Source organism: Ixodes scapularis, unplaced genomic scaffold, assembly GCF_016920785.2.
Source record: "Ixodes scapularis isolate PalLabHiFi unplaced genomic scaffold, ASM1692078v2 PGA_scaffold6__148_contigs__length_123643588, whole genome shotgun sequence".
NCBI classification, from domain to species: Eukaryota; Metazoa; Arthropoda; class Arachnida; order Ixodida; family Ixodidae; genus Ixodes; species Ixodes scapularis.
Window position 1 is genome coordinate 86,100,230 of NW_024609881.1, and position 144,179 is coordinate 86,244,408.

Here is a 144,179-nt window from a genome sequence, read left to right on the forward strand (position 1 = left end):
ACCCAGCAACTGCCGCTGACCAGAGAGACCGAACAAAATTTCACTGAAGTAAGACTAGAAAATCAGTTAATCCAGATTGATCTTGACATCTCATGCAGGGGCGGACGCAGGTATTTTCGAAGGGGAGGGGGGTCAGCGTATCATATAATTACACCCCCCCCCTTTCCCGACCCTGAACTTTTACACATGCAGAATTCAAGAGGGGAGTCAGGACATCTGGACCTCTTCTCTGAATCCACCACTTTCATGTGCTGTGAATTGGAAGGGTCACAACTGAAATGGCAAGCAGCCATTATGAACACTTGGGGGGTAGCGCAATGATTTTAATGTTGAAATAATTTGCAGTTTGTATTTTTTATATTGTTTATCAAAGCACCAGTGAGAAAAAACGTGTCATCTTCCCCCGAAAATCTGCTATTCTGCTGCGTAATTGCACAAGAAAAAAAAAGAAAAAAATGATTGGCCAATTTGCAGCTGCGTGTAGCGGTTATAGAAACTACAGTGGCATGTCACTGGGGTACACGCAGAAGTCAACCAAACCTGTCCCCTCTCCTGCAACACTCACCGGCGGGCTCGTGGCAAACCGTTTTTTGTGTGGATCGCTCGCCACGACCTTTGGCAATGCTAATTCTTGGAAAGTCGACAATGGAGCTTTTTCCAGTAACGAGCGCCACCTGGGGAGTTGTCTTTGAACTACGAATGAAGGGCAGCCCAACTTGCCTCCGCCTGCCAGAATACATTGGCATCATGCCGTTGTATCGATCTTCGTTGCCCTTTTAGGCCTGTTCACACACTTGTAACTTCTTACAACTGAGTGCTTTGAAATCTCTTAAAACTTCTTAGTCAAGAGAACACACTGGCAGCCTAGCGCTATTTACGCGGTGACCCTGGAATTGCATTTCACAAGAGCAGAGGTTTTGCGGTGTTGGGGGAAGCGCACATATGCATGCACGTAACATAGGCTGCACCTCTCGAATGGCATGAGCGACCGCTGTAAGTGTTTCGTGCCAAGCCCGAGAGATGGCGCAGCGGCCGCGGGCGGGACAGAGCCGTTTATACTGAGAGAGTTTGGCCGATGGGCGGAGCTTGTTGGCCGCTAGAACAAGCGGATTTCGCGATAACAAAATATGGCGTTACTTCTTTGTCTTGTTCATTCCTGAGAAATCGCGTAGAGTTCCTATGAGTCAGAGCCACAATATGGCGGACGGAAGTAGTCATCCCCCGGTTGTCAGACTACGTTGCTGTGGTTGTCAGACTGTCAAAATCTCCTTAAGGCCAAACTCTCTCAGTATAAACGGCTCTGGGGCGGGGGCGGTGAGGCGGGGTGAGGAAGACGAAGTTGTCGGGCGGAACGCGAGGGTTAGAGACAGGAGCGATACCGCTGCGCGCAGGTATGCGAAGGAATAAAGTGTTTAAGAGATTTCTTGCGTGTGAGTACGACCGAGGCAATCAGTGACGAGGTACGTCACAGCAGGACTTCAGAGGTCAAATGTGCGTAATACCTATTAGAAAAGGTTGTATATAACATTGACAAAAGTTTTTCCAAGCCAAGAAAGGGTGATGTGCGAGAGAAATAGAAAATATGCAGGACCACCAAGTTCCCACCTGGCAGTCCCGCAATCTACCTGCTACCCAATACAGAGCAATCCACTTATAACGATACCAGATATAACAAGTGCTGCTTTTAACGATCAGTTTCTAGAGTTTCAAGACTAGAAATGCCCAGCTTCTAGTCCAGATACAACAATAAAAGGTTATAACGATTGAATTATCAGGTTTTCTAATTATCATTATAAGTGGAGCCCTGCATAACTGTGGATTATCTGCGGATATCCACAGTAAACTGGCGGAAGCAGATAAAAATCAGACAACTTTTGGCGGATTGCGGATCAGATGCGGATGTCAGGGACTGCGGATAAGGATATTTGCGGATCCGAATCTATATTTTTGCCCGGTGGCATTCACAGGGTTCACAGGCGTTCACTCATGAAATGCATTTTGGAGCAGATTGGGAGCAGCTAAGACTACATTCTGCAGCAGGCTAGGAGCAGCTCAGATCAGTTTTCATTGAACTTCACCTAGTGTCCTAGACAAGCACGGGAGAAATTTCAATTGTGCTTAGCAGCACGGATAACATGAGTGGTTGGGGAATTAGGTAGATGAAATAACAGTGTAACAGATGCAAAAACACTTTGTAAGCCTTAATGAGAACCAAAAAGCAAGTACCATACATTTCTGAAGACAGTGTTTTTGATTGTTTTTGAGTGGCTTTCAGCTGCTCAAAATTCAAACTGCACTGCTTATCGCACAACCCACACGTGCTCAAAATAGTAATTATATGTGCGAATCACGTGACGTGTGTAAGCAACGGACCTGCAGCTGCGCAAAGGAACAAGGCAACAAATTTTGAGTTTATCCTGTTGTGTAACTCAATATCGAAGCAGCAGACTACGATTAACAGAGTTATCGTATTCGAAGCGATAAGCAGGAGCAAGGTTAACGTACGCCGAGGAGATCTACCGTTCGCGTAAGTGCTGCTGGCCAGTAACGTTTCAAATAGGACCCCGTTTCAGTTCTACCAAATCACGAATTACTTTGCGTGAATGCGGTTCCAACTTCTAACAATAAAGTACTAAAAGGAATCTTTCGCTTATTTGTTTTCAACTGGCTGACGTCCGGATCCCGGGCCGCAGAGCCTCACGCAATCTGATGCTTAACGACTTGACCTCACCTCGGCCGACTTGCTTAACCGCTTATGGTTGAAGAATAACAACCCAGTAGCAGGTAATGTAGCGCTTAAAATCCGAACCCCAGTTTTTTCGCGCTTCCGACTCGGGATACACAGGGAGAGTAAACAGAACAAACGACTGCAAGGCCAACCAGGCTAAACACGCTCATTGTTGCCAGTCGAGTCGATAGAAACCGAAACCAAGTCAAAACAGAATTTTTTTTGCTGCACATTTGCGATTTAGTGCATAAAGGCGCAAGGTATTGGCTGTGGCGCAGTTTCTGCAACAAGGTGCAGGATGGTGCAGACAAATGCGTCTGGCGCAAAATGGCGCAGCAGTTCCACCCCTGTACTCAGTTCGTCGACTGACGTTTCATCTACAGATCGTTTCGTTGACACGCAATGTTTGATCAAAAGGCTTCCCGTGTTCGTTTCATCGAAAAACCTGACACGTTTCGTCAAACACAACCCTGTTATTTTCGTAACAAACGTTTTGCGTCTCACCTGGATTACAGGGAAAAGGGAGGCATGGTTTGGTTAGCAGGCCTTAGTGAATCGCACGCTAGCTTTTAGCGGCTTAGTGAAGAAATGCGTTGTCAACAATACAACAAACAGTCTGTCCATGAAATGTATGTCCATGAAACATATTTCCACAAAACGTTTTTCGAAGAAAGGATAGGAATTCTAAGAAAGATCTGATTCTCACTAAAGATTGCTTCAGTTAATGCGTCCCATCTCATCAAAAATGCTATCTGTACAAAAAGCAAAGAATGTAGGGCATCAATCATCTCGAGATAACTAGTACATTGGCAGGGAAAGAGCGGAAGACTTTCTCTTTGTAAAGAAAACCCCAAACATACAAGTCACAAGAAAGTAGAAGAAACGTCCCCCTCTCTGCAAAGAGTAGCGTGGTCATGATTCCAAAAACAAAAGACCCTGTGGCGGCCACAGTTTGTAAAGTTTCAGAATCAACAGCGCACGCACATAGGCAGCCCGTGAACTGCCTGTGTGTTTCTTTTTTGTATGCTTAGAGTCCTAGCCAAAAAGTCTGGTAGTTCATATTCGTCCAACTACAACGCCCTGCGTCGTGGCCGGACGAATATGAACCTCTTTATTTTTGATTGTTTGATGGAACTGAAATGTCATAATTTAATATGCCCTTTTTTAACTCTTATGTTTCAAAAGTATGCGTCTGCATAAAATAGGTGTTACAAAACAAAATATACATAAATATATGTATCCTTTTTGTGCGCTTCTTTTGGGCAGAGTGTCGCGGACTCCTAGGATGATTGCATAACTGAGATCATTTTTCCTTCTATGCGTTGTGTCTCGGGAAGGCTGATCGCTTTTAATATAAACATGATGAAACTGAAACCCCTTAGAATGGTGACCCGAAGATTTCTTTGTACAAAAATAAAAAAACAACATAAAAATGCTCTTTTTTTTTCAGTTACGCTTGATGTTATGATGTACAATGAATGCTTGGATTGTGAGTTGGATCTGGTTCCACATTTTGCGGATGCGGTTCGGATTCAGATAAAAAGTCTGCAGATGCGTATCGGATACAATAATGTAAAAAGTTTGCGGATGCGGTTCGGATGCGGATTAATCAAACTGTTATCCACGCAGGGCTCTAGTTATAAGTGGATTGCACTGTAGATGGTGTCAGTGTGTCCTCTCGTAAGAGACTTTAAGAGGTTCCAAGGCACTCTGTCTTAAAATTCGCAAGTGTGAGAACGGGCCTTTATGCCCCATACTCGAACAAGAATAGACAAAAAACATGAAATACGTGCTACGATAAGCGCTGAATATGTTGGTTGACTGGAACTTTGCCCCGCCAAAATGGTGACAGCGGGAAACAAGAACAAGGAAGGGGGCGTATGCATGCGCAGAAGCTTACTGGAAAAAGGTCCATTGCTGGGGTCTCTGAAGAGAAAACCCAACAGGAAGCCAGAACCCATTTGCTTGAAGCTAATTAACTTTAACCATGGTAAAAAGTTTCCCTGCTAGGTATTTACAAGTACCTAGCCAAGTTTGGCGAGGGCAGAATGAGCGATCTCCATATTTTATTATGGGGGGTAGCTGGTGCTACCTACTGGCTGTAGCGAATGTAAGTGGCTTTCAAGGAAAAGTACCCGAAAAGGAGGGACCCAAGAATGTGCGCTACCGGGTTTTCGCGACGCAGTGCGGCAAACAGCTTAAGAAACGATTTTTGTTGCGTGTGGTACAGATATTGGATAAGGTAAAACCAAATTAACCGTTGTTTGGAAAATTTCTAAATGTTTCGCAGTCTGAAGTGAAACAAGCCTAGTTGAAATTTCGTTCTCAGTTCGAAAAAGGACGATGAACTTCAGTCCTAGAAACGATCAGCAAGTGAACACTGAAAGGCGGGTGGTACACCGGCAGCATGGTTGGTCAGCATGTAAACTGTATATAAAACCCATCATAAATTGAAAACCATGTAATTTGGTCTCAGTGAATATAGACCTATTACTATTTCCAAGCATCAAGAGAATGCTGAAAGTGTAATTCCACGCTTCGCACGCGCTGGTCTTTCTCATAATAAAGATTCGAAGTAAATTATCATAATAAGACTTTGACGAACGCACATGCAAGGCAAAATTTGTTTTAGGCTTTTTACTTCAGACGCCAGCACATGTAACCACACTTTTAGCATGCACCCTGGTGCATGGGAAATTTAGCAAAAGGTCTATTGGGGCACTGTCTGCTTTTGCATGCTATCATTACCCAGCTGATTGAGTCAAGGCAATCCACTATAGTATTCCAAAGACATTGCCATGCCTACAATTACCGTATTAATTTAGGCTTAGGAATGCCGAAAGCAAAAGTGGCAGCCTCCTGCACCATTCACTGCCGACTAACGCGCCTGAGATTGCAGCTACTATGATGTATTAGTTCCACACCGAGCGACGCTCCCTCGCAGGGCCACCGCCATTTCTCCCCGCCGTACCAGTCACGTGACCTCAAATTCCTCCTCGTAGGGAAATGTGGTTAACTTTTGACCGGGATTAAAGTTAAAAGGGCAGTTCAACAATTGTTGTACTTTGTATGAATACCGCTCAAAATGAATCCGACGTTTATGACCAATAAAACACACGTTCGTTTTTCTCCCCATGCAATAAACATCACAAAAACAAAAATTATTGAAAAACGAGCAGCGTTGACTCCCTGAACTCGCAGCCACAAGATCTGGAGCCGATAAAGTGCCACCTATGTTGATCATAGCCACGCGCTGAGGTTGGCAAAGCACAGGACACGTGCTAAGTTCCAGATATTGTTAGGCTTCGGCTATTGTCGTCATTGTTGTGATTAGAGACGGGTCACTACCCGTTAACACGCAGGTTCAGGCGAGTTGATCGGTCATTATGTACAGGGGGAACAGCAGACCCGCAAAACAGTCACTCAAGTCCACACACACAAAAAAAAGACAATTACTCAGTGCTGACTAACAACTCTGGTATATTTACTTTTTTCTTTGTCTTCTTTTTGTATTATGAACTAGAGCCATGGAAAATAATTGGTCTTATTTCCTTCAATGGGAAGCTAAACTGTAAACTAACTCAAATTGAAATTAATGTAAGGCTATGTAGTCTAATTTTTTATGACGAGGATAAAGACGGAGTACTAAAACCTCTCTCATTATGTTTTGCGGCATTCTCTGCCTCAATGATTTCTCAACTTAAATTAAAATTAATGTAAGGCTAGGTAGTCTAGTCCTTTTTGTGATAAGGTTAAAGACTGAGTACTTACACGTCTATCGTTACGTTTTGCTGTAATCTCTGCCTCAATTTCTCAATGAGAGAAACCATTGAGGCAGAGAATATCGCAAAACATAACGATAGATGTGTTAGTACACCATCCTTAACCCTATCACAAAAAGAATTCCCTGTCTGCACTAACCGTGTACAACAGCAAAAGTGGTAGAACATACATTTTAGCCAAGAGTATGGGATGTTGAACGCTATGCAGGCTACTGCTAAAATGAGAGATTGTTTTTGTTATCTCAAATGTGAAGACATGTTGATATTTTTTATGGAAATGAGCTTGCAGTCAGTCAGTTTAGTAAGACAAGCTAAAAAAGGGGGATCGGTGGACTAGCACACACCAGCTCAGAGCACGTGGAGCGAAAGCTCGTGCTGCAGAACCCAGGAATCCTGGGCTCAATTGCCACCCCTGCACGTTTCTATCTGGATGAGTATCGTACCGGCATGCGGTCGAATATCACTACTGCATGATGCACGTTAAAGACCCCAGGCTAGCAATTGTACTGCACTGGCTAAATTGATCATTTACAGCAAGTGACTCGTCGCATCAATTATCAAGACAAGTTAAAACTGCTGTGTGGCAGAAGCTTTTGCTGTATGTGCCCCGAGCTGCAATACGGTAGGAGGAAAGCCTTGGTAGGTAGGAAAGATTGCATGTTTTATCTTTACTGAAAAATATACTGGTTGAAGTTTCCAGTTAATTAATGACAGTCAAAATGGGGAGTTTGTTGGCTGTACCATACGGTTGTGCAGGAAAATATATTGTTTGTTGGGATGTTAATGGTCGTTAAAGACCCTAGGCTAGCAGGGGTACTGCACTGGCTACATTTCTCACCTACAGCTGAGACACCTGATGCCCACTGAGGCTGACTAACTTCTGGCTGCCTAAAGACAAGCGCACAACATAATTGTTTTAGGGCTACAAAGTGATGTGACTAGGAAACTGTGTACAGATTGCATAACATGCCACATGAGAAATTTAGTGCAACTAAATTCTGGTGAAGGGGATCCCATACCTGCCAACCTGTGGACTTTCAAATTTGTAAAAGTTCCGCAGCCACGGCGGGGGAGGTGACGCGAAGCGATGTGCAGCTTAATGTCAGCCTGGCCAGCGTGCGAAACGCTCACATCACACGTGCACGTGCTACAGAATCCAAACTTCTCTCGCTTTTTGGGTGGCATGAAGCACGGAAATTTCGAGGTGTAGGACTTCATGAACACCTGAAAGTACCTCTTTTGAGGTTTGGAGTTTGGTATTACGCCGCAAAGCCACAGTGACCAAGAGAATGCTACAGTTACACGTGCAACAAACACAGACGCCATATTTCTCGCCTCGAAACTGGCCGAAGCAACGAGGCCCAACAACGTCTGAGCACGCCGAACCAATGTGCACCCGTGCACCGCCGAACACAAGGCTTTGAGCTTTGGATTGGTTTTCGATCCGTGGCCACCGGATAGACAAATAGTTAGAACCACGACGCTGCTGTGGACGGTACCTACCTTCCTCTTGTGGCGGTGCAAGATACCGCCAACAACAGAGTTACAAAAACAAAAAACAAAAAAAAAGTTTTTGTAAGGTTTGAAGCAAGATTCGTAAAATCGTAAAATTACTTCCAATTCATACATTTTATGAAAAATTAGGAAGAGTTGGCAGGTATGGGATCCAGCCAAGAATAGGAGGGGCAAACCAACCGGGAGCGAGCAGCTAGTGGCAAGGGTTGAACAACGGAGTCTGGCGTGCCCCGTGCAAGTCGACTCGGACGATAATCCAGATGAGTGTTTCAGCAACAACCAGACAAACTGTAATGACCCGAGGCCCTTGCGGGAATTCTCGGCGGCGACCCAGGGCACCTGCAGACGAGAAGCTGGAATGATAATTCACCGGCAGGAGCAACTCTTGGCAGCGACTTGAAGGAACACACCCAACTATCTTTAATTCTGGCAGGTGCTTGAGGCATTGCCATTTTAAGATTGGTCAGTGCCCGCAAGAGGCTGAATCCAGGTGCCACTGTTAGAGCACCTGGATTCGACGACCAAGCAGGTGAATAGCTGGTTTGCCGGAGCTTCAGGACGGTGACAAGACCAGTGACGAGAACCGGAAAATCAAGCCCACACAAACTGAGTATGATTCAAGTTTATTTGCACATTTGTATATATTTTTACCGTTTTCTAAATATACTTTCTTTAATCCTATAACGGTCCAGCCAACTCGTTTCTCATTTGATATGGTGACAAGAGGGTCATTGTTTGTGTTGAGAGACTGCTTCATGCCTGTGAAGGCCTAGGTGGGTTGAAATAATCAAGCGAGGTTCCACTGTTTCAGGAGGTATGCAGTCAACCCGCATTATTCTAGAAACAAATTTGAAGTTGCAAATTTTGTGATACTTCACAAGAGCATGCCAAAGCTTTGATAAGTGTCCCTAAAGTGCGACTATCTTATATTTCGCATATAACCGTGTGAAGGTCCTTCGCACGCGAACCTGTGCGACTCCGCGGTACAGATTCGGCGTTGCAGTCTCCCGCGGTGCGGAACCCTTCCGAATGTCTCGGAGTTGAGCGAAGGTGGCTGCTATCGTAGGCAGTTTCTCGGATGTGCGCTTCTCGCGGTCAAGCACCAGTCTAAACAACTGTTCGTGTAGGACTGGTTCAGCTGGTCTGGCATTGTACGTACGTACCTTCCGAACACGACATTTCACGTTTTAAACGCAAACAAGTCAATCGTCTTTTCTCCAGCTAGGCTTAAAGGCTTCAGTAGCTCGGCGTACAATACAAACAGTATCGCCTCCATCAAACTGACACTGGCATTCTGGAGTGCGGCGTGTTTCAATGCGCGGAGATGCTCGAGACTATAAAAACACAATTACATAAACTAGAAACCACAAACCTTTGGAAGCTTGCGAGATAAAGCCCGCGCGCACATCAGCGTAAACACGTCCGTCCGCGTCGTCTCGGCCGTGCAATCGCATCTTTGGGCGTCATTTATTGCTAGCGCAACGACTTTTGTTCGTAATTAAAAGTATCGCGAACTATTTTAACCCTTATTGCAACCCGTGCAACTGCCTATTACAGTGAATTTGTAATTAAAACAAAACAAAACTAAAAAAGAAGCTGCTGCCGCTAAAGAGAACAGCCAGTGACGTCATAGTCACGTGGGCCAATAGGAGTCGACATAGTTTTGTTTTGTTTGTTTTTGTTTTTTTGTTGGCTCCGCCCCCCTGTACTGGGTAGGATTTCAAAATACGCTCCCGGGAGCCGTTTAGGCGCCAACTTGACTGACTAGCGCCGCCGTTATTTGAGGTAGGAATCTTCTCTCAATGCGACCTCTCAAACCTTTCAAGTTTCCAACGCCTTTTCTTTTTTCTTTTTCTTTTTTTTTGGGGGGGGGGGGGGGGGGGCAGGGGGAGTGGTAGAGGGGAGAAAACGCAAGTACGCTGCAGATGAACTTTTTAGAAAATAATGTGCCATGAACGACGATCAGTGCTATTATTGGGCTCCCACCTGCTTTTCTGAAATGTATTCATTTAAATACGAGGTCTGTAAAGAACAAGGTAATTTGTTTGGAAGAATTCTTTACTGAATTTTCATTTAAACATTTTGCCATTATGTTAACTGAGACTTAGAGCACGAGTGAACATGATGTGCTCAGGTACCAAACTATACGGCTTTCCACTTAAAGGGACACTGACAGGGTATTTATGCTCGCCGAGGTTTAGTTGTACGTGACATATGAGAGCTCAACTACCCAGAACAGAATTTGCGGCTCGAAATTCGGTTTCTTTCCGCCCGAAAACCGCCGATCAAGAGCTGGCCGGTTCGAGTCTCGCTCACTCTCTTTTTCGCGGTCACGGGCCGTTTGCTAAGGTATCGATGCGACCACCAAATTTGATCAAAGTCGTGGGTCACTGAAGGCACACACTCAATATTAAAAATAGAAAAAAATATGAAACCCATTTTTTGTGGCTTCTAAAAAGCTGTAACTACGTTGATTGAAAAAAAAAGTTCCACAGACAACCGGAAGCATTCTGTGCGTTCGTCGTTTCGCGTATCGTGGGACTCGTGGGGACGGCGATGGTAGCGGACGACGGGCGTGGGACCTCTATTTCAGAACTGTCGTTCGCGGTACCGGCGAATTCTGTCTACCGTTAAAAGAGAAATTTGGGACTGATCAAAAGAATTGGTATTCATCCCGTACGACACGCCCGGCCACCAAGCCGATTTGCACGAAGACGTCGCCGAGGCGTTGCTCCCTTCTCGTGGCTGAAGACAACGCTTGCGCCAACTTCAAGCACGACGTGTCTACTTCGAGTTGAATATGCACGCGTACGATTTCTTTACTAGGTGCGAATGTCCCCAAAGCGTGGTGCTTCCCGACTTCGACACGGGAGTGGTTTTGCTAAAGAAAAATCGACAGCAAAGTTTCAAACTTACACTTTACCGGCTGAATTATTGCTAAGGAAAGAGATCCGCCAGAAAAGCAGACACGCACAAATTACTCAAAAAAGGTAGTTAAGTTAAGTTACTGAGTATTGACGCCAAAAGTAATTGGAGTAGAGTAGAAATTACGCATTTGTAATAGTAATTGAGTAAACTACTAACTACTGTAAAAAGTAGTGAGTTACTTTGAAGTTACTTTCGAAGTTACTTTTTGTATTTTTGTGGTAGCAAAATTAACAGCAGTTCTGATTCGTGAAAACACCTCGAGCCTAAAATAAATGCAGTCATTTCATGGCTTGCGTTTTCACCAATATAGTTTATTCGCTCACAGAAGCAATTGACTTTCAAAGTCTTTATCGGAGAGATTTCCCCTTTTCATCCTAAAGACCCTCCTGCAGCCAAGCTAAAAAGACGTTCCACCGACGCGCTGGGGGAACGGCAGCGTTGAATTTCAGAAACAAGCTGTGCAGTGTCGGGAAAGCGAATGTCAGCATCTTCGGTGTCCATGACGAAGCATGTGAGTTTTGCCTCTTCTAGAAAGTCTTTTATATATATATAAAAAAAAGACTTTCCTTTTTTTTTTCGGCAAGTTGAGATTGTTATGACTGACCCCTCTTTATTCCCACGACGTTCGGAGAGTACGCTGAGCGAGTGCACCTGACCGTCAAGCGTTCAGGCCTCGCGCCACGACGATGAGATCATCCGGACGAGTGACTGTGCGTTTCGTTCCGGTGCTAGCGCTACGAAGAAAAAAATTGTTTTGGTTTAACAAAAGATGAAACGAAGTATACTTCGCCGCTGACGCCGGGTCCAAGTAAAGGATTTCCCAAGAGTGACTCGCAATCTTCGCCGGCCTCTACGGTATCGAAAAGACGCGAAGGATCACGTGAACAAGCATCGTCGCTCGTACAGTTGTAGCTTGAAGCAGAAGGTGCTCCCATGAACGGATTGTCCGCGTCTGCGTTTGTGGGCGGGGGAGTCCGGCTTTGCTAGGGAGTATGCGCTGACGACGAGGCGACCATGGGAACAGGCGCCCAGCTCCGAGGTCATGCCAGTGGCGCCTCCCATGGAACCCCCAAACCGCTTGAGTCAGAACTTACTAAAGGCAGACAACATGAAAACAACAACAACAACCCTCGGAGTGTCCCCGACTTTCACGGGTGCAGCTGGGGGCGCAGCGCCTGTGTGCATTACCGGATTAGGTCAATTCCGGACCAAGGCCTGTTATGCATCTCTTTCTGCGTTCGTGCTCGCCGGTGTTATGTTTTGGCTGCTCGTCGGCCCCTTGGCCAAAGGACGCTTGTGGGAACGGAATGTGAGGGGTGCCCCTTGCTCAGAATCGTCACTTCATCTGCCGGCGTCTTATTTATTTCTGCGCTCAAACTTTTGTGGTGAGCAAAATGGTTACGTCCCAATCCGGCTGAAGCCTCAATTCGGCTATTGCGTCAATTCGGCTAGAAGTTTCAATTCGGCTGGACGTTCCAGTTCGGCTACATCCTCAATTCGGCTAGAAGTTTCAATTCGGCTGGACGCTTCAGTTTGGCTAAATCTTCAGTTCGGCTACAAGTTTCAATTCGGCTGCATGCTTCAGTTCGGCTAGATCCTTGTTTCAATTCGGCTGGACGTTCCAAGTTGATCAAGCTAGACATCCAAGCATAAGGTGCCCCCAATTGTTTGAGAGAGACGTTAACTATATCTGCATCTTGCCTTAACATTGCAACGTGCAAGCTCAGATCAATAAGTTCAAGCAGCTACGAAGGCTTTGGGCACAGAAACATTTGTGTTTGTGTTGTTTGTTCTGCGGAGCTGCTGTGCAAACACCAGGTCTCTGCTTCAAAGAAATTTATTCACTTGCCCAAAGAATGGATTACAGCAGTCCAAAGATTGCTTCTTCCAGTGCTGGCCACTGCTCACGCGAAAGGGACAGGACGCCTTTGCAGCTCCTATGTCGAACTGAGTTGAAGAAAAAAAGAAGATACCTGCATCAGTTATGAGACAAAACAATATGGTAGGGGCTCAATCCAGTGATTTACATCTTCAGGAGGCTAAGGAGAATGTAACACTATACCTGTAATTTTTTTCAATGTCACAAATTTGCCTCAAAATTGGCTAAACACACCAGTAGCTATGACTGACCTCGTAACCAAAACCTTACGTCCGCAAAAAATTGTTTGGCGACATTGAATTTTCAAATTCGGTCCTCATCATATTTTCAAAGTGAAAGTTTCTACTGGCAGTATTAAAAATATGGAGGCTCGGGCAAGCTGGTGTTGCATAGTCCTCCACAGCGCGAAAAATTCGCAACCAAGCACACACACACAAAAGGAAAAGACATTCATGAAGCTCTGACTTGCAACCCAGACTTGTATTATTTCTTTTCTGCCTGCGCCTGTCTTTTTAAACAATAAGATTTTTTATTTTTTTTTATTTTTGGTTTCATCTGGATGCAAGATAATCTAATTCTTTTTTGTAATAAATCTGGACAAGGTTTAGTGACACAGTTTTCTTCTAACCTCGAAATCTTTTCAGCTTCAATAACTTCCCTAATTAGTTGATTATTATTTTTACTTATTACGGGGCAATGTTTTTAGTTCTGCTTGACATCTGCAATCTTGGCAATGTATGCCTTAGTGTCCAGAAGTGATTCTGTTTATGTTGTAGTCGTGTTCCCCTTGTCTATGTGACATCAGTATTTGCGACGTCGGGGTGGGGAGGGGTTGGGTTTTGGCAGTAGAACTTGTTTCCAACTGATTAGAAGAATTTCGATGGCAACAAATAAAGTTTGCGGAACCCCAACAATAGCTCAGCAGCACGAAAGAAATATGTTCCATTCTGTTCTCTGATGTGGTTGTGCTAGCCATGCTCCAAACAAACAAGAATTTCGAACGAACCATTTGGGCTTCGTAACGTGAAGAGGGGTGCAGTTTCTATCATGAAGGAAGCCATTAGCCCGCAGATTTTGTGGGACGAGCGAAGGCGGCGGAACTTTCTAGATTTCACACTTCACCCCGCACAGCCATGCAGCGCAGCACGTTCCCGTGGCACCTACGGCTGTGAGTAGCAAGTATGTCAGGGAGCCTTTAAAAAGGTGGGTAAAACAAAGTTTTTCAGTGACCGAATTGAGGAGACTGATAGCTTAATGTACCGACACCTGGATAAGTAGCCCTGTTGTTGTTGTTGTTTACGGGTTTTATGGCGCAAGAGCTCCGACGGCCATACTGCGCCAAACTAGGTAGGATAACTAACCCTGGTTTGCAAGTTTTGTCATGGGAGAGTTGGTATTAACTGGGGTGCACTGCGAGTTGTAGAGGATCTAGTCACACCGCCATATTCAGCTCAAGAAACCTCGTCTAGGCACAGGCAACTCCTTCCGCAATCATTGAGACTATAAATTAATTAATACACTTGTGTCTGGTTATTTTTTCTGTTTCTTTTTACTTTCTGAGAATCGGGAAACTCAGCAAGCAAATTTAATATCTAAATCATTCTGAAAAACTGAGAATTTAATCAAAACAAGCTCTGAGAAACATCAAATTTTCCACAAAGGTAAACTCCAGAAAACACCCTCCAATGCCGCAAAGGATTACATTCTTTTCCCCTGTCTTTCTTCTCCGACATTGTTTCCCTGCTTTTATCAGTCTCGGGTTTTCTACATTATGATCGACAAAGGATTAATTCTGGAAACACGGAATGCCGCTTATAGTAATGCTGCTATATGTCACGCTAGGGGTAGCCAGGCAGGCTCTGGTGCAGCTTGGTTATGACCTTCCTCGCAAAGGGAAGTTTTGGCATTGCATATGAGGCGATACTTGTCCAAGTCTAGAGGTTACCTTGGCAAGGTTATGGAAGCACCCATGCTCACAAGTACGGTAACTGCCCAGGTCACCTTGGAAGGTCTCAGCACACGGCAGGCACCACCGTCTGTCGTAGGTATGATGTGCTGCAATGTCTGATGACACAAACTGCAGCTAAACAGAACATATTTTCCTGTGAAACAGTATCCATAGCTGCAATCTCCGTACCAGCACACTGCATGAGTAGCTAATCTCATTGTGCACCTCTTTCTACATTAGAAGCACAGTTTAGCCTGAAGGCGTCGGCACATTTCGGTTCCACGTATAAAGTCACTCATACAGACTTACGCCAAACAAACATATTTCGCCACGTCTGTGGCTGTGGCAGAAAATACTAAGAAAGGCGAGATAAATCGACGATTGCATGCTTCAAATGGTCAGAAATGGAAGGAAAAAGCCCCGAGACACTTTCCTCCCATTTCTCCTCCTGTGAACAGCAAGGTCGAGGGAGCCCACCAGTGGTGCAATCGGTGGTTTGTACGCGGTCCTCGAACGTGATTAATTTACGATGTTTGGATACCATCATTTCAGCCATGTTGCAATTACATTGATACCTTAAGAACTGTCAAACGCTGATTGAAAAAAAAATTGTACCGGCTCATTCACGGCTTTCTTAGCTTTGGTTGCTCCCATTACGGAATGAAGGGTTTGTTCACCAAATAAACAACGCACTACCGAGCTTCATCCAGTTTGTCACTGAAGGCTTTGTTCGTGTTCGAAGCTAGATCTTTGCTCAAAAAAACAAAAACCGGGAGGTCTTTTGTTTAGAGCAGTAAACAAAACTCAAACTAATTTCGGTCTATCTTATATGAGTCAAAAGCAGTCCAATTGTGCGTAAGGCAGCAGTAGCACATTTAAAACGTGTTTCGTTTCTCTTTTTGGGGAAGTGCTCCGCAAGAGAGGGGGGGGGGGGGGGGGGAGAGAGAGAGGAGGGATAAGGGAGGGAGCGGCGAGCCGCACTTTAACACGCGGAGAGCCGCACCTTGGCCACCCCTCTACTAGGGCATCGCCATGCAGGTTCTCAAGGAGCTTGGGAACGGCCTTTCCCTCTAAATGAATTCCTGGCATTGTATTCTAGGCGATACCTGCTGTAGTCTATGGGTTACCTTTGCAGGGAGATGGAGGCATCGATGATCACACGTACGGCAATTGCCCATGTCGCACATCATCATGGAAGGTCTTCATGAAGCAGGCAACTTGTCCTGTCGATGGAGACCCAAACATACCCTGCATATGTGGGTAAAGTGCCTAAAATTTAATTTAATTACAACTACAACTACTTCTCTCCAAAAGCATCGTGACATCAAAGCTTGCCGCTTTCCATAGATGGACTCGCTAGCACAGCCTGGCCTTTTTCGGTCGGCCAGGTTGTCGAAAGTGTTTTGTAGCGACCCGCCACACGCCCTCAAAGTTGAACTTGTGTCTTATTCAAATTTCGGAAGAGAAGCCTACTACCAAGTATGATAGAATTGTAGCAGGGGGTCATGATGTTAGCTCTGTAGCCCCGCAACCCAACCTCCATTATCGCCAGCCCCTTTGCCGTCTACTTCCTCGCCCATCATGACTACCCGTCATCCCTTGTGGTTGACGCTTGTTCGTAGGGAAGGACTGGCTGGCACTGCTGGGCTCTGCACCGCTACTCATCCCAATTCCCAAATGGAGGCTGCGGCTGACCGGTGCCATCCGTCGTCTGCTTCCTTTCTTCGGTACTTTGCTTCGGTTAAGAAACTGTTTTTTGCAGATAGTATAACGTGTTGAAATTGCTTACCTTTTAATTTCAATGGCAATTCATCTTGGAAGTGCCCGCGCAAAGCTGGTGTCGCGATGTGTGGTGATATCAAACGCAGAGAGTGCCTGAAGAATTTTGAGGTTGCTCAAACGATTTGTGGATTTGTTTGGACGCACTTTATGACAAACAAATCAGCGGCAAGCGGCTCATAGTCAGATCTTCTAAATTGCCGATTGCGACACTTCCCTGATGACTTGCTAAGTGCTTGGATATGGTAAAAAAACTTCGAGTTAAACCTATTCCTTCAGACTACGGATACGGAAGGCTCCGCTTCTCGGGGCGCGATGACCCACCCCTCTACAGCCCATCGAGCCTTCGGACGACGCTCGAATGCGTGCTCAGAGTGCAGTCCAGTGTTACTTTAGTGCCATCGGACGGCACTCAGATACAACCTGGATTAAAACAGTTCGCTTTTATTGTTATTGCGGTCACTGTGTAGGTCACTCACTGAGGTGAAGAGGAGGTGAGACGTGGTCCAGTCACCGCCGCGATCAACGACCGAAATCCAACGGTTCCGCAGCCCGCTGAACCTCGTAAAACCAGGAGAACTGGCAACAAATTCACTTTACTGCGAATTGTATTATGCTGTGGGACTTAACGGTGAAATGTAAAGCCTTCGGAAGAATAACCTCAACGGTCCTTGTAGTCGCGCACACCGCAAAGCCCCATCCTGGCCCCTCCGACGGGCGATGCCACATACTTTCGATTCCTAGAGCTCGCCTGTTCATCGCAGTTCGCCCAGTCTGCCGCTCACGGCTGCGCTCGCTATATCCCTTCCGTTCTGATAAAACCCACTAGACAGAACGAGTGAACGGGTGTGGTTTCGCAAAACGTAGTGTCTAGAAAACTGTCCGACGGCACTCTTGCAGAGCGTTCAAATGCCGTCCGACGGTACTCCACTCGCGCGTTCAAGTGCCGTCCGAAAGTCTCGTATAAAACGAGTTCTCAAAACGACTTTTACGAAGGGGAGTGTGGCGTATTGGTAAGATGTGTCACATAAGCACGTGATCCCGGGTTCGATCCCCAGTGCGGGCTTACTTTATTGTTTTTGTTTTCTCGAACATTTTATTTTGCCGACGCATTTGGCGATATGTACATTTATTTTTTTACCATTAACACAGGAAAAAAACGAATGTTGTCGCCGAAATTTCGCTGAACGAAATAGTATGGTACCTCATTTCCGGAGGTGCATCGGGTACAGCGGGGCTTGGTTTGCCGGCTGGACGCCGCGAAGCGGCGTGTACGACAGGGCCAAATGGGTCAATAGCTTTGTAATTAGCAGCCGCATACTGTCGCCGCGAAGCGGCGCGAACGCAGGCGGGGGTGTGTGTTAACGAGCTCCCCAGTGATACACGCGCCGTCCGACTCCCGGACGGCACTTGTAGGCGCGATTGGAGTGCCGTCGGGCGGCACTGTAGACACAGCCTTCGGAAAGTGCTTTGTGGCCCCTTCCCGAACTTGTGCTACCATGCTTTCGTGGATACTCACCCTTGATGAACGAACTGTGAAGTGGGACCGGTCAGTGAATCGGTCTTACTTTCGCTGCAATCGGAAGCGTTGATTTGAACCGCTCGTTCTCGAAATAGGAGCCTTGTCTTGAACAAAACCATCCAATAACTCAAAGGCCGCAACCACGTCGCACACAACGCTCCACCTGCCCCACATGCGTTGCTTTGGATTTGGATTTGGATTTAGTGGCGTCCCCTTTGTAACGGGTGGCCGCTCGCCGGAAGTTCCGGCGATGGCCTGCCAAAAAAAAGAAGAAAAAAAAAGAAAAAGAAAAAAAAAGGCTTGCTTAGTCTGGTTTCTAGCCAAGCCTAGCCGAGTTCCTGTTGTGTTGGAGCTTCGGTCGGGTCCACGGTGTGGGGCAGGTCGACTTGGGCGGAAAACATCGGTTGTCCGGCTTGCGCTTGCACGTCCGGCCCAGCTCGCCTCTCCCTCTTCCACAGCCGCCAGGAAATCTCCCACCACTGCTCTAGTCGGCGCTTGGTGGTCTCGACGTGTTCCTCGCCGTCATCCCCCGCTCCGCCGTCCGGAAGCCCAGGGCGTCCGGCAGATGGTCCACCTGGGGGCACGGGCTGAGGGCCTTGCACTGCAGCACCAGATGTTCGGTTGTCTCCTCTGCTGCTCCGCAGGCGACGCAGGCGATTGGGGCCCCAGCGTCATATCGGGATCTCCACAGCCTGGTCTTGAGGGTCCCCGTTCGTGCCTCGAAAAGCAAGCCGCTGCCCCTGGAGTCATCATACAGCTGCTCCCGCTCGATCGCCCGCTTCGAGGCCGCATACACAGTCATTGATGGTTTTCGTGTGGCCGACTCCGTCCACCTTCGCGTCTCGACCTTCCGCACGTGCTTCTTGAGGTCCGCAACCCCCTACCAGAGTTGCCAGGCGAGGAAAACAAAAATCAGTGGATACTGGACAGAACTCAATCGAACTCCCTAAAATCAGCTAATAAAATTATGCACTTTTTTTACTCCCAGACTAATCTTTTAGCAAATATCATAAGCTATAAAATAGCAGTTTAGATAAAACTGTATTCCCGAATTGAGCTATAATTAAGAAAAAAAACCCTTGCTATACTAAAATTAGTGTTATTTTTATTGCGTCACTCTGCTGCAATGTCCGGCAGAAATGTTATAACGTCCAAAAGTTGGTTTGATTGTTTCAACTATTCCGATGACTTGACTCAACGCCTGCAATACAAAAACCCAAACCCTTCTGCGTGAAAACGGAACTACGTGGATGCGAGTTGCAAAACCTCTTCGTGGTCTGGAAACACTGTACGGGCGGCCGTCTTGAGTTTCGGTTTCTCCGCTTTTCCTTCCAGGGCATGGACGCTCCGCCACTGAGTGCGATTCGGAAATTTTATTGTTTTCTGACTTCCGACCGATCACCCAACGTGGCCGAAGAGCTAGGCCGTCATGCGCTTCATCTCTGAGGACCATACCTCGGCATTCTCACTCATGAGTGCGATCACTCACGATCACTCACGCTCACCGTCAGATTTGAGGTGATCGTGAGTGAGGCCGCGAGTCTCGAAAAATTGTGAGTGTGAGCGTGAGTGTGATTGTTAGTTACGTGAACTCATGAGTGTGAGTGTGAGTGTGAGTCCTGAGAACTGATGAGCGTGAGTCCGATCGTGAGTCTGATCGCGAGTTCTCAGAACTAATGAGCGTGAGTGCGAGTGTGAGCCCTGCGAACTCATAAGCGTGAGTTTGATCGTGAGTGTGATTGTGAGTTCTGAAAACTCTTGAGTGTGAGTGTGAGCTTTAGCGCTAAGTGAAGTACTCATGAATGTGAGTTTCGAGGTCTCTTGAGTGTGATTGTGAGTTTCGAGGCTCATGAGCATGAGCCTGAATCAAGACGTGAGTCTTAGAGTGGATATGAGTCCGGTGATCGCATTAGTCTGCGTGATGACGTGAGCCTGAGGACTATGGCCATGATGAGTCGCGGTGAGCGCTGGTATTTTCTCATAGCATCTTCGATCAACTCGCACCGGAATCGCCCTGAAACCAGCACAGTGCACAGCGCTCCTCGGTCGTGCAGCGCGATGTCGGTGCAACATCGAGGACAAACTGCGCCGCGCCGGTGCACCGCGGCGAGCTTCACCTTGCGTCACTTCGCGTTTTGTTCGTTTTTTCTTGCGTAAGTCAGCGCACGGTGCCCGTCTGCTGTCAATTTCTTTTATTTTTTTACTCGCGGATTTGACGGTCCCACAGAAATAAACATCATGGACGTGATTGTCGATGGGGTCACGAAGCAGGTGACAATTCCACATGTATATGTTGGCCATCATTATTGGTTCAAAAAAACGAAACACCAGATAATAGTCGTACCTCGCTGTCATCGAAACGCTTCGCGCCGCTTTCCACGAAGTTCGTTCTTTTTGGGCGCTCCTTGCCACCGCAACAATCGCCAGTAATCGCGGCGATGGTGAGAAGCTCGTCGTCTCGCCGTCAGAAGACCCGAGGAAATCATCTAGTGCAGCTGCGAGGCGTGTTCGTTTTTGCAAGATCGCCATCTCGATAGTGTGCGCGTCTGCTACTCCCGCCATCTTCTCGATTCCCGCTCCTGGCCGCAATGCCTGATGGGACTGCCCCCCGGCGCACCGCCAATTTTCTTGGTGCGCGTTGGGGCAACGAAAAGCCGCACCGGGAGGGTGCGCTTCGTTGATCGAGGACGTCCGGTGCGCACCGGTGCACGTGATCGAAGATGAAGGGGCGCACCTCAGTGCCCCGGTGCGCACTGGTGCGGATGATCGAGGATGCTATTAGCTGGGTTGGTCACGTGAGCTCCCGGGCCGTCTTAGTGGGCGAGGAGACTCTCGCTTCGAAAACTATTGCATGGGGTTCAGGCCTTCAGGGTTGGTTTGGGTGTCGCTCGCCTGCTCCTTCGCCATGTGAACGCGCCGGTTCCTGTGGAGAGCGGAGGAGGGTTGGGGGGGGGGGGGGGGGTGCTTGTTCTTGCAGGCTCCTCCTTCCCAGCGCCCTCTGCAATGTCTCAACCAGCTGTAGAGGGCAGAGGAGGTATGAGGAAGGGGGAGGGGGGGGGGGGTCGCTTTCGTCTCTCCTCGGCGTTCGTTCTTCGCTTCACGGCAGACTGCGAGACGCCAACGGACTGATGGCCCTTCGAGGCGGCGCGGAAACGTCGGAGTTGGGGAAGCGCTCCAAACGGCTAGCGCTCCTCTCTCTGTGGCGTAGAAAGGTTCGTGTGGATTTCGGTTCCTGTTGTAGAGTTGGTGTCAGTGGGCACAGAATTTTATGATTGCGTCAACTATAACGTTCGCACGGCTGCAATAAAATCAAATGACTCGCATGATCCTCATCAGCACCCGGAATTTTATTTTTCCGCGCACTTCAACGTGCCTTTCGCAAATGAGTCATCACTCAGGAAGTGCAACATAGGCGGTGTCATGATCGATCGAAGCTTCGAGCGAGGTCTTTCACAATGTGCGATATCATGCTTTTAAGTGTCGTTTGGGGCAAGATGGCGCAAGTGCATGACAGCCAGCCGGCAATAGCCAGGCGGCGCTACGAGAGTGCTGCATTCAGCGCCACAAGCGGAGGTGTCTCTCTTAATGGGTTGGCCAGTGGCCAGTCTGCCCGTTGGGCCGTGGCGAGCGGCGGCGACCCCGATTTCAGCAGTCTCCGTGTGCACGTGCGCGCCATGTCCCTGTTTATTTTATGCGGTTTTTTAAGACCATCGGGAGCCTTGATAGTTCGAAGTGTTTAGAGCATAATCTGGAGTTGTCATTTGGATACCCATTTGGACTGTCTTCGTGCGCTTGCGGGGTCGCTCTACAATAATCGCCGCCCGATCGGTCTGTGATTCGCTCGTCTCCCAGGAAGTGACAAAACACAACGAGAACGCAGCGAATGGGTTTACTCTACTTCCCGGTTGCCCGTCTTCGAGAGCCGGCAGTCCGGACCCGCCGACCCTATAGTTGTTGCCCGTCGTTCATAGCTGGCAGTCGGAGTCCGTGTCCACGCCTGCGGATCGTCCTTCCCACGCACTGCGTACGCTAGCTGTTCCGGGCTATCACTGCCAGAGTTTCGCTGCAGAACCACTCCTGGACCGTCATGGCCTAGGCCGATAAGGCCAGGCTCGCCGTTTCCGCCGGTCCTGGTCCGAAGCTCGCTGGTGGAATGCTCCGGGGACCGACATGGGCCGGACCAGCCAGAACGCCTCTATCGTTCCTGCCCGGCCCCAGCCTCGTGCAGCACGCTCTTCCTCTTTCCTCGCCGGCTGGCCCCCGCTCGCGCCTCGCTCGACACCGTCCTCTTCTTCTCCCGACGTCCCCACGACACTAGAATAAAATCTGGGTAATTAGAACCAAACTCTTCGTGCTAGAGAACAGTGCACAAGTCTGGTGTAAAAAGGCGACAGGCAAAAAAGTGTGCGTGTGAGAAGGATATCTACGCTTCGCATGAGCTTTTTCTAGAAAAAAAATTTCATCCTGTTTTCTGCACGCCGTCACATTTGTTACCAGATTCAGCATTAAATTTGGTAGCCGAAACAAACAATTTGTTTGTTTTATTTTTCAATTGTTTCTCAAAATTGTTTCTCGTTTTCTTTCTTTGTCGGGGGGTGTTTACAGATAGTGCGTTTTCCTGGTTGATAACAATAAACTATCGATATGTTGGGCTTGAAATATTCGCTACAGTACACACGGATGAGCACTATATAAATAGGATTACGCTTCCAGCGAGAGCTCGCGCACGTAGAATGGGTCAGCTGCCCTATGGCAAAGAAGATGACGTAGACGATTGAGGAGTTTCAGCGACGATGTCGCCGCCTTGGCGGCCGGTCGCCAAAAGAGAAAGAGGGGGATAGGTTAGCTGGGCGTTGGCTTTGTGTAAATGCGTTGGCCGCGAACGTAGGCTTATAAACTTCGGCAGCAAGAATATTATGTGGCTCTAGTGTTCCGGTACGAGCAACAGAGCTGACACGACCTACTACGACTAGCTAGGACCACCCGCCGCAGCGATGCAGACGTCGAAGGAGCGCAACCTGTGTACTACGCAGTCAGTCGCCATCGCCCGACGCAGATCGTTTGGCATTCAGGGCTTTCCGCCCCGGATTTCTTCGCTTGCACTTGGGACCAAGTATTATTTCCTTCGCTTGTGTATGTGCTCAGTGGTTGGATATGGACCTCATAGAGCAGTTCTTCAGACTCAACAGCGACTCAAAGTTGACGGCGAAGGGGCTTGCAGCAACGCTTTCGGTTGGTGCACGGGTGTGACGACTACACGGGTAAATTTTAATATAGGTGCTAGCATGGCGGGCCATAGTCGCTTTATGTTGACACGATTTTAAGTGTAAGTACTCCGTGCAAAGGCGAATCTATCGCGTTTCTAATCCACCTTTTGTTTTTGTTTTTGTTTTTATCACGCACGACCGACTACTAAGCAAATGCTTCTGTACCGATCACGTAGTGAATGTCTTCGGCCTTACCATTGCGGATTGCCCAATAAAAAGTAATGTTCGTTCGGCGAGAAAACTTCCCTTTCGAGGGTCCTTCTTTGATTGATTGATAATTTCTCCCGTATCTAGGTGCTTTAATCAACACGATCGATTAGGTTTGCTTCCCTAGTTAAGACATTTTGTTGCCACACGCGGCACTAATGCTTGGCACGATGCATGCCACTGGTGGTATTGTGAACTGGTTTACTTCCAAAGCTAAAAGTGTAACAGGTGGGACCATTCAGTTTGCTAAAAATGTGATGATACGGGAATTTCGTTGCATAACTAGCGTTTTATGTTTAAGATTGATAAGAAACATGCTCATGTGATAATGCATGTCTGCAGCATAAGCTTTGCAGATCCAGAATGGGTGTGCTGGTGGCTACAGCCTCAAGGTTTTTAATGGACCAAATGGGTGATTACACCGCGATAAATATTGCGGTGGAAAACTGCCCATTGACTCTGTGAGTTTTGATCGTGACCATTGGTGTGCTGTTGTCAAATTAGGTAATAGCACGCCTTTTCCCTGACCATCTGGCTTCAAGGAACATCGTGTCTAGATGTGCTTAAATATGCTTATTTCAAGGTTCAGTTGACCCCTCTGCGTCATTACAGGAAGGCAGTCTCAAGCCGCAACAAACAGTAGTGAATATACAATGCATAATAACAGGCAGTGTCCAGGTGTATAGTCCGCAGAAATCAATTTGAGCCAAAAAATGTTTTTGTTTTGTTTAGTCAGTTTGCATTTGGTGTATAATCCGCAGGGCCTGGTTTCCGCGCCCAGTGCATAGTCCGCCAAGCTAGTGCGTTGTGTCTTCGTGCTTTTTTTCCTGGGTGGCATTTTCGTCGGAAGTTCTTCGGCGAATGCTATTGAGCCTGAAGAGCTGCTCTTGAGGCCAATTCCAGCCACTGAGCACAGATACAAGCACAGAAAATAACACTTGGTTCCAAGTACAAATGAAGCACCTGGGCGGAAAGCCGTGAATGTCAAACGAGCAGCGTCGGGTGGCGGCGACTGACTGTGTTGCACCCCTTCGGCGCCTGCATCGCTGCGGTCGGTGGTCGTAGCTAGTCGTAGCGAGATGATCTTCACTTCAAGCAAGAAATCTTGCCATACCCTAGTCATGATATGTGTGCAAGTGTTCGACGACGTGGGCTCTCTCACGTTGGTGCAGTTGTCATCAAGAAAGGTACATATCAACAATGTTTGGCGTTTGAGGCTGAAACTATGACGCATACTTTATCTAAACCTAAATTTATCGGTCTGCGGCTACAAACATTTTCGTTGACGTTGTTTAGATGATGTAACCATTCAGGCCTCGCATTAAATGGTGTTGCAAACTCTTCGGTAGTGTGTTAAAACCTACTTTTGCCCTAATAAAATACATTTTCAAAAGGACACGTGTCTTCTGCTGATACATATCTTTCAATTTACAATGCAGAGGCAAAAGAAAATTAACTGTGTACTCCTACCACTTAGCATAAGCACCTTTTGCCATTCATTCTTGAGCACACTCAATATATCAGCCTAGGTTGCTCTTGTTTCAAAAGCTTCGCCCTCTTTTGTTAAAAAAAAAAGGTTAAAAAAGCTTTACCTTTGTTCTCCTTCTGGCATTTAATACAGACTTGTCTATTTTGCAGATCACGCACAGCAGATATCACCGTGGTACATACAACTCGAACGGCCGATGAGACTATTGCTATCACAATAAAGCTTTCCACAGAAGCCAAAAGGAGGCTTGTAGGGGTGCACAAGCACATCGAAATGAGATTGGCGCTTCCGGGGCTTGTTTACATTGTGCATAAAAACAGGACGATCGGCGACCAGCTGATCGCAATATAACACCAAGGATACCGATGTTTCCATACATAGAACGCAGGATAAAGACCTCAATCGTCCCTTGTATGCTGTAGTTGTCATACTTTCCATCCAACCGCTTTTTAGTACTATTAACTAGAACAACCGAAGAGTTCGCAACACCGTTTAATGCGAGGCCTGAATGGTTACTTCATCTAAGCAACGTCAACGAAAATGTTTGTAGCCGCAGACCGATAAGCTTAGTTTTAGATAAAGTACGCGTCATAGTTTCAACGCGCCAACATTGTTGATATGCATCTTTCTTTGGACCTGCGTACATTCGGTTCAACTTGATGACAGCTGAACCAGCGTGAGAGCTCACGTCGAACACTTGCACACAAAGCTTGACTATGGCAAGATTGCTTGCCTTCGACTGGCTTGAACACTTCATTTGTAGCATCACGGTAGGTCTTGGTTGAAGCGATGATCGCCTCGCACACGTAAACAAACAGAGAACAACACGCTTTTTTTTTAATTTATACGATACCGGTCTACGGGCGTCGCAAGTCTATCCCCCTCTTTTCCGCCATGTTGGATCGATCGGAGCGCCCCCTATGTTAGCTGAAACTCCTCATGCTCCGACTCTATAACATTGCAAATGCCTCGTTCATTGGACTTTTTAAAGACTACCGAAACCAACAGATTAACCTCTACGTCACTACCTATTTCGGAACACTTGCGAGACGAGAATGCAAAACGTCAGTTTTGGAATTTCGCGTGCATTACTGGGCACAAAATAAGCCTCACATGATACTACAATAAATGAGCGGTATACTAAGCCACCACTGCGTCGAGAAAAATTCTTTTTAGACAAAGTTTGGAATGATTCAGAACCTCGCGAGCGTCAAATGTGCACGCGGCCAAAAGCATGACAGGAAGCAACAATTACGTCCGACCGTCTGGCTGCCGAGCGCCGAGCCTCAGCTTCCCATATAGGGCACGCTCCTTACGTAAACAAATATCCGCTAGACAGGCCGAGCACGCGCCCAAACGGCCATACGTGTGCAAAAGGCCGCCGCGCCGCACGCACCACTCCAGCAACGTAAGCGACATAAGCGCACAGGCAACACCACGCACAGCACACTGCACTGCATGCGTACAAAGAGTGAGGAGCATTTGCGCTTGCGCCACCTGTGCCCTGTCCGAAGCGGACACCGCAGTGCGCTGCGAACACGCGAAGAACGCATGACGTCAAGGAGCCAACGCCGCGTCGATGAAAGAGAGAGAAAGAGAAATGTCGTCTGGACTTACGAGTAAAACAAAACAAAAAAAAAGTGTCGACGAAATGTAGCAATATGGTGGCTGAGTAGTAAGCTCTGTCGAGCATCGAATGTCGAAGAAACGATCTTCGGATGACACATCGATGAAACAAATGTCGAACGAACGATCTGCCGATGAAGCATCGCAGTGTCGATGAAACAATCTGTCTATGAAACCTTGCTCGACGAACTGATTGCCCATTATAAATCTGCGCGTCAAGAATGACGCGGCTCGCCACATGAAAAGTGGCGCACCTTACATGATCGAGAGCGCGACAAAGAACCACATGGGGACGGCCCCAATCCCCCAAACCAAACCAAGCTAAGTCATGCCAAGGTCAAACCAATCCAAACGAAATCAATTTAAGGACGGCTGCATGTATCAAGATAATAAATGCTGACAGTATTTCATAAAGGCCGAGGTGACTGAAAAGCAATGCCGGCCGATGATTCTCCCTAAATCGCAGCCTACTCCGGCAAGCACGGTCGATCAACAAAAGCAGAAGCAACTCGAGTGAGAAAACTCGGTCACCGCGGCCTCTGTTCATAGAATAGCATACGACTGACAGACACCACTGTCAACAGGGATTATGGTGAGATTTCAAACCGTCGTCACGTGAAACCACCCTACCTAATATAACCGTTCTCCCCCCCCCCCCCCCCCAAAAAAAAAAAAAATGGGTCGATGCATATGTTTACTATATATACATTCTGCATAAACTTCCTTAGAAGTACCTGTGGGTGGCACAAAAAAAGAAACGGGGTAATATATGTAGTAATTGTTTTTCTGTGTACAAATGAGCGAGGTATGTACAGCGAGGCGATGCTCTAATCACTGCGACGTCTGCGTAACCTGTCGGAAGGCGCGTTTGTGTTTTTCCGCCGCCCTTGTCAGCCGGCGAATGTTAAACGCACCCACTTTCGTCAGCTTGCATTTAGTTTCTTTCTTAATTCATCCAGGTTTACGAAATTTGGTAGAAACGTGCGGAGCATAAACATTAACCTAGTACATTTCTTTCAAATTGGATTAGTGGCTCAGAAGTTCACTGTATTGGGGTAGTTTCCCCGCCGCACGACTCACGCGAAGACAAACCAACGGCCTGAGAGAAACAAAAGAAAAGCACAAAGAAAGCAACCGGCAAGCGTAATGACCTGTGAGTGTGAGGACCTGTGAGTGTGATGAGCGTGAAGACCTGTCTGAGGACCGTGAGGACCTGTGTGAGTGTGAGGACCGCGAGGACCTGCGAGTGTGAGGACCGTGAGGAGCTGTGAGTGTGAGGACCGTGAGGACCTGTGAGTGTGATGAGCATGATGACCTCTGAGTGTGAGGATTGTGAGGAGCTGTGAGTGTGTGCCGTGAGGACCGTGATGACCTGTGAGTATGAGGACCGTGAGGATCTGTGAGTGTGATGACCTGTGAGTCAGATGATTCTCGATGACCTGTGAGGGTGATGACCGTGATGATCTGTGAGCGTGACGACCGTGATGATGACGGCGAGTGAGTTTTGGTTTTGCGTTGAACCGTGAGGGTGAGTCCGGGTGATGATCCTATTTTGAATAGATCGCGATCGTGAGTGGGCGTGAGTTCTGATTGAGGAAAAAATATTGATCGTGAGTTTGAGTGAGGACAGCTTAAAATGCCGACCTATGCTGAGGACACTCTTTTTTCGATGCGAACACCGATGAAATCGTACTGTTTAGCGGTAGACTGCCTTGTTTTATTATTATTTTTTGTTTAGAAAGCTTTGTGTTTCAATGGAAACTGTGCCCTGGGAAATATTTTTCAGACGTTGCAAGAGCTAAATTGGTTTCAGATAGAAAAAATTGGGTTGTGTGTGTGTTTATACAGCCTAGAACTTGGTCTGCCTCACAGGGGCGAGGAGTCTCCCAGCTGTAGATGAGCAATTTAGCCAGTGCAGTACAATCGCTAGCCTGGGGTCTTTAACGTGCACCACGCAGTAGTGATACACGACCGCACGCCGGTACGAGGCTCATCCAAAAGATAGCCCTTACCTCAAGCACAGTTGACGGATGTTTCGCTATTATTGAAGATTTGTTCAACCCTGCCAGGATAACTGCATTGACTTTCTCAAGACTAAACAACTTTTTTTTCACCTCGGCTGCGACAAAAAAAAAAAAATATGTAAAAAAATGAGTGTGAAATGAGGTTAGCACCACCCGTGTTGCTCCACTCGGCGTCCGCCACGTAAGTTTTCGCCGCCGCGGCCGTCGAATTTTTAGCCACTGCGATAGCAAAATCCCTTCTCCATGAATGGTGAGCAAACAGACACGTAGATTGTGTCTGTTATGTTTTCTATTCAAGAATATTTCAACAACAAACTTCTGTTTTGTTTTAGATGTGTTTTACAAACCTCGTTTACCGACGCCAGACAAAGTGTATGGAAATCGCTGCAAAGCAACGAGGTTGTTTTTTGGCTTTCCAAAACATTAAAGCAAGGCCTCTGTGGTATAGAATATTTAAACTCTCGGTATTTTCCGCACACATTGAGCTACTTGCGCATCAAGAAAAACGACTCTACAACGCGCATAAAAAAAAATTCATAAAGAGGTTTGGTACAACTTCGTGAAAAGATTAGAGCCCAGTTCAACAGTTGTAAATGGCTTCACGCCGCGCGATAACGTGCGCATGTTTCTTCGCGTTGTCATTGATTGTTTTCCTAAAATTTTTCTCAAGATTTGTGAAACAAAGTATCAATAATAAAAAAAAGCTGGACAAAACGCCCGTTCCTGCTTACATAAAATTGAAAGAATAAACCACAAAGGACAAACACAGGACAACCACTTTCTTTCGTGAAAGAAAGTGGTTGTCCTGTGCTTGTCCTCTGTGTTTCATTCTTTCAATTTTATGTATTCATGTTCAACCCGCTCGCCTTCACCAGTCCTGCTTACGTCGAGAAGTTTGGGTTGGGAGTCGCTATCAGGTGGATCCTTTTCGCATCCCAAAACAAGATTGAATCGATGTTCTTTTTTCCCCCTTTTTAAATGTATTTTTTCACAGATAACGCAGGGCTATCTGGCTACGTTAGCACTGAATCAACATTAGAAACAGGGACATAGGTACTTCGCATGAAGCGCAGCAACAGGAGCAACCTAAATGCGGTATACGAGACACGGCCGGACATGCCGGGGTGACTGGCGGTTCTAACATGAAAGCTAGATCGGTGCTGTATGTGGGAACAAAAACATCAGCGCTTGATTAGCGCGTGTAGCCGCCGCAGTGAGGTAAAGCCCCTCATCTTGGGAAAAGTGGCGCCATTAATTGTTTTGGAAATGCTCGAGACACGTGCCGCGCGTTACTTCTGGGAAGAGCATAACGTCTGAAATATTGATAAGTGCTGCGCTGTGCAGCCATGATCTTCCCAAGTGCGGCAGGTGCCTCGTGGATCCACGCACCTTGCGCTACTTTTGAAACGTGAAGGGGCTTTAGAGTGAGGATCGCTGAAGCGCCCCTTACGTGCTTCTCGCCGGGAATACATTCGTGTTATCTTAGTGCGGACAAAGCCCCAAGGCTACGAGCGCGAGCTTCTAGTGTGACAGCGGCACGGCTAAACGAGCGCTCTAGCTGCAGGACCAACTGTAAAAATTATTGACACCAAGTATAGGATTTCGAACGGAGGCTGATGGCGCGTGCTCCATTTTTGTTTTCTTGGTTTAAATATTTTTATTCATTAGCGCGCGTGGATACACGCTGTAGTGCCGCTTTATATTGGCACGCTCACGCCCTCGCCAGACAACACGGCCGCCGCTCCGCCATCACTCCCTCTGACCAGACAAAGGAGCCCCGCAAAAGATGGGACGTTTGCAGTATTGATCTCTATGAAAATTTACCTAATACTAAATTACCCAAGCATCAAGAAGAATGCAGGGATTGGTGTTCCAGGCGCCGCACGCCTATGCTTTCCCCGTGTAAAAGATTCGAAGTACATAACCAAAATAAAGCGTTGAAGAACGCGCGTGTAAGATGCAATTTGTTTTAGACATCTGCTTTGGAAAGTTACTAATGTGAGGCCAGCACGTGCGGCGCGTGGAACACCAATCCCTGCATTCTCCTTGATGCTTGGGTAATTTGGCGATAGGTCTATTGCTGATCGCGCATACCCGCTTGTCGCTGAAGTGCTAGTGAAGTCACCGGGCGGCCATCTTGCAAATAAACAAATTGCGTTTTTGCTAGCGTTACAGAGGCAGCCGTCAGCGTGCTGGAGAAACGTTTTCTACTCGTTCGTCGTCATTCGCAAAAGAGGTTTTCCAAGACCCTGCGTAGGCGTTGAGACTTACTGTTGAGAACACGTGGAAAATTTTACGAAAGTGCACGGCCGCACGAAAAAGGCACAATTCGTCGAGAGCAAGTTTCACCGGTCTCGCGACGTAATCAAAATTTCCTTGTTACGCCGAAGTGCTACGTCTCTGTGCCTTCGTACGCTTGGATACCGATCAAGATTCGACGTCATGTGGATGTGTTTTACTAGTACAATGTGCGTGAAGGTGTGTGTGCCTCTACAGCAGCGTTTTACTTGACTCTGCCGACTGTATTTGTAACTTGCGGCACTCGCAGTCCAGAAACGAGCTACATCCAGCATTAAGTGGCGACAGAAGGAGGGGGGGGGGGGGGGGAGTACGTTTTTTTTTTACGGGTTACAGAATACCAAGGAACAGCAGCTCAAACTCTTAACAGTGGTCTGACCTGTGGGTCTGACTCATGATCAACAACTGCACGCGACATCAAATTTGAGCGCGGCTCGATTATTTATGATTGGTGAACGGATTGCACTCCGCTTCAAAGATTTTCAATCTCGCCGTCTTGTACTTTTGCCTTCTAAAACCATCCTTGCTCCGCAGCGTTGCTCTATTAGTTCTGCTATGTCATCGATTAGAGGTCAGTGCTGCAATCTTTCGCGGGGCGCCTTTGTCTGGCTAGAGGGAGCGCGAACCACTCCTCTATTAGGGTACCTCAATGTGCGTTTGTCATAGGGCGAAGACACCCATTGTTGTATTGAAAACTGCCTGCGCATGCCGAATGACCTTAAAATGGCGCCAAAGCGCTGGGCAGGGCTAAGCGCTCGCTCCGAACGAGATCGAAGCGCGCGCATTCTGGGCATAGAAATGGCTGAGATGCCGCCACCCTAAGACAGACGTGGCGAAAGTGTATGAAGGAACCCTAGCCTCTATCCTGGGAAAAGTGGTGCCATTCAATGTTGTGGAAATGCTCGAGACACGTGCCACGCGCCTTTTCTGTGAAGAACATGTCGTCTAAAGTCTAGCTCAGTGCTGCGCTGTACCGCCATGATCTTCCCAAGGGCTGCCCGTTGCACGTGCCGCGTGTATCGACGCATCTTGCGCTACTTTTTTTTTAACATGAAGGGTCTTTAGTAATGATAAAAGCCCCTTCATATTTTAGAAGTGGCGCATAGCGCGTCGATGCACGAGGCAAGTGCAACGTGCAGGTCTTGGGAAGATCATGGCGGCACAGCGCAGCACTGAGCGAGATTTCAGACGCCATGTTCTTCCCAGAAGGGGCGCGTGTCACGTGTCTCGAGCATTTCAACAGCAATGAATGCCACCACTTTTCCCAGCATAGAGGGACTTTAGTAATGATGGCGGAGCGGCGATGGAACTTAAAGCGGCGCCGTGTCGTCTGGCGAGGACGCGAGCGTGCCTACATAAAGCGGCACAACAGCCTCTATACACGAACGCTACTGGATAAAAATATTTCAACTAAGAAAACAAAAAATAGAGCACGCGCCATCAGCCTCCGTCACCTTAGCCTGGACCAGTAAAACAACCTCGTTGCTTTGCAGCGATTTCCATAGACTTAGTCTGGCGTCGGTAAACGAGGTTTGTAAAACCCATCTAAAACAAAACAGAAGTTTGTTGTTGAAATATTCTTGAATAGAAAACATAACAGACACAGACTACGTGTCTGTTTGCTCACCATTCATGGAGAAGGGATTTTGCTATCGCAGTGGCTAAAAATTCGACGGCCGCGGCGGCGAAAACTTACGTGGCGGACGTCGAGTGGAGCAACACGGGTGGTGCCAACCTCAATTCACACTCATTTTTTTTTTTTTTTGTCGCAGCCGAGGTGGAAAAAAAGTTGTTTAGTCTTGAGAAAGTCAATGCAGTTATCCTGCCAGGGTTGAACAAATCTTCAATAATAGCGAAACATCCGTCAACTGTGCTTGAGGTAAGTGCTATCTTTTGGATGAGCATCGTACCGGCGTGCGGTCTTGTATCACTACTGCGTGGTGCACGTTAAAGACCCCAGGCTAGCGATTGTACTGCACTGGCTAAATTGCTCATCTACAGCTGGGAGACTCCTCGCCCCTGTGAGGCAGACCAAGTTCAAGGCTGTATAAACACACACACAACCCAATTTTTTCTATCTGAAACCAATTTAGCTCTTGCAACGTCCGAAAAATATTTACCAGCTAGGGCACAGTTTCCATTGAAACATAAAGCTTTCTAAAAAAATATCATAAAACACTTTTGTCAATAACAAAAAGAAAAAAAAAAATTTTGAGTCGCATGTAACACCGTAGGCAGTCTACCGCTAAACAGTACGATTTCATCGGTGTTCGCATCGAAAAAAGAGTGTCCTCAGAGATGAAGCGCATGACGGCCTAGCTCTTCGGCCACGTTGGGTGATCGGTCGGAAGTCAGAAAACAATAAAATTTCCGTATCGCACTCAGTGGCGGAGCGTCCATGCCCTGGAAGGAAAAGCGGAGAAACCGAAACTCAAGACGGCCGCCCGTACAGTGTTTCCAGACCACGAGTGGTTTTGCAACTCGCATCCACGTAGTTCCGTTTTCACCAACGAGGTAGAGGGGCTTAGAGTGATAAACCGGAAGTTCGGAAGTGGCACCCCCCCCGGTTGCCGCCATATTTTACGCAAATGTGACCACTCGTCACGTGACCTCCCAAGAGCCGTGACGTCACAGGTAAGATGGCAGCGCCCAGAGCTGGCGGATGCGAGTTTGTTCGGTGCGCGGTAGCCGTGATGTGCAGCTGCTTTCCGACGACTTCGGGCTCCTTTGTGCTCGCTGACGCAGGTATAATGTGAAAATATGAAGGAATGAGACTTTATACCGTTTTTGCGCAAGATCGCTCTGGATCATCTGGATATTAACGCCTGTGAGACAGCATCAGCTCTGCATCGCCGTACCGGTGCTTGGATTCCGGGATGTGTCCGAGGATCGATAGAACTTTGAGTGCTTTTAACATGAAATTTTCGCATTCTCTTAGTTTTGTTTGAACGTTGAAATATCTGAGAATCTACGCGAAATGTATACGTCGCGTTAGGGCCTAAGGGAAGTTGTTTCAGCCCTCCGTCACCTAACAACCATAGCAACTTTTAGCGAGGAAGCTCCTGCGATTTTAACCTTTTGTGCTAATCCACGATTCTACATTCGATCGCTTTTCTTCCTTTTTGTGTGTGTGTGTGTGTGTGTAAGTGCGAAGTGCACCCTTATTTTCAGCTACGTGGTTGGCGTTTTATTGAGTATGGGGAAGAATAAATCGTTGCAGGCACCTGCTTCAAAGCTATTCGACTTGCTATAAGAACAACTGTTTTGGTGCATGCATAGGTTAACTGCGCATTTTTTCTGTTTTGTAGGATTTATTGCAGCTATACTCTTTTCCATCAAGAGTGCGTTGTATTAGTCGGTCAATTATTTAATTGTTCTAATTACCTGGATAAGATGATTCATATTTGTGTTCATCCCTTGCCTGGACAGCAGTCTTGTTGAAAAATGTTGACTACCATTCCTTTCGGTCTCTTCAATAGACTCTTTTTAAAAGTGTGGGCTGTCTATACTTCGCATCACCGTAACTTGGAAAAGGCCAACCGCCACAGCCCCCTCGAGCCAATCAGAGAGACGGAGCGAAGGTGTGTGACAAATTTGTGCAGACGAGCACTCTGGTGATATGCTGTCATGTGCCTCTCTCCAATGTGTGTATTGACTCACTGAGACCGTAGCCTTTGCCGTCTGCCAAATTCTGATGAAACAAATTACAGTATAGCTACTACTGTAATTACCCCAGGCTTTCATACTTTGGGTATTTGTTCGACAAGAATGTTATGTCCGCCATCCCTGTGAATTCGGCTCAGCACCTATTGGACTCGAATGCTGCATTGGCGTTCGACGTGAACTGGGGCCCATCCGTGTGCTTAGCGCCGAAAAAAATGGTGACGGTTGTGTTGCTTGATAAGGTTCTGCAAAGGGTCTATTGTGTCATACATATAGGAAGTGTCATGCTATATAACAATGCATCAACACATACTATTAAACTATATGCCCAGAGGTGTGTTTGTTTTTCCAATTAACAAGTTACAGCAGTGTGCTTTAATGCTATTATCATGTGTGTAACTTTAAGTATCCTCTCTGCAATGCCTACGAAGGCCCCTGGAAGGAGTAAATTAATAAATAACATTTTCACATCACTGGAGTTGGTTTTCGGATGCACCACATGTTCAGGAAAGGTTGAACGAGTGCAGCCCCTTGCAAGAAGTCTGCCAGTCTGGTATGACCCCTTAATTAATATTGAAGGGTCAGAGAAGAGAGTGTCCTCGTAAGGTCCAGAGCGTGCAATGGACACAATTCTCGGTGTGTAGACTCTCAAGGCATGAAGGCAAGCGGAAATATGTTTATCTGGTTAGTGTATCAAATATGTTTATTTCCACTTGATTACATAATTATTGATTCTTAGTAAATAGTTCCATAACGAGCTCTTTCTGCGACAGTCTCGTGTCAGGCGTTCAGTCGTAGTACCTGTGGACCTTGTTGTCGGATGATGCTCCTGGCACGTCGGTGTTCCGTTTGGTCGAGTGGCAACTTTGACCGACTGATGCTGTCTTGTAATCATACGTCATGTGCACTGAAGCTGCAGGGCTTGCTTCTAATCCGAAAATTTTCCTGGTAGTTTTCGGCATCAATGTCGCAAGCTCGGGCATGTATTGCTTACGTGACTGTGCCTTTTGCTGCACCATTGGCTTGAAAGCTGGCAACAATTTTTGTTTGCTATCCAAGTCTGGTGATGCTTGCAGTTCACTTTTGAGAGCAACCAACCATTCTATTCCTTTTCAAGTCACTCAGGGGCATTCTCCCTCAAAGTTGGAAATTGTGTGCTTCGTGGAGTGGACACAGAATATTGGTGTCAGCAAATTTTTAGGTATTGTCCTTGGACGACAACCGACACCAAATCCACTGTCACTGCATCGCCGCTCACCTGCTTGATCGTGCTTACCTCTTGTTGAGGTGATGGACATGAGGAGCTTTGGGGTAATCAGGGATTCAGAATCTTCGATTCAGCACCTTCGGCATCAGGGACAAAGGTCGCCGAAGGTAATCCTTAATCTCCCGTGGTCGCTCCTCGAGACGTAATCGAAGGTCATTTGGCACGAACCCTCGCCGACCAATTCATTGGTACGGGCTGCTTTGGTAGATATGGTCGGCTTCATGCAGTGGTAGCAAAGTGGTTTTCGGTCGCACATTCGCATCACCTACGTTTTCCTCGGTGTACTTTGTTGAGCACAGTCCTACACACGATGTCGGGAATGCTTCGGCGTTAGAGTGTCTCGTTGAATTGGCATTGAATACTAAGGGGCAGCCGGTGGCGGTCGTCGTGCCATTGTGGCGCAAGTTGCCCTTGGTTTGTCAGATGCCGCTTCGCTCGCAGAAGTCTCGGTTGAAATACCTGTCAAACTTGTTCCGAAACAGTCTCGGCAATCAAAATAAAAGCCGGGCATCTGATGGCAGGAAGTAGCTTCCTGATCTCCTCCCAGACAACGTCGTGGGTGATGTCGTGGATGCCTGGGAGGCTGGCGTCGAAGTAGTAGCTGGACAACTCGAGTGTCGAGACGCCGAGAAGTTGTTCATAGTGGCAGGCTCGGGCATGCAGTGCACATTCCATGTTGGAAGCCTCAGTGATATGAACACTTCGACTGTTGTTGGGGGGTTGCGGACAAGGCTGCCGAAGGTGTTGTCCCTCACGTGAGGCGCATGGGATTCTTAGGTTCTTGTCTTCTGTAGCATCAAGGTCGGCATGGGTGTGGGTGTGGGCGCTCGATCAAGCGCAAAACATCCTCCATGAGTTCGGTGGCGCTCTCATTGGGGCAGTGTCCTGGGCAGAATCAAGAATGCGGCTCTCTTTCGTTGATGTTGGCTGACGGATGCGCGCTTCAGCTTGATCTTGCAAACTTCCCATGACGTTAAGGAGGATCCATGGTTCTCAGACCAGTGCCGGCAGTTGCTTCCATGAGAAGTATAGGTTCTGCAGGAGCTGGTTGTCTGTCCACCCAATGTGGCGGGCGACACTGTCATATTGTTCAATCCAGTCCTTGACGTCTTCATACAGCTTGCGTGAAAAAGCGTCGGAGTGTGATTTGCGACGGGCATGCAAACAATGGTGGGAGGGGACACGGTTTGCTGCTACAGGTTTGTCATTGTTGGCTTAGTCAGGTTCGGATTTTCTGACAGGAGACTGAATTCCGGTGGTTTTTCCTGGTAGCAGCAACTGGCTCGGATTTCAGGTGCTTCATGGTGTATTTCCGAGGTTACTCCTTGTGGTACTCGGTCGTCTTGCGGTTGTTCTGCCAGGCTCGGGTCAGGACTTTGCCTACGGCTCGACAGGGGTATAAGATGCAGAATAGTCCGCCAGCCGTGTCCCATTATTGGGTAACTCGGCTGAAGAGCCGCCGGGTTCACACAGAGTGAAGAGCTACGGGTAAAGTGCCCAGCACCTCCACCTGAACATACGATTACAGCTGAGCATGACCTGCAGTGTCCCAGAATAGTGAATATTGATAGAAGATAGGACTGGAACAAGGATCCGTGACAGTATAACAAAACTAGCAGAAGAGAATCTATCCTGACCACTGAAAAAGCTGCATTGCTTTAGTGGCATTCTGTCCGAATATATCCTCTCCTTCGGGGTTTGGTGACTGCCGTGGACGAACTGAACTGAAATGGATGTGAGACCACTTTTCTGGTAATGAACCACTGCAGACTGTTGCTACAAAGCGGCGTGAGCTGGGTACGTAACACGCTCGGTGAAATGTCCGGACAGCTTGCAATTCGCGTAACGAGTGTGGATGAAACGTTTGTGTTGACGGAACGTGCGACTGACCAGCGGGATCAATACCAACTGCAACACCTGTGCTCCGTGAAAGTGCACGTCTACGCCGGAACAATTTCGGAAGCAGCACAGTATCACCTAAAGCATGGCACAGGAACTACCAGCTTGAAGGCAGCTCTTCGGTGCGCCGCACACCTGTGCTCCGTGAAAGTGCACTTCTACGCCGGAACAATTTGTAGGCAGTACAGCATCATTCAGCAGGGCACGGGAACTACCAGCTTCAAGGCAGCATTCCGGTGCGCCGCACAACCGAAGTGAGCCCTCGGTCATTTGATCGAAGCTGCACCACGATTGCACACCGCCAAGCACGACTCACGCAATTTCCGTCGCTAAACTGTGTATCCAAATATATTGCACACGCTTCACTGCAAACCTCGAAGATTCCGATGGTCAACGAGAGCACAGAAACGTCGCCTTAAATTTTATCCTAGCGGTATCCGAATCAATCCGAGGTCCGAGCAACGTAGGTCAGATTGTCTCTTCCGTGGCAATATCCCGGTCGGTCACCAGCGAAATGCACACAGTTTCTCCGTATTTTCACGTTATACCTACGTCAAACACCACGCTGAACTCTGAACTCGCTTTCGACCGGCCTCATATGACGGCTTCCGCGTCTGAAATCAACTCGCCGAGACGAACGACAACCAACAAAGCATCCGACAAGCTCCGGCCCAGCTGGGGCCAGCCGCTGCATGGGCGCTGCCATCTTTCCTGTGACGTCACGTATTTGGTTTGGTCATGTGACGTGTGGTCAAATTTGCGTACAATGGCAGCCTCCTTATGGGGGTCACTTTCGAGTGCAGACCGGAACCCCGGTTTATCGCTCTGAGCCCCTCTACCTCGTTGGTTTTCACGCAGAAGAGTTTGGGTTTTTGTATTGCAGCGTTGAGTCAAGTCATCGGACTAGTTGATACAATCAAACCGACTTTTGGACGTTAAAACATTTCTGCCGGACATTGCAGCAGAGTGACGCATTGAAAATAACACTAATTTTAGTATAGCAAAGGTTTTTTTCTTAATTATAGCTCAATTTGGGAATACAGTTTTATCTAAACTGCTGTTTTATAGTTTATGATATTTGCTAAAAGATTAGTCTGGGAGTAAAAAAAGTGCATAATTTTATTAACTGATTTTAGGGAGTTCGATTGAGTTCTATCCAGGATCCACTGATTTTTGTTTTCCTCGCCTGGCAACACTGGGACCCAAGATGGCGCAACGCATGTGGGGCAGGTGGAGCGTTGTGTGCGACGTGGTTGCTGCCTTTGAGTTATTGGATGGTTTTGTTCAAGACAAGGCTCCTGTTTCGAGAACGAGCGGTTCAAATCAACGCCTCCGAATGCAGCGAAAGTAATACCGAATCACTGACCGGTCCCACTTCACAGTTCGTTCATCAAGGGTGAGTATCCACGAAAACATGGTAGCACAAGTTCGGGAAGGGGCCACAAAGCACTTTCCGAAGGCTGTGTCTACAATGCCGCCCGACGGCACTCCAATCGCGCCTACAAGTGACGTCCGGGAGTCGGACGGCGCGTGTATCACTGGGGAGCTCGTTAACACACACCCCCGCGTGCGTTCACGCCGCTTCGCGGCGACAGTATGCGGCTGCTAATTACAAAACTATTGACCCATTTGGCCCTGTCGTACACGCCGCTTCGCGGCGTCCAGCCGGCAAACAAGCCCCGCTGTACCCGATGCACCTCCGGAAACGAAGTACCATACTATTTCGTTCAGCGAAATTTTGGCGACAACATTCGTTTTTTTCCTGTGTTAATGGTAAAAAAATAAATGTACATATCGCCAAATGCGTCGGCAAAATAAAATGTTCGAGAAAACAAAAACAAAAAGTAAGCCCGCACTGGGGATCGAACCCGGGATCACGTGCTTATGTGACACATCTTACCAATACGCCACACTCCCCTTCGTAAAAGTCGTTTTGAGAACTCGTTTTATACGAGACTTTCGGACGGCACTTGAACGCGCGAGTGGAGTACCGTCGGACGGCATTTGAACGCTCTGCAAGAGTGCCATCGGACGGTACTCTAGAGACTACGTTTGGCGAAACCACACCCGTTCACTCGTTCTGTCTAGTGGGTTTTATCAGAACGGAAGGGATATAGCGAGCGCAGCCGTGAGCGGCAGACTGGGCGAACTGCGATGAACAGGCGAGCTCTAGGAATCGAAAGTATGTGGCATCGCCCGTCGGAGGGGCCAGGATGGGGCTTTGCGGTGTGCGCGACTACAAGGACCGTTGAGGTTATTCTTCCGAAGGCTTTACATTTCACCGTTAAGTCCCACAGCATAATACAATTCGCAGTAAAGTGAATTTGTTGCCAGTTCTCCTGGTTTTACGAGGTTCAGCGGGCTGCGGAACCGTTGGATTTCGGTCGTTGATCGCGGCGGTGACTGGACCACGTCTCACCTCCTCTTCACCTCAGTGAGTGACCTACACAGTGACCGCAATAACAATAAAAGCGAACTGTTTTAATCCAGGTTGTATCTGAGTGCCGTCCGATGGCATTAAAGTAACACTGGACTGCACTCTGAGCACGCATTCGAGCGCCGTCCGAAGGGGACCTGGGTCATCGCGCCCCGAGAAGCGGAGCCTTCCGTATCCGTAGTCTGAAGAAATAGGTTTCACTCGAAGTTTTCTGACCATATCCAAGCACTTAGCAAGTCATCAGGGAAGTGTCGCAATCAGCAATTTAGAAGATCTGACTATGAGCCGCTTGCCGCTGATTTGTTTGTCATAAAGTGCGTCCAAACAAATCCACAAATCGTTTGAGCAACCTCAAAATTCTTCAGGCACTCTCTGCGTTTGATATCACCACACATCGCGACACCAGCTTTGCGCGGGCACTTCCAAGATGAATTGCCGTTGAAATTAGTAGGTAAGCGATTTCAACACGTTATACTATCTGCAAAAAACAGTTCCTTAACCGAAGCAAAGTACTGAAGCAAGGAAGCAGACGACGGATGTCACCGGTCAGCCGCAGCCTCCATTTGGGAATTGGGATGAGTAGCGGCGCAGAGCCCAGCTGTGCCAGCCAGTCCTTCCCTACGAACAAGCGTCAACCACAAGGGATGACGGGTAGTCATGATGGGCGAGGAAGTAGACGGCAAAGGGGCTGGCGATAATGGAGGTTGGGTTGCGGGGGCTTCGGAGCTAACATCATGACCCCCTGCTACAATTCTATCATACTTGGTAGTAGGCTTCTCTTCCGAAATTTGAATAAGACACAAGTTCAACTTTGAGGGCGTGTGGCGGGTCGCTACAAAACACACTCGACGCCCTGGTCGACCGAAAAAGGCCAGGCTGTGCTAGCGAGCCCCATCTATGGAAAGCGGCAAGCTTTGATTTCATGATGCTTTTGGAGAGAACTAGTTGTAGTTGTAATTAAATTAAATTTTAGGCACTTTACCCACATATGCAGGATATGTGTGGGTCTCCATCGAGAGGACAAGTTGCCTGCTTCATGAAGACCTTCCATGATGATGTGCGACATGGGCAATTGCCGTACGTGTGATCATCGATGCCTCCATCTTCCTGCAAAGGTAACCCATAGACTACAGCAGGTATCGCCTAGTATACAATGCCAGGAATTAATTTAGAGGGAAAGGCCGTTCCCAAGCTCCTTGAGAACCTGCATGGCGATGCCCTAGTAGAGGGGTGGCCAAGCTGCGGCGCTCCGCGTGTTAAAGTGCGGCTCGCCGCTCCCTCCCTTATCCCTCCTCTCTCTCTCCCCCCCCCCCCTCTCTCCCGGAGCACTTCCCCAAAAAGAGAAATGAAACACGTTTTAAATGTGCTACTGCTGCCTTACGCACAATTGGACTGCTTTTGACTCATATAAGATAGACCGAAATTAGTTTGAGTTTCGTTTATTGCTCTAAACAAAAAACCTGCGGCGGCCCCCCCTCCCCCCCCCCCCCCCCGGCCCCCCTCCCTCTCTCCGCGGCTCTTGTAAATTTTGTGATTTTGTTTGCAGCTCTTAGGCCGCGTCAGCCTGGCCAACCCTGCCCAAGTATATAATACACTGGAGTGGCTATAGTTAGGGTTCCATGTTTTCAGAATATGTTTTTTAGTGAAATTCCGAAGGTGTTTTCTCTTCTTGCACAATTAGAGGGTAATATTTTTGTAGCGTGCGAAAGAGTTCACATTAAACGCTGTGCTGCATCCATGCTATTTAGGAGCACGGTGATAGTGTGACGCTCTTCTTGATGAGAACAATGGACGCGAGAAAATAATTTCCGGTGCAGCCCAGAGTACTCACTCAGCAAAGATATACACAGATGCTAGGCTCGCACATAGAACAGTGAGTCCGCCCACAGCACCGATTCAATCGAAACATACAGGGAGGCCATTTTGCTTCCCAATGGATTGCTGCTGACAGATTGCGCAATCTTTTCTTGATGGGCTACATCCGAGCGATGCGATGTTGCGTTGCACCTTGTCACTGTTAGTGATGCCAGTGACGGTTCCTATGGTAAGCGTTGCGGGACGCTTGTTTTATTTATTATACGGTGTGTTATATATCTAGGGTTGAAAGCATGCCACGACCGATCCAGTTGTTGTAGATCAACATGGATTACCCAGTCGGTCACGGAAGCACGTCGAATGAGAAGAACACGAGAATAAAAGCAAAGATAGGGTTCACTTAATGAAAGAAGATCAATGATATGTCTCCCCTATAGGGGGATCGAGCCCACAGCCTTTTGATTAGGAGCCCGATGTTCTACCCCTGCACCACTGAATGGCACAACGAACGGCGTTTCATCTGGGTTCTTTTAAGTCACGCAGCTATTGCGGAACATTCATGTGACTCACGTGGCGCTTGCACTCGCCAGTCATGCCCGGCGGCCAACGTGCTGTAGTGGAAGGCTTCCTGCCATGCTTTGTCGCGTCTTAGCATGGACTAGCCGGAGTGGCTACAAGTGCGGGCAAGTGCCCTGCGTTTAATTGCGGTTTGGTTGTACGAGAGCTCGAGCAGGAGGGACACCAGTGAAAGCAACTCGCTTGTAATTGTACCATTACCAGCTAGTTCATGCTAGGGTAAGACAAAAGGATAATGTTGTCGCACCTTCCCTTCCATTTGGCAGCGGAAAAAATTTAATGTACCTTGATCCAATGGGTAAATTCGGATGACACATTGTGTGTAGGTGTGTGTCGCGGGAGTGATTAAAAGCTCATGAACCCAGTTACAAGCTTCGCAAGTCTTACTATACTCTGTGTCATCAGAGTTTTCTCGTAGGATCAAGGAAAACTGAAATTTTTTTACGTTTAAGCTCTTGTTGGAATCCTAAGCTTTTGTAGCGTTCTCCGAAAGACGTCAAATACCTTGTGCTCAAATGCCGGAACCATGCATTGTGTCTAGCTTTTATAGATAATTATTTTGTTCTCAAGAGTCGTTACTTGTAGCTCCTTTGGGCGAAAACTGCGCTGCGGTTCAATGAGACGAGGGTTGCTGAGAGTCGTTGTAGATTTGTTTGTAATTTCCAAGTGCTTTTTGAGCAAAGATCTAGCTTCGAACACGAACAAAGCCTTCAGTGACAAACTGGATGAAGCTCGGGAGTGCGTTGTTTATTTGGTGAACAAACCCTTTATTCCGTAATGGGAGCAACCAAAGCTAAGAAAGCCGTTAATGAGCCGGTACAATTTTTTTTCAATCAGCGTTTGACAGTTCTTAAGGTATCAATGTAATCGCAACATGGCTGAAATGATGGTATCCAAACATTGTAAATTAATCACGTTCGAGCACCGCGTACAAACTACCGATTGCACCACTGGTGGGCTACCTCGACCTTGCGGTTCACAGGAGGAGAAATGGGAGGAAAGTGTCTCGGGGCTTTTTACTCCCATTTCTGACCATTTGAAGCATGCAATCGTCGATTTATCTCGCCTTTCTTAGTATTTTCTGCCACAGCCACAGACGTGGCGTAATATGTTTGTTTGACGTAAATCTGTATGAGTGACTTTATACGTGGAACCGAAATATGCCGACGCCTTCAGGCTAAACTGTGCTTCTAATGTAGAAAGAAGTGCACAATGAGATTAGCTACTCATGCAGTGTGCTGGTACGGAGATTGCAGCTATGGATACTGTTTCACAGGAAAATATGTTTTGTTTTGCTGCAGTTTGTGTCATCAGACATTGCAGCACATCATACCTACGACAGACGGTGGTGCCTGCCGTGTGCTGAGACCTTCCAAGTTGACCTGGGCAGTTACCGTACTTGTGAGCATGGGTGCTTCCATAACCTTGCCAAGGTAACCTCTAGACTTGGGCAAGTATCGCCTCATATGCAATGCCAAAACTTCCCTTTGCGAGGAAGGTCATAACCAAGCTGCACCAGAGCCTGCCTGGCTACCCCTAGCGTGACATATAGCAGCATCACTATAAGCGGCATTCCGTGTTTCCAGAATTAATCCTTTGTCGATCATAATGTTGAAAACCCGAGACTGATAAAAGCAGGGAAACAATGTCGGAGAAGAAAGACAGGGAAAAAGAATGTAATCCTTTGCGGCATTGGAGGGTGTTTTCTGGAGTTTACCTTTGTGGAAAATTTTGTTTCTCAGAGCTTGTTTTGATTAAATTCTCAGTTTTTCAGAATGATTTAGATATTAATTATGCTTGCTGAGTTTCCCGATTCTCAGAAAGTAAAAAGAGACAGAAAAAATAACCAGACACAAGTGTATTAATTAATTTATAGTCTCAATGATTGCGGAAGGAGTTGCCTGTGCATAGACGAGGTTTCTTGAGCTAAATATGGCGGTGTGACTCTAGATCCTCTACAACTCGCAGTGCATCCCAGTTAATACCAACTCTCCCATGACAAAACTTGCAAACCAGGGTTACTTATCCTACCTAGTTTGGCGCAGTATGGCCGTCTGAGCTCTTGCGCCATAAAACCCGTAAACAACAACAACAATAGGGTTACTTATCCAGGTGTCGGTACATTAAGCTATCAGTCTCCTCGATTCGGTCACTGAAAAACTTTGTTTTACCCAACTTTTTAAAGGCTCCCTGACATACTTGCTACTCACAGCCGTAGGTGCCACGGGAACGTGCCGCGCTGCATGGCTGTGCGGGGTGAAGTGTGAAATCTAGAAAGTTCCGCCGCCTTCGCTCGTCCCACAAAATCTGCGGGCTAATGGCTTCCTTCATGATAGAAACTGCACCCCTCTTCACGTTACGAAGCCCAAATGGTTTGTTCGAAACTCTTGTTTGTTTGAAGCATGGCTAGCACAACCACATCAGAGAACAGAATGGAACATATTTTTTTCGTGCTGCTGAGCTATTGTTGGGGTTCCGCAGGCTTTATTTTTTTTGCCATCGAAATTCTTCTAATCAGTTGGAAACAAGTTCTACTGCCAAAACCCAACCCCTCCCCACCCCGACGTCACAAATACTGATGTCACATAGACAAGGGGAACACGACTACAACATAAACAGAATCATTTCTGGACACTAAGGCATACATTGCCATGATTGCAGATGTCAAGCAGAACTAAAAACATTGCCCCGCAATAAGTAAAAATAATAATCAACTAATTAGGGAATTTATTGAAGCTGAAAAGATTTCGAGGTTAGAAGAAAACTGTCACTGAACCTTGTCCAGATTTATTACAAAAAAGAATTATATTATCTTGCATCCAGATGAAACCAAAAATAACAAAAAACAATCTTATTGTTTAAAAAGACAGGCGCAGGCAGAGAAGAAATAATACAAGTCTGAGTTGCAAGTCAGAGCTTCATGAATGTCTTTTCCTTTTGTGTGTGCCTGTGCTTGGTTGCGAATTTTTCGCGCTGTGTAGGAGTATGCAACACCAGCTTGCCCGAGCCTCCATATTTTTAATACTGCTAGTAGAAACTTTCACTTTGAAAATATGATGAGGACCGAATTTGAAAATTCAATGTCGCCAAACAATTTTTTGCGGACGTAAGGTTTTGGTTACGAGGTCAGTCATAGCTACTGGTGTGTTTAGCCAATTTTGAGGCAAATTTGTGACCTTGAAAAAAATTACAGGTATAGTGTTACATTCTCCTTAGCCTCCTGAAGATGTAAATCACTGGATTGAGCCCCTACCATATTGTTTTGTCTCATAACTGATGCAGGTATCTTCTTTTTTCTTCAACTCAGTTCTACATAGGAGCTGCCAAGGCGTCCTGTCCCTTTCACGTGAGCAGTGGCCAGCACTGGAAGAAGCAATCTTTGGACTGCTGTAATCCATTCTTTGGGCAAGTGAATAAATTTATTTGAAGCAGAGACCTGGTGTTTGCACAGCAGCTCCGCAGAACAAACAACACAAACACAAATGTTTCTGTGCCCAAAGCCTTCGTAGCTGCTTGAACTTATTGATCTGAGCTTGCACGTTGCAATGTTAAGGCAAGATGCAGATATAGTTAACGTCTCTCTAAAAAAAATTAGGGTCACCTTATGCTTGGATGCCTAGCTTGATCAACTTGGAACGTCCAGCCGAATTGAAACAAGGATCTAGCCGAACTGAAGCATGCAGCCGAATTGAAACTTGTAGCCGAACTGAAGATTTAGCCAAACTGAAGCGTCCAGCCAAGTTGAAACTTCTAGCCGAATTGAGGATGTAGCCGAACTGGAACGTCCAGCCGAATTGAAACTTCTAGCCGAATTGAGGCAATAGCCGAATTGAGGCGTCAGCCGGATTGGGACGACACCGAGCAGAATTAGCACTAGATTTCGAAAGTAGTTAGTAATTTGAGTCGAAGTTACCTAAAAAATGTAGTTAAGTTAAACTACTAATTACCCAAATAAAGTTGTAATTGAAAGTTACCAAGTTACTCGGAAAAGTAGTTAAACTACAGTAGTTTGAGTAGACTAGTTGAACTACGTCCAAGTATGCAGAAAAGAGATGCCCCAGTAGCTCAGTGGGAAAGGCGTCCGCGTCACCCGCTGTAGGACCGGGTTCAATCCCCCGTGAAGTTTTTTTTTTTTTTTTTTTCAAACATTTTTTGATGTTTACATATCTTTTTCTTTTTTTTTTTACAATCAACACTGAAGAAACAAACAAAAAAATAACAAACAAATGTTGTGGACGATACTTCGCTGAACTAAATCGTATGGGATTTCCGTTTTGACACCTGCGAACTCAATGTAATCACTTTCCACAAAGGGCAAGGAGCATATAAATCAGGTAGCGTCCGCTTTCCGAGGTGCCCGTAAATGTTCTACAGGAATTGCAGCCAGCCATTGGTCCCGATACCGCTGATCTTTCGGAAACTCTGTCGCACAATGCCACTTTTTTCGGATGCAGGACATGTGAGCCAGCTCTTCACGCAACATCTTGGGTGTATTCTTTTCGGAGCCCATCATGGAAATTCACCACGGGCACTCACTACTCATCTCCAACTCCTCAATGTACAAAACAACTCATCTTGGAGTACAGAACAACGAGCGGAACAAATATAACTGCTAAAGAATCGCACGGCGAGCAGTTCCAGCACGCCGCATCGCACGCCGCATGTCGTGTCGTCTGCTACGGAGAGGAGAAAAAAAAAAAAACGCACGGTCGGGTGCACAGTGGAATCATAACCAGTGGTCCCACTCAAGGCCACTTCCGGTAATCGCGCATACACAGCGCTCCTCAAGCCGGATGGCGACAACTGAAGTTGTAAAACAAAAACAAAAAAACAGGGTAAAAAAGAATCGCAGTTGACTAAATTGAATGCGTTAATATTAATATTTTTAGAAAACATGATAAGCTAGTTAATAATAATAAACCAACATGGAAAGAAAAATTCGAGCAGTTACGGTTAGCTTCAAAAAGTTCATTGCCCTAACCGAAGCCATGTCGCCGGTCGCGTTGTCGGCGTTGTCGGTGTTGCCGTTCTGCGAATTTCTCTTTCCTAGTACATTTCCCTTCCGGTTGGATCTTCGCTTGGCGTTTTAATGTCACGTGAGTTACCGAATCACGCTATGAATGTGTTCTAAATGGGCCTGCTCAGGCAAGAAGCCAAAAAGCCGGGGACTCACTTCGCCGTTCGAGATTCCGGGATTCCGTTTCAAGTTCGTTGCTGGTGAGTGCAAACATTTTAAAGTGCTCGTGCTGTCCTTCGCGTCAGGCCATGGCAGGATCGTCGTTTCTCCAACGCAGTGCATGTGACTCGGTTAATTTCTTAGTCGTATGTACGTCGGACGTGACTTGTAAAACGGTCGAGCTTAATGATTTGCTTGTTCACGCGCAACCTCCTGGTATCGAAGCTTGCACACCACTTTACTGGAAAAATATAAATATCGTGGCAAATGACGCGGATCAGGATTGAACCTGGGATTTGCTAATCTGTAAAATCATAAAAGAGAAGATGTCATCATAGCTTAAAATAAAAAAAAAACAAAAAAACGCAACATTATAAAAAGTGAATTTATCAGTTGTTATATATTTGCAAACAGGCTAAGTAAGTTGACTGGGCACATTGAACATAATTCTGAATTAAATTGTCAAATGGATGTCCCTTCAAGGGAATTAACAGAAGGCACCTCTAAAAAAAGTGCTGCTCAAACATGCCAATTTCCTGGACTCACACCTGTCTTCTCTCTCCCGTCAGGATACCCTATGGGTATGGCAGCATCTGGCACCTGTCGTCCAGCATGCGTCGAGACCCCTCCTCCTCCCGTCAAGCTCCAGATATTATTTATTTCCGCTTGGCACGTCATGCAGTAAGACCCACAGTACTTATCTAATTTAGAAGTATAAGCAGGGACAGATCCAAGGGGGAAATCCAAGGGGGGGCGACGGGGGCGGCCGCCCCCCCCCCCCCCCCCCCCCAAACAAAGTCGACCCCCCCCTCCCCCATCTCGGAGGGCAATTTGACATGGCTGGACCCCCCGGTGCACACGAAAGAAGGGGAGAATAGCATCCTTACAAACTTTCTGCCCCCCCCCCCCCCCCCAAAACGGAGTTCTGGATCTGCCCCTGAGTATAAGGTGTGTCTCACTTCGTCCATTCACTGTATGCTCTTACTTTCTTGTTCCAGTACGATGGTTCCTCGGAGAATCACAGTGAATACCACGAGGGCGACAAACGTGTTGAGGCAAGCTGCAAGGGCCGGACACCAGAGACAAGAACCATCCGTAACCAGGGGGATGAAGTGAGAAAACTCAAGAGGCAGCTCATCATCTGGGCCTCAAGAAGAAAATCGGAGGCCGTACGTTGGGAAATTTGTCGACCCTCATCCTTGGGTGGCATCAGCAATTTCTGGTCATATTCGTACGTGAGGTGAACTGTTACTGGAACTAGGTTGACTCATCCTTCTGCAGCTTACAGGGCATTGCCAAAGCTACGGCACCAACGATACAACCGGAACATTTGGCTGAGGGACGGGACAACATATTGTGGGAGTATACTCCTCCTACGGAGAGCTCTCACAAAACTTGCTTCGTTGCTCTGATTAGCTCCAAAGGGCAGCAATGCTTTTGTTTGTAAAATTAGGCTGAAACAGATTATAGCTGTAATAGGGCCATTGAAATTGACATTGCGGCATAACATTCCTCACGAGGGTTCTGGCATCTATTCTATGATCTGTTATTCAATTATGTCGCAGGCCACAAGTGGTCAGTTGACAATGATCTGCAACTCGTCATATGACAAACTGCGTAAATGTTTGGGTAAGTGCAGTAAAGCAGACTTGTACCGTACGCATTACAAGTAATCAAATTACTTGTAATCGATTACTTTTTGGAGTAATTTTGTAATCAGTTGATTACTTTGATTAGGCAGTAATCACAAGAGTAATCTGATTACTTTCTGAAGTAATAAAATTACTTGTAACCGTTACAATTTGTCCACAGGACCCCCCCCCCCCTCCCCCCGGCACACGCCTTTTTTTTAATGAAATGACAAAAATAAAATTTGCTTTTTTTTTTCGAAGAGAAAAAAAGAAAAATTTTTGCGGAGCTGTAGGAAACGAGGTCAATCTCTTTCTATGTACAGTTCCTGTGGAATGTCCGTTTCTTTTTTTTTTTCGAGCAGACTCTTTGTTGAGATGTTTCGAGTTGAGAAGTGGTCGGGGCGATCTCTTCCGCTAATGGATACTACACATGATCTGTTTCAAATCCTGGAGCTGCTGCTCTTTTGCATAACATGCGAGCTCATCCACATGCGAATAATAAAATGAGCGACGCAAACTTTGAGCGACAACCCTTGCTGAAGCTTAACAAGATCTAGAACCCCCTCCGCTCCCCCCCCCCCCCCCCCCCCCCACACACACACACTGGCAAACGCCCAAATCATTAAACGTCTTCAATCGAATTCTATGCTTGTGTCCGCATTGTGAAGGTGCAACGACCACGAAGAAAGAGCCAGTTTTTCTTCTTCAATACTTGTGCGAATGTGAAATATAGGTTGGAAGTAGTTCATTGTTATGAGCTCTAAAGATGTGTCTTCACACAATAAGGTAATCAGAAAAGTAACGATTACTTCCTTAAGTAATGTACAATTTTGCCGTCGAGTAATCAAGTAATCTAATCGAATACTTTTTAGCCAAGAGTCATAGTAACTGTAATCGATTACTTTTTTTTAGTAACGTGTACAAGACTGCAGTAAAGGTAGTTCTGCATATCTGGGAAAAAACTGTGGCTGGGAGGGCTCTAGCTCTTCCTCGTCACGATCTGTCTTAGGGATCAGCACGACAACCACAGCTGGTTGCCGTGCCAGTAGACCTCGTTCTGAAGTCACCGGAAGAAAACAACAATAACCGGTTGCTGCTATCATGTTGTGTTAGCCAGTGGTCAAGAACAAGATTTTTTCTCTTGAGCTTGGACAAAGTGTTCTTCAATTAGTTTTCTCAAAGCCCCTTTGACACGCAATGGCACACATAACCTAGCTCAGTGGACACCCTACCTGTTAGTAGTGTTTCCAGTTTGTGCTAAATCACGAAAAGAGCCCTTGAAGAATGAGGTAGTGTGAAAAACTAAATTTTTAATTCCTCATGCCGGAGATTCCCATCTGTTGGAGTTTGGATAGGAACAAGCTGTGGTCTGCGCTGTTAAAAGCCTTTCTGAAGTCTAACTGGACGATCTCGCAGGCTGGTGCTGAGTGCATAAGTGAAAGCTGCAAGGGCCGATTGGCAGCTCCTGCCGGGCGGAAACCATATTGGCGGGGGCTCCATTGTTTGGTTTAGCCATCGCAAGCCTTCGGATGGAGAACGTCGTAGCACTACTGTCTCTGTCTCTCCTCAACGTCGGGCCCCGACGTTGAGGAGAGACAGTACCCAGCACTAGTTCTGGCACATATAAGTTTATCTAAACTCGGCTTGAATTCGCGACACAGACAACTGCTACAACGTTCTCCGTTCGAAGGCTTGCGACGGCTAAACCGCCCTTTTTTTGCTGTCCCCCTTCTTTGTCCTCTTTTCTTCCCCTGGCCGCGAGGCAAAGATTCATTCTAATCTGGCGCGAACGCCACGGTGGGACACACACACACACACACACATGCCCGCACGCACAGCACCGAATGAGTCGGTAATACACTCTGTCACAAGTAGATGTTAGACTTGAGGGGGCACCGTGTCCCTTTTTGAGAGGCGTTACTGACTCAACTTTCCAGGATTTAGGAACAGAGCTGTGGGAGAGGAAATCGTTGAAGAGGCGAGTGAGGACGGGGGAGATACAGCCAGCACAGGATTTAAGCAACGCAGGGCGGAGGCTGTCTGGTCCAGGGCGTTGGGAGGAGTTGACACAGGCGGGGGCTTCGTAAATTTCACTTTAAAAAATGACAAAAAAAAATTGGGTTGTGGGGATATTTATACAGCGTGTAGTTGGTCAGCCATTTTAAAGTTGCGACCAGTCACACGCTGTAGATGCGCAATTTAGCCAGTGCAGTACAACCGCTAGCCTGGGGTCTTTAACGTGCTCACGCAGTAGTGATACACCACCGCATGCCGGTACGATGCTCATCCAGATCGAAACGGGCAGGGGTGGGGCTTGAACCCAGGATCCCTGGGTTCTGCAGCGCGAGCCTTTGAAGAATGACTATGGAAGAGAGTGTGATTGCTGGTGTGGCCTTGAATGGCTGAGTTGTGGGTTGGGTGGGACAAAGGTTAGGTGCGGTAGGGTCAAGTAATGCTGCAGCCTGAGAAAAGTGGTAAGAGAAGAGCTCTGCTATGTCGTCAAGATTAGAATAGGGCCTGCTGTGATGTGTGAAGACCGGCGCGTAGAGCATTTTTTTTTATAGTGAAAACATGCCCAAGAGTTTGGGCTGGCAGGTTGCTTTTGCTCTTAGTTGGTAGGTAACCGTTATGGGAGATATGAATTCGATGCTTGACTTCGGTACGTGCCTGGTGGGCTTGGTTAAGATTAGTGGGATTTAGAGGTACTTTTTTGAATAGTCAGTGTTTACGTTTGATTAAGACTGCGATCTACTTTGTCGTCCATGGAAGGCTGCCGTGCCTCCTGTTGATCCTTAGGGTGAACACATTTGTGCTGAATTGCTGATATGTTGAGTGAGAGGTCGTCAGCCTCGTCAGCCGATGGGTGATCAAACACGATGAACCAGGAAGCGAGGTGGATGAGCTGATTGGGATGAGGGAAATCGGTTTTATAGAACTGCTGGAACTTCTTGGCTTGATGACCTCGCTTAGGGCAATGGATATTGGTGAGGAGAGCACTGCAATCACTGCCTGGTAGGCTGGATTTCACTGTGCAGCGGTAGGATAAGGTGGGATTATTGGTGTAGACGAGGTCGAGGGATGTAGCGTTGCTGTTTTGAGAAATGTAGAATGAGGCGTCATGAAATTGGGTGAGGCCAGCAGTTTCCAATACGTCTTACAGCATGTCATCAAGTGGATCAGATGAACAGTGCAGAGAACTTGCTGGGGTCGACGCGCTGTAGGCTCTTTTGGAGGAGGGCGTACGATTGTTCACGGAGGGAGGGTGGGCAGTAGGTAGACACCAGAAGAAGCTTTCCATGGTTACAAGATACCTCGACAAAGATGGCTTCTAGACCCGAAGGGGTGAGGTGGTCGAGACGTTGGCAGGGCAGGTGTTATGGCATGGCGAGCACGGACTCCTTCGCCCCAAGGAGGGACAGTTTTGCTGGAAAAAAAAGAATTGTGCGAGATTGATTAATTCCCCATTAATTGCCCACCAAAGACAGGCGTCCAGCCATGTCTCGCACACAGCGAATATTGTATTCGGGAAAGATTACTTCAGCGCTTTAAAGTCAGGAACGTTGTTTTTTAGGAAGCAAATGTTGGAAAACCAAACGTGATTGGAGTCTGTAGACTCCGATGGCGCACTTTTCACACGACAACTATGCCAAACACGGAGTTGTCATGCGAACGGTGAATGCTTCCGATGTCGCTCGCCGGAGGCGAGTCGGAGAACTACTTGGTAGAGTTGGCGATGATGGTGGTGTACACAGGGGCTCCGTGCTGCTTAGGGGATGCAAAGAGGTCATCGGCCAGGGGTGGGAGCTGGCAAGCCGCACAGAGCCACTCGGTTGATAATGAGGAAAGGCGTCTATACAAAGCGAGAGATACATCTTCACATTTCTGGTGGAACCACAAATCATAAATGTCGCATTGGAGAGTGGCGACATTGTCGACAGACAGGAAACAGCAGGGGCAGGTGGGACGTGAGCCGGGGTTCGAAGATACACCCGTGAGCGATATGAAGGTGAACAGCCCTCTTCTTGTTTTTGACGCTCCTGCAAGTTTTGGAACAAGCTCTGTTCCAGAAGAGGGCTAAAACGCAAAGTTTAGACCCCAAGCCACATACTATTTGAGAGGTTGAGAGTTAATATAGCTTTAGAAGGCCGTAAAACGGGCAAGAATCCAGGTAAGGTGTTCACTTTCATATTGCCGGCGGGTGTGCTTCACCGGTGATCAGCAATAACGAGATTATTTAAGGTTGGGGATGAGTGAAGAATGCTGAGCCAGGAGGTTGCTTCCATGGACGACAATGTTCAATGGTGATGCTGCAGTCAGAAAGTGGCATTCTAGGTGCTTACGGTTTGTCGATGATAGGTGATATTTTTTTCGAAGGGCCAGTAGCCCCGTTACGCAGATCAGGAGACGGAGAGCTGTAAAGGCGCGCTGTCATCGAACCTAACAGCTAAACATTGTGCTGAAAAAATTGACTGGCTAGATCCAACATATCTCATAGAAAACTGACCAGGGGGGCAATGTTCGACACATGTCTTGTTTCTCCTAAGAAGAAAAGGAAGTGATGGAAGTGACGATATCGTGTCTGATTAGTTAGAGGCTCAAATGACGAAAGCGGGAACTTTCATCATTTGAGCCTCAAACCAATCAGACGCAATATCTTGACTTCCATCGCTTCCGTTTCTTTTTAGGAGAAACGAAACATTTGTCGTCGAACATAGCCCCCAGGTGTGTTGAACATTCATCTTGGGGGGAAAGGACAGGCAGGTCAAATGCACCTCCAAGCACAGCTTTATTCTTTACCACATTAGCCTGTAGTTACTGTTAAAGCAACTGGTTTGTAATCGTACTCTTTATGTAAAACTGTCGGTCTGGGCATTTTTTTTTGCAAGGTTTATGAATAGCTGTTTTGAAATACCTTTACCGCGACTTTACTTCTACGTTTTCAGACTATGTTTGTTGATCTTAGGTTTATCATTGTTTATGCACATAGCTCGAAGGCTAACATTCAAACTGTTTGTATTACCGTGTATGTTCGATAATACCCGTCAGCAACCGCATCATTGCATGTGCTGTTTCTAACATTTTCTTATAAATTGTACTATCTAGAGCGAAAATAAACATTTGCCTGCTTGAAATAACTCTTGTGTGAATAAATTACCTGTGATTGTCGTCCAGTGGGGCGCACGTCACAATAAAGCGAAAGCGCAGCGCAAGCTGACGCGAGAACCGGGTACACAAAATGCCATGGGGGCCGCCATCTTGAAAAGCAAAAGAATAAAAACGAAGCATAAAATGTGGTTAGCTACCCCATCCGTGGTGAGAGGGCGCTTTTACGAGTTTAAATAATTGTTTAAGGAACTTTAGCTATTTTTGAATTAATTGGTTGTCAATATAATTTATATTGTGTGAATAATATGTAATTAGTTAAGTTCTACATTGTAGTTTTATTCACACAAGGACCTCGATCACGTGGTTTGCGATTACCACAGGCTTATTCTACAGTGGGCAAACTGTATATGATAAACTGTGTTCGGGTGTAGCCACGTGACTTCCGCCAGTCACTCTCTTCTCTCCATTTCTCCGACCTCCGTCGGGTTTCGGTTTCGGTTTCGAGCAGTTGCGTCTTTTGGCTTTATTAAAAAAATACGCTACTCTGTTGCAAAATATTAATTGGGTAGTCCTCCGACACCATAATAAAGCGACTGGCAAAAAATTAAAAAACAATTTTTTGGGGGGTCTCAGTGTTTCTTTAAACCGACCCAATGGACAAGGCGGTGGAGTTGCGTTACTGCTCTGCGACAATGCTGAATGTCAGTTACTTGATTGTTACAGTTTGATTACGCGTGACTATGAGATACTCTCTTTCTGTTTAAATCAGACAGTATATTCTGTTTGTTACCGGCCACCTAATGGAGACATCTCGATAATTTTAAAATTCTACGATCAATTTCTGGCCTTCGTTGGTGAAAACAAAAAGACCTGAATTGCTGGAAGAGATTTCAACATCGATATGCGTAAAAATAGCCAATCTGCCAGGAACTTTAACACTGCAATAACATCTAATGGTTTTGTCAACATGATTAATGTTCCGACTAGTGTCGCAGCCGAATGCCAATCCGTCCTAGATCTGTTTATTCCAAATTCCTTGCAGTCGTACGCTAAGGCCGGAGTTATAACCTGCAGCGTTAGTGATCATCTCCCTGTGTTCCTTTGTGTGGAAAGAACTCAACTAGCAGCTAACAAAGGCCCTGAAATTCTATACCAATCAATTACGGAGAAAGCCCTTGATTCTTTCCGCGTTGCATTGCTGCGGGAAAATTGGAATAGAACATATACATTCAGTAAGCGAATGATGCTTACGATAAGTTTATTGACATTTTCAAAAAGCTACATACCGACCACTTCCCTATTAAAGAGTAAACACAGTCGAAAAAGAAGGAAGTCGTGGATTACGCCAGAGCTGCGTAAAGAAATGAAAATTAGAGACAAGCGATATAGATGCTTCCTGAATACTCGCGCACCTCACAATTTGAAGACGTTTAAACAGTACCGAAATAAATTGACAAAGAAGCTCCGATCTGCGCGGACAGAATACCACTCCTCTCCTTTAAGCGATAAAAAACAATCGCCATGACGTGTTATGGTCCAGACTAAACGAACTATTAATTCGTGGTTCTTCGCATGCTTTTACCACGAAACTACGAGTGAATGGAGGGGAATTGCCAGGAGCCGAATTAGCTGACGCTTTTAATGATTTCTTCGCAAACGCAAACCTCACTACACGTGGTAACTCGTCGGCTGCTCTCGATAATGTGAGCATTCGAAATGACAAATCAATGTTTCTACAACCGGTCACCGCGCCTGAGGTGATATCAGTAATCAAAAGTCTAAATAATAGCAGTAGCTGTGATATTGATGGTCTCCAGATACGGCCTGTAAAGCATGTAGCTGATATAATCGCGCCTATCCTCACTGATATATTTAACACCTGTTTAGACACAGCTGTCTTTCCATCAAATATGCAAAAAGCAAAGATTGCAGTACTTTACAAAAAGGGAAACAGAAATGATCCGGGAAATTATAGGCCAATTTCCATCCTGCCAATTTTTTCAAAGGTATCTGAAAAACTTTTGCACTCGAGACTTTTGGGATTTATTTATAAGTATAACTTGTTGACGCCACACCAATTCGGCTTTTGTAAAAACAAATCAAGTGAACTAGCATTACTTGAACAAAAAGAATAAATAGTCACACAATTTGTAGACAAAGCCATCGTTCTTGGTGTTTTTGTAGATTTTTCAACGGCTTTTGACTTAGTAAATCATGACATTATGCTTAAAAAGCTGAACTTATACAGTATCCGTGGACGGGTTTTATTGCTTCTAAAATCTTATTTATCTAGTCGAAAACGGATTGTCCAGATTAACAATATGCGCTCAAAGTCGAACCAGTACTTTGTGGTGTGCCACAGGGGAGCAGATTAGGGCCACTACTCTTCAACACTTATCTTAACGACATTGTAAATATTAGCTCCACAGCCAAATTTATAATAGATGCGGATCACACTAGCATATTTTTCTCTGGCCATGACATTCATGAACTTATAGATCGATGTACTAATACAATGAAAACACTCGAGAACTGGTCGGCAGCTAATGCTCTGCAAGTAAATGAAAGAAAAACAAAGGCGGTTATATTCAGACCCAAAAACAGGCCCGTTCTTACACATCCAGAAATGTTCCTTAATTCACGTCGTATAGAAGAGGTAGGTAATTTCAGGTGTCTCGGTATCACATTTTCCGCCGACATGCTATGGGACGCTCATGTAAACTACTTCCTAACAAAAATAGCGCAAATTACTGGCATAATTGGACGCATTCGATACCTCCTTCCCGCACATGTTGAATTGCTTCTTTATAATTCACTGTTTTACTCACACGTAAACCATCGTCAACTAGTGTGGGAACAACTACATCTTCAAACCCTACAGTGTATTCATTTATTACAGTAGAAATATATTCGCAACATCTATAACGCCCCTTATGGAACACCAAGTTCAATTTTCTTTCGTCGTTCTCGCGTTATCAGGGCACACAACCTATACAGATATCGTTTGAGTGCTCGCTATAAATTAGAAACACAGAGAAATATAAGTAATATACGCAATCTTTCCCAACTGCAAATAAAAACCTCTAGTTACTGTACAAGACAAAAAGAGAGCTGGGTAGTCCCTACAACTCGACTAAACTCCGGAAAAGAATGTCTCCGCTATCTTTTACCATCCCTTTTAAACAACTATTACCACGTTCATTTCTATCTGTACACTTGCAGATATAATGAGCTTCGCGCAATGAACGAAGCATAAAAACTCACATATGTATGTGTGTGTGTATGTGTATATATATATGTGTGTATATGGTTATGTGTATGTACGTGTGTGTGTTTGTATGAATGTGTATGTGTATGTGCACATATATGTGGGTTTATGTGTGTGTATGTATGCATGTATGTGTATGTATGTATATGCGTATATATATATATATTGTGTTGAAGCATCTTAGAATATTTTGGATAGTTTTCCCTTTCTTGTGTACAACTTCCCGATTTCTTTTATAGGCAAGTGCTATTCTTTTTTATGTATTGCTGATAGTTGTCTGTTGTTCATTGTTATAATGAAAGTACTTTGTACTATTATATAATTTCTTGTGTTCTTTTAAATGTCTTTCTCGCCACTGTATGTACCTGAGGGGGGCTGAGGAGCAGTCAAGCTGCTTGGACAGCTTTTTTCCTCAGCCCCCACCATGCTTATACATGGTAAACAAATCTATTATTATTTTTATTATTATTATTATCACTATTATTAAGGTAAGTTTGATAATACACATGGTGGTCACTTTGGGCTATTGATACTGATCGGCAAGCTCTAGAAAGAACTGTTTTATGAACGTTAGTAATTACCATTTAAAAAAAAAAAATTGGTCACAATGCTTTATAAGTGTTCGCGTGCATGTCACATAAATAAACGCCAGCTTTTCACTTAAAAAAGTACTGCGATCGAATGCAAGCTACTAAGGAAAGCATGTTTTATTAAAATCCTGACAACTGGACAACTGCGAATTTGTAAAATCGTCGATTAGCCCAAAAGGTTAAAGATCGCAGGAGCTTCCTCGCTAAAAGTTGCTATTGATGTGCGCTGACCCCAGGCTAAAACAACTAACCCTAGGCCCTACACAACATGTATACCTTTCTCTTACATTTTCAAACATTCCCACGATCGAGCGAAACTAGAAGAATTCGAACTTGTGTGCTAAAAGTTATATCGTAAAATTGTTCATTACTAAATAGCAGAAATATCACAGGAGCTACCTCGGCAAACCTTGCTGTGATTGTGCCGTTACAACTACCCATATACCCCACGTCCGACGCATACATTTCGCATCAATTCTAAGACATTCTAACGTTCCAACTAAGCTAAGAAAATGCAGAAACGTCATGCTAAAAGAACTAAAAGTGCTAATGACTCTTGGGCACATCCGAAAATCCGAGCACCACTACGCCCATACGACTAGCTGTCTCAGATGAGTTAATATTAAGATGATTAAAAGCGCTCTTGCGCCAAAGGGGTATATAGTCTCATTTTTTTACATATCTTCATAATATATCTGCGTCAGAGAGCACGTAGAAGCCCCAAATCGTCGGAAGGCAGTGGCATATTACGACCGTCACGACTACCGCGCAACGAACAAACCCGCATCCTCCAGCTCTGAGCGCTGCTATCCATCCGGTGGCGTCACGGCTCTTGTGAGGTCACGTGACGAGTAGTTACCTTTCCGTACATCATGGAGGCAACCGGGGGCCACCACTTTGGAACTTCCGGTTTATTACTCTAAGCCCCTCTACTTCGTTGGAATTAGGCGATGTAGAGGTTGCGTGTACTGTTTGTGGTGTGATTGTTTCATACTTATGTCCCTTCCGCTCGATGAACTGCGCTTGAAGATCGATGGACTGGTACAATGAACAGCATTTCCCAAGTAGCGCTCCCCCGTCCTTCGCAATGATGGTCCGTGTCACAAGTTCGTATATCATTTCTACTTACTTTCTCTAAAAAAAGGACGGCCGACCGGGCGATTTTTTCACTCCCTGGTAGAATCCTGCCGGTGAATGTGACGCTACACGCAGTTCTAAAACAAGCGATTTAATTAAAAATCAGGATTTGAATACTAAAAAACTAAATAAGCGGTTCTCAAGCGACGAGGTGCGTTCACAAACATGTTGCCGCAGTTCTTCACTCAGCCGATACACCGGTGACCAAAGTAACAATGCTAGATATGAACAGATAATCGAACAAAAAACATGTTAACCTGGGACCTAAAATACAAATATTGAAAAGAAAAACCAATTCGAAATCAATAACGGAATAGTAAAAGGCGAGAAAGAAAGAGAGAAAGAAAGAAAGAGAGTGAGAGGGGTGTGAGTGTCTCAACATTTCAAGTGTCCGGGAGTGACGGGGGGGGGGGGGGGGTATATGAAAGAGGGTGGACCCGGTTCAGTGTCGCCGCCAGGAGACATCCTCATGAGTCTCTTTCCTTGCTCAAGCCAGTCGAAAGACAAAAAAAGGGGGAAGAGAAATTGCACGAACACAATTTTAGTTACTATTTTCCTGTTCCTTAACAGACATAAAGTCAACGTTTTTTATCACATCCCGTTTGTTCAGTCTTTAAAAAAAATAAACGAAACCACGAACCATAAAATAGAATAATGGGCTTTGAACAAAAAAGTCCAGAAAGGTTCAAAAATATTTCGGCACGTGCACTTCTAAGTGGAACACTCGAGTATCCGATGATTAAAAACTACAGAAGAGTGCCTTAGACTACCGATGTTTAGAATTCGATTTAGCAGAAAAAGTGCAATGCGCACTGAGCAATAAGCAAGTGAAGTGTCACGGGGATTGTTCCTGCGAGGATCACATTTTTTAGTAATTATCGTTCTATGCTTATGTTTCGGTTATTTTCGTCTTCGTTGTCGTCTTACGAGAAAGCGGCCCAGTAAAGAACCGGCTTCTATCCTTTTGTGCCGTCTAAATATTTAGTAGACGGTGCCGTCGGTTTATAGAAAGAAGCGAGAGGATCCTTTCGTGACTGGTTTGAATGTTCTGGTGAATGTTCAAAGGCGGAACCCCTACACTGCGCTCACCCTTAAGCTTATACTAGAAGCTCCGCCTTTAGCGCGAGATTTCTGCCCTTGATAAGAAAAGTCTGAACACGCAGGCGCACGCACCCAAATCGCTGCGGAACCCAGCGAGCTCGTGCGAGAAGGCGGAGCTTTAAGTCCCAGCTTAAAGCAAAGTAGCACGACCTCCAGGGACGTTGAAGCTCTCAGGCATGACATCAGTCTTCGGAGTCTAGAGAACGAACGTTCTACTTCAGCGGTGCTCAGGGGCATGGTGGCCAGGACTTGCAGGACGCAGTTTGCATTAGGATACAACCCAAGCAGCACATTGTGAATGGGCCATCGCTGGCAAGCGTACTATGGCCAACCAGATTTTCGATGGCCCAAGCTTGGCCAAAGTGCTCGGCAATAGAAGTGTTTTCGTCCTCGTCTGGTGACTTGCCATTCACTTTATGCCAGTCGCTGGCCATTCACTTTAGGCGAGTGACTGACCATTAACTTTAGGCCAGTGACTGACCATTCACCTTTGTCCAGTGGCTGGCCATTCACTTTAGGCCAGAGACTGGCCATTCACCTTTGGCCAGTGACTGGCCATTCACATTTGGCCAGTGACTAGCCATTCACTTCAGGCCAGTGACTTGCCATTCACCTTTGGCCAGCCACTTTCGGCCAGCCACTCGCCATTCACGTTTGGCCAGCCACTGGCCATTGACTCCCGGCCAGTCACTGGCCGAAAGTGGCTGTAGTTATACACTTAATACGTAATTTATCACAGACTGCCAGAAAATTTGGGTGTTCCTCAGAGGGCTGTCAAGTTTGAGAACTCAACCCCAGAAACTCTTACATAGTAATGACACGGGAAGCTGCTGCATGGCTGCTCAATATTTATTGGACTTTTTGAGTACTAAGTCTTACGACGCTGGTTGCGACCACCATTCCAGTCGTCGTGGGTTCAAGAATGGTATGTTGTCCCACCATTAAGATCCGCCGGTAGTGCAGCAGTAAAAAGAAATAAAAAAGAAGTAACTTTAGGTGAAGGGACAGTGGAACAATAGAGAGTTTTAGAAGGTCGTTCCGATACCTCCGATAGCCCCGATAACGATACCATGCATGCGCAAGGGATGCGGTGGCGGAGTATCGGGTATCGCTATCGGAGTCATGGGAGCGATCTACTAGAACTCTCTACTATTCAGTCACATTACTTTTCACTTTACACAAGCTTACTGGCACTAATGGGAAAGAAAAGCCTTGAGTACACAGTAAAGGTTTTTACACACTTAAGGGTGTAAATCAGTTTGTCCCTGGGCTAACACCCTTATGGCGTTCAGACAAGCACCCTTCACAAAGGGTGCTTGCTAACACCCTTGGTAAGGGTGCTTGGCATGAAATGGGCACTTGCTGGGGTGGCCAGGTGGATGCTGGCCACCCCAGCCAATCTGGCGCCGGGAGAGTATCATGCGACGTTTTGGTTATGTGGAGTTCAAGGTCACATGACGCTCTCTCGACGCTGGATTGGCTGGTAGCGTTCTCTGCGCTCGGGCGAGGGGTGAAATGAAGTATAGACCCCAGTGAACATTTCATTGGAATGTGTCCAATACACATATCAGAACTTGTAAATTGTAAGAAAATCATATATTGTATTGCATCTTCTTATATTATTATTATATGATTTACAGCTTATCTTGTCTACTGAACACATTTCCAATTTTTTCACTTATAGGGATTGCCACATCACCACATACGAGGCATGTGATAAAGAAATAATGAGTCACACTAAACACAACTCACTTCATGAAGAAGTAATACAAAAGAGCTCCTTGCAAGCCACATCATAACCCCGTGGGCAATTGGCAAGTGCTACGGCACCCCCCTTTCTCGAACTCTAAGTGAGCAAGCAGTGGCCCCAAGCATCGCACTGCACGGCTGAACCATTGTGAACATCATGGTCTGCCACAAACGAAGCATGTAAAGCTTTCCTGTTTGGAGATCAAGTGACATGTTTTGTTTGTCTCAGAGGATTGCAGGCAACACGCTTCGCTTATCAGTGGTCTCCTACGCGCATCTGTTTACTAATTGGAAGCAGGGTAGAGGGGGGTGGTTTAGCCCTTGACTGAACCACAGCAGTATTTTATTAGGTGAAACTCATTATGACATCAATTAGAATGTGTTAAATTGAACATTTATTGAACCTTGATAAATGGAAAATACAATGTATGCCACTCCATGAAATAAAGAATGCTGTCTGCAAACATGTAATGAAAAATATTACAGAATGAACTTGCACTCTACGGCAAAAAAGCAAACGTTTCAGTAGAGGACGCTATGCTCTTGCTCACGTACAAAGAAAATTATAAAGTTCTGGAAGACGACTATGGATAAGGAACTCGTACAGCTAAATTCTAAGCACCTCGTCTACAGGAAGTCAACATTAGTTATCACAGAAAGTGCCCAACATTTAAAGAAAGAAAAAGAAAACATGCGTCCATAAAACCTTCTATCATTCGTTCTGGAAGCAAAATAAAAATTAACCTGATAATACTGGCGATAAAAGTGGATTATACACTTTTAAAACGGCTCACAAAACATCTCTTCAACCAAATACCTTTCTGCAAACTTTGTTCAAACATTTAATTACGACTGTCCTTGGATTGGTGTCGCTCAAGCCAAGGAAAATCCTCTCCAGAACAACCAGTGTGTTGGAGGCCTTGCATTCGTACTGGATGCTGAAAAGCCAATATGATGCCAACAACATGCACAGCCTCTCTTCTGCATTAAAAACGGAGAACAAGCGCTCACGATCCTCAACAAGGTGAAGAAAGTCTGCATCGTCCAGCTCTTGCTTGTTGTAGAGGACACATGGTGCCGGTGGTGTGTTCTCGTCCTGCGTTAGGTAAAAGGATAAAGCAAAACATATTTTAATGCAGAAGGCCAAAACATGTTTGCTCTTGTTAACTGCTATTATTCGCTGCAGTTAAGGCCATGAGCATCAGCCTTCACACAGGCATACAGTGCTTATGTTCGAACAAGTAACCGTCATCTGCAGCAATGTAAAACGAATGAGGAATTACAATCGGGGCAACATTACAACATGGAAGTATTGCGTTATAATCTTAGGGGCACTTGTGAGTATCTCTATTTCTGTACCGGAATGCGTTTCCGAAATCTATTTTGTGTTTCCGGAGTGAAATACTTTTGCGATGTATTATGGTACGCTGCTAGACTTATGTATCGTGTTACATTTATTGTTAGAAATGAGCTGACAGGTTTGGAGATAAAAAAAAGCCACGAAAACATCCGACGCGTCACTGGCTTATTTTCGCCATGAGTGATTTTTTGTTTTGCTCTCACTTTTAACTTCTACAGCGGCCGGGTTTCTTTCTGCTGGCAGCAGCCTTCCTGTGTACATTTGAGGTTATTGTATGGGTAAGAGTCCACCAACAAATGCACAGATGAGAGACAATATGTCTAAAAGAAGAAGAAGGCAAAAAGCAGGGACGTTTGGGCAGACACGCTTTGTCAGGCGGTGTCATCGGTCGCCAGCGTTCATGGGGCGCGATAATGGGTTCTTTTCGGTATCAGCGAACATAGCCAAGGGAAGTCAAGTTTTTCAAAAAAAGGGACAAACACCGACAGAAGGCGGGGAGCTTAGGTGCTACAATCTATGTTTGCCACAGACGCACCCTTCTCACCTAGCCACCCTGCATTTATGAACCGTATAGGGCTGCCGACTGACCATAACGGTACATGCTAATATTTGTCCCTTGGCCAATGTTAATTTTTTTGCCTCCTCCTCTACACTGAAACACCCAAAGATGAAGGTTACAGAAAAACGCCAACATAAAAATGTTTCCCACGTAGCTGTAGAAATTAATTTTCAAGGGCTACATTTTAAGTGCAGTCGCCGGCCATATGAACTCCCCCGTCCGAACACCAACCGGTGCAACACAAATCCAGCATGCAGCGTGTCGAGGTTGACGGCTGCGGTTTTCAACGGTGGAGGGGGTGATTACATATTAAAAGGTGCTCGTGATAATATATTTCTACTGCTATCTATGATACATTGTTGCGTTTGCACCTCAATGCACCCCTCGAATCCGTGACAGACAAAGGTGTTCTGACAAAATATACAATAAGCTGTCTGCGTCAAGAGAAGAGCAATCTCGGTGGCCCAAAAGGTAACCTGCGGCTGCTGGAGGACTTCATGTAAACTGACCCAGAATTCACGGGCTTGGAGAGAGGTGCAGAAACTATGTGACATTCAACTGTAAAGTTAATAAGCTCAAATTATTATCAATTTTAAGCCAAAATCCATGATTCGCACACGCCTATTATTTTCACATGAAGCCAAAGGCGAACAAAATAGTCCGTTGATTTATTGCCGAATAGAATACACTTTGAGTACCAAACTGGATGCTTTGCTTATGTTTGGAAGGTTGCAATGACAAATGCAATACTTATTGGGTGAAAAGCAAAGTTTTGTAACAATTATGTGCATGATTACATTCTACAAGTCGTTTTACGTGTACACACTCTGCACAGCATTCTACAAGGTGAAACAAAGGAGACGGCAGGCTCTTTAAATCGACCGGAAAATTCGGTTTCATAACCTATCGCGCTACGACCTTGTGCAGCGTTGCCCACAGATGGTGCATTGTTTTTGTAAAATTTGCAAAGAGCGAACTTACCCGAGGAAAAAGTAAAGAAAGAAAAAGGCTTAGTTGTTATGGAAATGCAGCGACGCCACCGGTCTGCAAACAAGACGGCGCCGTTTCGCACGGGAGCCTTTCTTGCAAACCAGTATATTTTTGTTAGAAACAGGTGTGATGCTTTCGTCTGTTTTTTTTTTTTTAAATCTTGAAGTTGTGCATATTTTTTTTCGTTCCTAGGTTGAAAGCTCAAGGCAATCCCTGTTGTTTGTTCAATCCCATTTACCCAAATGTTAGTAGGTTGCTTTTTTATGTTTACTGTCCTTGGGTATGTCAGAGGTTGTGAACAGTAAAACGCTGTACGGCCCAAGAAGGAATTACCTTTGTAAAGTGGTGGCAAGCAGAAGAGAAATTGTAAAGACTGACTTCATGTCTTCCCCTACGTTTTCTTTTTCGGGTCGCCGATTCATTTTTTCCCCATGAATACTCAGCTGTGTTTGATACTTCTCTGCGTTTGTGTCATCCTTCAGAGAACCCGTCTTTAATAAATTATGTGTTTAGCCTGTTTAGCTAGCTTGCACCCTCCTTTTTGTTTCTGTCCATTAATAAATGACTGTAGGATTCAACTGTAAGCACGGTGTTAATGCATACTAATAAATAGCAGCATACTTTTATTAACTAGTGCTGATGATTGGACTAGTTAGTAGCCAATTATTGAAAAGAAATTATGAAGAATATGGGAACAGAGGATATGAACACAACACAGCGCTCTGTTGATCTCCTCCTTCTTGTCCGTGCCATTCACATTCCATGTTTTTAATAACACATATATTAATAATTTTCTGCTTGGTATCATCTGTATAGGGGTTCACTGGAACGACCCACCTGCTATTGCATTCACTTTAGGGCAGCTCCACCTTCCTCATGGTGCCATCGTTCAGGAAGTGCAAGGCGGGTGTCACTCTCACTCTTGTGGTTCAGTTCGTTTTGTTCCCATAGGTCTCAAGCTGCTAGCCAAACTGAGTCAGGCCTTCAGCCCTGCAGGAAATGTCAATTCCACTCTTTTAGATGTAGACACCCACATTTTGCGTGTAGGTGAAAGAAGCTCTAACAGAGAGAAAACAAAATGATTGGCCTTTTTTTAATGCATCCTTTTCTTTTGCTCCCTATTGAAAAAGGCCAATCTGAACTCGGCTTATTGGAAATATTGTATTCCAATGAAGTTGATGGAAACCAATAAAAACTTATTGTTATCCGATTAACCCAATACGCACGATGGGAATTCATATCGGAGTACAATATCCCGATATAGTATGTGGTTATTGGTATACAACAGGATATTGGAGCACAATATCCCGATATAACTTGCGGTTATTGGTATACAACACGATATCGAAGCACAATATCCCGACAGAACTTACGGTTATTGGAATAGAATACGACACCGCGTGCATATTGGTGACCGACATGGACATACTGTGCGGCCACACGATATACAGAACTCGGTCGTCGATCACGGGCCCAAAGGAGAATACAATATCGCGTGGATAAATCTCAGAACGAATTCCAAGTTACCAACATGAATTACGTCGGCATATACCGCGGACTAAGAGGATACGTAACACAGTATTGATCGCCCGTGAAGCAACATGTGGATATCGGTACGCCCACATATACGACATCGCGTGAATGATATCGTAGAACAGCAGGAGTTACCATACGGCAATACGAGAGAGAACGATATTGGAGGTGGATACACACAGAGCACAAACGTTCCGCGTTGCAAACACATTCACATTGATCGAAAGCGCAAGTGTACGTACGGCACACAGTACACAGAGCCTCGAGCGCTTGAAATGCTAGACAACCACCAAACCATTCAGAATAACTAGCTGGGACACCCGCGACCTACCTTTCAATGAGAAAGCCCAATAACGACGTGCTCATTGGAGTGATCGTTTTCAAACAAATGTTTATTGCAGTTTTAATGCAACAAAAGTTAGGTTACCGATGTTGAAACCCAAATCGAACGCGATACGTGACAATGTCAGTTCGCACGATAAAATAATGAGGATTAATGGGCTTGACAGGTCACGTGCTTCTTACCCGCACATTTATCGATATTGACCCACCTTTCTGGGTAATCCTACGTCGTATACAAAATCTACAACCACACACGAGCACATTTCACCCACCACTCTTCGTCGCCTGTTTCGCACGATTCACACACTGTAAAAAAACGACGGGAAAAATACGTGCATTTGCGCCATCAAACGATACGTTACAGAGTCGTTTTATGAGAAAAGTTTCCATCGTCAACCCGCGCGCGCGAAAGCTCGAGCGCTCGAGCTTCGGAGGCAGTTCGAATTCCGAAGGGAGGCGAGCCGAGCGAGCCGCGAGTGGCCGAATCCGCCGATCCAGCCAAGCCTAGCCAAGACGCCGAGATTACGCTATTGCGCAGCGACCGCGACCGCGCCAACCCGGCGAGACAGCGAGACAGCGGCGATGGCGGGACCGACGGATAACGGCTCGTCAAGTTCGTCGCGCACTTTGCTTGTGGATTCCAAGTGAAACCAACGCACTTTCAATCGCTTCGAAAGGTACGTATAGACGACTTTATTACTTGCAGCATTGAGTGCTTTGGTATACACAGATCAAAGTGAACACTGAAGGACAGAAGGGATACATGATGTTTTGAAATCGCAGCTTATTTGAACGCATGCGTCCCCTGCTGAAAGCGTCTGGCTGTGCTCTGTTGCAGACGTCATTTCGACTGCGTGTACTCTGATGTAACTTCAGTCAGTGTTTACACTCGGCTAGCTATCACTCGGCTTGTTATCTCATGTGCGAAATAGACGTAGAAACCAGCGCCTCGTCTCTTTCGGATATTGAACCTCCAGCCCCCTGGCTCCCAGCGTGCTTACCGGCGCAAACCGTTCGACGTGTTGGATTCGTGGGCTCGTTCGAAGAGGCGTTGTTTAACGCTCGCGAGTCGCCGAAGTGTTACCGGAGCTTCTCTTTACGAAAGTCGCGATCGACGCTGGGCTCTGAGCTCGTACTTTTTTCTTCCCTGGTAGACTAAGAGTGCCGACCAGTCATCTGTGGTGCCGACTGGCGCCGTACGAAGTTGAGAAAAGCTAGCGAGTCTGTCAGATTTTCGTGACGCCGCCCAACTGCTCTGCTACCGGCTGCGCTCAAAGAATAAGGTAAAAAACAAAACAAAAAAAAAGCGTTTTTTAATTTAAATTTTTTTTTTTTTTTGCCATGTTTTATTTTTGTCGCCGCAAAGTAAATCGCGGCCGTACGTCGGTTGACTCCCGATTACTGTCTCTACATCGTAGATTGTCTCACCACAATGGTGCCTCGTTGGTGTGATCTTATTCTAATATCATTACATCTTGCTTTTTCATCTTGGCACACTTCTAGACGACCTTCTACACGTTGCACTCCTTGTCGACATGTCGCTGGTGTTAGAGACAAATCTGAAGTCGCTGTTTGCTCACTCCTTGGTGCACATATTTCATGTTCAGCATCAGGTATCTGAAGGAGGCGCCATGAAACCCTGGAGTTAGTTTAGAGGTACCTAAACATACTGTATTCACGTGTCGTTTTGTGTGTTATAGTTTCCTACAAAACCAAATTGCACTTTGTTTGTAATATACCCTATAACTGTTCACTACAATTAAAGTTGCTCTGAAACATTGGCCACGAGAGGTGACTCGGCCAACGCAGCCTGAAAATTCCTCGCATAATTTTCTTCATGGGTCATTTTGGACATTGACAAATTTTCTTGTGAATAATGAGTGTTATGCATATGTGTTCTACTTTTCGCACAGGTACTTCAGTTAGATAAACCCCAGCAAAGGCAGCAAGACAGTCTCATGGGGTCACACCAAGGATAACTGCATTCCTGCTCGAGTTTCGAGTCTTGTGACCAAACTTCACTGAACATAATGGTACATTCCGTTTCCTTAACGTTTTCTTCTGAAATGTGTTTTTTTTTTATTGTTGACTTTTTTCTATTGAAAAGGGGGTAGTACAACGTTTAAACACCCAATGTTTTTTTTTTCTTTTTGTAAAATGTGTAGTACATCGTTTAAAAACCCAAGCGTTCAAAATGGTCTCTGTACCAGACAATAGGGTGCCTTATACTCTGTTTCATACTTAGCGTGCAACGCTGTGAAAGGTACTAAAGTGATGCGCATGAACAAATAGAAAAAGTTACTCCGCGCGTTTCGTGGACGAGTGGTAGAAGGCGCTGCTCTGGCGATATTGACGTCTCGGTGGCCGTGGTTTGAACCCATTTTACGCGCAAAGTTTTTTGGTTTTTTTTTTTTTTTTCTTTTTTAGACATACTTTTTTTGCAAGATTGTGCGCATTGACGAAGTACATATTTCAGTTCCTCCTTCTTGATTTTTATTTATAAGCCGCCGAGAGGCCAGATTTCTACCACCTGGTCTGCCGCTTTGCAAGTGTTATTTGCTTCCAGCACCGAGTTATATTTTCTTTCGTGCAGCGTGGAATGAGGAATCGCCCTGATAGCGGCCTTGTCCCAAAATTTATAATAAAACGTTAATCGACAATAGTTGTGGCCTGTACAGTTTATTTTGAAATAGCTGTCAAGGGTAGGAATCTCCCTCTCGGAGCACTTGCGATGCACCTTCAGGCGAATGGCGTTCTGTGTGAACTCGTCATGCTTGACGATCTCCGTGCTCGAAACTTTCACGTTGCGAGGTCTTTGCTTCGGGGACGCCACCTTGCCAGATGGGCACTGCGCCTTGCACTTCGCGACAGTACAGGGCACACTCCAGTGTCGTTACTGGCCGTCTCCAGGACTTCACGACCGAATTCTCCGGGGAATGTGTTCTTATACTCCCGTACACATTGGCGATCATCTGCTTGCACTCTTTCAAGATTTTTGCACAACGAATCTTCGAAAACATCCGAGCAGGAGAGGTACTTGAGCTTGCTGCATAAGACGCCATCTTCTCAAAACCAGCCAGTGCCACACAACCCGAAAACCCTTAGCGGCTGCCCCACGGATGAACACGAAAACAATTTAAGGTGGTTTACATTATCTTTTCCTTTTTCTTGAAAAACATTTGTGCTCCGTTGAAGTCATAACGCCACTATCAGTTACTAGCCTCGAGGAGGCACATTTTCCGACTTTTAAAAAATTGTTTGCAGGGAACGCACTATCTTATGGGGCGAACGTAGGCACGGTCAGCAATGCAAACCGGTGCGCTAGCCTTGACTGCGTTGCACTCTATGTATGAAACAGAGTATAGGATCGCTTCAGACGGGGCAACCTTTCCAGCAATTTTGGGGCTGCTGGCGGGTTGTTCCCTAGTTTTCCCTAGATCGACATGAATTGCTGAGATTGGGTTCGGCTCGAAGCGGACGAGCAACTTTGACTACTCGGAGATGTTTGAAGCGGCAGCAGCCAATCAGGAATGCAATATTTTCACGTGACACCCCTGTGGTCGTGATGATGAGAACTGAGGACTTAGTTCAGGTTTGAAATGGATCATTTTTGAAAATAAACTGTTTCAAAAAGATGAGTTAGTATTCTCAGCGCAATTTAAAGATATAAAAACATGTTTTTAGGATATAACTGTGCATCTAAATACTGTAAGAAAAATAAAATTTCATGATGATGATGGCAAGTCGTAGCAATTTGGTTGCTGCATGTGAACACGGGCGGCCCGTGTTCCTGGTGTTGCGACATGAAGTTGCTGGGCGAAATTGTTCCGTCTGAAGCGGGCTTTAGGGAACAGAATTCAAGGGCCGTGGAGCTCTGGGTGCAAGCCCACCTGGAAACATTTTTTTTTCTTTTTTGCCTTTTTTAGTATTTAAATAGATATATATATATATACATATATACTTTTTTTAAGTTTTAACATATAGATGCATAATTTACACACTAATTCATTTTCAGAAGCGCTTTTATTCGCACTCTGTGGCTTTCTAGTGCTTGCAATAGCTTCTCGGTGAGCTAATGCCAGCTCTGCAAAGGGAGAGGGATCTTCCCACGCTTTGCAGGCTGTAAAGCTGTGGCTTGCACAGCTCTAGTGTGTCACACCTCGCTCACTGGCTCCATCGCGAAGCATAGGTGCTTCATGAGTCGTGCCACACCGTAAAGCCCAAAAAACGGTCGGGTGACAAACCTGGGACCATTTGTCACTGCACTCAGCTATGGTATGGTGGCATGGTCGGGGCATGAAGCAGGGGTACAGCTTGGAAATGCTGATCTTCATGACGTTTTAAACACATTTTTCATTACTTTTGTGTCGAGTTGTCAGCATTCTAAAGGTGAGAAAGCAAGCAGCAGCGACAGCAAGAAAAGAAAAATTTAAGAGCGCTTTCACCAAGAATCAATTACGACCACTAGAAAGGCATGGAGTGTAATTAAAACGCTTCTAAAGGTGAATTAGCGTATAAATTAAGTACTTGTGCCTCAAAAATACAAAAAAACAATGTAAATATAGTTATAAGGATAAAAATATACACCAGGAGGACTTAAATCAAAACTACATTCTGTAAGTTTGAAATTTGACACCTTAAACCACTTGGTCACCACCCAATTTTATTTTCAGGTCGTTTATTGAGGTATATGAATTTTGTTTGCAGCTGTCGGCTAGAAGAGAGGTTGCCTTATTTTCATTTACTTTACTATTCCCACCAAATATGACAAGTGATAAAGAATAGAACCTCATTTGGTTGGCCGAGGCACTGTGCTTGCATCAAGGCAAACTAGCCTGTCTTGCTGGGTTCATATTTTGTTTCATCACCTGTTTAGGATCCTGTTGTCGCTCATCAAAAGAAGAAAAAAAAACTGACTAATTCTGACTTATTCTGGTGTGCAGGTACCCTTGGCAGTAAACTCTGCTAAATGGGGCAAAATATAGATACTTTTTTTAGCAAATATGCATCGTTTTAGCAAAATGAGCTACACTATTTGACTAACGTGAAACAGAACGAGCCTCTCCACTTGGGTCTTTTTTCATCTCTCGCAGACACTATTTCCTGCTTTTTGTGGTTTGTATCAGACTTTTGTATTCTGTCCGGCCAAAGCATCTGTGTTACACTAAGACTGGGTTGTTTAGGATATCTACAGGTATTCTTCGCAGCAAATGGCTTCCAATCAGGAACACGAGCTTGTTCTCGGCCACCGAGAGCAAGTATTTTCAAGGTGAGCTATTGCCCGCCTATATGAGTTTTGTATTTCATTCCTCTTGAATGCCATAACCTATGTGTAGTGGTCTTGCACTAGTATTTTGTTTTCTCTCTTCTGCAAAAGCACCCAAGTTTAATTAAGCCGGGTTCTTTCTTACACATGCAGGTCTTGGTGGCAAGAACCAGCCAATCAAGGCCAGAAGTTTGTTTTTTGCCGCGCATGGCAAGTGTTTTCAAGGTGAGTGATTGATGCCTATCTGAGTTGTTTGTTTCATTCCTCACAGACACTCTACCTGTCTGTATAGTGGCCTTGTTTCAGGCTTTTGTGTCTCTGTCCGGCCAAAGCATCTGTGTTAGACTAATCTTTAGGATATGTGCAGCAATTCTTGGCAGCAAGTGGGTGCCAATCAGGAACACGAGTTTGTTCTCGGCCACCAAAAGCAAGTATTTTCAAGGCGAGCTATTGCCCGCCTATATGAGTTTCAGCATTCATAAAGGAGCGCAAAATCAAAGCCCGGGGGTTGGCCATTGCAAAAATGTTGACTCGGAAGCGCATAGGGAGGAAGCATTATAAAAGTATCCACCTGCTTCTACAAGACAAACCAAAACTAAGAATCTGGGTTCCATTTGAAAAAAACAAAAAAAAAACACAACATTGTCGGCCCGAATTAACTCGGGGGCGGCACTGAGCAAACAAGCCACGGTACGAGTATGCTTGGTTCAGGCGTTTGTAAAGGTGGTAGATGACTCGGTGTTTTCTAAAAAAAATATTTTTTTTTTCTAGAAGTGTGGTGGTCGAATATTCAGGGATGGGCATTGAGTCGGGATGTTAAGGTAAAAATTTCATCCACATGCCGGGATTCATGTGCCTTGTCCCCCTAGCGAGCGGGACAAGGCCTTCAAAATTTTGGGTTTGCGAAAGGGGTGCGTCAGTATTGACGTCTCATTTTACATCATTCGTCTCAATTTAAAACGCACTATAAATGACATGCCTGAGATTTGTTTGGGTGTACTTCCTCTCAGCAAGTATATGGTTCTGTCTCAAAAAGGTCTAATCTGATGTTGACCGCTCCTCAGGTCTCCACCGACGATTCATCAGGACGAGACCTAACCGGGACACAAGGGAGGAACGGCTTGAGCAAGGGAGGCTACATATACGACAGCTACTTGCGGACAAGAAACGAAAATAGATAGAGGGTGGGTGTTTCATTTCCTATGCCTTTTGGCGTGCACATTATGTTTGTTATGTTTCAAGATTCCTGCAGAGTTCGGTTTCAACTATTGTAAAATACCGAGCATGCGCCCAGGTCGCAGAAGCGCCTACCCTCTTATTCGGAACGATCCGCAAATAAGCAAAGGGCATACCAGACACCCATCCACCTGTTTTGAGCCGTGCTCAAAATATTGAAAGAGCACATCAAGCGCCAGGTGCTGTGGCGTCTTTGCCACAATAGCGCCAGTCGCAGAGCTGACAGATCCGTGACTGGCGCAAGCCATGGCATGGCCTTTGGGAACCAGGGAATCGAGATTAAAGAAGTAGCGCAGAAATTGGAGGCGAGTGGTGAAGGTGAGTAGAGTTAACAGAAAACAAGGACGAAGGGAGTTCCGTCGCATGAGGCATCTGTGTCCCGTGCATGTAATTTTGAGTGTACTGTAGGTGGCTACCCAAAAAAAATTGTTACTTGGACGTAACTAATCGCAAACCTCTCTTGCAGTTTCCATGGCCCACAAGCCAGCCGGCGCCAGTTCGTTCTCGTTCAAAGGTGAGGATTCTAGATTTTCTAGATTGCTCTGAAGCAGCAATACTGAAGCCAGACAAGCGGTACGGCATATTTAATTGACAGAACGACTGGGGACGCTTTCACTGAAGCTTGTTTTGCTGCAATACACGTGTGTATTGCAGCAAAACAAGCTTCAGTGAAAGCGTCCCTACTCGTTCTGAGCTCCGTCAATTAAAGGTGCCGTACCGCTTGTCTGCCTGGCTTCAGTGTCGCTGTAGGCGACAAAACGTGTGCCCAGTTTTGTCACAAGGGGCATATTATGTCACGCACATGTAATTTTGAATTTATCCGGCTTAGTGTGCTGTAGGTGGCTGGTCAAAGAAATTGATACTTGGACGCAGCTAATCGCAAATCTTTCTGGCAGTTTCTACAGCCTAAGAGCCAGCAGGTCCCAGTTTGCTTTTCTTCAAAGGTGAGAATTCCAGATTCCCGAAGCAGGAATACTGAAGCCATACGACCGGTACAGCATTTTTAATTGACGGAGCTCAGAACGACTGGGAGCTCCTGCATTGAAGCTTATTTTTCTGTAATACAAGCGGGCGACATTGACACGTGCCCAGTTACGTCGCAAGAGGATATCTATGTCCCGCGCATGTAATTTTGAATCTTTCAGACTTAGTGTACTTTACGTGGCTACTCAAAGTAACTGCTACTTGGACGCAACTAACCGCAAATCTCTCTTCCAGTTTCCACGGCCTACAAGCAAGCAAGCACCAGTTCGTTTTTCCTCAAAGGTGAGCATTCCAGATACTCTAGTTAGGTGCGAAGCAGGAATAGTGAAGCGAGACGAGCGGATACATATATTTAATTGACCGAGCTCAGAATGACCTGTGGCAGTGGCATTGAAGCTTATTTTTCCACAATCAAACGCAGACGTAATTTTGAATCTACCCGCTTGGTGAAGGATTGCTACTTGTCGCGAACTAATAACAAATTTTTATTTTGCAGTTTCTATATAACTACAGCTAGCAGGTGCTGTTTTAATTAAGGTGAGGATTTCACGTTCTGTTTTCAAACATCAAGTTTTTGAATGAGAGTCCTAAACAATTAACTTTCTTTTGCAGTAAATGCCAGATCCTCCACTTCAGGAATATGTTAAATATATTTGGTATGGATAAGTCCAGTGTTTTGCTTCTTTATTCACAATTTCACAACAGCAACATTTTTTTAATTTATCACTCAGAAATACACACAAGAAGAGACTGCGTTGCAGAGAAATGTTGCGCTGAACGTGATATTCCAACTCGTTTATAGTTTTATTGGTAGCCGATATAATATATTGGATTCCAATATCCATAATACGCTGAGTATATTGCAATCATAAACCCCTATTGGATCCCCATACGACACATGGGGATCCAATAAGGGTTTATACGGTATTGGATTCCAATATTTTCAGCGTATTATGGATATTGGAATCCCATAACAAATCCTTATTGTAATACAATACAATAAATGTAATGTTTTCCAATACACTGTCTATATAGTATTGCAATACAATAAAAATTTATTGTTTACCAATATCCATAATACGCTGTTTATATTGGGGTTTTCCAATAGGGATGTGAACATGCATAAACGTTACACGCTATTGTACATTCAGTGGTGCGGCTTAATTTAAGGAGAGCACTTTTTTCATATAACTTTTATATAAAGAAAAAACTGAATATAATGGGTCGGGCATAAATAGTTGCTATGAACTGCCATATACATTTACACATTACCTGATATCATCAAAAGAGTAGAGTAGCGTAGGGCTGCACTGCACCAATTACGACTTTGTAACCAATTAATAGTTGGCATTTATTTGTTTATTACTACTGGCTATTATCCTTTGACAGAAAGAATAACCGGGCGAGTTTGTGCGGTGTTAGTCTTTGAACTCCATCAAATATTCAGGTTTGACATTAGTTAATTTTTTCCGCATATTTTCATGTTTTTGCTTTTTCTAGCTGCTCTGATCTTTGTAAGGGCTTTCGCCACTACTAAAAAACGTGACATCTAAACTCCTTTTATTTTTTGCATCACACAATCGTAAACTTAAAAAGTGTGCCGGTTCGGTAAACGAGAAGAGACCTAATTTCCGAGGGAAAAAGCTCTAATAACAACGGACAAGTCAAAGAAACAAAAAAAAAACAGGCCGTTGTTTGTCCGTTATTTTTAGCGCTTTTACCCTCGGAAATATGACGAAGAGACCGCGCGTCTCTACGGCACAGGCATTAGCTTATGCAAAAAATCATGCTGCATGCTCGCTCTTGTAACGTTTTTCTCGCTCCCGCTTTATGAAAAAAATCGGTGGCGAGCGGCTGTTAGGACAAGACGTCAGAACTAGCATGACCTGTGATTAACACTTTGGGACGGCGACTGAATGCTTGAACTGCCGTCAGACGGCACTTGAACGCTCCGCACAAGCGTCGTCGGACGAGCGCCGCACGACGGCGCCCAGAACATGCCCACGGTTCCGCCGCACGGGAATCTTTCTCCCGCTGCGGAGCGAGCCACAGGTTTTGAAGAAGATACGCTCTTTTTAAATAACGAAATAACACAGGGCAGAAGCATAGTTAGAATCAAGCAAAGCTTAGCAAGCACACGGTACACGACAAAGTTTGAAACAGCAGCCCACTTCGCAGAAACAAAAGAAAGTTGCTTACCGGCGTTTGCACGAGTTGTGCATGCGCGGTTCTGAACTTACGGGCGTTGGCAAGACGCAGCGTCTCCCAGCTCTCAGTCATCGATTGCTATTCTTGAACACGGTATTCGCAAGGAAGATATCTAAAATATCCACTAAAACCACTAAAACGTAAAAAAAGGTGATTTCCGAAGCCTCTGGAACTTCAACGACCATTCAACCGGGCCCAAGGGAAGCTGATTGCAATAGCGATGGTCTTGCGCAGTCTTCAAGAGTCTCTTTTCCTTTTTATTTATTGTTATTTTTTTAGAACGATACTAAGCAAATTATTATAATATTAGAAACAATAAGAATGACCTTAAAATAATAATGTAAAACATTACAAAAAGTGAGTAAATCTTAGGTTTTATTTAAACTTTAGATTGTTTCTTTTTTGTGTAAACCGAAACCGGAACTAACTTAAGCAACGTTTCCTTCGCCGTAATTGTTTGCGTGTATGTGCGTGCATGCGCGTGCGTGTTTGTGCGCGCGCGTGTGGATGCGTCCGCGTGCATGCGTGTGTGCCTCTCTGGTTGTGCGTGCTTGTGCGTCTGCGCGCGGGCGTGGGTTTGCGCGTGTGCATCCGTGTGTTTGCGCGCAAGCGTCTGTTTGTGTGTTCTATTGCACTGCTCCCGCAAGAAGAACAATTGGATGTCCCTGGACACTGTTAAAACACTAACTTATTGATTATTATTATTATTATTATTATTATTATTATTGTTGTTGTTGTTGTTATTGAAACATGGCCCTGAGTCTTTAGACACAGGGCCCTAAACTTTTTTTATAGCTGGCTGTAGCTGTATCTATAAATTTCTAAGGCCGACCATGCAAAGCTACAGCCTGCCATTGAATTTTTCATAGACGACCATAGACCATTTTTGTATGGGATGTCTCGGACTGGTTTATTATGGGATTTGCCTCTTTATACGTGTGAGTTTTTGTGCATGTCACCATATTCTCAAAAGAATATTTTACTCAAGTTGATGTGGTCATGTGACAGGTTCTAGCAGCATGTCAGTAATATTTGTCAAAGGTTTTCACTATATTTTGATTTCATGTTGCGAGATACAAACTTGAGACTAACTGATTTTTTCACTGCTCACTTCCATCAATAAAATTTGTAAAAAATGCTAGTATAGAGCATTTTACCCTACTTTCCAATTTCTGAGCATGGAGTGATTTGTAAGAAAATGAAATATGAACTCATATATAAAATTTTGTTTGCAAACATAAAAATTGTATGCAAAAGAGGCACTTTATTATCAGCTATTTGTATGAATTACAATTGACATTATAAAAAACTAGACTAATAACAACTGTTGCTTTTCAAGCAGAAAACTTACCTGTACATTATGGACAGAGCCATATATAAGCTTTCCAAAACCATTTCACATTATTTATTTAGCACCCTCTTCTACACTCTTCTCACATTCCTCACGAAATGTTGGGTGTAACACAAAACAGCACCCTTTTCGGTAAAATTATGAGGTTGTATTCCTAGTTTTTAGGGTGTTAAAAGTAGGGCTGGACAATTGATCGATTAACCTTGCGATTAATCGATTAAGGCTTTAATCGCAATCAAATTTTTTAACCGGTTAATCGGTTTTTAATCGGTACACAAAAAGAAGTCAACTGGACGCACGCATGGCTCTATCAAGACCTGCCCGAACTAGAAGTGACTAATGCCCCCTCCCCCCCCCCCCCCCCCCCCCATCTTAAGGAAAACGCTGCGTGGCGCGTATCCGTTCGTACTGTTCCGAGCAGTTTTCCGTTTTCAGCCAGGCCAGGTACTACGAGCAAGTTTCAATTCTCGCGCTCGCGAAGCGTCACGTGTTCGAGGATATACATTACAGTTCTGCCGACGCCAGACGAACAAGCCGGGCCCGCAATTGATCACCGCGCGACCGCGAAACTTCTCGTGTTGAGGATCTATTACACATCCTGCTCAGGCAAGAAAAACAAGCTGGAATGCTAACAACGCCATGGTTACTTGTTCCAGTATTCGGCCCGTAAAAATGGACGTGTTCACGAGTATGAAAGGCAATCTCGCTGGAAAGTTTGGGTTTAAAGTAAACTCCAGCGGTAAAGTTTTTAACTCGAAGGAAATCCACTGCATCATCTGCAAAAAGCTGTTTTCGTGCAATGGAAGCGTAAGTTCGCTTCAGTATCACCTACGAGAGCGAAGCACCCATGTAGCTGCAGCATGGAACATCCGTCAAAACGCAGACAACAATCAACGCATCGAGGCCCCTTTCTTTAAAAAAAAAGGAGATCGCCCAAGCCCTGATTTCTTGTCTTCCTTTCGGAGAATGTGGACAAACTTCTTTGTCTTCGGAGCTGGAGCAAAAATATGTGAGTCTTTGAATCGTTGAACTATATAGATCCTCAATTCTAAATGTCCTTTGCGCCGTGTAACAGACAGTAAAATAAGTCTTTAAAGACAAGGCGAGTTGTTGCATTCTTTTTTAATATATCATTTATAAAAATGAACGCAACCGAATAATCGATTAATTAATCGACTAAAGGGTGGAGATTAATCGGGTTAAAATTTTTAATCGACTCCCAGCCCTAGTTAAAAGGGTGTAGCCGAGGGTGTAAGTTGCTACAGCACCCCTTTTACACCCTTAAAGGTGTAAAAAAATTTACTGTGTTGTACGGCCGAGCATTACTGGCGTCAATCACCAAAATAGCGTCAATAGCGTCACGGCGTTGCCCACCACCCGCCAACAACCATGTTGTTAACAACAAAACCAGCGTTCTGCACATCTAGGTCGAGATGTTCATTTTCTTTTTCTTTTACATGTGGTTTGATTTTGAACGTTTCCGTTGCGGTCTTAACCGAAGCTGTTAGCTTTCGTTGGCTCAGGAAATCAGTATCCTAGCACCTATATAAAACATTACTGAGACTAGCTCAATATATGAGGGACGTCTTGTTTAGGCTCTTCCAAAACACAAAGCCTGAAATATCCAATCTTATCCGATTCAAGCACAAGCTGATCGGGAAGCGTGGCTAGCGTGGCGGTTTACTAAGCTGAGTGCATTGATACACCTATAGACCTTTTCATCCTCCTCCGCATGGGCGCTGCCATCTTGGAATCACGTGACGCCGCAGCCATTAGGTTGCTTCAACTTGCTGTTCCGCTCTCCCCTCCGCGCCTTGGCGGATGCGTTGTATTCGTGTTTTTCATCGCGTTTCACCGTGCTTTCTTGCCTTACTTTGGAAACTGTAGTCCGATACGTCTGCTCGACAACTAAGACATCATGAGGATTCAGAGGCCCTTATGACAACTGAGGTATGTTTACTAATAGTAGCGGAACATTTTCAGTAAGAAGCGCGTATATTCATATCACGCATTTTGGATCGGAAGGAGCGCAAGGAGACTATCTGTATTTCCTGAAAGTATTGTTCTTTGTATTAATAATATATTAAAAACAGTTTCTTTTGATTATGCGAGGAAACTCGCGGAGAAGATAGACAACGACCGTTTAACTTGTGTTTTATCTGAGGCTAGAAGTAATGATACGTCGACATCAGGCGATTTGTTTGTTTATAATATTGTCACGGGTGGTGACCAAAAAATAACAAATAAACAGGAAGAAATAAACGTTTAATGTGGCGAACTTGTGCCAAAAATAAGGGAGTACAAAAGATAATAATAGAGCGTCGCGGGCGTCGAAGTCGGCGTGGCAGCAGAGTCGAACGCTGGGGCGAGACTGACTCCGCTCGCCTTGCGGAATCCCTTATGTACCCTCGTGGGTTTCTGGATCGTTCGGCGTAGAAGGTTCGGCGCGTGGAACATTCTAACCTCGAATCAGAAAGACGGTTCTCGAATTCACCAGAACCTTACATTACAGTGCCAACAAAAATGCGTCTCCGCGGCCAGGAATCGAACTCTGGCTTTCAGCGTGGGAAGCAAGCGAGATAACCGTTAGGCCACGCGCGCGCTGCCTGCTAGGCCAGCTGCGCGCGCGGCATTACTCCCCCCTTTAAAAAGTGCATCGTCCCGATGCAATCCGAAAACCAAACAAATAAAAATAACGGAAAACTAAAGAGTCATTTGGAACACATAAGGTCCACAGTCCTATCGAGCGTAGTACGGCTTCAGTCGCACGACGTGGACGACTTCCGGACGTGGAGGGCGGCGTGACGAAGTCCGTGTTCCGTCGGGCATCACTTCGTAGTTCAGATCCCCGAGTCGACGAAGCACTTTGTAGGGTCCAAAGTATCGTTTCAGCAATTTCTCACTGAGGCCGCGGCGACGGATGGGCGTCCATACCCACACCCTATCTCCGGGCTGGAAGTGGACGTCCCTGCGACGAAGGTTGTAGCGGCCGGCGTCGACGCGTTGCTGGTCTTGAATCAGGAGTCGGGCGAGCTGGCGAACTTCTTCGGCGCGTTGAGCAACCGCCTGGGCGTCGTCGCTCTCGTTGTCAGATGGCTCATGGGGCAGCATGGCGTCCAGCATGGTCGTTACCTTCCGACCATGTACCAGCTGGAAAGGGGTGAATCCAGTGGTCTCTTGAACCGCCGTATTGTAGGCGAACGTGACGTAGGGCAGCACCTCGTCCCACGTCTTGTGCTCTACGTCGACGTACATAGAGATCATATCGGCTATTGTCTTGTTGAGTCGCTCCGTCAGCCCGTTGGTCTGCGGGTGGTACGCAGTTGTACGACGATGGCTGGTATGACTGAGTCGGAGGATTTCTTGGGTCAGTTGTGCCATGAACGATGATCCGCGATCTGTAATCAGAACTTCTGGAGCGCCGTGCCGGAGGACGATGGACTCAATGAAAAACTTGGCAACTTCCACAGCAGTCCCCGAAGGAAGAGCTTTCGTTTCGGCGTACCGTGTGAGATAATCTGTGGCGACGATGATCCAGCGGTTCCCCGACGTCGAAGGTGGAAAAGGACCAAGTAGATCCATTCCCATCTGCTGGAAGGGTGCAGTTGGAGGAGAAATAGGCTGCAGGAGTCCGGCCGGCCTCGTCGGAGGTTTCTTGCGTCGCTGGCACTCGTGGCATGATCGTGTGTACAGGTGGACGGTCTTGGGGAGCTTGGGCCAGTAATACTTTTCACGAATACGGGCCAGTGTCCGGCTGTATCCAAGGTGTCCGGATGTCAGGTCGTCGTGACATGCTTGAAACATCTCCCCTCGAAGGTCGGTCGGGATTACCAGCAGCCACGGTGAGTTGTTGTCCCCGAAGTTCTCTTTGTAGAGTACACCTTGTCGAATGGCGAAGGTCGACACGGCTCGTGAGAAAACACGGGGTACGGTACCGCCGCGCCCTCCTAGGTGCTCGATTAAGGCTCGCAGCTCCGGATCGTCTCGTTGACGTCGTGCCATGTCATCGGTGTTCACTGCCCCTAGAAAGCACTCGTCATCATCGTCGTCGCTGCTGCCGGAAGGTGTTTCGACAGGGGCCCTGGACAGGCAGTCAGCGTCGCTGTGCTTGCGTCCTGACTTGTAAACCACAGTCATGTTGAACTCTTGTAGCCGGAGGCTCCATCGAGCGAGGCGTCCTGACGGGTCCTTGAGGTTCGCAAGCCAGCAGAGCGAGTGGTGGTCCGTGACTACGCGGAACGGGCTTCCGTACAAGTACGGACGAAACTTCGTGATTGCCCAGACGACCGCAAGGCATTCTTTCTCAGTCGTGGAGTAATTTCTCTCTGCCTTGGACAGTGTCCGACTTGCGTAGGCGATGACTCGTTCGGTGCCTTCTTGTACTTGAACTAGTACCGCGCCAAGTCCTGCGTTACTTGCGTCAGTGTGAATCTCGGTGTCCGCATCCTGATCGAAATGTCCAAGAACCGGAGGCGTCTGGAGTCGTCGCTTCAGCTCGTCGAATGCCTGCTGCTGTTCCTCGGCCCATTCGAACCTCTCGGCGTCCTTCGTGAGGTTTGTGAGCGGTGCGGAAATCCGTGCGAAATCCCGAACGAAGCGACGATAGTAGGCGCAAAGTCCAAGGAATCTTCGCACGGCCTTTTTGTCTGTCGGCGGTGGAAATGACGCGGCGGCGCGAGTCTTCTCAGGGTCTGGGCGCACGCCTTCGTTGCTAACCACGTGACCTAGAAACTTCAGTTCATCATAGGTGAACCGACACTTTGACGGTTTGAGGGTGAGTCCAGCGGTCCGTATGGCTTGAAGAACAGCTCGGAGTCGTCGCAAGTGCTCGTCGAAGTCGCTGGAAAACACCACGACGTCATCGAGGTAGACCAGACAGCTCTTCCACTTCAGTCCTGCCAGTACGGTGTCCATAACACGCTGGAAAGTTGCTGGAGCCGTGCACAGTCCGAAGGGCATCACCTTGAATTCGTACAGCCCATCTGGCGTGACGAAAGCTGTCTTCTCTCGGTCCCGTTCGTCGACTTCGATTTGCCAGTAGCCGCTCTTCAGGTCCATCGATGAGAAGTATCGAGAGTGGCGCAGCCGGTCTAACGTGTCGTCGATTCGGGGGAGTGGGTAGACGTCTTTCTTCGTCACCGCGTTCAACTGCCGGTAGTCCACGCAAAACCGAAGCGTTCCGTCCTTCTTCTTAACCAGTACGACTGGAGAGGCCCACGGACTACTTGATGGCTGGATTATGTCGTCGTTCAGCATCTCTTGAACTTGCTCCTGGATCACCTCCCTTTCTTTAACGGAGACTCTGTACGGTGATCTATGCACAGGGCGCGCGTCGTCCTCGGTAATGATGCGGTGCTTCGCAACGGCTGTTTGGCGTAGCTTCGACGACGTCGCAAAGCAGTCACGGTATCCGGCGAGGAGGTTAATCAGCTGCCGTCGTTTCGGGTCCGGAAGCTTAGGGTCGATGTCGAGTTGCGCTGGCGACGTACCGTCTTGCTGAGGTGGCGAGGATTCATCAGTAATGGCGGCGATTTTGGGCGGAGTTTCGGAGATCCTCGACGTGGCCAACGGCTGCACCTTTTGTGAGGTGTTGCGTTTCATTCCGGAAGTTCGTCACAAGGACCACAGTGCGGCCATCCTGAAGTTCAGCTACTCCTCGTGCGACGCCTATTCCTCTTCCCAGGAGCAGCTGGAGGTCACCTTCCAAAAGAACTTCGCTACGGGTAGCTGCATCGGTCACGACGGGTACGACAACACTTGATCGCGGCGGCAGATTCACGTGGTCGGCAGCGACTCGGACGGCGGCTGACGCAGTTTGGAGTTTCTCTGAAGGCGGAACAGGTGTCCGCAGCGTCAATCTGTTTTCTCCAAGGTCGATGACGGCGCCGTATTCACACAAAAAGTCCATGCCGAGAATGACGTCTCTGGAACAGTCTTGTAGAATGGCGAATTTCACAGGACACGTCTCGCCGTGAATTTTGACGCGAGCGGTGCACCTTCCAACAGGCGTGATGAGGTGTCCTCCGGCGGTTCGTATCTGCGGTCCATCCCACGGCGTCGTGACTTTTCGAAGGTGGCGGGAGAGCCTCCCACTCAAGACTGAGTAGTCTGCTCCGGTGTCCACCAGTGCCGATGCGTCGTGGCCGTCGATGATGACGTTTAGGTTGTTGGACACCGTTTCAGGAGCGTCGTTTCGGTCTCCGGTAGCGTTCGAGTGGGGGCCCTCCGACGTTCGTGGAGGATCTTGGCGTCGGTCGTCTTCGGCAACTCCACCTCCACCCAAGCAGCACGTTGTGAATGGGCCATCGCTGGCAAGGGTACTATGGCCAACCAGATTTTCGATGGCCCAAGCTTGGCCAAAGTGCTCGGCAATAAAAGTGTTTTCGTCCTCGTCTGGTGACTTGCCATTCACTTTATGCCAGTCGCTGGCCATTCACTTTAGGCCAGTGACTGGCCATTCACTTTAGGCCAGTGACTGGCCATTCACCTTTGTCCAATGGCTGGCCATTTACTTTAGGTCAGAGACTGGCCATTCACCTTTGGCCGGTGACTCGCCATTCACATTTGGCCAGTGACTAGCCATTTACTTTAGGCCAGTGACTTGACATTCACCTTTGGCCAGCCACTGGCCACTGACCTCAGGCCAGTTACTAGCCGAAAGTGGCTGTAGTTATACACTTAATACATAATTTATCACATACTGCCTCAGTGTTCCTCAGAAGACTTTCAAGAGTTTCGGGAGATCATGTTTTATAACTCAACCCCAGAAACTCTTACATAGTAATGACACGCGAAGCTGCTGCAAGGCTGCTCAATATGTAGTGGACTTTTTGAGTACTAAGTCTTACGACGCTGGTTGCGACCACCATTCCAGTCGTCGTAGGTTCAGAGATGGTATGTTGTCCCACCATTAAGATCCCCCGGTGGTGCAGCAGTAAAAAATAAATAAAAAGAAGTAACTTTAGGTGAAGGGACAGTGCAACAATAGAGAGTTTTATTAAATCGTTCCGATACCTCCGATAGTCCCGATAACGATACCATGCATGCGCAAGGGAGGCGGTGACGGAGTATCGGGTATCGTTATCGGAGTCATGGGAGTGATCTACTAAAACTCTCTACTGTTCAGTTACAATATTTTTCACTTTACACAAGCTTACTGGCACTAATGGGAAAGAGAAGCCTTGAGTACACAGTAAAGGTCTTTACACACTTAAGGGTGTAAATCAGTTTGTCCCTGGGCTAACACCCTTATAGCGTTCAGGCAAGCACCCTTCACAAAGGGTGCTTGGTAACACCCTAGGTGAAGGGTGCTTGGCATGAAATGGGCACCTGCTGGGGTGGCCCAGTGTATGCTGGGCCACCCCAGCCAATCTGGAGCCGGGAGAGTATCGTGCGACGTTTTGGTTATGTGGAGTTCAAGGTCACATGACGCTCTCTCGACGCTGGATTGGCTGGTAGCGTCCGCCGCGCTCGGACGAAGGGTGAAATGAAGTATAGACCCCAGTATACATTTCAATGAAATGTGTCCAATACACATATCAGAACTTGTAAATTGTACGAAAATCATATATGCTATTGCATATTCTTATATGATTATTATATGATTTACAGCTTATCATGTTTACTGAACACATTTACACTTTTTTCACTTAGAGAGATCGCCACATCACCACATAGGAGGCACGTGATAAAGAAATAATGAGTCACACTAAACACAACTCACTTCATGAAGAAGTAATACAAAAGAGCTCCTTGCAAGCCACATCATAACCCCGTGGGCACTTGGGAAGTGTTACGGCACCCCCCTTTCTCGAACTCTAAGTGAGCAAGCAGTGGCCCCAAGCATCGCACTGCACGGCTGAACCATTGTGAACATCATGGTCTGCCACAAACGAAGCATGTAAAGCTTTCCTGTTTGGAGATCAAGTGACATGTTTTGTTTGTCTCAGAAGATTGCAGGCAACACGCTTGGCTTATCACTTGTCTCCTACGCGCATATGTTAACTAATTGGAAGCAGGGTAAAGGGGGGTGGTTTAGCCCTTGACTCAACCACAGCAGTATTTCATTATGACATCAATTAGAATGTGTTAAATTGAACATTTATTGAACCTTGAGAAATGGAAAATACAATGTATGCCATTCCATGAAATAAAGAATGCTATCTGCAAACTTGTAATGAAAAATATTACAGAATGAACTTGCACTCTAGGGCAAAAAAGCAAACGTTTCATAGAAGACGCTATCCTCTTGCTCACGTACAAAGAAAATATAAAGTTCTGGAAGACGACTATGGATAAGGAACTCGTACAGCTAAATTCTAAGCACCTCGTCTACAGGAGGTCAGCATTAGTTATCACAGAAAGTGCCCAACATTTAAATAAATAAAAAGAAAACATGCCTCCATAAAACCTTCTATCATTTGTTCTGGAAGCAAAATAAAAATTAACCTGATAATACTGGCGAGAAAAGTGGATTATACACTGTTAAAACGGCTCACAAAACATCTCTTCACCCACATACCTTTCTGCAAACTTTGTTCAAAACTTTAATTACGACTGTCCTTGGATGGGTGTCGCTCAAGCCAAGGAAAATCCCCTCCAGAGCAACCAGTGTGTTGGGGGCTTTGCATTCGTACTGGATGCTGAAAAGCCAATATGCTGCCAACAACATGCACAGCCCCTCTTCTGCATTAAAAACGGAGAACAAGCGCTCACGATCCTCAACAAGGTGAAGAAAGTCTGCACGTCCAGCTCTTGCTTGTTGTAGAGGACACATTGTGCCGGTGAGGTGTTCTCGTCCTGCGTTAGGTAAAAGCATAAAGCAAAACATATTCTAATGTAGAAGGCCCAAAACATGTTTGCTCTTCTCAACTGCTATTATTCACTGCAGTTAAGGCCATGAGCATCAGCCTCCACACAGGCATACGGTGCTTATGTTGAAACAAGTAACCGGCGTCTGCAGCAATGTAAAACGAATGAAGAATTACAATCGGGGCAACATCACAACATGCAAGCATTGCGATGTAATCTTAGGGGCACTTGAAAGTATCTCTATTTCTGTACCGAAATGCATTTCCGGAATCTATTTGTGTTTCAGTAATGAAATACTTTTGCGATGTATTATGATACGCTGCTAGACTTATGTATCTTGTTATATTTATTGTTAGAAATGAGCTGACAGGTTTGGAGATAAAAAAAAAGCCACTGAAAATTCCGACGCATCACTGGTTTATCTTGGCAATGAGTGATTTTTTGCTTTGCTCTCACTCTTAACTTCTACAGCGGCCGGTTTTCTTTCTGCTGAAAGCAGTCTTCCTGTGTACATTTGAGGTTATTGTATGGGTAAGAGGCCACCAACAAATGCACAGATGAGAAACAATATGTCTAAAAGAAGGCAAAAAGCAGGGACGTTTTGGGCAGACACGTTTTGTCAGGCGGTGTCATCGGTCGCCAGCGTTCATTGGGTACGATAATGGGTTCTTTTCGGTATCAGCGAACATAGCCAAGGGAAGTCAAGTTGCAAGAAAAAAAAAAAGGGACAAACACCGACAGAAGGCGGGGAGCTTAGGTGGTACAATCTATGTTTGCCACAGACGCACCCTTCTCACCTCGCCACGCTGCATTTATGACCCGTATAGGGCTGCCGACTGACCATAACGGTACATGCTAATATTTGTCCCTTGGCCAATATTAATTTTTTTGCCTCCTCCTCTACACTGAAAAATCCAAAGATAAAGGTTACAAACAACAGCCAACATAAAAATGTTTCGCATGTAGCTGTAGAAATTAATTTTCAAGATCTACATTTTAAGTACAGTCGCCGGCCATATGAACTCCCCCGTCCAAACACCAACCGGTGCAGCAAAAATCCAGCATGCAGCGTGTCGAGGTTGACGGCTGCGGTTTTCAACGGTGGAAGGGGTGATTACACATTAAAAGGTGCTCGTGATAATATATTTCTACAGCTATCTATGATACAATGTTGCGTTTGCACCTCAATGCACCCCTCGAATCCGTGACAGACAAAAGTGTTCTGACAAAATCTACAATGAGCTGTCTGCGTCAAGAGAAGAGCAATCTCGGTGGCCCAAAAGGTAACCTGCGGCTGCTGGATGACTTTGCGTAAACGGACCCAGAATTCACGGGCTTGGAGAGAGGTGCAGAAACTATGTGACATTCAACTGAAAAGTTAAGAAGCTCAAATTATTATACATTTTAAGCCAAAATCCATGATTCGCACATGCCTGTTATTTTCACAATGAAGCCAAAGGCGAACCAAGTAGTAGTCCGTTGATTTATTGCCGAATAGAATACACTTTGAGTACCAAACTGGATGCTTTGCTTATGTTTGGAAGGTTGCAATGACAAATGCAATACTTAATTATGTCAAAAGGAAAGTTTTGTAACAATTATGTGCACGATTACGTTCTACAAGTCGTTTTACGTGTATACACTCTGCACAGCTTTCTATTTGAAAGCTAACAAAATTTTAAAAAAAGGCCGTGAGAGTTCTGTCGATGTCTTCACTGCGTGTTCGTGGGACTCGGCGGACATTAGTAAAGGGGATAACTGTCACAGTACGTTGACTAATTGACCAAAATCTGTTAGCTTTGTAATTCATGGCTTTATGGACCATGTTGCAACTGCAGTGTTAAAAGCCAGTCAATATTAAAGGCTATCCCTATTTAAACCATTCAAGAAAAGCCAAGCGGCTTGAAGGTATTCATTGTCCCACTTTTTGCGTTTTTAATGTCGGATGCAAAAACCGTGCTCAGCTTGAGCTCAAGTTTTCGTGCCGTTAATAATGGGCAGAAGGGTCCCCTAGTCATACCGGGTACGTCGTCACTATCTCGACAGTGTGTCCTTGGCGGAAGCATCGGCGTCATACTTCCAGGCAAGTGAAGGTGCGTCCGAAGCAACCTGGTCCGCACGACATCCTGAGGCCTTCTGAGCGCAAGATTTTGGAGTTGGGCGACGAGGCAGATTTTTATCACTGAATATTTCGAAACTTGTTGCCATTCGAAAATTGTGTCAATTGTGTTAGTCTTTAATAATCACTCCCTTTGAAACTAGAATTGAAACATACCCCATAAAACCATTATTAAAAATTTTGGTTAATTAGTTTTGAATAACATACTGCTAAGGGTTTTCCTCTTATGTAATGTCCTCTGAGCCCCACAAACACACATTGAAGTCAACATTCAAGTAACACTCACGCCGTTTTTGTTTTTTACTTTGTTTGAATCAAAATAGAAAGCTTTGTATTTATGTATATATAAATATAATAAATACCTGGTGCATGTGCATGCAGCCGAGCACCATCGCACTATAGAGGTCCACTTTTTTCTGAAGTAAAACTGGTTCAAACGGACAAGGCCAGTTTTACATAAACCCCCAGCACTGCATGTACCAATGACTGCCAAACATGATTGCTCACCTCATAGAACACTCTGCGCGGCTTGAAGATAGTGGCTTGCGGTCTTTGACGGTGAGTCTACTCGCTTGGTGCAGCTGGGACCTGCAATAAATTCAATACCGCTTGCCATATCCCACAAAGTAACAAAGAAAAGCCAGTAATACACAAGTCTACAGCAAGACATGTCCCAAGGACCGCTAGAAATTCTCGTTCGACTCATAGAACACTTCACGCGACAAAACCCTGCGTTAAGGACCGATTGAACTTAGTATAAATGTTGCAGAAAAATAAGGATATGTATTCAGCTGTGTCAAAACACGTGATCTAATGTAATAATTGTGTGGCCTTAAAGGGGTAGGGAAACGAAATTTCAGCGCTCATTTTCTAGCTTGAAGGTGTTGCATGTTGCACCCTAACCTCAAAAAGACCAGTCTTCCGTTGAAAGGCACAAGAAAACTAATTTTAAAGCTAAATAAACGATCTCTCAATGTGCACCTGGTGGATGCATGCGGAGCCTATTTGGGAGGTAATCTAGCAACGCTGAGGAACTTGCTACGTAGTCGTGACGTAGCAGATTCCTTCGGAGCAGCGCCGCCCTTTGGAATTTCAACATTTTCTTTCTTAGCTTTCCTCCTGGCTCAACTCACAAATCGCGCATTGTACAAAACGGTCCAAGAAGACGGAAAGGAAGGACTCCCCTCATTCTCGGACCCTCGTTCGTGCAACCGGACACAGCCATTCTCCCCCTAGAAGATTAGCCCGTCGCTCAAAACTCGAACAAAAGTTGCTTTCCCCAACCCGTTCAGTCCTAAGCTGACAGTGTCGAGGAAGCTACGTGCTCCTTGGGCCAGCCCACGTGTGCCAGCCACACGCTCGTAACGCCGCACGTACTTCGAACGGCTCGGTTGTAGCGCGCTGATGCTATTCACACCACCACAACGCTGACAACGCCACCAAGGGCAAAGCTCATAACCACGCCTGCTTGCTACTCCACGAACGCGGAAAATCTTTTCTTTCTGTTTTTGTTTGCGCCGGATATTCCATGACGCATCGCGCTCTCCGTTCGCTTCTCTTCGAGCGCTTGCTCGAGTGCACCGTTTGGAACGAGAAATATAGCCAGTCGTTCAAAATACAAACGTGCGATTATCATTTACGGTTATTATACGTCATGCTTGACTTACTTCCGAACGAAATTTGAATATTTCAATTTTTGTTTCCGTACCCCTTTAAATAACATAACTGTGATGATGAATTAATGAATGATGATGATGAAATAATTTTGACGAAAGAGAGTGACCACAAGTGTATACTGAAAGAATCACTAACAATGATGAAACCTAGAAATCTATTAGTGTCTTCCCTCTGTTTTGCCATCGAGTGGAAGAAGTTTCTTGGCCTATATTTTTGTTCGAAACAGGTGTGATGCGTCCGTCTGTTTTTTTAAATCTTGATGTTGTGCATATTTTTTATTTCCTAGGTTGAAAACTCAAGGCATTCCTTGCTGTTTGTTCAATCACATTTACCCAAATGTTAGTAGGTTGCTTTTTTATGTTTACTGTCCTTGGGTATGTCAGGGGTTGTGAACAGTAAAACGCTGTAAGGCCCAGAAAGGAGTTTTCTTTGTAAAGTGGTGGCAAGCAGAAGAGATATTGTAAAGACTGACTTCATGTCTTCCCCTACGTTTTCTTTTTTGGGTCGCCTATTCATTTTTTGCCCATTAATATTCAGCTGTGTTTGATACTTCTCTGCGTTTGTGTCATCCTTTAGAGAATCTGTCTTTAATAAATTATGTGTTTAGCCTATTTAGCTAGCTTGCACCCTCGTTTTTGTTTATTAATAAATGACTAGGAATAAACTGCAAGCACGGTGTTGATTCATACTAATAAATAGCAGCATACTTTTATTGACTAGTGCTGATGATTGGACTAGTTAGCAGCCAATTATTGAAAAGAAATCATGAAGAATATGGGAACAGAGGATATGAACACAACACGGAACTGTGTTGCTCTCCTCCTTCTTGTCCGTGCCATTCACATTCCATTTTTTTAATAACACATTTATTAATAATTTTCTGCTTGGTATCATCTATATAGGGGTTCACTGGAACGACCCACCTGCTATTGCATTCACTTTAGGGCAGCTCCCCCTTCCTCATGGTGCCATCGTTCAGGAAGTGCAAGGCGGCTGTCACTCTCACTGTTGTGGTTCAGTTCCCCAGGTTCCCATGGGTTTCAAGCTGCTAGCCAAACTGAGTCAGGCCTTCCAGCCCTGCAGGAAATGTCAATTCCACTCTTTTAGACGTAGACACCCACATTTTGCATGTACGTGAAAGAAGCTCTAACAGAGAGGAAACAAAATGATTGCCCTTTTTTTAATGCATCCTTTTCTTTTGCTGAGAACATACATAAACGTTACACGCTATTGTACATACAGTGGTGCGGCTTAATTTAGGAAGAACACTTTTTTCATATAACTTTTATATAAAGAAAAAACTCAATATAATGGGTCGGGCATAAATGGTTGCTATGAACTGCCCTATACGTTTACACATTACCTGATATCATCAAAAGAGTAGAGTAGCGTAGGGCTGCACTGCACTAATTACGACTTTGTAACCAATTAATAGTTGGCATTTATTTGTTTATTATTATTGGCTATTATTCTTTGACAGGAAGAATAACAGGGCGAGTTTGTACGGTGGTAGTCTTTGAACTCCATCAAATATTCAGGTTTGACATTAGTTATTTTTTCCGCCTTTTTTCATGTTTTTGCTTTTTCTAGCTGCTCTGATTTTTGTAAGGGCTTTCGCCACTACTAAAAAACGTGACATCTAAACTCCTTCTATTTTTTGCATCACACAATCGTAAACGTAAAAAGTGTGCCGGTTCGGTAAACGCGAAGAGACCTAATTTCCGAGGGTAAAAGCTCTAAAAACAACGGACAAGTAAAAGAAACAAACAACACAGGCCGTTGTTTGTCTCTTGTTTTTAGCGCTTTTACCCTCGAAAATAGGACAAAGAGACCGCTCGTGTCTACGTCAAAGGCATTAGCTTATGCAAAAAAGTCATGCTGCATGCTCGCTCTTGTAACGTTTTTCTCGCTCCCGCTTTATGAAACAAATCGGTGGCGAGCGGCTGTTAGGACAAGACGTCAGAAATAGCATGACCTGTGATTAACACTTTGGGACGGCGACTGAATGCTTGAACTGCCGTCAGACGGCATTTGAACGCTCCGCACAAGCGTCGTCGGACGAGCGCCGCACGACGGCGCCCAGAACATGCCCACGGTTCCGCCGCACGGGAATCTTTCTCACACTGCGGAGCGGGCCACAGGTTTTGAAGAAGTTACGCTCTTTTCAAATAACGAAATAACACGGGGCAGATGCATAGTTAGAATCAAGCATAGCTTAGCAAGCACACGGTACACGACAAAGTTTGAAACAGCAGCCCACTTCGCAGAAACAAAAGAAAGTTGCTTACCGGCGTTTGCACGAGCCGTGCATGGGCGGTTCTGAACTTACGGGCGTTGGCAAGACGCAGCGTCTCCCAGCTCTCAGTCGTCGATTGCTATTCTTGAACACGGTATTCGTAAGGAAGATATTTAAAATATCCACCAAAACGGCTAAAACGTAAAAAAAAAAGAGATTTCCGAAACCTTTTGAATTTCAACGACCATTCAACTATGGTGCCTGGATCGCGTCTTTGACTGGTGTGTTTAGCGTCCTATCCCGCCCATACATTAAAAGTGGTCCCGATGTGGCAACAAATGACGCGAGTGTCATGCTGGTGCCTGTCGCGATCCTGGCGGTTGGCCGTAGACATGCTGGCGAAAAGCACGAGCGAACGCGAGTGTCGCTGTCGTCAAGGCGTCCCTTTAGACGTCCCAACTCCGGCTGCTAGAGCTTCCGTGAACTGTCACAGTGAAAAGCGACCTGCAGCAGAACAGGCATCTGCTACATACACTACATCTGTTGGGACGCCGCCAGGGTCGCGACCGGTGACAGCACGAAACTTTTATGACGTCATCAGGCGGAAATCGAGGGACCACTTTTTTGGCCGCGGTAAACACACCAGTCGGAGACACGTTCCAGGCTCCATAATTCAACCGAGCCCAACGTTACTAAAACACTCAGTTGGGAAACTCCCATAGAGACAGCCCTAAAAATATGGCCCCAACCTGTCTCCGAGCACCGAGCTAATGACGAACACAACGCCACCATTTCTCCCGCAGCGGCCACTCGAGAAACTGCACGTGACTTCTATTTTCGGTTTTGACAGGGGTCAGCCCCCGGCTCCCCGGCGGACGCGCCGCGTTGAACTACTGAACTTAAAATGCACCTAGGTCGGGACGCGCTACCTGAAAGGCCCGCTGAGACATGGTTTTATAAAAACAATATTAATTGTTCCGCAAAACCTTGCGAACTAAAAATGATAAAAACATCACGCGCCCATCATTTGGTACTAAACTCCAATAAATTTCACACAAAAAGAGTCTTTTCCGTTTGTTTTTACGCAAAAAAACAGGCTTTCAAAAAGCTCGAGGTGACCATAGTACAGACAAACGAAAAAGAGTGGCGCTGTTGTCGCATTTAGCTCGGTCTCGGTGGACGCCAGCGGCCCAGGTTTCGACGGCGAGTTTCCCAACTGAGTGTTTTAGTAACGTTGACCGAGCCCAACGGAAGCTGATTGCAATAGCGATTGCCTTGTGCAATCTTCAAGAGTCTCTTTTCCTTTTTATTTATTGCTATTTTTTAGAACGATGCTAAGCAAATTATTATTATATTAATAACAATAAGAATGTCCTTAGAATAATAATGGAAAACATTACAAAAATTGAGTAAATATTGGGTTTTGTTTAAACTTTAGGTTGTTTCTTTTTTGTGTAAACCGAAACCGAAACTAACTTAAGCAACGTTTCCTTCGTCGTAATTGTTTGTGTGTGTGTGCATGTATGGCGCGTGCGTGTTTGTGCGCGCGCGTGTGGATGCGTACGCGTACATGAGTGTGTGCGTCTCTGGTTGTGCGTGCGTGTGCGTCTGTACGCGGGCGTGGGTTTGCGCGTGTGCATGCGGGTGTACGTGCGTGCGCGCGTATATGAGTGCGACTGCGAGCGCGCAAGCGTCCGTTTGTGCGTTTTATTGCACTGCGCCCGCAAGAAGAACAATTGGATGTCCCTGGACACTGTTAAAACACTAACTTATTATTATTATTATTATTATTATTATTATTATTGTTGTTGTTGTTGTTGTTGTTGTTGATGTTGATGTTGATGTTGTTGTTGATGTTGTTGATGTTGTTGTTGATGTTGTTATTGTTGTTGTTGTTGTTGTTGTTGTTGTTGTTGTTGTTGTTGATGTTGTTGTTGTTGAAACATAGCCCTGAGTCTTTAGACACAGGGCCCTAAACTTTTCTATAGCTGGCTGTAGCTGTATCTATAAATTTCTAAGGCCGACCATGCAAAGCTACAGGGGGTGATAGCCTGCCATTGAATTTCCCATAGACGACCATAGACCATTTTTGTATGGGATGTCTCGGACTGATTTATTATGGGATTTGCCTCTTTATGTGTGTGAGTTTTTTGCATGTCACCATGTTCTCAAATATTTTACTCAGGTTGACATGGTCATGTGACAAGTTCTAGCAGCATGTCAGGAATATTTGTCAAACATTTTCACTATATTTTGATTTCATGTTGCCAGATATAAACTCGAGACTAACTGATTTTTTTACTGTACACTTCCATCAATAAATATTTGTAAAAAATACTAGTACAGAGCATTTCACCCTACTTTGCAATTTCTGAGCATGGAGTGATTTGTAAGAAAATGAAATATGAACTGATATATAAAATTTTGATTGCAAGATAAAAAAATGTATGCAAAAAAGGCACTTTATTATGAGCTGTTTGCATGAATTACAACTGACATTATAAAAAACTAGACTGCTAACAACTGTTGCTTTTCAAGCAGAAATCTTACCTGTACATTATGGACAGAGCCATATATAAGCTTTCCAAAACCATTTCACATTATTTATTTAGCACCCTCTTCTACACCCTTCTCACATTCTTCACTAAATGTAGGGTGTAACACGAAACAGCACCCTTTTCTTTAAAATTATGCGGTTGTATTCCTAGTTTTTAGGGTGTTAAAAGGGTGTAACCGAGGATGTAAGTTGCTACAACACCCCTTTTACACCCTTAAAGGGGTAAAAAGAATTACTGTGTAGTACGGCCGAGCATCACTGGCGTCAATCACCACGATAGCGTCTATAGCGTCACGGCGTTGCCCATTACCCGCCAACAACCACGTTGTTAACAACAAAACCAGCGTTCTGCACATCTAGGTCGAGATGTTCATTTTCTTTTTTTCTTTTACGTGTGGTCCAATTTTGAACGTTTCCGTTGCGGTTTTAACCGAAGCTGTTAGCTTTCGTTGGCTCAGGAAATCAGTATCCTAGCACCGATATAAAACATTACTGAGGCTAGCTTAACTTTAATCAATATATGAGAGACGTCTTGTTTAGGCTCTTCCAAAACACTAAGCCTGAAATATCCAATCTTATGCGATTCAAGCGCAAGGTGATCGGGGAGCGTGGCGGTTTACTAAGCTGAGTGCATTGATACACCTATAGGTTTTTAACGTAGAGAAGGGGGCTTCTGGTCGGTGTACAAGTATACACTCGCTGGGTAACGGAGGGCGCGTCTTCCAGGAAAGGGGAGCATGTGCACCCGATGCACCCGACTACAACTTTTTTTTCTTCGAGTGCAGTTGGGAAGTAAATATGTGGAGCACTAACCGAAAAATCGCGGATGTGGTATTCGCGCTAAAAGTGCCGCACAGCGACACAGCGGTATTGTTAGCGCGAAAATGACGTGGGCGCTGTTTTTGTATTTTATTTTCATCGAACAACGACCGGCACAATATTTTCCCACTTCTGGTAATGTTCCAAATAAACATATCACACGACAGTGCTAGTCTAACGAAAAAAAAAAAAACTAAATAAAACGGTGATCGTTTGCTTGCGCTAACATTGTTCCCGCGATGCACGCACTAGTATCCTGCCAACCACTCGCTCATGATGCTTCTCTCGCTGCCCGTCGTTATGCCAAAGTTTCGTCAACGCGATGAAAGTTTAGATTATGGGTTATGCGGCGAAACTGAAAATCAGCACTTTTGGCGAAACACTCGCCGGCCGTGTTTAAGTTTCCGCTGGCCAAGCTGAAAATCAGCACTGCTGGCCAAACACTTGCCGGCCGTGTTTATGTCTCCGGTAGCCAAGCGGAAAATCAGCACTGCTGGCCAAACTCAAGCCGGCCATGTTTATGTTTCCGGCGGCCAAGCTGAAAATCATAGTTTTGTTTAACCCGAGACTGGGGTATTTCGGAAAAGGGACGAGAAGAAAAGAGGCCACAAGGAGGCGACGTCTCAAACACAGCTAAGGATTTTATTCCATCGTATGCACTTTTATACACACCACGTCCACACACCACCAACCAAGTCGACCAATGACAACATAACACCCGGAATACACTAAGCCAAACATAGGCCCAAAACATTACAAAAGAAAAATCTTTCAGCCAGACAAAAGGACAAGATAAGCCTCCGACTACAGAAAGTCAACAAAGAACCGTGAAAAGGTTTTTTCAAACCCGCAAACACACGGAACCAAAGGGAAAGAGGGCATGCAAGACCTAATTACACAAAGCCAAGCAACGAACCATTAAACTAGCCGGTACTTAGTCACCGTAAAAAAAAAACGAAAAAAAAAAACGGCAATTGGTCATTTTAACCCGCACTACACATTGAAGGAAAGCGGAAGAGGGTAACCATGAACCAAAATACACAAAGGGGAGAATGCAAAAGCTCCAACCTCAACTACACACTTGAAAGAAGTAACAAGGGATACCAGAACAAACAATATGTCCTGCACCTGTACTGCATCTTTGTAGGCAGAGCACAAAGTGCTGGATAGCTAAAAAAAAAAAAAAAAAAAAACGGGGGGTTTACATCTTGAGGAATTTTCTTGAGCTTTCACCTAGATGCATTGATGGCTGGCTAATACAATTTCCCATCGACTTAATTCGAACTGTTTCCTTCACTACCCTTTTTATCTCATTTTCCTCTCGATGTATTACCTCCGTTTCCGACCAAAACACCTTACAATTGTTGCACTCAGACACGTGCTTGGCGATCTCCGAGTTCGGTGCCCCGTTTTTTACATTTCTTTTATGCTCGGTCAGTCTGTCATTCACGCACCGCGAAGTTTGCCCCACATATCTAAAACCACATGCTAAGGGTATCTCATAGACTACACCTCCTTTGCAAGCCACTGACCTGTCCTGATGTTGCCTTCTGCATTCCTTTGGAGGTGCAAAGAACGGAGTCATCCTGTTTAATTTGTAATCAGATGAAAACACTACGTCAACTCCAAATCTGTGAGCACTCGCTTTAAGGTTATGCGACTATGGCAACCTTTTTACTTCTTTCTCTCGTTGTTCCATTTCTCTCGCCGAAACTTGGGGAGAGCTGCCTCGTGATGAAAACTTTATCATAACCCGCATCCTCTAACCTCACCCACTGCCTTTTGAGGGCTTGGCCTACATAATGAAGACATGACTTCTTTAGAGCGTTTCCGATTATTGATTTGACCACCCCAGCCTTCACAGTCTTTGAATGGCAGCTTCTTCTACTTAAAACTGGCTTTGCCGATTCTTTTCCATACTCCCAGCACACTCCTTCTTGCACGTGAATACGTAAATCTAAAAACTGCAAAACTCCTCTGTCTGGCCTTTCAACAGTAAAGGTAAGTTCCGGTGCTGAGGCTCTCACCAGACTCTCTATTGCTCCCGTATCCTTCCCATGAAAGCTCATGACCACAATGTCATCAACATACCTTCTCACTAAAACTTCACCCGACCCCCAAACTGCCAGCCTTTCCGAGATCGCGTTATCCAAAGAGTTTAAATAAATTTCTGCCAAAATAGGTGCCACCGCAGACCCAATACACACACCCTTCTTTTGAATCCACATGCGTTCCTTGAACTCCACTACCTTGGCTTTAAGATAAAGATCCAGGATCGCTAAAAAACTGTCTACCGGAATCCCCGTACCTGATTGAAATTTTACCAAATTACGCTCCAAAGCCTCTCTAACCCTACTCATCAACAGCTGTTTTTCAAGAGAATAGTACAGATCTTTAATGTCCATCGAGATCAACGAGCATTGCCTCCCATGGTGAGCATCTAAAATCTGAACAAAATCGTCTGAGTTTCTTAACGAAAGACGGTTTTCCAATCTAGCGAAGTCTAAACCTTTTTGAAGAAACTTCGAAACCATGCTTTGCCACGTTCCGTTCTCATTAATAACCGTGCGGAACGGCATTTCCGGCTTGTGGTCCTTTAAGAAGAATTTTAAACTTAAAGTGCTTCTCGGCTGATTCAGGACTTTCCTGGCTAAGGTCTCTAAACCCTCGTCTTTAAGTGTAGCTGAGATGTCCTTCCTTAATTTTCCCAACTTGCCTTGCCATGCCATGAATACCGAGTCCAATGCCTCTGTTGACTTTTTTTCAAAAACCGCCAATGGAAGGACGGCAAACATACCGCTCTTATCGGTCTGTAACAATTCCAGTGATCTAGATTTAAAGTCCTTTCTTACTTCCGTGATAGCCTGAAAATTCCTCCTGTCTTTTTTATACGAATCATCCACAACTCTTTCCATTCTACTGACCGCGTTGTCCACAAAAGCAACCCTTTCGTCTAACCCTACTTTTCTAGCAATTGTCTGGATCGCGGAAAAAACATCTGCTCTCGACGGTTTTACATTTACACAAAACTTCGGTCCTCCTCTCAACAATTCCTGCGTCCTTTCTGTAAATGCGACTTTACAAGGATTCACAATACCGCACCTCCGAGCCCCAGCGGATTGGTCACCATTCACAAAACTACAGCTATTTCCAAACCCAACATTCGACCTTTTTACAGCGTCCAACACTAATCTTCGTCGCACATACCAGTTTCGTTCAAAATGCTGTCTTCTTCCTGTGTCCCACAGTCGAAACTTCTGGTGGTTCCTGTAACCCTATCCGAGTAGAATCGTCCAAAGCCGAACCGATGCCCTGTTCAGCTCAAGCACCCTGGCACTTGTGGCATCCCTGTACGCCTTGATGATCTTCTTTTTGCAGCTCCAGGGAATCCGGGTCGCCGAAAGATGCCCGAAGAGCCCAGGGTCCACGTGACGCTTTCTCAGAGAGATCCCGAAGAACGCCATGTCTGCCTGTAGGAGGGCAAGGCGGCGTCCCAAAATGTCCAAAATCGTGTACGCTTGTACCAGTAGCGTAGTCGGTGGTGGGGAAAACGTGGGTCCATACGACTGAAAATCAGCACTACTGGCCAAACACTTGCCGGCCGTATTTATGTCTCCGGCGGCCAAACTGAAAATCAGCACTTCTGGCCAAACACTTGCCGGCCGTGTTTATGTCCCAGGCGGCCGCGCTGAAAATCAGCACTGCTGGCCAAACACTTGCCGGCCGTGTTTGTGTCTCTGGCGGCCAGGCCGAAAATCAGCACTCTGGCCAGGCGCTTGCCGGCAGTGTTTATGTCTCCGGCGGACAAGCTAAAAACAACTAGTTTGTGGCCGGACTCTTGCCGGCCTTGTTTATGTCTCCGGTGGCCAAGCACTTAAAGTGGCCAAGCTGTCCAGGCACTGGCCAACCGTCGGCCGATCGAAATTCACTTTCTGGTGGTGCCTGGGCAGGGGTTGCCGCGCCTAGTTTCCCCGGCGTGGAGCGAGGGGCAACAGGCTTTCACGTCGGGGTCGGTGCATCGGCGAAGCTGGACGTCGTGGTGAAGGCAATCGGAACTCTCGGCGGGACGCAGGCTCGGGGGACTGGGGTCGTCGCAGATACTCGTCGATCTCCCGAGGGTGTTCACCATACCTGGGGCGCGGGTCGCTTGGGGGGAATCCGCGCAGCCCGAGTCGTCGGTATGGGCATCGGCGGTACACATGGTCAGCTTCCCCGCAGTGGTAACACAGCGGGCGTCGGTCGGCCGTCCTCCAGACGTCTGTCTTCCTCGGCGCAGGTCTGTCTGGCTGAACGTGCGCCTGATCTTCCTGTCGTCGGGGATACTGCGGCGTTGGGGCGTCTCTTCGGGGTGGCGCCGCGGCTTGGCGGGGAGCTTGCGGCGGTCGTCGGGCTATGGCAGCGTAGTTCAACGTCGGTTCCTCCGGTGCCACCGTGGTGACGGGAACCTCTGGTTGGAGCGCCCGTTGTACTTCCTCGCGCACAGCCTCGGCAATGGAGAGCGTCGCTGGTCGACTTGCGGCTGGCAGCAACTGGCGGAGTTCCTCCCGGACGACCTCCCGGATAATTTCGCGGATGTCCGTACCAGGAGCGTTCTCACCGCCAAGCAGCGCGGTTGCAGCGACACTTGGATGATGCTGGTAGTGGGAAGCGCGCGCTTGGAGGGCGCGCTCGATGTTTGTCGCCTCGGTGACGAAGGCTTCGACGGTGCCCGGCGGGTTGCGCACGATGCCTCCAAAGATGTCGTCTCTCACCCCGCGCATGAGGACCCGCAGCTTCTTGTCGTCTGTGGCTCGTGAGTCGGCACGGGCGCTCAGGCGGAGGACATCTTCTACGAAGCTTGTGACGCTTTCGTCGGGGCCCTGCGTTCGAATTCGGAGGAGATCTTCTGCCTTCTCCCGTCGGTGTAGGGTGGCGAACGTCCGCTGCAACTCGGCCACACAGATGTCCCACGACGTAAGCGAGGCCTCGTGATTCTCGAACCAATACCTCGCAGTACCCTCCAGCGAAAAGTAGACGTTCTGGAGGCACTGCTCCGCATTCCATCCGTTGTGCCGCGCCACACGCTCGTAGTGCTTGATCCAGTCTTCGACATCCTCATGGATCTCGCCGTGGAAGGGAGTCGGCGTACGAGGGGCGGCGGGCAGGTAGATGACGGCAGGAGCGGCGGGGGTCGGCGACTGGTTGGCCATCGTCGGCTTCGTTCGCTGCTTGGTCCTGGGCGACAGAAGTCCGAATTCCGGGTGTAGGCCTTGGGTGCGACGACTGAACCGGATCTCGGTAGTGCCTTCGTTGGTCCTTCGTGGGCTTGGCGTCGGACTTGCACTGCGGTCCCTCGGAGGGGTACGCGGCAGGGGCATGCGTTACCCCGCACCTCCACCAAAATGTCAAATAATAGAGCGTCGCGGGCGTCGAAGTCGGCGTGGCAGCAGAGTCGAACGCTGGGGCGAGACCATAGAGTAATATACACAAGGTAAAGAGCGGACACTGCCATAGGCCCCAGCGGCCCAGATAGACCAGTGACAGGTAGCGCTCCTAGCGGGCGGTATTAAGTGTAATCTAATTCCGTTTCCGGTCAAGTTAGTTTCGGTTTCGGTTTGGGCGTTTCTGCTCCGGTTCTCCGGTACCCTTCTCTCTCTCTTTCCTCCCCGCCTCGCCCGGCTCTCGGGAGTTCCTTGACTCCCGAAGCCGCTGTTGTTTTTTTTTTTGTTTTTTTTTTTAATATTGACGCACTTTTGCTTTATTTTTTACGATAGAGTCCGTGCAAAATATATCAAACAATATTTCAACTTACTTCACACAGCACAAGTATATATATTTCTTGTTCTTTTTCTATTGTAAAGCATTGAAGTTACACAATCGCCGCATTGACTCCTGGCTGGTGGAGCATTTTGGGGTCAACAACAGTAAGTGGTTCGAACACATTTTATTGGACCACATTCATGTATACATGATTTACTTCAGAAGCTCTGTATGTTTTATACGAAAGAGGTCGATACTCACAAAAATAAATGAATATGAAGGACTTCGGCATATCGTACACTTCGTAATAGATTCTTAGCGGAACCAAGTTAACAAAACCTTTCCATGGGTAACATGCTGTATGATACATTCACTTTCACGCCGACTCGGGTACGAGAAGTAAGTGCGAAAATAAATAAGACATCGCTGTCATTACCAGTCAGAAGAGTATAATAACAGTGCGAAGCACACGCCGGATAGTACAAATTCCCGATTTCCGGCAAATATAAAAAAACACCAATTTGCATAGCCTCAAACTCACTGCGGGCGAGCCATTACGAAACAATGAGAACTCTATTCAAAATCTGACAAGATTCAACGTGCCTAAACATTCCCCGAAATTGTTCAAAAAAGAAATATGGCTTCAGAAAAAAGCGGCTAAAAAACTAGGGACAGTGGATACATTTTCTTTCAAATATTTTTAGCCTCTATACACTATTTTCTATCAAAATTTTGTAGAAAGTGGACAAATATTTTTGTTAGGGAGCCGTGATACACATTCGCTGGAAAAAGGGGAAACACATATTTGGAGAGCAAGCTGCACCGCCCACTTAAGCACTTTTTTGTTCTTGGTTTGGCAACCGCCTCTGTTAATACACTATTAACGGTTAAACCTGTCTCGTTCATATTAACCACTGAAGAGTGCAACCGAACTTTGTCCAAATTCCGGTTAAGAAATCAAACATGTCAACACAAGCGTATTCTGCAAAACAACTTTAAAAAACCGTTTGTGGTACTCCTCTGGGCAAAGGCTAAAACCACCCAGACCTCAAAGTGTGCTATACAAGGCGGCACAGACTCCTCGAACATGTGTCACACTCTCTATTATGGGAAGAAAGTGATTTTCTAGTTGCTGAATAAAACGAAAGGCAGCCTGTGATGGTACTACTAAGTTCCCGAAGAATTTTCCAGGCACGTGGTATGCTTTAGGAACATGACAGTACTCGTGAGGCCTGGTCAAGTTATTAGACTCATCCGATAGCAGTTGAAAACAGCCATAGCTGTAAGTTGTCTGTTCAAGCAAAAGCTTGATCAAATAGCCCCAAACGTAATAAAAAAAGTGGACGAGTCATCAATTATGTCAGACCTGATGTCTGATGCCAGCTCAGAAAGATCCTCTAGTGGCGGGAAGTTATCAATTGGAAGACATTCCACAATGTCTGAAATTAAACTTTCATGGTGTGAAGATATTTGCAACTCCTTTAGGAGGTCAGCCTTGTCATTCTCTACGTTTTCATTGTCCGAGAGTTTGAACAGTTTCTTTATCCACAGGTGTTTTAGTCCTGAGGTGAACTGATTCACATTTGGGTTTGTGTTGCAGCCCAGCATTTGTCGTATATAGCTCCAAAAACGTTCTCAAGTGTGTCTTGCTGCAGGCGTCAAAAAGTAAGAACTTCAAGTCATGGCTGCTTGAAAGCTCATCACAGAGCATGAGGGAACTTTTTATAGTAACTTGCCACCCAATGATGGCTTATGGCTGCCTCCTACTTTGGAACTGCCATGCTGAAATCCATCCGAGTTACTGGTGGAAAAAATCAAGTATTTCAGATTCTCCCTTCAGAATGGCATGACGCAACTTCTGCCCTGTCTTCTTAAATTTTTTAGCTATTTAGACAGTCAAAAAGTATGCACATCCTATCACAGAAAAAGGCTGTAGCCATGGCTGCCTCAGGAAGTTCCTTGGCATAAACAAGGGATATGATTGCAAGAAATAGTGAGGCACTCAGTACCTGTGGGGCACAATTTTCTTCCATGTTACAGAAAGGTTCTTGAAAAAATGTGTCTCTCAGTAAGTTTCGGAGCCAATTGCAAGCTCATCTCATGGATAGAACAATAAAGTTCAACAATAGAAGACCACTCAATGACCTCAATTCAAATGCAAAGTTTGTGGGCTTGGAGATTGCTCTTGGTTGTTCTGGGAAGGTGCGGAACCTCAAAGACAAAGTAAACGTGTTCGTTGTCAACTTGAAGAAATGGCTTATCACCACACACACCAAGCTGATGTTTGAAGCCCCCTAACCACAGACCACAGCCTTTACTGTAAAGCCAACAGTCTTAAAGGGGCGATGCACTGATATTTTTATTTTGTGCAAATACCGCTTAGAACGAATCCCTGACGTTAATGATCTGTGAAATACCCGTTCGTTTTTACCACACGCAATCGAAGTCGCAGAACAAAATAAAGAAAAACGAGCAGAGTTCACCCCCTCAACTCAAAGCCATAACAAGCGGCCCCGTGATCTGGAGCCGATTATATGCCGCCAATGTTGATCATAGCCATGCGCTGAGGTTGGCAAGGCACAGGACACGCGCTGAGTTCAAGACATTGTTATGGTTCGGCTGTTGTCGTCATTGCAGCGATTGGACACAGGACACTACACGAATGTTTCTCGAACTATCGATTATCACGAGCCCAAATCGAGTGTCCACGCCATGCTCGGGTCCAATCTATGAGCCGTATTCAAATATAGTCAGTGGGCGGTACTGCTACCGCCCAGCTACGCCATCAGGTTTTTCGAAGGAGAGATTGAATGAAAACACTCGGTTTTGTCCTCGAACTTACAGCGCAACAAAGGAGTTTCTTGGTTAGTGGCGTTGCGCGCGAATATCCTTGAGTCCCACTAGTGCCAGTAAGCTTGTGTAAAGTGAAGAACATTCCCATTGAATATCGTTGCACCGCCCCTTTAAGCTCCCGAATGAGAGAAATGAGGAGACTGCGTTAAACAGAAGACGTTGTTGGAGAGTGCACAACAGGGTATACAAGGGGCTAAACGCACCTCCTGGAAATTTCAGACAGCATAACAACCAAGGCTCTATCTGCAATGTTAGAGGTTCGTTCAACACCGTCATCTGTAAACCCATGGACAATGTCGTGTGCTGGGTCGTAAGTTAAATTCTTTTTTTTTAAACAATCTCATCGAAAATCAACATGCACACAGGTTCAAGTGCGGCCAGACAGCCCGGCAGAAACAACAGCGCGAGAAGCTCGAACCGATCGGCTCCACGAATTCACGCCGAGCGTGTGAGCATGCGGGCGGTCATGCGTCACCTTGATTGATGCAAAGTCGACCGAACATGATGCAGCAGAAAGCACAGATGGACGGCACGCACGGCACAGACGAAAGACACAGGGACGAGCAGAGGCCATGCGGAATGAGGCAGAGCGACGGCGTGCAGGCAGGCAGGCCATGGCAGGCGCCATTCATCACGTGGTTTTTGTGACGTATTTGATTTAAACTATTTAGCCGTTGTAAGTACTTTAAACAATTTTAAAGCATTGCCAATTAAAAAATAAATACTTTTCACAGAAAGAGTTTTAATTAATTTTAACTAAATTGCAGAAAAGCACCACGTAGCGGAGGGTATGAAACGCACTATCTGGGCCGCGAATCGGCTCCTGTGTCCTCTCTTTACGTTTACTATATTACTCTATGGCGAGACTGACTCCGCTCGCCTTGCGGAATCCCTTATGTACCCTCGTGGGTTTCTGGATCGTTCGGCGTAGAAGGTTCGGCGCGTGGAACATTCTAACCTCGAATCAGCAAGACGGTTCTCGAATTCACCAGAACCTTACATTGCAGTGCCAACAAAAATGCGTCTCCGCGGCCAGGAATCGAACCCTGGCTTTCAGCGTGGGAAGCAAGCGAGATAACCGTTAGGCCAGGCGCGCGCTGCCTGCTAGGCCAGCTGCGCGCGCGGCAATATCACACCTACATGTGTATGTGGTTCTCACCCCTTTTCTGCGACGTAATTATTCGGTTGGTCGGTTTACTTATAATAAGAAATTGTATACCGTGCTCGCTCCCATTTCGACAGTCATTTAAGTGATTTATTGATTATATTTAGCCACCAGTGCCATCCACATAATTTATTTTAACACAAAGGTTGGGACTTTCAGCTTAAGAAACTGCCACAGACAGTTAACAATAGTTTTTTTTTTAGAATAGCATGCAGAAAATAAATAACGTCGTTTCTATTTGCAAATCCAAAACGCTGTTTGGGTTCGGCACATGCGCAATAATGATGTCATTTTCTTTTTTTTTCCCGTTTTTTTGCGCACGCTGTTTTATTTTTGCCAGTATCTGGAATCCGCAATATTTGACGCAAAAACAAAAGACGTCTGCATAGCAATTACTTGAGTTCAGGATTGTCGATGGCGAATAGCGGTTCACTTTTGATGGCTGCCGACGCCGAAATTTACAAAGCGAATCTGTTCAAACAAATAAATGTTTGTTCACACAGTTCCGTGAAGTGGTGCCTAGTGCTAGAATTCAGCCAAACTTTCCGAGAGATTTCTCCTCCTGCGCCCTTTAATTTTAATTGACCATTTTTACGGGAGACTAATGCCAGATTTAATTTGACGGGCTTGCCACTTATATCATATCTTGAGTCAGCAAGTATTCATATAAAAATAATTTAATTCCTAGGGCCAATATCGCGAAATGCTGCTAATGAGTTCTTTAGCAGGGTTAATAATTTAACAAATTTCGTACTCGGGCTGTCAAAACATGCTCGAGTGCTGAGTTAAAAAAGGGCCTGAGACGGTACTACTTCTTTATATCAATTATCTACGTCATTACACGGTACGTTTTTAGTCTGCGAAGTTCACTAAAGGTTGGGTGCCCACGAAAACCAAAGCGTGAGTAGTAAATTCGCGAGTTCATCTGTTCTGGTCGATTCAGATCAATGCTAATCAAGCCGTCGATATTCTTCTTTACATTCACGTGTTAGTCTCTTCAATAGTTTGGTTTGGAAGCTGGTGTCATCGGGCACGGACGTAGACGATGGTAATCTTCCCAGTACATCAGTCAGGCGTTTCGCAACCGACCATAATCAGATCATTAAAAAAGTTGGTAAAAAAAAAGCCCGCAATTTAGGCTCAAATACACCTCGTAGACCTCAAAATGGTTCAGTACCACTCTTTCATTGGTTTTGTGCTAAAAAAAAAAAATAATCGTATCACAAAATTAAGCAAAAACAACGTAAAAGAGCAACATAGCCACGTTCACGTTGAAACCGAAACCAATAAAATTGAAACAACCTAATGGCGCCGAGCGCATCGGCGCCCTCTATCCGCCGGTGAGGCAACTACTAAAATAAAAAGGACTATAGGTTTTTAAGGTAGAGAAGGGGGCTCATGGTCGGTGTACAAGTACACTGGCTGGGGAGGGTGCGTCTTCCAGGAAAGGGGAGCCTGTGCGCCCGGTGCACCCGACTACGACTTTTTTTTTTCTTCAAGTGCAGTTGGAAAGTAAATATGTGGAGCACTAACCGAAAAATCGCGGATCTGGTATTCGCGCTAAGAGTGCCGCGCAGCGACAGAGCGGTATTGTTAGCGCGAAGATGTCGTTTGCGCTGTTTTCGTATTTTATTTTCATAGAACAACGACGGGCACAATATTTTCCCACTTCAGGTAATGTTCTAAATGAACACATCACACGACAGTGCTAGTTAAGACAATAATAGCCTTTCAAGTCTAACGAAAAAAAAAACTGAATAAAACGGTGATCGTTTGCTTGAGCTAACAGTGTTCGCGCGATGCACGTCCTGCCAACCACTCGCTCATGATGCTTCTCTCGCTGCCCGTCGTTATGCCAAAGTTTCGTCAACGCGATGAAAGTTTAGATTATGGGTGTCCCTGCGGCGAAACTGAAAATCAGAACTTTTGGCCGAACACTTGCTGGCCGTGTTTATGTCCCCGGCGGCCAAGTTGAAAATCAGCACCTCTGGCCGAACACTTGCCGGCCATGTTTATGTCCACGGCGGCCAAGCTGAAAATCAGCACTTCTGGCCAAACACTCGCCGGCCGTGTTAATGTTTCCGGCGGCCAAGCTGAAAATCAGCACTACTGGCCAAACACTTGCCGGCCGTGTTTATGTCTCCGGCGGCCAAGCTGAAAATCAGCACTACTGGCCAAACACTTGCCGGCCGTGTTTATGCCTCCGGCGGCCAAGCTGAAAATCAGCACTTCTGGCCAAACACTTGCCGGCCGTGTTTATGTCCCCGGCGGCCAAGCTTAATTCAACTTGCCAATAAAATTCAGGCAAATACAAGCAACTTGTATTTGCCTGGAGACCTTCCCAAGCAGCATCAGAAAGTGAATTTTGATCGGCCGACAGTTGGCCAGTGTCTGGACAACTTGGCCACTTTAAGTGCTTGGCCACCGGAGACATAAACAAGACCGGCAAGAGTGCGGCCACAAACTAGCTGTTTTTAGCTTGTCCGCCGGAGACATAAACACTGCCGGCAAGCGCCTGGCCAGAAGTGCTGATTTTTAGCTTGGCCGCCGGAGACATAAACACGGCCGGCAAGTGTTTGGACAGAAGTGCTAGTTATTCATATCTCGCGCGCGCGCGCAATTCGAATCGTGTTAAAGCTGTCCTGCTACTTGGCTTTTGTAACCTGGTTCAACAAATCAAGGCCTAAATCGTTGGTGTACGTCAATCAATAAACGCCATCAATCTGTTGGCATCCCTTCAGTAATGGGTTGACTTGAAGGCTCAGGTCACATGACTCGTGTGACATCCTCCTGAGGAGGCCACAGGATTTGGCACTCTGGTCCCTCAGGAAGTATGCGGTCGAGCTGAATGCTCTGGGTTGCTAAGCGGCACTCATCTAGTGGTAAACGCTTTGACCCAATAAAGTTTGGCGTCATGTGACGGTCCCTTAGCAACAGCCCGTTTCACTAAATTAGAGGTGAAATGACGGTAAAACTTTGAAGCTAGGGGGCCGTGCTAAATCTTGGCCCAGAGTAAAGCTTTGAAACGGCCCTGCTAAATTTAAGGGCCCCGCGCATAGATTTGCAGCTAACAGACCGTTTTAGACACAGTGAATTTTACGATAGGGGCCATCTAGTGTTACAGCTTTGAAGTGCTCCTTCCCAGGCAGCACAAGACGTTGAGAGGACGTCGAAATAAGGTCCTAGACGTTGGGCGACGTCGAAGTCCGTAAGAAGCTTTTTATCGCCGGCGTTGGTACGGCCACATGAGAGGTTCCCACAACGTCAAACACGCGACGTAGTGACAACGTCATAAGCTTCACCTCGACGTCTTTAACAGTAAACGACGTCCGTTGGACGTCATGCATGAGAATTTCTTTGAACGTCGAGAAAGAGACATCATAACAATGTCCTGAACAACACCTTGACGTCTTCGACATTAATCGACGTCAGTTCTACGTTTTCTCCAAAACGTTATTTGAACGTCGAGCACGAGACGTCCCAACAATATCTTGAGTAACGCCTTAACGTCATCGACATTATTCGACGTCGGTTATACGTTCTGTCGGGAGGTTCTTTGAACATTGAGTGCGAGACGTCCCAACAATGTGTGAGTAACACCTTGACATCATTGGCAATAATGAACGTCAGTTCTATGTTTTCTCCGGTAAGTCCTTTGAACGCGGAGCAGAAGACGTCCCAACAATGTCTTGAGCAACACCCTGACGTCATCGAGACTATTCGACGTCATTTCCACATTTTTTTTCGGGTGGCTCTTTGAACGTTGTGCGCGAGACGTCCCAACAATGTATGAGGAGCACATTGACGTCATTGGCAATAATAGACGTAAGTTCTACCTTTTCTCCTGAAAGTTCTTTGAACGTGGAGCACGAGACGTACCAACAATGTCCTGAGCAACAACTTCACGTCATCGACATTATTCGACGTCATTTCTACGTTTTTTCCAGGAGATTCTTCAAACCTCGAGCGCGAGACATTAAAACGATGTCTGAGCAACATCTTGACGTTATTGGCATTAATAGGCGTCATCTCTATGTTTTCTCCCGGAAGTTCTTTGAACGTGGAGCACGAGACGTACCAACAATGTCCTGAGCAACACCTTGACGTCATCGGCATTATTTGACGTCAGTTCTACGTTTTGTTTCGGGGAGTCCTTTGAACGTTGAGCGCGAGATGTCTCAACAATTTCTGAGCGAACACATTCATCTCTCTGAACAAGCGCCTTAATAGAGCCCCAAGGTACTGTCGTATCACTTTTAAAATTCCTCGCCAATGTCAGCATTTTTGATGCTGTGCATGCAATTCACCTTTTAAACTGGGCTGAGCTGCAGAAATTTCCTACAATATTATTATTCTCGTGATTGCTGTTTCAGCAGGAATTGCTTAAAAAGCTGAGAATTCACAACAAAAATTAGTATTTAGCTCGGAGTCAGCGGGGCTGCTTAAAGCACTTTTAGCTTTTCTAAGTTAATATTAACGTCTTTGAAGCTATAAGAGAATGATAATAATGTAAGCGATTTCTGCAGCTAAGTCGGGTAGAATGGTGGAGAGCATGCACGGGTTTCGAAAACGCTGTCATTGACAAGAAATCTTATAATTGATATGACAGGTCCTTGGGCACCATAGGACGCTTGTTTAGGGTGACTCGGATTTTCACCCAAAAGTGCGTAACCATGGAAGTAGCCGTAATGACCGATCACAAGCGAGCTGAAGGAACACCGTTTTCTTGATTCCCGGAGTGCGGACCGAGGCGCATGGGGGATTTAGAAAATGGTATATTCCGTCCGAATATACATGCTTTCGCGAACGTACCTTCGAGGAACGATGCCAAATCCGGTTGACTTTATTGTTTTATGGTGACCCAGGTCGAGACCGTTGTCAAATGACATCCCGTTAAGTCTCAACGTATGCTCGACGTTTTATGGTCGTTAGATGAGACGTTATATCAACGTTGACATAAAGTTATCACAGACGTGCGCTCCACATTTTATGTCGTTAATGGGAAGTTATGATGTCGTTAATATAACGTTCTCAATTGACATCCCGGTCAGATTGGACATATACTCGACATTTTATGGTAGGTTAATGGTACAATGTGTCAATGTTGATATACCGTTATCACTTTACTTCCCGTCCAATTCAAATGTGCACTCGACGGTCTAAGGTCTTTAAGTGGGACGCTGTGTCGACGTAAAATCCACACTTTTTTCAAGACATTAGCCTTTCCATATTACGTTGAAAGGACCTGACATTCAGACTTTCTACGTTCTTTCGACATGTGGTTCCTGACGTCATAGACGCTCTTTCGACGTCTTTTCAACGTTTCTGTGCTGCCCGGGTTGCTAAATCTGCTGACATCTAGTCGTAAAATCTTTGACCCCCTAAATTTGGGCGTCATCAGACAGTCCCTTAGCTCCAGCTGGGTGCCAATTTAGTTTTACTGGGGTGAGGTAAAACTTTGAAGCTCACATGCCATGCTAAATTTCGGCCCAGCGTGAAGGCTTTAAGTGGTCCTGCTAGATATTTGGGCCCACTGCAAAATTTTGAAGATCTGAAACTGTGCTGGACAAAAAAATTTTGGAATAGGCGCCATGTAGTGTTAAAACATTGAAGTGCTCCTCACTAAATTTGTGACGTCTGGAGGTAAAAGCTGCGACCCGCTAAATTTAGGCGTCATCTGGTGATCCCTTAGCACGGACGTGCCCCTGTTGCTATGGGCGTCACCATCTGTAGGTAAAAGTTCCAATATCTGCCCAGGGATTTTTTTCTTTGGTTTACTAAAAGGGATAAGCTTGGGGCGGTGTGTGAGAAATCGAGCCTGGGGCAATTGTTTGATAAAAATTTCAAGTATTCGCATAGAGCCGTTTGTCCTTAGATGACTAAAAGAATAAGCCTGGAGCTGACATGGTGAGGAACAGTCTCCGGTATGGAGATGGGAGGCATCTATACGCTACTCATATGAAAACAAAAATAGATCGCGTTCCGGTGAAATCGAGAATTTTATAGCTTTTTCGAGGTCCGAATGTTTTACAAGCCGAACCTTTTATGCCGATTGTTCCAGAAGCCCACGCGTGTATATCAGAAGCTCCGCGTGGCGAACCGGAGTGAATCTTTCGCCTGCGTTCAAGACATCATCCTCGCCGACGTAAAATTCGGAAAATGGCTGAAGATACAACGCTCGCTAGTCCATTCGCTACCAAAGCTGGCGCATCCCCGGTCGCGCCTGCAGAAACCTAATTGCCAAAGCCGGCGAGTCGCCGGGCTGTACACATTTGTGGTTTCAAATTTAACTAGTGGATGGCGCGCTATAACTACTTACACTTGCAGAGTTTGGATATATTGCCACCGCACGGGTTATGGATCTTTTCTGCTAATTCGTGCACGTTAACAATTGCGACATGGGGGAGAACGTTATAGCCAAAAATATCCCGATCTCTATCAACCCACGGCCGTAGATGACAACAGGAGATTGGCCGTGGTATTCAATTTTCAATCAATGATTTCACATGTCCAACAAACTTTCACCATGTCGAATACGCTGTCGTCCATTTCCGACGCCATACTTGCCAGCGAATTGCAATGCCGCAACAGGTTTGCAGTGCGCGCGGCACCCGGGTTTGAAAGCATTTGAGAGAAAGGGCACTGCAGCATTGCCACAATGTACTGTTCGAGGCTAAGCTGAAGTGATGATGATGATAGCGTTTATTCCACTTACAAACGTGGGTTCCGTCTGCCATAGTATGAAGCGGCTTCTCTCTCCGCTTGAGTCTCTATAAGACACGCTAGATGGACAATTTGGTCATTGCAGGACAACTGGGAATTTGATAATGGTCACACGGACTCAAGCTTGCACGACGTTGATTCATATCAAACCAGATATGGCATCCGTAATAAATATGTTGAGAACGTGTTTCTGCGTAAATTTTTAGTCGCCAGTTGAAAGAGTCACCATGTTTTGAAGGTTGTTTCACAAGGAGATATCTTTCGGCGAAAATAATTTTGACGCCTCACAGGAGAGACGTAGTCACCTTCCGTTTTTAATAACTTGTTGATAATGATAAACACAGCTAGCCGGCTCTGATTCTGGTGTGCCAACAAAGGTGGAAAGCGGGACGAGAGGGAGCGAAATTCGCAAAGCTCGTGGGCACCCGCATGCAGACAAAGCCAAGAACCACCGGCCGCGCGTTATCAGCGTTGCCAGATATCAGAATTCTCAACACGCGATGTAAATGTTGACGCAAATACTACAAAATAAAAATTAAATGAAAGAGTAAGTAAATAAAATAGATTTGTTTGTCAGAAGAAACACTCTTTTTAATTTTTCCATGGAAAATAAAAATGCTTTTGAACACTTTCAAATGAGCTGAATAAGAAACAGCGTACCGCGCAGGATCACGTAATAGTTCGACAGACCTTCATTGGGCGAGAGCCGCTTCGACGCCTCGGCGCGCGCGTCTTGTTATGGGTCGGCCACCGCTCCTGCGAAAACGCGCGCACGCGCGCAGGAAATGACGTCAGTTTGACGCCGACGCGCCTGAATCCCGAGCAAAAACGCGCATCCGGTCTGCGCTTCAGCCGATTTCGGCAACTTGCCAAGTTGCAAAGTTTGCCGGATCGGAAACATTTAGACAAATCTGCCTCGTAATATTTGACGTGTGGTCTTCCTAGGCGTTACTGAAGAGGACTGCATTGTTTTTTCAAAGCCAAAAATGAAGCGGAGTTGCCCTTTCGGAAAATGCCCCTCGCGCTGTTCCTCTTCTCACCCTATTCCAAGAGTCACGTGACGTAAGAGGCTTCTTTTGCGTCGGCTGGTCTTGTACGGATAATCCTCAAAAAGCCCAGAATGAGCAGCTAGCTACGAGCGCGACAACGACCTTGAGTCTTCCAGGTGTCTTCCCCTCATTGTCGCGGGCACGCTCAATCCGCGAGACTGAGGACGGCAGCGCGGCCCAACGCAGGCCCGAGGCCGCTCGGTCGGTGGAGACCGAGGGGCCGCGGTGTGCTGGGGTCGTTGCAGCAGCCGCCCTCTGGCATCGCGCGGCTGCTGGAACTATTCCCGTGTGTGCACAAGGATTGGCTTGCGCAATAAAGGCTTCAGGTTGTCGATAATACATTTCTTGCCGAGACAAGTGGCTTTCCCTAATCTCGTCATTACTGTTCGAAACATGGATCTCCCTCATAGGTTGTTCACCCCATTTTGAATTATTTTGCGAATTTTTTCGTCCTTACCTCTGCTCGATGTTTGTTTTATAACTTGATAAAGACCTTTAAATATTGGCGCGGGCTTCCGCGATCAACGCTTTACCGAATTTATCAAACATTGGACATGACTGGCGTCAGGAGGGTGGAAGAAGCAAGCCGCCATTTTGGCTTCTAATAAAGACAGTGCAGTCGTGAAATAAGTCTTTGCTTCACCTGTATCCACAACGCCCCATCGTTTGCACGATCATAATTTCTCAGTGACATAGGTGTATACCACATTTTACTCATAGTTACTATAGATGTGGCCCCACAGGCTTTCCCGTTATGAGCGAGTCGACTTTTGAATGACTGGTGGCTCTCCTGAGTGAGAATAAATATTATCATCTTCCCACAACAACCACACCTTTCTCTCTTCCCCCTCCCCCTTTCCCGAATTGGGGAGATATCAGGCCACTTCAGGAAGCAGCCTGCACACAGGGTTTTCGGCTACTTATTCTCAACACATTCGAACTTGGAAGTAAAAACATCGCATGAACGTCGCCCAATTATTTGCAACCTAAATAATGTGACTCTACTGTTAGGACCCAATGAATTTCATCAGCAATCATTATTTGTTATGATTTCATGGTAAAAAAATGATAGTCGTGATGCCACAGAAGTGGTGGATTCAAATTTCAAAGGGAGAAACAGGTCCTCGTATTTATTTTGCGGAAATACTCCCTCCTGTGACGCTCCAGTGCGTATTGTCAAGGCACCCGAGGCAGTGCGTAATACTTTACAAACTGTCATTGACGATGAAACATTTGTGGGTAGTGCGTAAAATTGTTTACATCATATATTGTAGCACTCTAAACAAAGGCATACCTACCCGCAAAAAAATGTCGCAAATATCGCAAAAAACAAACAAACACATATTAGATTGCAAAAATTGTTGCCTTTCCCCCTCCCCCCCCCCCCGGCGCTCTCTCTCTCTCTTAATTTTTTTCCCCGCGCCACTACAAAGAACAGCGGCCCAGCAACGAATTATTACCAAAACCTCGCTTCTTGGAGAAAGGACTCGGTATATGGAAGTGAATCTGCCAAGGGGTTTGTAGAAATAAGAGGCGACTGTTGAATCTAGCCTTTTGCACAAATCATGCCCGGGATATTTCCATTTTCCTTGCACGCGATTAGAAGGCAAGACGGTGGGGGAATTCATGCGCACTAACATGCTGCTTCTAAGAGAGAGTGCCCGATTTATAGTCCATGTCAATTTACATGTAAATAGTTTAATCACTGTACACAAACATTTTCGGCCTGGAGGATCACATGGAAGCAAGGCGGACAGCAGCTTGCTGGAAATAGAAGTCTCTATTGAATTGCACTGGTGTGAAAAATTATTACGTATGCTTGTCGTATTTCTGTGCGAAAATAAAAACAGCGTTTAGAAACCGAACATTGTGAGATTTGAGGAGCGCCGAAAGGACATAAAAAACCGGGACAACCTCAACATAACGAGGCGCCTTGCGGCACTCAGCATGTCCTGGTTTCTTGTTTTTCCGGAGCCTTTCAAAAGTGGATGAAAAATTATGAACCGACTGACCCGACTTACCACATTAGAGCTGTTCATTTTCATTACGACAGGCTCTCTTCAAACGTCCTCCATAGTTCAGCTTGTACTGGTCCGTTCTTATTTTCGGTTCCTTTCGAAAAGTGAGCTCTAAGCCACTGGACCAATCTACCACATTCAGAGTTTGCGGAAACGAAGAAGTGGAAATGCGACAAAAGGAAAGATTCGCCCGCGTTATTTGAGGCCTATAGAAAAGCGGACCGGATACAAGGGAGCCAAAATCTTTTACAAGAAACTCACAATCTTCTCTACAGTTTTGTCTAACAATTTGGTATGAAGGTATACTTGGACGCCTGCATGATTCGTTTAGGAAATAAAGCGAAACTTTGCACCGGATCATTCTACGTGTACGTCCACTACCATAGCTCTAATGTGGTAAGTCGGGTCAGTCGGTTCATAATTTTTCATCCACTTTTGGAAGGCTCCGGAAAAACAAGAAACCAGGACATGCTGAGTGCCGCAAGGCGCCTCGTTATGTTGAGGTTGTCCCGGTTTTTTATGTCCTTTCGGCGCTCCTCAAATTAGTTAGTTTCGGTTTCGGTTTACACAAAAAAGAAACAACCTAAAGTTTAAATAAAACCTAAGATTTACTCACGTTTTGTAATGTTTTACATTATTATTTTAGTGAAATTCTTATTGTTACTAATATATCTCGGAAATTAAAAACAGCGCGGAAAGACGAGGACCAGACAAAGAAGTGACACGAACGTAGCGCTACGTTCGTGTCACTTCTTTGTCTGGTCCTCGTCTTTCCGCGCTGTTTTTAATTTCCGAAGTATGTACCAACTCGCCCAAGCCTCAACTTTAGCGTTACTAATATAATATTATTTTGCTTAGTATTGTTCTAAAAAAAATAACAATAAAGGAAAAGGAAAAGAGACTTTTGAAGACTGCGCAAGACCATCGCTATCGCAATCAGCTTCCGTTGGACTCGGTTGAATGGTTGTTGAAGTTCCAGAGGCTTCGGAAATCTCCTTTTTTTACGTTTAGCCGTTTTAGTGGATATTTTAAATATCTTCGTTAGGAATACCGTGTTCAAGAATAACAATCGATGACTGAGAGCTGGGAGACGCTGCGCTTTGCCAACGCCCGTAAGTTCAGAACCGCCCATGCACCAACGCCGGTTAGCAACTTTCTTTTGTTTCTGCGAAGTGGGCTGCTGTTTCAAACTTTGTCGTGCACCGTGCGCTTGCTAAGCTATGCTTGATTCTAACTATGCTTCTGCACTGTGTTATTTCGTTATTTGAAAATAGCGTATCTTCTTCAAAACCTGTGGCTCGCTCCGCAGTGTGAGAAAGATTCCCGCGCGGCGGAACCGTGGCATGTTCTTTGCGCCGTCGTGCGGCGCTCGTCCGACGACGCTTGTGCGGAGCGTTCAAGTGCCGTCTGACGGCAGTTCAAGCATTCAGTCGCCGTCCCAAAGTGTTAATCACAGGTCATGCTAGTTCTGACGTCTTGTCCTAACAGCCGCTCGCCACCGATTTGTTTCATAAAGCGGGAGCGAGAAAAACGTTAGAGGAGCGAGCATGCAGCATGATTTTTTGCATAAGCTAATGCCTTTGCGTAGAGACGCTCGGTCTCTTCGTCATATTTCCGAGGGTAAAAGCGCTAAAAACAACGGACAAACAACGCCCTGTGTTTGTTTCTTTTACTTGTCCTTTGTTTTTAGAGGTTTCACCCTCGGAAATTAGGTCTCTTCGCGTTTACCGAACGCACAGTTTTTGAGTTTACGATTCTGTGATGCAAAAAATAAAAGGAGTTTAGATGTCACGTTTTTTAGTAGTGGCGAAAGCCCTTACAAAAATCAGAGCAACTAGAAAAGGCAAAAACATGAAAAAAGGCGGAAAAAATTAACTAATGTCAAACCTGAATATTTGATGGAGTTCAAAGACTACCACCGTACCAACTCGCCCGGTTATTCTTTCTGTCAAAGAATAATAGACAATAGTTATAGACAAATAAATGCCAACTATTAATTGGTTACAAAGTCGTAATTGGTGCATTGCAGCCCTACGCTACTCTACTCTTTTGGTGATATCAGGTAATGTGATAATATATAGGGCAGTTAACAGCAACCATTTATGCCCGACCCATTATATTGAGTTTTTTCTTTATATAAAAGTTATATAAAAAAAGTGCTCTCCCTAAATTAAGCCGCACCACTGAATGTACAACAGCGTGTAACGTTTATGTATGTTCTCAGCAAAAGAAAAGGATGCATTAAAAAAAAGCCAATCATTTTGTTTCCTCTCTGTTGGAGCTTCTTTCACGTACACGCAAAATGTGGGTGTCTACGTCTAAAAGAGTGGAATAGACATTTCCTGCAGGGCTGGAAGGCCTGACTCAGTTTGGCTAGCAGCTTGAAACCTGTGGGAACCTGGGGAACTGAACCACAAGAGTGAGAGTGACGCCCGCCTTGCACTTCCTGAACGATGGCACCATGAGGAAGGGGGAGCTGCCCTAAAGTGAATGCAATAGCAGATGGGTCGTTCCAGTGAACCCCTATACAGATGATACCAAGCAGAAAATTATTAATAAATGTGTCATTAAAAACATGGAATGTGAATGGCACGGACAAGAAGGAGGAGATCAAAACAGTGCTGTGTTGTGTTCATATCCTCTGTTCCCCTATTCTTCATGCTTTCTTTTCAATATTTGGCTACTAACTAGTCCAATCATCGGCACTAGTCAATAAAAGTATGCTGCTATTTATTAATATGCATTAACACCGTGCTTGCAAGCACGGTGTTGCTAGCTAGCTAAACAGGCTAAACACATAATTTATTAAAGACGGGTTCTCTGAAGGATGACACAAACGCAGAGAAGTATCGAACACAGCTGAGTATTAATGGGCAAAAATGAATAGGCGGCCCAAAAAAGAAAACGCAGGAGAAGAGATGAAGTCAGTCTTTACAATTTCTCTTCTGCTTGCCACCACTTTACAAAAAGAATTCCTTCCTGGGCCTTACAGCGTTTTACTGTTCACAACCCCTGATATACCCAAGGACAGTAAACATAAAAAGCAACCTACTAACATTGGGGTAAATGTGATTGAGCAAACAACAGGGAATGCCTTGAGCTTTCAACCTAGGAAATAAAAAATATGCACAACATCAAGATTAAAAAAAATAACAGACGGACGCATCACACCTGTTTCTAACAAAAATATAGGCCAAGAAACTTCTTCCACTGAATGGCAAAACACGGAAAAGGCACTAATAGATTTCTAGGTTTCATCATTGTTAGTGATTCTTTCAGCATACCCTTGTGGTCACTCTTTTTAGCCAAAATTATTTCATCATCGTCATTCATTAAATCATCATCACAGTTGTGTTCTTTAAAGGGGTACGGAAACAAAAATTGAAATATTCAAATTTCGTTCGGAAGTGAATCAAGTATGAGGGATAATAACCGTAAATGATAATCGCACGTTTGTATTTTGAACGACTGGCTATATTTTGCGTTCCAAACGGTGCACTCGAGCAAGCGCTCGAAGAGAAGCGAACGGAGAGCGCGATGCGTCATAGGATATCCGGCGCAAACAAAAGCAGAAAAGATTCCCCGCGTTCGTGGAGTAGCAAGGCAGGCGTGGTTATCAGCTTTGCCCTTGGTGGCGCTGGCAGCGTTGTGGTGGTGTCAATAGCGTCAGCGCGTTACAACCGAGCCGTTCGAAGTACCCGTGGCGTGACGAGCGTGTGGCTGGCCCACGTGACCTGGCCCAAGGAGCACGTGGCTTCCACAACACTGTCAGCTTAGGGCTGAACGGGGTGGGGAAAGCAACTTTTGTTCGAGTTTTGAGCGACGGGTTAATCTTCTAGGGGGAGAATGGCTGTTTCCGGTTGCACGAACGAGGGTCCGAGAAGGAGGGGAGTCCTTCCTTTCCGTCTTCTTGGACCGTTTGGTACAATGCGCGATTTGTGAGTTGAGCCAGATGCGCGTAGGAGACGAGTGATAAGCGAAGCGTGGGTTGCCTGCAATCGTCTGAGACAAGCAAATCATGTCACTTGATCTCCAAACAGAAAAGCTTTACATGCTTCGTTTGTGGCAGACCATGATGTTCACAATGGTTCAGCCGTGCAGTGCGATGCTTGGGGTCACTGCTTGCTCACTTAGAGTTCGAGAAAGGGGGGTGCCGTAACACTTCCCAAATGCCCACGGGGTTATGATGCGGCTTGCAAGGAGCTCTTTTGTATTACTTCATGAAGTGAGTTGTGTTTAGTGTGACTCATTATTTCTTTATCACATGGCTCGTATGTGGTGATGTGGCAATCCCTCTAGGTGAAAAAAGTGTAAATGTGTTCAGTAAACATGATAAGCTGTAAATCATGTAATATTAATATAAGAATATGCAATACCATATGTGATTTTTGTACAATTTACAAGTTCTGATATGTGTATTGAACACATTCCAATGAAATGTTCACTGGGGTCTATACCTCATTTCACCCTTCGTCCGAGCGCGGCGGACGCTACCAGCCAATCCAGCGTCGAGAGAGCGTCATGTGACCTTGTACTCCACACAACCAAAACGGCGCATTATACCCTTCCGGCGCCAGATTGGCTGGGGTGGGCCAGCATCCACTGGGCCACCCCAGAAGATGCCCATTTCATGCCAAGCACCCTTTACCAAGGGTGTTAGCAAGCACCCTTTATGAAGGGTGCTTGCCTGAACGCCATAAAGGTGTTAGCCCAGGGACAAACTGATTTACACCCTTAAAGGGGCCCTGCAAGGACTTTTTACTGTTTTTTAATTTGCACCGAACCTGAGCGCACTGAACGTAGTAACTTAGTGAAATTTTTCTTTCCGCGAAATTCGCTTTATTTTAAAAGTTATAGGCAATTTAGAATTACAAAAACAAGCAAAAAATAACCTCCTTCATGACGTCGTAGGTCCTGGCTTGAGTGGCCGTGAACTAGAGGAGGAATAGTGAGCTCATCGAGCGCTCACGGCCGCCGCACTCCGTGTCGACGGCGCCAGAGGGCGCCACTAAAGCATGTTCTGGATAGGCTGCAAGCAGCGGGCAGCCAAAGCGGCTTTCATTGCGTTTGCTGCCAGGGACGGCGCCAGACTTTTCTTAGTGAGGCGGCAGTAGGGAGGCGCACGGCATTTTTGGGGAGGCATGAGCTTTTGATCCGACTAAAAGAACAAACATCCAGGGACGTTGACTTGGCACTTCGGGAGTTTTTAATAGAAATCAGCTCAGTTTATTTCATTATTTTACAACCTATGTACAACTCTGGTTAATGTAGCATTTCACCTGCAAAATATTCAGGCATGTTTACATTCCGCAATACTAAATAAGCACGCTCACGCTTGTCGTGACTCATCATCTGCTCTTTAGGCAGTCCCCTAAAACCGGAGCACGTCAGCGATCATGTAGATGTAGTGACGATTCTGCCTTCTTTGCTGAATACGCCTGGCAAAGGTACACGGCGACTGATTTAGCGGCGCCACTTTTCTTCATCTCCTTGAAGGAAGCCGATATGTTTGGGACATCTTGCGTGCCGCACTCTTGGAGTGGCGTCGTAGTCCGCCTTCCTTCTGAAGAGCTTTCTTCCAGTTTCGATAGCCCTCTGTCAAAATGCAGCACTTCCACTGTTTTCCTCCCTCCCTCCCTCTCTCCCCCTCTCTCTCTTTTTTCTCCCTCATCCTCCTCCTCCTCCTCCACCTCCTCCTCCTCCCCCCCCCCCCCAAATACAGAAACACTTTCAGCTTTCCTCCAACCTCTAGGGATAGTCCCTCGAAGGGACTCCGTGCCTGCCCCAGGGTCACTAATGATGGGAGCATGGCAGTTCTCGAACCGCCAGGCCCACCAAAGTTGCTTCAAGGACCCCATAGAGACTTGAAATAAGCAGGATGACCTAGACACATCAAAGCCGCCCCTTGGGAACCCGCCAGTCGGCCCGAGCGTGTCAGGACTTTGGGAGATTTCCTCGGTCAGAACATAACAGTGCCCTTGAGTTCCTTTGTCTGGCAGGTACGAAGCGACGGTGCAGTGCAGATGGGATTTCAAGTCTCCCCGAGTAATCATTTGGGTGAAGCTACTTTCAGGAAGTATTTCGAAAATACTTCCTGAAAGTAGAAGGAAATAAAGCGGACGGCACGAAAAAGCTCGAAACGTCCGGTATGAGACCTCTTCAGGCTGGCTATCCTTCAAGCCAATGCCTTTTCTATGGGACGAGGAAATTAGGAAAATGACAAGCCATGTAGCGTATGCGGGTCTGCGCGCGAAAATTAGTGCGAGGGGGGGGGGGGGGGGGGGGTGTAGAGGCTGGCATATTTTTGGGGTGGCAGGACAAATTTTAGGGGAGGCGCCCGCCACCCCTCGCCTCCCTTTGGCGCCGTCCCTGTTTGCTGCGCGATTAAACAGTAATTCGGCATGACACTTCATTGGCCACAAACGACAGCAAACACGGGGTAAAAATCAGTTCAGAATGGGAGCCCACTTCGCGCTGCCATACCGCGAAACGGCCAAACCGCAAGACAAAGCCTCTCGCGGAAGGCCTTGGGAACGCTCGGAGCCGGTCGGATCCTCCTGTCCATACGACTGCAGCGCCACCGGGTACATCCGGGATTTTTCCGTGTCGGCGCCTTATCCCACTACTCTTTTCTAGTATGCGCCGCCTTTTCCGCCGCTTGGCGGCGGGTATGTTGACGGGTCATTTCTTGTTTCCGTACTTTATAAACTGCATTTCTTTCTTTTTTTTCATCTATAATAGTGAACAAAAACTACTTTTATAAATAATTGAAACGGTTCGCACCACTTATATTTTGTATTTCGACCAAAAAGAAGTTTTTAGTGGCTCTGACCAGTAGTAAGCCCAGGACCAAAGACGTCACATTTTGCGCGCTTTCGGTACCGTGGGTCGCCCTTGTCGGTGGAGGAGGTTTTCGTGTCGTCCGGTTAAAATATGGCGCACTGATATTTAGTTACTCTCTCCGTGCCCGCTGGCTTGCCCGAACCCCAAGAGACGTGGAAACTAGGGATGCCGCGAACTTTTTTCGAATCGAAGTTTCGATGATCGAATCAAGCGGTTCGAAAGGTTCGAAAGATTTCGATTTTTCGAATTGTCTATATCGTAAAATTCGACGGAGGTCGAATTTTCGAACTTGTTCAGCTAAGAACTTCGACGCTTTTCGAACCGTCGAACTTATTACGCTAAAAAATTCGATCGTTTTCGAACTTTCGAACTTATTGCGCAGCAAAGTTCGATGCTTGTCGAACTTTCGAACTTGACTGACCCAAAAATTCGATGAATTTCGAATTTTCGACCTTATTTATCAAGAGAATTCGAAAAGTTTCGAACTTTCGAATTCTGAAATGTCAGAACTTCGACGAACTTCGAACTTTTAGGGTAAAAGTTCGACGTTCGTCGAACTTCGAAAGACCGGCGGACGGTTTCATTTGATTTCAAGTAGTGGGGTACATTCGTAATTTTTTTTCTCGAACTTTTACACGCGGTGCTGCGTTCCTGACGAAAGACAATGTCGTTTATTTCAATGTTCTGGCATGCTTAGGTTTAAAGAAATAAATCCCCGAAGGGGCGAGGAAGGACGACGGGTTTTTGACGATTATCATTTGTGCCAGATTTGAAGCACGCTGCAGCCGGAGCTATTTATGGTATACTTTTTTAAGAATGATCTATGTATAGCCTAGGTAAGTGCCGTCTTAAGATGTGATGATTGTTATTCAACGTGAGTTTCGAAGAAATGTCCAAACATGTATCTGCATGCAATTATGACCTAAACTTGATATTTATTTTCGTCTAGTTGTTTGAGGTATCGCATTTAAATTAACACCACAGACAGTACATATCTAATAGTGTTTAAGTTCAGCACATCATTAAAAGAGAACTTTTTTTTTCTCGCTTCACGTTCCTGAGACGTGTTTCTTTTAGCCTGTACACATTTTGGTAAAAGAAACTTGTTTCGAAGTTCTGAACCTCTGAATATGCCAGAATAGAACACTTCCGACGAATTCTTGCTAGTTTTTTTTTTCTCCTGCTTTTTAATCCCGCATTTATTCTTTTTTTTTTTTTTACTATTGGCACAGGTATTTAGGTCGAAAAGACAGCATTGAACTTCCGGACCACTAAGCATGTGACGAGTAGTGCCTTCTGACAACGAGTTTCTAACAATGACCATCTACGCAACCTTTTGTGCAGTGAAGAGCGACAGTAGCTACACATATGCATAAATAATTTCAGATTAAAATAAGCTCGACCACGCCCTCTTTCCCCGTATTGTTTTCTTTAACAGTCCGAAATACCTGCAAGGGGGAGAAAAAAACTGAAACCCAAGCCCCTCCTCCACCCCCCCCCCCCCCCCTCCCCCCGCTACCCTCTTTCCCCCCGTTTTTCCTCTTCCGACGTCACTTGTATGGTAGAACGCTCCTCGACCTCGAGTTGTGTCGGCTTTTGTGCTTTTCGCGAGGCGATTCCTCCGTCCCAGAAAATAAACCTCCAGGACAATTATAAACTTCACCGGATCGGATTACTACCAGCGTGCAAGGGGTGGCGAGCTAGCTTGCCAGGTCGCTTCAAGGTTTTTCTGAGCCTCAACCTCCTGCTCGCCCCTGGCCGTTTCGAACTGGATGAGTCTCGTAAAACAGTGTGTTCGTGTAATCACTACTGCGTGATGCAGGTTAAAGACCCCCCCCCCCCCCCCCCTTGAGGCTGGCGGTCACAATTCTGCACTGGCAAATATTCTAGCACGCCCGGTGCACTCGTCGTCTCATTTAATTCCCTGACCAACTTCGCAGAATCTAGATATCACACCCTAACTTTTCTAAGCTTGATTTTGTGAAAACCAGTGAGTCGTGAAAACGTTATTTGAAAGTGAAACTGTGGAAAAACTTAAAAATCGGACTTCGAACTTTGAAAACGGATTAAAAAGAAATTCAAAATCTTCAAAGTTTTAGCGTTTAAAGAGAATCGAAACGTTCGACCTTTTCGAACTTTATGCAGAAAGAAATTCGAAATCTTCGAATTTTTCGAACTTCATGTCTATAAAAATTCGAAGCGTTCGAAGTTTTCGAACTTTTTTTCCAAAGAATTTCGAAATCTTCGAATTTATCGAACCTGAAGTAAAAAAATATTCGAAATATTCGAATTCGAAATTTTAGAAACAGTGAAAGCTTCGAAATTTTCGAATTCGAAACTCCGCTGTGGTCAAAAGTTGCGAATTTTTCGAATTCGAACCTCGGTCGGTACGAAAATATCGATCGAACCTCAGTTCGCTTCGCAAATATCGAAACCTTTCGAAATCGAACCTAGGGTGGTTCGCGACATCCCTAGTGGAAACCGCATAAAAGGTAGACGCTTAAATATGATTGCAGGGCCCCTTTAAGTGTGTAAAAACTTTTACTGTGTGCTCAAGGCTTCTCTTTCCCATTAGTGCCAGTAAGCTTGTGTAAAGTGAAACATATTGTGACTGAATAGTAGGGAGTTCTAGTAGATCGCTCCCATGACTCCGATAGCGATACCCGATACTCCGCCACCGCATCCCTTGCGCATGCATGGTATCGTTATCGGGGCTATCGGAGGTATCGGAACGATCTACTAGAACTCTCTATTGTTGCACTGTCCCATCACCTAAAGTTACTTCTTTTTTTTTTTTTTTTTACTGCTCCACTACCGGGGTGGTGGGACAACATACCATCCCTGAACCCACGACGACCGGAATGGTGGTCGCACCCAGCCTCGTAAGACTTAGTACTCAAAAAGTTCAATAAATATTGAGCAGCCTTGCAGCAGCTTCGCGTGTCATTACTATGTAAAAGTTTCTGGGGTTGAGTTCTCAAACTTGACCTCCCGAAACTCTTGACAGTCTTCTGAGGAACACCCAAATTTTCTGGCAGTCTGTGATAAATTATGTAATAAGTGTATCAGTGATGTGATTGCTGCGCCAATTGCGCCAAACTGCGCCAAGGGGCTAACCCTGCTACATCCTGCTACATTTCGCCGAAATATGGGTAATCTGCGCCAAGCCTGCGCCAAAGGAGCAATTTCGGTCGCCTTTCAAAACCGAAACTAAACTCAGTACCGTAATTGAGCATGCGTGAGCTAGGTGGCGCAAGCGACCGCCCGACAGAAAGTATGCTGCATCAATCGTCCATCCGGTCTCGCATGGCTTTTCCCGCCGTTCCTCATTTCGCGCTCTCGTGGGTCTCGTCTCGCATCCTCTTGAAAATATTTTAACGATAGATGCAAGCGTATATGGACGCCCCGACGCTAGCTTGCCGGGTACCAGCCATGCCGTCATGTTGTAAAACGAAACCACGTTTTCGCGCATTGGGAGTTACTTGTGATCTGAAGCACTCGCTTCTGAAAGAAACGGCCGTGGCAAAACTATTTTTGGTCCCTGCCTACCAGTCACCGTGGTTATGACGTCGGGTGTTCCCGTCCACACATTGCTGCAGATATGGCGCTTTCTAAAATGAAACGTAAGGACCGCTGCAGGGTAATCAGCAATCCTGTCCTTGTTTAAATTAGACGTTACTACAAAAATCCCTCTAGCTCAAACTCTCTTGTGTCGAAGTACTGTTTACCTAGGTTTCTCTAGGTGGGATTTCTTTTGAGAGGGACCCCGGTACGTGAAAACTCTGTCGCAAAAGAAAGTTTAAGACAAGTTAGCTAAAGCAAAAAAATGGCAATGTCTGCACGCTGAATCCGCACAGCGCGCTTGTTTATCTTGAGTTCAGTTGTTGCACAAAGCGCTCCAAGAACTTTTTGACCCTGACTCGCGATGTCTTGCATTGATGCGCTCAGGTTTTTTTTCTTTGATTAGCTTTATTGTCCTTGTTTTGTTTGCGCTTTTTAACTTTTTAAATTAGCTTGTGCCTCGCATACTGGCCTGGCAAGCACGCGCCGCTGGACTGTTTTTCTTTTTTTTTTTTTGATGCTAGATTGTTACATTTTGCATACAATTTTGGGGATGGCGACGGAGCGGAGTGGCAGAGTTTCGGTTTCGATCGAACAGCCGTCTCCGCTCGCATAACGAAGCGCCTGCAACTGCAAGCTGCCGAAGTTGCCCTCACGTGCATGCGAACATGATTGCACGACAGAGGTACCAGCCGGGACGCTTGCAATCCATTGCTTTACATTTGCTCGCTTCTGACAAAAATCTGGCATGTCGGGAACCAGTAAAACGGTGGGAGACGTTTTGGTATTGCTCGGCAACGCCTACAGCACGGTGCACTTGTGGGATGTCTCAACGTCTCTTTGGAGACATTGAAAAGGGACATTCATTACTTGCCGAAAGCTAAGCGAGGCTTGCAGCAGCCTTGCAGAAAGTTTCAACAAGCAAAAGAAAAAGCACCCACCAGACGTACTGCACCTTTTTCATGTGTACAGTTTCGTATTATATTGCAGTAGTTACGTGTTTCATCAGTTTGATACTGCTTCAATTTATTATATTATATAACTAATGAAGTTTATGCTTTCATATTTACTGCTAAGCTGGTCATTTTCAAATAAATTTAATATATAGCAGGTACATATATATATGCCATTTAACTGAAGCATTGCAAAATATGTTGTGTCGTTGGCATTTCAGTTAACAACTTGAAAGACTCCCAGGTCGTCTAACTTGACCATTATTTGGTTATTGTGTCGAGCAAAGTGCCCTTCCTTTGTCTAGCACTTAAAACAAATATTTTGTTTTTATAAAAAAATCTGCTCCAAAAACCACTTTTTGCTGCTCCGAAACACTGTTTTGGCTGCTCCAAAAGCCACTTTTGCTGCTCCAAAACACTGTTTTGGCTGCTCCAAAGGCCACTTTTGCTGCTCCAAAACACTGTTTTGGCTGCTCCAAAAGGTGCTCCAAAACGGCTTAGGCCAATCACATCACTGGTGTATAACTACAGCCGCTTTCGGCCAGTGACTGGCCGGAAGTCAATGGCTAGTGGCTGGCCAAACGTGAATGGCCAGTGGCTCGACGAAAGTGACTGGCCAAAGGTGAATGGCATGTCACTGGCCTAAAGTGAATGGCCAGTCACTGGCCAAATGTGAATGGCCAGTCATGGCCAAAGGTGAATGGCCAGTCTCTGGCCTAAAGTGAACTGCCAGCCACTGGACAAAGGTGAATGGCCAGTCACTGGCCAAACGTGATTGGCCAGTCACTGGCCTAAAGTGAATGGCCAGCGACTGGCATAAAGTGAATGGCAAGTCACCAGACGAGTACGAAAACGCTGCTATTGCCGAGCACTTTGGCCAAGCTTGGGCCATCGAAAATCTGGTTGGCCATAGTACACTTGCCAGCGATGGCCCATTCACAACGTGCTGCTTGGGCTAGGTCCGCTTCGTTTCTTGATCTTTATTAACGACCTTCCAAATTCTATCACCTCTACTGGTGATTTGCTGATGATTGTGTCATTTATCGCCAAATAAATTGCTCCTCCGATCACCTTCTTCTTCAGAAAGACCTCGATAATATTACCAAATGGTGTGATCAATGGCTAATGTTACTAAACCACTCTAAATGTAAGTTTGTCTGTTTTTCTCGAAAACATTCCCCATCTCTTTTCAAATATTCTCTAGGCTTATCAACAATTGAGTGTGTTCAATCGTACAAATACCTTGGCGTACATTTTTCTTCCCCTATGTCTTGGACCCTCCACATTGACTCCATACATGCCGAAGCTTCCAGAACGCTTGGTTACATTCGACGTTGTCTGCACCCAGCCCCTCCTGCTTTGCGCCAGCTGGCCTACGAAACTTTTGTGCGTCCGAAGATTGAGTATGCTGCTGCCATTTGGTCCCCACACCAGATTTACCTCACTAACACCTTAGAATCAATTCAAAATCGTGCTGCCCGATTCATTCTTTCTAATTATGAACGCACTGCCAGTGTGTCGGCCATGAAGGCTTCCTTATGCCTCCCCACTCTCATTTCTCGCCGAAGAATATCACGCATCTGTCTTTTCCAGAAGATTTTTTATTACCACCCTCTACTCAGGCAGTCTCTACTGTTAGAACCGCATCGTTCATCCCGACGACTTTTTAACTCCCTTAGTGTACGTCGCATCCATGGTTCCACTGTCACCTTTAACAACTCGTTTCTTCCCCTTGCCATAATAGAGTGGAACAATCTACCGGACCATGTAGTGCTCACCAGAGACCCCGACCTCTTCAGACATGCTGTATCGTCTATATTTAACATGTAATCCGTGCGATGCTCCTACCTATGGCCAGTGCTCAGCCACATCTTTTTTCTATGTTTTGTTTTTTGGTTTTTATTGCATAAAAGTTCTACTTGTGTGCTTCTTTGTATTGCCCCCCCCCCCTTATGTAATGCCCCTGGCGGGGCCTTTAAGGGATAATAAATGAAATAAATGAAATATAGCTATCAAATGATTAGAAGAAGGTCCAAAACATCGAAAAGACCTAAAGAAAACACACGATTTCAACTCGGAACGTAAAAGAACACGAAAACAAAGCTTAAGCGGTGGCCGATGCAGCATACAATGCGAAGGAACGGCGACAAACTGAAGGTCGGCTATGGCGGCCTGGAAAGTGCGTAAAGGGTGCGCCGACTGGTGACAGCTCGAGTAACTGACTCACTAAAGGCATCTAACGTTGCACTTCCTATGTGCCATTTCTGAGCTAACATGCACATCTATGCGGTAACGTTTTAGCGAATGTTGTTTAGCAAACAGGTTGTTTGAGCAAATTAGTGTTTCGGTGAATGCCCTTTTCTGTAGCTTTTTTTTTCCAGCAACACATTGGGGACGTGCTAACTTGGCACTTTGCGGCGACAGTCCTTCGACGGCTCATTACAGGAAAAGTACTGGGACACGTGCTCCTACCCGGCACCCCCCTACCACTTCACGATGACAGTACTACGGTGGCGCATCACAAAAAGGTCTAGGCCAGGAAGACATCCTAGAAAGATTTGCTGATAAATGAGCCTTGCCTGGATCACTCCGGCACATACTAACCAAACCGGCGCCGTCTCTATGTGGCTCCATATTTACAGAAGGAGTGGGTGCTTAAACATAGGACTATGTACAGCTGCAAACGTTGTCCAATTGACTTTTTTCAGAGTTTGGCGACGATCGTGCCGCGCCCTCGCGGGAATCGCTCGAAACACTTTTGGTGGCTCCGGGAGCATCTCTCCGTCGTCCGCGCCAGGCATGGCTTGTCTCCCAGTCCATGTGTTTGCGTGTCTTCTCTGGTGGCGTTGTTCCCTCATTTACCAATTTGAATGTGTTTTTCTATGATCGCTTCGCGTGCATATTTTCTTCGAAATGGCTGTGAAGGACCTGGAGGATGAGCAAAAGTCAATGTCTAGGATACAGAGGTCCTTGTTCGTTTTTATACCTTCAGGGATGGATAGACCGCCGACGCCGCATCGGTTCTTACCATCCACTCGGAGTCACTTCATAGTCACTTCGGTGTCGCGTCTTGCAAGCAACTAAAAAAAAAGGTCTGCTTTGAGAGCAAAGTCGCAGATGTTATGTAAGGAAAGTAATGGTGACCAGCTTGGATACCGACCCAACCATCTACCTTGTGCGGAGCTTTTGAGCTCCGTTTATGATTCTCGGCCACTACAACCAGCTGATTTTACTCTCCTTGATCGCTTAAGTTATTCAAGTTTATCGCATCCGTCACTTCTCCGTCCTGTGTACCGCGCGAGGGAACGGGACATTGCCGTATTCGGGAATGTGAAAACGAACTTGGGCGGTGCGAAATCCGAGCCGTCTTGATATCGCGAAGGATTGCCTGCACCGTCAAAAAGTAAGGAACGGTATGTTAGAAACAATCCATCTTTGAATTCGGCGCGTTTACGAACCTTCGACAAAGTGGGCCCAGCAAACAGATGGGTTCACGGTTGGTTGCCAAGAAGTTTCATCAAGGTTAGTTGCCTCCGTAAGGCTTAAATTCGTTTCGCTCGCTTTAAATGTTTTGTCTTTTTTTTTTAACGTGGCAAGACGCGAATGTGTATAGCGCACGCCTGGAGAACAGAAAGCTTTATGTTGTTATTTTTTAATGGCTTACCGGGTACGGCATGATTACGTCGCACAACCTCGTTTGCACGTTTACTATTAAAGGGAGACTGCAATCATATTTAAGCCTCTACCTTTTTGCGGTTTCCACGTCTCTTGGGGTTCGGGCTAGCCAGCGGGCACGGAGAGAGTAACTAAATATCAGTGCGTCATATTTTAACCGGACGACGCGGAAACATCCTCCATCGACGAGGGCGACCCGCCGTACCGAAAGCGCGCAAAATGTGACGTCTTTGGTCCTGGGCTTGCTACTGGTCTGAGCCGCTAAAAGCTTCTTTTTAGTCGAAATACTAAATATATTGTCCCGAACCGTTTCAGTTATTTATAAAAGTAGTTTCCGTCCAGTATTTTAGATAAAAAGAGAAACGAATGGAGTTCATAAAGTACGGAAACAAGAAATGACCCGTCGACATACCTGCCTGCCACCAAGCGGCGGAAAAGGCGGCGCATACTACAAAGGAGTAGTGGGATCAGGCGCCGACACGGAAAGATCCCCGATGTACTCGGCGGCGCTGCGGTCGTGTGGGCAGGAGGATCCGACCAGCTCCGAGCGTTCGGAAGGCCTTCGGCGACAAGCTTTGTCTTGCGGTTTGGCCGTTTCACGGTACGGCAGCGCAAAGTAGCTCCCATTCTGAACTGGTATTTACCCCGTGTTTGCTGTCGTTTGTCGCCAATGAAGTGTCATGCCGAATTAGTATTTAATCGCGCAGCAAATGCAATGAGAGCCGCTCTGGCTGCCCGCTCCATAGAACCTATCCAGAACACACTTTAATAGCGCCCTCTCGCGCCGTCGACACGGAGTGCGGCAGCCGTGAGCGCTCGATGAGCTCACTACTTCTTCTCTAGTTTACGGCCACTCTCAAGCAACCAAGGACGTCATGAGGGAGGTTATTTCTTGCTTGTTTTTGAAATTTTAATTTGCCTGTAACTTTTAAAATAAAGAGAATTTTGAGAAAAGAAAAGTTTCACTGAGTTACTACGTTCAGTGCGCTCAGGTTCGGTGCAAATTAAAAATTAGTAAAAAAAGTAATTGCAGGGCCCCTTTAAAAAAAATGGTCAAAGGGCAGGCGATCTGGTGTAAGTTTAACGTGATGGAAAACTTGATATATGAATGCATGAAAGCTTGATGGAACATCGAGGACAGGGACGGAAAGAGTACTTCTTTCAAAAAGTCCTGTATCCGTCCCCGTCCTTGATGTTTTATCCTTTCATGTATTCGTATCTATTCACCAACACTCCCATTTTTAATTATTAAACCTGAGACTAAGGTAGGAAAAGGGAAACGCAAAGGAAAAACGGGCAACGTCTCAAGAGACGTTGCCTGTTCTTTTTCTGTGTCCTTTTGCGTTTATCTTTTCCTACCCCAATTTCAGGTATATCATCAGGTTCACATTTCTGTATTTTAGTTAAAAGCAGAATATATCGCTTTCAAATTGATGATCGAGCCACCTGACCCGGGGGACTCTCGTCATAGGCTTTTGAAAGCATGGCAAAAAGGGCGGGGTGTTTGACATCGGGTGCTTTCGTGGACCACCCGCCAAAAGCTACAAGAACATTATAAAATTTGGCATTTTAACAATGTTTACTTTTATTTGTGCAACCTTCTGCTGTGCGATGGTGACGCAATGACGACTATGAAGCCAAGCCGGGAGAATACCGGAGGAGTCGAGCATAACCAGCATGGTGTAATACGCCAAAACAACAGGGACAGACAAAACGAAGTTAGAACTAGACAGGACGCGGCGTAACTTTCAACTGAATTGTTTATTTGGAAGACAGAATTTAGAAAAAATATAATATAAAAGCAGGCACACGTGGCAGAACAACAGATATGGTCCAAAAACACCCCCCCCCCTCAAATGCCAGCGTCATTGGTTCTTCAAATAGTAGAATTCTTTATCAGTCAATGACAAAGAGGGAGCGCTTATGCAAGTATTGTCGTGGTGGGACCTAATCAGGAAAGCTTCATGAATTTCTCTTGCCGTTTTTGTTTTATAATGGCCCATGACACAGGTGTCACCAAAGATGGGGCTGCACTTTTCAGAGTTGGGCCCGCAATCGCAACGGTCACAATGAACCGCTAAGTGGCCAGACGGGGACTGTCTGATCGCCAACGCATGCTCTCTGACCCTATCATTAATGCATCTCCCCGTCTGGCCAACGTACACCTTACCACATGACAAGGGGATTTTATACGTGACACTGGTAGCGCACTCGCGGAACTTGGTGACATGTCGTTTTTTGCATGACTCTCGTGTCACATCCGATTCGTCTCCTAATCGGCTTATCCTCTTACACAGCGAAGAAAGTTTGTTCGGTGCGGAAAAAACGACTGGTATATCAAAGCGATGGGCCACCTTCTTCAGATTGTGGGACATCTTATGTATGTACGGTAGGACAACAGGCCTACCTACTCTCTTAGGAGCCCTTTCGCACACTGCGCTGTTGTCTTTTCTCATCTTTTTTGCTAAGGACTCTGAAACATCTCGAAGAACATGACGGGGGTACCCTGCCGCTTCAAGTCTGCTGAGTTGAGAATGAAAACTGTTGTTCATCCTGTGGGGGCATGATTTCTTTAGCGCAGCCCTTAGGCAAGATGAAGCAATGCCCCTCTTCACTAACTTGGAATGCGCCGAGCTGAATGGAAGCATTCCTTTCTTGGAACGGGGCTCATACGCCCAGCAGGTATGCTCCGCTCCGAAATATATCCCAAGATCCAAAAACTGCAGCCGACCACAGACCGACGTCTCGTGGGTGAATTTTAAGCCGAAAGCGCAGCTAGCGAACAATTTTAAGAAATCGGTGATTGCTTGATCATCCGCAATTACAGGGCGGGAAACACACACCAAATAATCGTCTACGTAACGAAAAATTTTTACATGTTCCTTTTGCTGAATTTTTTCAGAGATACGCTTGTCGCAATTTGCAAGAAAAATGTCACACAGTACCGGTGCTACAGCGGAACCGATGCAGATACCACGTTTCTGCACAAACAGCTCTCCCTCGAAGGAAACGACAGTGGAGTTGAGGTAGTGGTTCAGCAGCTCCAAAAAACCTTCGACTGTGAGACCACACGCATTGCGAAATGGGACTTCTCCATTTTCCTCAATACAAAGTCTAACAGCCTCAAAAAGGTGTTCATGGGGGACCGAATAAAAAAGTGAAAGCCGTTTACAAATCCCTGTAACGCCGAATTGGAGCGCAGCTCTTGAGGAGGAGTGAAGGGTACTGAGGGGAGGGTAGACCCCTCCCTCTTCTCCTCCTCCTCCCCTCATTCTTTAATATGGTCCGGGGGGGGGTGTCACGTGACTTCGGGGAGGGGGTCACGTGACCTCGGGGAGGCGTGACCTGGGGGTGACCTCAAGGTCACGTGACCCCAAAGGTGACCCCCACGTGACCTTGGGGTCACGTGACCTGGAGGGGTCACGTGACCTCGGGGGGTCACGTGACCTCAGAGGGGTCACGTGACCTCAGAGGGGTCACGTGACCTGGGGGTCACGTGGGGTCACGTGACCTTGAGATGACCTTGGAAGGGTCACGTGACCTTGGGGGTCACGTGACGTCGGGGATCACGTGACCTTGGGGAGGCGACCACGTGACCTCGGGGGTCACATGACCTCAGAGGGGTCACGTGACTTGGGGTCACGTGACCTTCAAAGGGTCACGTGGGGTCATCTTGGGGTCACGTGACCTTGACCTTGGAAGGGGTCACGTGACCTCGAGGGGTCACGTGACCTTCAGGGGGTCACGTGGCGTCACGTGACCTTGAGATGACCTTGGGAGGGGTCACGTGACCTTGGGGGTCACGTGACCTTGGGATGACCTTGGTTACGCCGACGCCGACGGCGACGGCGACGCCGACGCCGACGGCGACGCCGCTCAAGCCGGGAACGGGCCCCTAAGAGCTGCGCTCTAAAAAGGTCCTCCACGTCAATGGACCTTTTTCCAGTAAGGAGTGCCCCATGACGGTTTCGCCGCCTACTACAAATGGAGGGCAACCGAACTCGCCTTCTCCCATAGGAACAGATTAGTGTCGCAAGAAAACAGTGCCCCCCAAAAATGGCGAAAGGGCGGTCAAGGTCAAGTGGAAAGGGTGTGCGCGTGCGCAGACGCTTACTGGAAAAAGGTCCATTGAGAAGCCTGTTGTCCCCTTGAGGACTCCTCCCTGTAGGAACTCTAAAATTTCTTCAGAATTCCTGACCAGGAAAGGATCCCCCAGCTCCAACGCAGACAAGTGTTTACGTAGAAAACCCCCCACTTCCACCTGCCACGAATCCCTCTCCGTAACTATAGCCCTGAACGGACACCCACTCTTGTGGCTTTTTGCTGTGAAAAAAACTTCCAGGTTAACATTTTTTTGACGATTGCACTTTCTTTTCTAAGCTGGACAGATCCAACTTCTGACATAAGGCTCTGGTTTGTGATTTTACCCTGTTCAGTGAAACATCCTTAACAGGTTTGAAGTGTTTTTCTATGGCCTCACGTGATTTGTCTTTGAACAGCTTTTCTTCCGCTACCACAAAGCCGCCCTCCTTGTAGAAAAACACTTCAAACCTGTTAAGGATGTTTCACTGAACAGGGTAAAATCACAAACCAGAGCCTTATGTCAGAAGTTGGATCTGTCCAGCTTAGAAAAGAAAGTGCAATCGTCAAAAAATGTTAACCTGGAAGTTTTTTTCACAAAAAAAAAACCCACAAGAGTGGGTGTCCGTTCAGGGCTATAGTTACGGAGAGGGATTCGTGGCAGGTGGAAGTGGGGGGTTTTCTACGTAAACACTTGTCTGCGTTGGAGCTGGGGGATCCTTTCCTGGTCAGGAATTCTGAAGAAATTTTAGAGTTCCTACAGGGAGGAGTCCTCAAGGGGACAACAGGCTTCTCAATTGACGTGGAGGACCTTTTTTATTCGGTCCCCCATGAACACCTTTTTGAGGCTGTTAGACTTTGTATTGAGGAAAATGGAGAAGTCCCATTTCGCAATGCGTGTGGTCTCACAGTCGAAGGTTTTTTGGAGCTGCTGAACCACTACCTCAACTCCACTGTCGTTTCCTTCGAGGGAGAGCTGTTTGTGCAGAAACGTGGTATCTGCATCGGTTCCGCTGTAGCACCGGTACTGTGTGACATTTTTCTTGCAAATTGCGACAAGCGTATCTCTGAAAAAATTCAGCAAAAGGAACATGTAAAAATTTTTCGTTACGTAGACGATTATTTGGTGTGTGTTTCCCGCCCTGTAATTGCGGATGATCAAGCAATCACCGATTTCTTAAAATTGTTCGCTAGCTGCGCTTTCGGCTTAAAATTCACCCACGAGACGTCGGTCTGTGGTCGGCTGCAGTTTTTGGATCTTGGGATATATTTCGGAGCGGAGCATACCTGCTGGGCGTATGAGCCCCGTTCCAAGAAAGGAATGCTTCCATTCAGCTCGGCGCATTCCAAGTTAGTGAAGAGGGGCATTGCTTCATCTTGCCTAGGGGCTGCGCTAAAGAAATCATGCCCCACAGGATGAACAACAGTTTTCATTCTCAACTCAGCAGACATGAAGCGGCAGGGTACCCCCGTCATGTTCTTCGAGATGTTTCAGAGTCCTTAGCAAAAAAGATGAGAAAAGACAACAGCGCAGTGTGCGAAAGGGCTCCTAAGAGAGTAGGTAGGCCTGTTGTCCTACCGTACATACATAAGATGTCCCACAATCTGAAGAAGGTGGCCCATCGCTTTGATATACCAGTCGTTTTTTCCGCACCGAACAAACTTTCTTCGCTGTGTAAGAGGATAAGCCGATTAGGAGACGAATCGGATGTGACACGAGAGTCATGCAAAAAACGACATGTCACCAAGTTCCGCGAGTGCGCTACCAGTGTCACGTATAAAATCCCCTTGTCATGTGGTAAGGTGTACGTTGGCCAGACGGGGAGATGCATTAATGATAGGGTCAGAGAGCATGCGTTGGCGATCAGACAGTCCCCGTCTGGCCACTTAGCGGTTCATTGTGACCGTTGCGATTGCGGGCCCAACTCTGAAAAGTGCAGCCCCATCTTTGGTGACACCTGTGTCATGGGCCATTATAAAACAAAAACGGCAAGAGAAATTCATGAAGCTTTCCTGATTAGGTCCCACCACGACAATACTTGCATAAGCGCTCCCTCTTTGTCATTGACTGATAAAGAATTCTACTATTTGAAGAACCAATGACGCTGGCATTTGAGGGGGGTGTGTTTTTGGACCATATCTGTTGTTCTGCCACGTGTGCCTGCTTTTATATTATATTTTTTCTAAATTCTGTCTTCTAAATAAACAATTCAGTTGAAAGTTACGCCGCGTCCTGTCTAGTTCTACCTTCGTTTTGTCTGTCCCTGTTGTTTTGGCGTATTACACCATGATGCAAAACCAACTAGCCCAACTAGCCATCCTCATAACCAGCACTGTCTGAGCGACCGAGCGGGCGAGAGAGCCACCAAAAATGTCGCCTTTCCCTTTTATCTTCTCTCTCGGAGTCGGCGCATGCGCCCAGCGATCTCTGAAAAAGGTCAATTAATGGATTGCCACCAGTTAAATCTGAAGAAGATAGAAACAGGATATCGGCTGCAGTGTTATTCAATAAAATGTAGCGAGCGGGGTTTTAAAACATTGTTTGTTCAAGTGAGCACCTCCTGCTAGAATTTTCCCACTCTCTGTAGGTCCTTCTTTATACAGCCAGTTTGCAAATACATGACCTTACTGTAAACATTCATATTCCTCAGAACTTGGATTTATATTTCTAGGGCCTATGGTTCTCCGCATACCCAGCCGTCGTCTGGACGAACGATTTGGAGGATCGTGGCCAGTCTCTCGTTCAAGTAGAGAACCAATTTTTGAATGCAGAGCACCCTGCGCAGGCAATAATTGCTACATTCTGCTTGCACTGGGTGCTTAACTTCATGTACCGGCCAGCATCAAAAGGGTTTTACGTAACTCTGGAGTGCCTGCTAAAGGTCGCCTCCACCACACCAACAGGAATGGTGTTGAAGCTGGTTTCTAACATGGAAAAGGCAGCGTAAATTGGTAGAAAAAACCCGTCTTAGATTCCAACTGTAACGGAGTCTACACCACCTTACCATGGCAACAAGGATGGTTGCTGCACGCATAAACTTTGTATAATGAAACTGTTTGTGGAAACATAATCTTGGGAAAATAAAACCATTCATGAGTTCACAGAAATTTTCTTGACTTTTTTGTTTACTTAATCACTTCTTGAAAGCCGCATGTAAAACTTTGTAGAGACAGCGCATTCGACTAAAAGTATACATGTGGACAAACGGCGACTACAGGGCCCCCAAGTTGGACTTTGGGCTGAACTGGTGGCGTCGAAGCGAGCGGAGCCTCTTTCCGATCCGCCTATAGAGGGACAGGTCGGCGCGAGTCGGCGAGCTCGGCGGCGACGTTACGGCACTTTTAGAGAGACCAATTTAAGACAATTTCAGCCGCAGGCGAACAGCACAAATAGAAAAACGAATACAACAATATAAAAACTGGCTCCCAAAGGTTTGCCTGGTGGTTCATTACCCCGGCCCGGTGATAGTTGGAGGGGCTTTTCTTTCTGGACGGTCGTGAGAGGCAGAGAGAAGGAAATCGGGTAGTAAAACAAAGGAGAACATTTTTTTAAGCTAGATGGCGCAAGCTACCGCCCGTTAAAAAGGGCATTACCAACTATTTATCTATCCATTCATCGCCGTGCGGGGAAGCAAAAACATGACCTAAAACTGTAGTGAAGCGGCTTTCAAACAATTGCGGCATGGGCGTTTACATAAGAGATTCATCCCCTGAGCCGTTCAAAATACTGTCAGAGGTATGGCATCGCTGAAAACAAATTCAACATACTGAGAACATTTTTTATTGCGTAGGTGGTCACCGAGAAAATCCGTACATTCAAAACGACCAGTATAAAAGGCGGAAACGCTGCGCTACCATGTAGTGATGGGGTGGTGTTGTACTGATATTTGCATGTGTAGTGTGTATGTATGCGGTCATAGTACTTGTGTTGAACTGGCATCAGTGCTATGTATCTGTATGTGTGTGCGGTGTATCTACATGTGTGTATAGTGTGAGTCTGAGAAGCGTTGAGGGAGGTGCGAGTGTTCCAAATATTTTTTCTACCACATGTGTTGGGCGGTACTTAGCGCCACGTAGCCTAGCTACTTGGAAATACTCTGCTTGACCCTGCCATCTGGTGGCCAGCGATTTAACCTCCTTTTACGCTACGCGGCTACGCCAATATATCTTCTTACCGTGCTGAAATGAGCCAAGAGGCTGCTTCGGATTTGCTGTTTTTGAGAGCGGCTTTTGGTTTTGTGGGCGAATGGTTTACCACTCCGTGATGTGCGGTTAACGAAGGAATTGTGGCTCGAGGAATAGCAAAGGTAAGACATAAAGTGCGCGAAGTAACTGCCCAAGCAGCACGTTGTGAATGGGCCATCGCTGGCAAGTGTACTATGGCCAACCAGATTTTCGATGGCCCAAGCTTGGCCAAAGTGCTCGGCAATAGCAGTGTTTTCGTCCTCGTCTGGTGACTTGCCATTCACTTTATGCCAGTCGCTGGCCATTCACTTTAGGCCAGTGACTGGCCATTCATTTTAGGCCAGTGACTGACCATTCACCTTTGTCCAGTGGCTGGCCATTGACTTTAGGCCAGAGACTGGCCATTCCTTTGGCCATGACTGGCCATTCACATTTGGCCAGTGACTGGCCATTCACTTTAGGCCAGTGACTTGCCATTCACCCTTGGCCAGTCACTTTCGGCGAGCCACTGGCCATTCACGTTTGGCCAGCCACTAGCCATTGACTTCCGGCCAGTCACTGGCCGAAAGTGGCTGTAGTTATACACTTATTACATAATTTATCACAGACTGCCAGAAAAGTTGAGTGTTCCTCAAAAGACTGTCAAGAGTTTCGGGAGGTCAAGTTTGAGAACTCAACCCCAGAAACTTTTACATAGTAATGACACGCGAAGCTGCTGCAAGGCTGCTCAATATTTGTTGGACTTTTTGAGTACTAAGTCTTAGGACGCTGGTTGCGACCACCATTCCAGTCGTCGTGGGTTCAGGGATGGTATGTTGTCCCACCATTAAGATCCCCCGGTAGTGCAGCAGTAAAAAAAATAAAAAGAAGTAACTTTAGGCGAAGGGACAGTGCAACAATAGAGAGTTTTAGTATATCGTTCCGATACCTCCGATAGCCCCGATAACGGTACTATGGATGCGCAAGGGAGGCGGTAGCAGAGTATAGGTATCGTTATCGGAGTCATAGGAGCGACCTACTAAAACTCTCCACTGTTCAGTTACAACATTTTTCACTTTACACAAGCTTACTGGCACTAATGGCAAAGAGAAGCCTTGAGTACAGAGTAAAAGTTTTTACACACTTAAGGGTGTAAATCAGTTTGTCCCTGGGCTGACACCCTTATGGCGTTCAGGCAAGCACCCTTCATAAAGGGTGCTTGCTAACACCCTTGGTAAAGGGTGCTTGGCATGAAATGGGCACCTGCTGGGCCACCCCAGCCAATCTGGCGCCGGGAGGGTATCATGCGACGTTTTGGTTATGTGGAGTACAAGGTCACATGACGCTCTCTCGACGCTGGATTGGCTGGTAGCGTCCGCCGCGCTCGGACGAAGGGTGAAATGAAGTATAGACCCCAGTGAACATTTCATTGGAATGTGTCCAATACACATATCACAACTTGTAAATTGTACAAAAATCATATATGCTATTGCATATTCTTATATTATTATTACATGATTTACAGGTTATCATGTTTACTGAACACATTTACACTTTTTTCACTTAGAGGGATTGCCACATCACCACATACGAGGCATGTGATAAAGAAATAATGAGTCACACTAAACACAACTCACTTCATGAAGTAATACAAAAGAGCTCCTTGCAAGCCACATCATAACACCGTGGGCAATTGGGAAGTGCTACGGCACCCCCCTTTCTCCAACTCTAAGTGAGCAAGCAGTGGCCCCAAGCATCGCACTGCACAGCTGAACCATTGTGAACATCATGGTCTGCCACAAACGAAGCATGTAAAGATTTCCTGCTTGGAGATCAAGTGACATGATTTGTTTGTCTCAGAAGATTGCAGGCAACCCACGCTTCGCTTATCACTTGTCTCCTACGCGCATCTGGCTCAACTCACAAATCGCGCATTGTACCAAACGGTCCAAGAAGACGGAAAGGAAGGACTCCCCTCACTCTCGGACCCTCGTTCGTGCAACCGGAAACAGCCATTCTCCTCCTAGAAGATTAGCCCGTCGCTCAAAACTCGAACATAAGTTGCTTTCCCCACCCCGTTCAGCCCTAAGCTGACAGTGTTGTGGAAGCTACGTGCTCCTTGGGCCAGCCCACGTGGGCCAGCCACACGCTCGTCACGCCACGGGTACTTCGAACGGCTCGGTTGTAACGCGCTGACGCCATTGACACCATCGCAACGCTGCCAGCGCCACCAGGGGCGAAGCTGATACTCACGCCTTTTTGCTACTCCACGAACGCGGGGAATCTTTTCTGCTTTTGTTTGCGCCGGATATCCCATGACGCATCGCGCTCTCCGTTCGCTTCTCTTCGAGCGCTTGCTCGAGTGCACCGTTTGGAACGCAAAATATAGCCGGGGGGGGGAGTGTTGAGATACGGGAAAAGGGGGGTAAATGTCCATGCGTACTATTATTCACCCTAGTAGGGGAAAAGACTCGCATGAACAAAGGGATGAGAAATTAAAAGTGGGATAGGGTATTAAAGAGGAATCACAAGTTCAAAGTTCCAGGCAGATTTAAAGGTTGGGAAGGGAGAGGGGAGAGGGGGAAAGGGGGGGGGAGTGGGTGACGGGCGCGATAGGAGTGTGATGAGAAGACATGCAGGGGTCACAGGCGCTCGGCAAGCTCTGTCTGGTGGAGAAACTCTAGCACGGCACGGAAAATGCTCCATGCTTGCCGCCGGCTACCAGTGGGAAAAAGGAGACACGTGGTTGTAGCCGTTTGTCCTCCTGCTTTTAGGACAGTGGCGAAGAGCACTTTCCTTGCTGCGTCGTATTCTGGGCAGATGAGGAGTATATGGGTGATGTCCTCGGGGTCCCCACACACTGTGCACTCCGGGCTGTCAACTCTGCCGGCTCGGCCGTAGCGATGAAGTGCTAGCCTCGTAAACGCACTCCCTGTCCGGAGTCGATGGAGTAGCGATGCGTCTGCCCTTGTCAGTCTGGAATCAGGGACTGGGATGGGGGGTGTGCCTCGCGCTGTAGATGGGTCTGGGTGCCGACTCCTGATATTTCTGGCAATAAGAAGTCTCGCTTCATGAAAGGGTCGGAGGTGGTAAGTAGGTGAGGGTAGAGCGTGTGCGTTCTTGGCTAGGGTGTCGGCGCGCTCATTACCCACAATTCCTGAGTGCGCCGGGACCCACTGAAATGCTAATGTCCACCCGCGTTCTTGTAGTGTCGTTGCAAGATGGGCTGTTTCTATAGCCAGTCGTTCAAAATACAAACGTGCGATTATCATTTACGGTTATTATCCCTCATACTTGATTCACTTCCGAACGAAATTCGAATATTTCATTTTTTGTTTCCGTACCCCTTTAAAGAACACAACTGTGATGATGATTTAATGAATGGTGATGATGAAATAATTTTGACTAAAGAGAGCGGCCACAAGGGTATACTGAAAAAATCACTAACAATGATGAAACCTAGAAATCTATTAGTGCCTTTCCCGTGTTTTGCCATTGAGTGGAAGAAGTTTCTTGGCCTATATTTTTGTTAGAAACAGGTGTGATGCGTCCGTCTCTTTTTTTTTTTAATCTTGATGTGCATATTTTTTTATTTCCTAGGTTGAAAGCTCAAGGCATTCCCTGTTGTTTGTCCAACCACATTTACCCAAATGTTAGTATAGGTTGCTTTCTTATGTTTACTGTCCTTGGCTATGTCAGGGGTTGTGAACAGTAAAACGCTGTAAGGCCCAGGAAGGAATTCCCTTTGTAAAGTGGTGGCAAGCAGAAGAGGAATTGTAGAGACTGACTTCATGTCTTCTCCTGCGTTTTCTTTTTTGGGTCGCCTATTCATTTTTTGCCCATAAATACTCAGCTGTGTTTGATACTTCTCTGCGTTTGTGTCATCCTTCAGAGAACCCGTCTTTAATAAATTATGTGTTTAGCCTGTTTAGCTAGCTTGCACCCTCTTTTTTGTTTTTGACAATTAATAAATGACTGTAGGATATAACTGCAAGCACGGTGTTAATGGATACTAATAAATAGCAGCATACTTTTATTGACTAGTGGTGATGATTGGACTAGTTAGTAGCCATTTATTGAAAAGAAATCATGAAGAATATGGGAACAGAGGATCTGAACACAACACAGCGCTGTGTTGATCTCCTCCTTCTTGTCCGTGCCATTAACATTCCATATTTTTAATAACACATTTATTAATAATTTTCTGCTTGGTATCATCTGTATAGGGGTTCACTGGAACGACCCATCTGCTATTGCATTCACTTTAGGGCAGCTCCCCCTTCCTCATGGTGCCATCGCTCAGGAAGTGCAAGGCGGGTGTCACTCTCACTCTTGTGGTTCAGTTCCCCAGGTTCCCATAGGTTTCAAGCTGCTAGCCAAACTGAGTCAGGCCTTCCAGCCCTGCAGGAAATGTCAATTCCACTCTTTTAGACGTAGACACCCACATTTTGCGTGTACGTGAAAGGAGCTCTAACAGAGAGGAAACAAAATGATTGGCCTTTTTTCAATGCATCCTTTTCTTTCGCTGAGAACATACATAAACGTTACACGCTATTGTACATTCAGTGGTGCGGCTTAATTTAGGAAGAGCACTTTTTTTCATATAACTTTTATATAAAGAAAAAACTCAATATAATGGGTCGGACATAAATGGTTGCTATGAACTGCCCTATACATTTACACATTACCTGATATCATTAAAAGAGTAGAGTAGCGTAGGGCTGCACTGCACCAATTACGTCTTTGTAACCAATTAATAGTTGGCATTTATTTGTTTATTACTATTGGCTATTATTCTTTGACAGAAAGAATAACCGGGCGAGTTGGTACGGTGGTAGTCTTTCATTTATTTTCATTTCATTTATTGGTTCCCCTTAAGACCCACGAGGGGTATTACAAAG

At 46.0% G+C, this 144,179-nt stretch overlaps 1 pseudogene; it reads right to left on the bottom strand.

Moving 5' to 3' along the window:
* Positions 1-97,656: 97,656 nt before the first annotated feature.
* LOC120843792 lies at positions 97,657-99,919 on the bottom strand (annotated as a pseudogene).
* Positions 99,920-144,179: the final 44,260 nt, after the last annotated feature.